This window comes from Aethalodelphis obliquidens, unplaced genomic scaffold, assembly GCF_003676395.1.
Source record: "Aethalodelphis obliquidens isolate GAN/ISIS:26980383/991018 unplaced genomic scaffold, ASM367639v1 scaffold4, whole genome shotgun sequence".
NCBI lineage: Eukaryota > Metazoa > Chordata > Mammalia > Artiodactyla > Delphinidae > Aethalodelphis > Aethalodelphis obliquidens.
In genome coordinates, this window is record NW_020837948.1 from 40898247 (window position 1) to 41007655 (window position 109409).

At 38.7% G+C, this 109409-nt stretch overlaps 1 pseudogene; it reads left to right on the forward strand.

Annotated features, from left to right (window-relative positions):
- Positions 1-21295: 21295 nt before the first annotated feature.
- Positions 21296-96578, forward strand: LOC113617660 (E3 ubiquitin-protein ligase RNF19B pseudogene; annotated as a pseudogene).
- Positions 96579-109409: the final 12831 nt, after the last annotated feature.

Genomic DNA, 109409 nt, shown 5'->3' on the forward strand with positions numbered 1-109409 from the left:
AAAAAAAAAAAAAAAAAAAACCAAAAAACCTTCTGTATGGGGTTGTCAGATATAGCAAATAAAAATACAAAACACTCAGTAAAATCTGAATTTCAGATAAACAACAAAGAGTATTTTGGTACGTCTTGTGCAAATGTTTGGGACATACATATACTCAAACATTATTCATTCCTTGTTTATTTGAAACTCAAATTTAATTGGCTGTCCTGCAATCTACCTGGCAACCCCACCTCCACAGCCGCTCTGTGTGATCTCCTGTTTTATTTTCTCCGTGGGACATTTCACCATTAGAAATTCTGTTTGATTCTCCCACTGGAACATGGGCTCCATGAGGGTGGGGCCCTCTCCGCCTTGCTCACAGCTGCATCCTCAGAGCCTATCATATGGCCCGACACAAATAAATGATTACACATAGTAGGTGCTCAATAAATATTTGTTAAGTATTTGTTATAAAGGAAAAATAGAAGAATAAAAAGCTTAAAGAGGTTGGTAACATATCCAGCGCATACTGCCAGCTGGATGAGATTGGAATTAGACAATACGGTGCCAAAGCTCTTCTGAGTTTTCCACATTTTGGGGTGTGGAAGGCAGTGGAGTTGAGAAGGGGCATTGTGTCACCTGCCATTCAAGAGGCTCTCAGTAGAATCAGAAGACCCTGGGAGCAGTAGATTTCGGGAGAAACAAAGTCTAAATGAGCCTTTCCCATTTGCTTTGCACGTAACCAAAGGAAAACGCACTTGAGTGAAAAGAACAAGGTACTCTGCGTTTGGAACGGGGTCAGAGGCAGTGCGCATCCTCCATGTCTTCGGACACGGTCAACTCCCTGCAACTTGAGGGCTGGCTTTATTGTCAGACTCCGGAAACCTCTAAACCCGGATCACAAGAGAAACTAACGGCACAAGCAAAGAGCGGGAGGGGCGGATCAGGATGAAGTCAAGACAGAAGAAATCGAACTCTGGTCTTGGGCCCAGGCCGGGCAGCGGGGCGGGGGCAGCGGCGTTCAGCCTCAGAACTCGGTCAGCTTCACCTCTTGGTGTGGACACTGGGCGCTTCGCAGGACCCACTGAAGGCGCATAATCTCCACTCGAGCTCACTTCGTCGGACCTAGGATGATTGCCGGAGGGCGAGTCTAGCCGCCGGCCCGGAGCTAGCTGCGTGGGTAACAGTGGTCGGATCCTGGGGCGCAGCCTGGCTCTGGTCCCTAACCAGCTCCACCCGGCTATCGCCAGCGCGTCCTCCCACCCAGGAGCTGGAGGATGGTCCCGGGGCGCGCCGAGTGTCTTCAGCCCGATCCTCCCTGTTGTGTGAGTCGCACGCGCGCCCAGTTCGGAGGCAGCCACCCTCGCCGCTGCTGACAGGTGCTGCCCGGAGGGCGTCGGGTGCGGTCCCAGGCGCAGCTGGAAACGCACGCCCGGTGCGTGTAGCGTCCCGAGCCCGGAGCCAGAGAGGAGAAGGGGCCAGGGCGCGGCCTGGGGGACTCCAGTGGACTGGAGTCGCGGAGCGCGGAGCTAGAAACTTTGCGGCGGCCGAGATTTGGCTACAGCGCCAGCCCACCCCCGCGGGTGCGGGAGGAAGAGGCAGCGCCGGAGTCCCGCGGCCGGAGAGCCTCGGCGGCGGCGGCGTCTTTTCCCCGCTCTGGCCTGAAGCCGCCGGTCACTCCCGGCTTCTGCTGCTGCGTCCGCCGTCGTCGCTGCCACCGCGGGGCTCCGGGAGGAGGCGCAGCCGGAGCGGACGGAGAAGAAGGAGGAGGGGAGCGGAGGAGCAGGGGGTGAAGGATGGAGCCCCCGGCTGCCGCGGCGGGCTCGCCCGAGCCTGCGGCGGCGTCCTCTTCCTTCCAGGCCCGGCTCTGGAAGAACCTGCAGCTAGGGGTGGGCAAGAGCAAGGGCGGCTGGGGCGGGCGCGCGGGGGTACCCGAGAGCCGCACTGCGGACACCCCGTCGCCCTCCCCGCCACCCCCGGGGGGTAGGCGGGACGCACTGGCCGGCTTGGGTGGCGCGGGCAGCAGGTGGAGCGGCTTCAAGAAACGGAAGCATGTGCTGGACCGCGTCTTTTCCTCCTCCCAGCCCAACCTGTGCTGCTCCTCGCCGGAGCCTCTCGAGCCCAAGGGTGCGAGCAGAGCGGAGCAGGGGTCCACGCTGCGCCGCCGGATCCGCGAGCATTTGCTTCCCGCGGGCAGGGGCCCGGTGGCAGCCGCCGGAGCAGCCGGAGTGACGCCTCCTGGCGGACGCTCTCCGGACTCAGCTTGCTCTTCGTCCTCTGCCTCATCCTCCCTGTCCTCCTCACCCCAGCCGCCCCCGAGGGGGGACCGCGCCCGAGATGAGGGTGCACGGCGTCGGGGCACCGCGGCGCACTTGTGCCATCAGAAGAGTTCCTCCCTGCCGGGCACCGCCTGCTTGGAGCAGCTGCTGGAGCCGCCGCCGCCGCCTCGAGCTGAGCCAGCACGGAGCCGAGCAGAGCCGCGAACCACGAAGGGCGAGGCGCGCGGCAGCAGACGGGTGAGTGACAGGTGGGCGCGGCCCGAGCCTAGGTGCGCGGGGCCACGCCTCCAGCTGTGGGCGATCGAGACCCCGGGAGTTGCTGGCGGGGTAGGGGTGCTACCAAGTTCAAGCAGTGGAAAGAAAACGTCCCGCTCCTGCTTAGTAGAGTACTGACTTGCGCTCTGACTTTACTTTTGACAGAAATAATACCTACTGCTAGAAGCTGTTTGAGTAGTTTTCCCAGTTGCCGATGAAAGTGGAAGTATTAATTGTAGCCAAATAGGAGAGGAATAAAGTTAGACACAAAATGGGTACTTTTTGGAGATCTCCTAAAAGGACTGTCCAGCTAAGTCTCATCTTGTCAAAAGAAAAACAAGCAAACCCAACAACCTGCAGGGAAAATTAGAAATGCGAGGAGGTGAATTAATGGCAAACGTGAGGTCATGTCTTGGGGAAACCCTTTAGGCAGAAGTCTGTTCATCTTCCAGCCCTCCCTTCTCAAAACTTTCTGCTGCGAGTGGATCGCTGCTTAACAAATAGCGTGAGTGTCGCTTCCGAGTTAAACCGATGTTCCTATGGCCTTTTTTGTTTTGATAGTCATCTGAAGTAGTTGCGTTTAAATTATTCTGCTGTAGACGTGATGTTGACTCTCTGGTCAGGCAAGAGTCAAGTAAAAATGTACCTGTAAGATCTGTAAAGCGTTCCACTGAGCGGCAGCTTTTACTCCCTCGGTTTTGTAGAGGCGATGTTCTCCTTTTGTAAATTTTTATCAAATCGTGTTAATGCTAGCAAATATTTTGAAAGTTACATTCTGCTAGAGACCTAAAGAACTCTTTTCTGCCAATACATCTTATTTTGTTTAAATTCTAATTATTTTGACTCTGATTAATTGTTAGGTTAATGACATGTACATTAAAACTTTAATTAGATTAAAAGTTGGGTCACAAAAACCATGAGGCCATGCGTTGAAGGGTAAGATATGGGAATAGATGGGATTTCACTTGAAAATGTTTATAGTTTATTGGCTAATTTATTAGTGTAATTTCAGAAAGTAAACCAGAATACTAGTATGTTTTGTTGTTTAATAAACACAATTGCTTGCAGTAACCTGATGTTACTAATGCTCTAGAAAACACCTGATGGTTTAGTAAAAGGTTACAGTTATTCTCAGAAGCGTAGGCAGAAATAATACTGACAAAAAGCCTAAATAAACCTATCTTTCCTTTTATCTTGAAAGAGAATTGACTAGAACTCCTGTTTCTGGTTCCAAAATGAGGTAAAAAGTGGTTTTAAAAGGATTGTTTAAACTCAGTGTAGATGAATACTATATATTTTAAAAATATTTATATTTGAGTGTGTACCTAATCCTAATGTATAAGAATTTTAGAGCTGGGGTACTTGCTTACATTTGTTTTTATTAACTTTTATGATCAAGAATGATAAAAAATAAGAATTGAACTAGTTTGGAAGGCAGAGATCATATTGCTGCAAATGTTAACTTACTAAATAACTTTGCAGTTCACTGAACCAAGATATTTTCACAGTGAAAGCAGAGAATTCAGAATTAATCTTTATATTCATTTTTACCCAAACGTTTTCAGACACTATCAATCTTTATTTGAAAAACTGCTATGTAAATATAAATTTTGTATACAAAAGACCAAAAAACCTTTTTTGAGAGGATACTGAACAAACATTATTGTGTGTGCCTTCACTATATGTTGGGCACTTCCATGATTTAATCCTCATAGCTGCCCTACATGATAGAAGTTCTTGTTGCTATTTTATGCATTAGGAAATCAATGCTCAGAGAAATTAAATAATCTTTCCAAGGTCACATGATTAATATATGACAGAGAGAGTTTTTGTCATTCTCCACAATGTTTTTCCATCGCTACAGCTACGTTTGACAACTTTTAGAACTTTCTATGTCTCTGAGATAACTTCAGTCCTATTGATTAATACTTGCAAGTTTACATACATTCTGGATTCCTAGAATCAGTTCTGTGATGGATTAGGTGAATTAATTTGTTCTTTGTTCTCTGTAATGCATTGTTGCATATCTTTTATATCACATTTACAAATGACATTATTGATCATACTGTCTGTAGTTCTAAAGAAGCTTCTCATTATAAAGAACCAGCATTTCAATGAAGTCATAGGAGGAATACAAAAGCTAAAATATCTTTCCAAGAGTAGGTGAAAAGTGGAGTGTAGGCAGGAAAATAAGCCCTGATGCTTTATTGTTGATTCCCTGCATCTGCTGCTCAGGAAGCCTTGTGCCCTGAGAAGTGGACAGTTTTCTCCGTTACGAGTCACAAATCCAGTTTTCAGCAGCTCTCTGTCACTAATGCACAACAGAGGATTCCTCAGTCCTCTAAATGCCTCTTTGCCCAACTCAAGGAGTCTGGCTCACCTCTCTGAATGGAGAGAAGAAAGAAATGGAGTTGGAATCTGGAACTGGAAGAGGACTCTCTAAGGTGTCCAGGAGTAGGTGTAACTCGGCAGCACACTTCCGAGCTTCCTGCATGTCTCAGAGATCTTTCCTTGCTCTCCTAACACCTCATTGCTGAAGATACTTGGGCATGGGGAGGAAGCTCGTAGCACATGCAGATTTCAGTTTTATTCACAGTTCATAAGCACAGATGGGAACACATAAAAAGAAAAGATGCTAAAAACATTAAATCCATCTTCAGATTGCCTAGATAAAAAGCACTTTCTCTCAAGGAAGAAAGAAAATTCGTTGCAAAATGAGGCAAATTGCTCACATTTTCTCTTGTTCTCTGCTTGATCCTGGCATCAGCCATGTTCTCCAACACACTCCCCACCTCTCCACTGCCCAGCCAAGCACGAGGACACAACAACATATGGGCACATACACTGACACTGAGTGGAGATATTAAGCAAAACCAAAAAAATCATTTTGGACTGCTAGGGAAAGAGATTTGGAAGTCACTGATGTATAATAATTACAACTAAACAAACCATTCTACCTCCTATGCCCCTGTCAGCCCTCTTGCTATTATGTTTTCTTTAGCCAAATATACCTTTGAATGACAGTTTAATAGACTTAATAATGCCTTGCTGTTGGGCCATGTGCATTATTTAAAATGTTCTGCTTTGAAAAAAAAAAGAAACCCCGTTCTTCCCACTGATTCTAGTTCACGTGCTGGGCCATATTGTCATACCAGATGCATTTCATTTTCTGCAACGCAGTTGGGAAAGATGCATTCTCAATTTGTGTGCATATCAAAAATGTGCCAATTTTATGTATTCTATCTTGATGAGTTACTAAAATTATACTTTGCTAGAATCAGAAATTCCGTTAAGATAAAGAGTTAGGAATGAATATGTTGCATTTTTTAAAGTGTTTTAACTAAAGTGTGTAGTGTTTATGAATGTTAAACCTTTCTTGTTTTTTTTCAAATTCATTTTGTTAAAATTGCTGTCATCGAGGAGCAAAAATGATTTTGAAAAAAAGTGGATAAAATATTCAGGGTATGATAGGAATATCCATTCATTGGGATAAAATTCCTAAAACACATATGAAAGCCCCCCAAAAAAGTGGAAGATATTTTCTAAGATTAAGTCTAGACATGAAGTAAATATTGCTTTATTAATTATCTGATCTTTTAAAGAAAGCCTGTATTTTCAAAAACTATTAAAAATGTGATTTGGGTAATTTTTGCTATTTATTTTTCAGGTGTCTTTAATCTTACTTCAAAGAACCTAACAGTCTTGGGGAAGGCACAAGTTTTAAAAATATTCCTAATGTAAATCATTAAAACCACTAAAAATCCCCCAGTAATCTAAAAAATAAGCTCCTAAAAGGAGTGTTAGTAGCTTTTTCAAAGCTTTTGCAAGTGAGAGAGTGAGGGTGAGATCTTAGAACATTTTGGAGCAGCGTGTAAAGTTTGATGTGTGATTGCATTCTTGAGAAATATTGGGACATCAGGTTGTTCCAGAGAAAGGGCATAAACAGAGTGATAGGTTTACTCTGGAGTGGAATTGTTTCCAGTAACTTTTAATTACTATCAGGTGTATCTGGTGGATCTGAGTAGAGCTGTGGATACCGTATAAATGCAATTGTTATGAGGTAGATGTTTGAAATTGGCTTGAAACCTGTCTCAGTAGGCACTAGCAATTGTGTGCTGTTATTATTTTTGAAAGGTATATTAAACTTTTGCCACTGCCACCGTTACAAGTAGGTGGGTGTTGAAAACAATTAACAGGGGCTTTGATGGTCCTTTTCATTGAGGATGTAAATTATTTTCCTTGCAGTGGTGGCAAAAGTAGCCTAAAATTAACCCAGGCAGTACTGGTGACATCAGAGCTTCACACAGTAATGAAAAAATCTTATGTAACTTTTGGAAAATATGTGCACATTATCATAAAAATGAGAATACATACTTGGAGGAATAAAATAAATTTAACAGATTCATAAAGAAAGTAGGACAAATATTCCCCCTTTTTTTCTGTTGCCCCATTGTTCGGAAATATGGGATGATTTCACAAGATTAAAGGTTAATAATATGTCTTTGGCACCACAAGGAAACATGTAGTATGATTTCTTTGCTCATAAGGATTATCAGAACGTTTGCCAACTCTAGACTGATGAAGAGTAAAAAAGTATGTGTAGATAACATAAGCATTGAGAAAATCTGCAGATTCACAAGTTAGGGTAACGCATTTTTTAGTTAAATCATCGCTACTTACAGTATCGTAGCAGACATCTATTTTAGATAAGCAGAAATTAAGTTTTTGAAATCTGAAACTTTTTTGCTTTGAATTTTTTATTTTGCTGGAAAACTTACTAAAAACTATATATTTCCCTGCCTCAACAAACCAAGCATCCTAAATAAAAGGACTTGGAAACAAGAAGGCAAGAACATCATTACATGACCATAAAGTGATTTTGAAACTTTTCCAAGAGAACTTATCTCTGAACTTATCTCTTGATATCTGAGAGCCATTTTTGTGAATACTGGCTTTTGGGGCGGGGGGTTGTTTTATGTGAATGAAACAGATATTGTCTTAACTTTCTTTAGGTATGCTTGCTTGTTTTCATAAAATTACAGTATAACACATACCTATTTATGATAAGCTTATCTTCCTATAAAGTTAATTATTCAAAGGTGTGAGGCACTCTTCCTCAAGTCCTTTTTTTCACTTGCCAAATAATCTTTACTGTCTTTATTTGTGAATTTTGATTTGTCAACTACCATTGAAAATGTCATTTTTTTTCCCTGCATGGTGAACTTTATGTGCTATCTTGATTTCTCTGTCATTGTCAGCCTTTTCTTCTAATTTACATTGCTTTTTATAAATTACGTGTGGAAAGTGATTACTGTACCTCAACAATTCAAGATTGTATGCAAATATATTTCCCCCTCCAATGTATACCAGTTTCTTATCATTAGAAAGTTTTTTCAGCAGAATAGCAGGCCACAATTTCCCCAGTGTCCCAAGTACTCCTATTTAATATTAGTCTGAGTGCAAGGAACATGAAAACTGCATTTTCAATATGAGATTTTAAAGTCCTGCATACTACCTTCTTGAGAGAACAATTTTCCTATGAAATCTGTTTGAGATATTTTATGTCAGCCTTATTTCCCATTCTCTTGGGCCCTAGCCAATCTGGAAAATTATGACACATGATAGGAAAATGGGACTCTGGACATTTTAGGATCAATGCATCCTCTTAATCACATGGGTTTTATTTAGAGAGGCTCCTTCACTATTAGCAATCTCACTGTATTTTGCACTGCTAGAGTAGAATTTGGCAAGCCTTAGTACGTACAGTGGACCTATTTAATCAGCATTGTAAACTGGATCGGGGAAGACTACTCAATAAATGGTTGCTGAATGAACGAAGGGATGAATGGGTGGGCTGGAGCTGTTCAGAGATAAGTTCTCTTGGAAAAGTTTCAAAATCACTTTATGGTCATGTAATGATGTTCTTGCCTTCTTGTTTCCAAGTCCTTTTATGCCTGGCAAATGTATTTGACGTTCCCCTCTTCTCCCAGTTGCTGGCATGGCTTTCCTTTAATTCTGGTTCATGTCTGAGGGCATAAAGGGAGGATTTGACCACCATATTGTGCTCACGTGGGGGATGGAAGAGTGATTTCTGCTTCCGAGGTCTCTGGCTCAAGGTTGCATTTCTTGTTACTGGTCTCCGATTCCAGGTATCTGTTTTGCACTCACGTTTCCTTATGTGGCCTATGAGATCGTACCCCGACACCTGGATCACCAACACCTGTTGACATGTCCTCACTCATGATCTCTGAGCCTTGAACTCTCCTTGGATCTAAGCTCAAGACACTTTCCTGCCTGCTTCCTTGCACTTCTCTTCAAACCCATTTACTTTAACTAGATTAAAACCCCAATCTCGATCAAGAATCCTGCCCTTACTAGCCTGACTCATTCTGTTGCCAAGTGTGTGAACTGGGGTTCAGACGGTTGGTCAGTTGCTTTTCATAGTGACTACCTGTCTAATGCTGAGCCTATTTTTAGAACACCAAAGACTCCTCCAGAAAATCTGCATTGCCTGTCGACTGCATTTGCCTGTACAGGGCGTTTCTTCCCTTGAAGGACTAGCCCAGAGCTGGTCATTGTCTCTGTGTCCCTACTTCCTCTTCTCCTATTTTCAAACTCTCACCATGTCTGCTCTTGGACATCATCACCCTTTTCCTTAGTCCTGCTTGCTTTCTCTTCCTCCTTAATATCGTCTCTCTTTCTGATTGCAAGACGAGTTTTGTAACTGAACATTAAGCATCTGGAGCTGTGCTGTCCCATGTGGCAGAGCCACTGGCTACCGAGCACTGGAAAAGTGGCTAGTTCACGTTGAGACGGGTGGAAAGCATAAAGCGCACACCACATTTTGAAGCCTTAGCTCAAAGAAGAGGAAGTAAAATATCTTATTACTAATTTTTTATGTTGCTTGTGTGTTGAAATAGTATCGTGGGTATATTGGATTAAGTAAAATATATTATTAAAGTTAATTTCACCCACTCCTTTTCATTTAAAAAGGTGGCTGCTAGAAAATTTTAAATTATATATGTGACACATTTTTATTTCTGTTGGCCAGCACTGATCTAGAGCAGGTGTTCAAACTCCATTACCCACAGGGGCCATCAAAATAAAGAAAATGAGCAAAGGTTTGATGGGGCCTGTGGTGAGCGAGGAAGCCGGTGCCTCATCTGAGGGGCAGCTGCTTCTCAACTCCAGCTGATTATTATCATGCAGTGAAGGCAGTGCTGCCAGGGTTTCTAGATTCTTTAACAGAAGCCAAAAAAATCCAGATTTTTGCGTGAAGTCTCCAGAATCTTGAATTTTTGACAAAGAATTGATTTTTAGAAAAACGCAACACAGACCAAATAAAATATATCTCTGGGCTGACTTTAGCTATCAGCTTGAACTTCTGACTCAGAAAGCTCATGTTTGATTTCTCCTCTCCCCTCCCAGTGCTAGATGAATGTTATCTGGACGTAGTAGGTGTCAGTACATTTCACAGAATAACAGCATCAGGAGTGGTGGGATGGAAGACGGAATGCGGTGGGTTGGAGGGTGCGTGGAAAGATGAGGTGGGGATAGAGAGAGTGGCCAAGCAGTTTGGCTCTCCACAAGGGATCAAAGAAAGTGATGATGAGAACACGAGAACCATGCTGGGATGGGATCATGGGCAGGTTTTTGTTTTTTTTTTAACATCTTTACTGGAGTATAATTGCTTTACAATGGTGTGTTAGTTTCTGCTGTATCATACGGTATGCTGACACACGTTTATGGAATTTGGTTTTGTTTTTAATGGATATCACCTGAGTGGGTTGATGAGTCAGCGCTTGTGGAGAGGGAGAAATTGAAGTTAAAGGAGAACGGGGGTTAATTGATGGATGAAGGCCTTAAGGACTCAGGTGGGGGTGGGTCCCAGAGACCAGGGGAATGGTAGCGTCAGTGGAAGAAGGATCCTCTCCCTTGCAGATGGAAGGGACGGTGCGGGTGTGGATGCAGGTAAGGAGTAGGCTGGGGGGCAGCAATTTGAGGGTGTTGCCACCCGATGGCCTCTGCCTTGTTTTGAAGTGTGCTTAGGATTCGGACACAGGGAGATGGAGGAAAGAATATTGCCATAGGCACAGAGGCGAACAAGTGCCCTATGTATTCAAGAAATGGGGTATCACTAGTGGGACTGAAGCCTAGGGTGTGGGGTGGGGTAGAGGAAAATGAAGCTGCAGCTGAAGGTCTGGGATCTCTGGGGGTTGAGAAGCATATCTAGGGAGGCAGAGGGACCCCCGGAGGCATTTGAGCAGGGGAGACAGGGGCACGTCAGCCTTGGAAGGGTGAAGTTGGCAGCAGGGGCAGGCGACCACTCGGAGGTCAAGGCAGTCCTGTGAGAGCCTGATGTTGGGCAGGGGACTGACCTTGGGGATGGGGAGATGGAAGGATTTATTAAGACCAGGGATGTAGCTGAACCTTCAGGAAAAGGGAGAGTGAAAGGAATAAATTAGAGCACATGTCCCCCTTTACTTAAGTTTTTGATTTTTCCTGGTTCTGTTCACAAATGCTTGTATTGAAAAGTATTTTCCGTTGGGAGGGAGAGGGAAGGTTAAGTTTTGAATTTGCATTTGTGTAAAATGGTTAAAGGTGCCAGGCTCCTGAGTGCCAAATTGTCACCTATTTACTGTAATAGCTCAGATTATTTTTAAAAAACTTATTTTATTGAAGTATAGTTGATTTACAATGTTGTGTTAATTTCTGCTGTATAGCAAACTGATTCAGTTATACATATATATTCTTTTTCATAGTCTTTTCCATTATGGTTTATCACAGGATACTGAGTATAGTTCCCTGTGCCATACAGTAGGACCTTGTTTTTTATCCATTCTATATATAATAGTTTGCATCTGCTAAGCCCAAACTCCCAATCCACTCCTCCCCAAGCCACGCCCCACCCCCACCCCACCGCCTTGGCAGCCACAAGTCTGTTCTCTATGTCTGTGAGTCTGTTTCTGTTTCGTAGATAAGTTCATTTGTGTCATATTTTAGATTCCACATATAAGTGATATCATATGGTATTTGTCTTTCTCTTTCTGACTTAACTTCACTTAGTATTGTAATCTCTAGGTCCATCCATGTTACTGCAAACGGCATTATTTCATTCTTTTTTATGTAAGAGCTCATATTCTTTATATTATAGTTATTTCGGATTCTTCCATGAGTAAAATAGTTATTTTCCCTGCAGTATTAGGCACTGAAAATAGTGTTAACGGAGCGAAAAAAGGGCAAAACATATGTTTGGCAGTTTAAAAAAAAAAAAAGGTAAAACAAAACCTCCTACACATTTCTGTTACATAGATTTTTTATGGTGTCTGATGTCAGAGAGACTAAATATTTGGGGAAATATTTATAATGAAAAGGTTTGGAATTGAAGGACTCTGTTGGCAATTTTCGATCTTAAGGCATTGTAGCTCGAATGTATTGAAATATGCATGCTCTCTCAGATGCAGGGTTGACCCATGCATGACACAGGATCAATTTCTGAAAATTACAAATAGTTACTCTCTCAAAATAGAAACGATATTCTATCTGGACCCTTAAGCCATATTTGGCCCTTGTTCTTTTATTGAAATGTAAAATAGCTTTTTTTTAAAAAAATAGCTTTTGATAAGAGAGAAATTCAGCATTTCTATAGTTTCCTTTGAATAATATTTTCACCACACCAGACTAGAAGTCTGAGTGTTTTCCAGAATCTCTTTTGCGATTGGAATAGGTTTTGGAGACAAGTTCTATGTCACTACAGAGCTGTTGCCAAACCTCAAGCTCCCTGGCGGTTGGAACACTCTCCTTCAGCGTGGCCGCTGTCTCCTGGCTGAGAGCAGTCACAGGCTGCGCCTCCCTTTTCTTTCTTTGCCTCCCTGGACTTTCAAAAGGAAGCAGGAGTAGGGGGCAGGGGCGGGGTCCAGCTGAGATTGGGATCTCGCCTGGTTCTCTGTGGCCTTGCACACATGCCCTTTCAACTCAGTGGCTTTAAGCAAAAAAAAAAACCACATTGACTTAACCAGTTTGGTTATCGCCCCAGTCCCACTCTGCTCCCTTCGGCCTGCTAGGTGGCATTCATTTACTCCAGACTCAGGCTGCTGCTTCTGTGACTCCTGAGACTTAGGGGAATGGGAGAGTTGGGAGGGAGAACGACCTTTCGCAGTTAGTTTCCCAGGCCCCACGCCCTCTGCCTCTTTTCAAGGAAGATGGAGCTTTGTAAGGTGTTCTTAATCTGCTCCTCTCTACCTGACATTTTCACTGTCCCCAGTGCCAACGTTTTTCTTCCTGGGTATATGCCAGGGTATGAAGAAGAACTTTACGGGCCTTGCCACGAGAGGGTCTTTGTGTATTTTGAATGACCAACCATGGTTAGTCTGTGTACCTCTGTCACAGGACTATCCAGGTGGTATATTCTTTGGGTCCTGGCTCTTCATTCTCTGCCCTCCTGCCACTTGCCTTTCAGCTATGTCATTTCTCTTTCTTTCTGGGAATAAGAGCAGAGAAAATAAAAAAGAAAAGTCAGGCATTTTTTTTTTTTTTTGTTAGGGGCTTTCATAATTTTTTTCCCACAGTGAAGTTTAAATAATTGGCTCCTATAATGTTTTGACATTTTGTGTTGCTCTGACATAGGCTGTACACACACACACACACACACACACCCACACCCACACACAATTATGCCTCAACCTAGTATGGTTTATACACGTACCTGTTTTTTCACATGCATCATATTTCCCACTGGAGTCAAAGATAAACAGAAGAACTCCAAAATTCTTCCACCTAAATTTAATGTGATAATACTAAATTTCAGTGATAACATAGTCCTTACAAATGGTCTAGGTTCATTTAGTATGAGTAGGTGTACAATAACCAGCTCAACCAATGAGAAAAAAAAATTAGAAGACAGTTTTTATCGTTCACTATGGAGTGTGTTCTACAAAGGGAATGAGTAATCTTCCTTTGAATTTAAACTAATGTATAAGGAATACCTTTTCTTCAGTAAGAATAATCATTCTTCTGTAACTATTCATCTTATTTACAGCCACCGTGGAAGAGAGGTCTTTGAATTATTTCCTTAATCTTTTGCAATCTAGATGTCACAGTAACTAAGATCTGTCGTTAGTATTTTCGGCTTGGCCTGGCTTTACTCTCACAAAGTGATCCTCACAGATAAAAAATGGGGAGACATTTTGGAGAGTTTCCTTACTGATACAGTTCACCTTTTAATTAGAGAAAAAGTGATCCCTTTATTCTTATTTTTTTTAATTGGGGTATAGTTTTACAATGTTGTGTTAGTTTCTGCTGTATAGCAAAGAGAAGTAGAGTTCCCTGTGCTATACAGCAGGTTCTTATTAGTTATCTATTTTATACATATTAGTGTACATATGTCAATCCCAGTCTCCCAGTTCCTCCCACCACCACCCATCCCCCCGCCACTTTCCCCCCTTGGTGTCCATTCGTTTGTTTTCTGCATCTGTGTCTCTATTTCTGCCCTGCAAACCGGTTCATCTGTACCATTTTTCTAGATTCCACATATATGCATTAATATACGATATTTGTTTTTCTCTTTCTTCACTTACTTCACTCTGTATGACAGTCTCAACCCTAAAGAGTTATACCTTTAGGGTTGTAAAGATGTATTCTCATAATCACAGAAAGCTCAATTTTTGAAATCACCTGAAAAAGAGAGTTGGAGAATAACTGAGTTAGGACCAAATGGATCTGGGACAGCAGAGCTTTTGTTTGTGTTGGCTGCTTAAAGGATGTTCTATTTTCTGTTAATGTTGCTAATGATTCTCAATGACTCTTTTTTATAACATAACTCTCTTAATTATATATGGATGGCATTTTGAATGGTGTGTTTGTAAGTGCCCATTTCATATTTGAAAATCTATTTTTTTCTTTCTAGGAGTATAAGTCTAATGTGAGTTCCAGGCAGCTACACAAATTTTGTTTGTATTTGGTGCTAGAGCTTTGTACCAGGTTTGTGTGGACTTGTTTTGCATAAGTGTCCATGACCATCTTTGTAATGTTATCTGCTGGGGTAGGGCTTGGCCTTCACTCCCCTGCCTTTGAATTAATATTTGTTAAATCACAGTGCACACTCTGTCTTCTGAAGTTTCATTATATGAGGTAGGACATGCTCACGATGGTCCTCTGACCCCCCTGGGCTGGGCTCTCTTTGCTCAGTTGTGTCATGTTACCTATGACATGAGGCCAACTAACTATGGGTCCTCTCACCCCCATTTTATTTTATTTTATTTATTTTTCTTCTAGGTTAATTGAGATATAATTGACATTAACACTGTATAAGTTTAAGGTGTACAGCATAATGATTTAGATACATCATGAAATGATCATCATAGTAAGTTTAATGAACATCCATCATCTCATATAGATATAACATTAAAGAAATAAAAAGAAATTCTTTTTCTTATGAGGAGAACTCTTAAGGTTTAATGTTATAACAACTTTCATGTGTAACATAACACAGTGTTAATTATATTTGTCATGTTGTACATTACATCCCTAGTTTATCTTATTTATCTTATTTATCTCAAAATAGAAGTTTGTACCTTTTGACTGTCTTCATCCAATTCCCGCTCCTCCCCATCCTCTCTGGTAACCACAAATCTGATCTCTTTTTCCTTGAGTTTATTTGTTTGTTTGACACTTTATAACTAGTATTAATAACAGCTAAACACACAGGGCATTTATTATGTATTGGCACTATTCTAAGTGCTTTTTATGTATTAACTTATTTATTTACTACAGTACTTTCTGAAGTAGGTTTATTATCATTTGCATTTTCCAGATGAATAAAGTGAGCTAGAGGAGAATAGGTGACTTGTCCCAAGTCACACATCATATAATTTGGATCCAGTGCACTAGGCCCTTAAGCTCTACAAAGGAAGGCTGTTTGTAGTAGGTTGTGCCTGAGAAGCCCGGTTTAGGAAAACAGCTCCAAGTGGAGTTGTTTTTTCTCCTCATCTCAGTATTGACATCAGAGCTCTTCTTTGCCCCTGCCATTTCCTTCCCATCTTTCTGATCTCTGAAGGTTGTCTCATAACAAGAAAATTTAATGAAGACAGATATAGTATAACAGAAGATTTTGGTGTCAGGCATAAACCTGGCTCTACCACTTCCTTCTTACTGGTTGGAAGCCCTCTGAGATCTCTTTGATTGCTAGATAATGGTATAGCTAGCAACTTTTAAATGTCAGTCCTGCTTAAAAAAACTCTTCCTCACCAAGTGCCCCACTATACATCATGGTTATGTCTGTTATTGATATTATCCTGAGGAACATGTTATAATTTACAAGACCCTTATAATTATGTATTTTCTATATTCTATAGCCTCATCTCATCTCTGTCATTAATCCTCTCTTGTTCCATGAACAGCATGGTAGTAGTGGAAGGAAACAAAGTAGATCTATCTACTAGGCATTCTTTGCATTGTATCTCAGATCGATGTTATAAAATATGTACATTATTTCACTTTAACTCTCACAGAAATTTTGATGCAGAGATATTGTTAAATATGCATTTATTTATGACACATAGGTATATGCTATAGTTGTATCTTATATACGGGAAATTCTTAGAGGCCATGTTAGTAATTTGCCTGCAGTCCTGATTCTGTCTACAGTTAGTAAGTGGCAGAGTTTGGGTAACAGACAGCTGATTTCTGCCAGGGCCAAAATTTCCAGGGTATCCACTGCTCCACCAGTAGTGAGGGCACATCAGTGCACCAGTGCCAGGTACATGACGTGCCCAAACCGGTGATTCGTGGTTGAGTCTGGTATTCCTTCAACACCAGCCCTGTCAATGAGTTTGAGTCTTACCATTGTTTTGGAGGGATAGCTGGAGGAATGTGCCATTATTACTTGGAGAAAAGTATCTAAAAAAATATAGTGAGGGGCTTCCCTGGTGGCACAGTGGTTAAGAATCCACCTGCCAATGCAGGGGACACGAGTTCGAGCCCTGGTCCAGGAAGATCCCACATGCTGTGGAGCAACTAAGCCCGTGCGCCACAACTACTGAGCATGCACTCTAGAGGCCGTGAGCCACAACTTCTGAGCCCGCATGCCACAACTACAGAAGCCCATGAGCCTAGAGCCCGTGCTCCGCAATAAGAAAAGCCACCACAGTGAGAAGCCTGTGTACTGCAACGAAGAGTAGCCCCCACTCGCAGCAACTAGAAAAAGCCCACGTGCACCAATGAAGACCCAATGCAGCCAAAAAAATATATATATATATGTGTATATATATATATATATATGGTGAGTGGGAGTGTGTTAGTTTGTTTATTTGTGGGCTCAATTCCAAGAGCTCATAAGTGAATATTTCTCAGATCATTCTTCTCGTGCATGCTGTACATGTATTTTGACTTCCAGTGATGTTGTTAAACTCGTGTAAAACTAAAGGTGTACATTCTGCAGTTAGTCTAGGTGTTAGGATCTCTGGACAGGAAAACAAATTGTTCTCAGAGCATCTAGTTGTTTGTGAATATGCCCAAGTGGGGTATATTCTTTAAATAAGGAGAAGGCAAGATAGTTCTTGCCTTATGGTACAACCAGTGGAATTGGTACAACTTCTCATGTTTCTTGATAATAACAATAATAGCACTAAAATCTTAGTCTTGTGCCAGTCAGTGTTTCACAGGCATTACTTCATAGTCTTTGTGACGATAAGGAGCTGGAATTCTTAGTCTCATTTTGTAGATGGATCACTGGAGGCTCAGAAGGTGTGAGGACTTGCTCGGGGTGGTGCAGCTGTAAGTGGTAGAGCTGGGATTTCGTACCTAAGTGACTGGCTCCAAACCTCATGACTCTAATTGCCATGTTCCATGGTTTTCCTCAACACTGAAGAGCTGCTACATCTCCTGAGTATTATCATATAGCTCTTTGCCAGGTGTCTTGGAATAGGGGAAAAATTTGGTTAGAATGTTCTATGTCGTGAACCAGCCCCAAGTATATATGTGTTGCTGGAAGATCCCATTCCAATCCAACACCAATGATTTTGGTAACTCATCTCTCCTCTTTTCTCTCTCTGGTCCTCACACGTTTATTAAATATTTACCCTGTGGTAGACTTGGTATCTTTTTAATACCTTGATAAAGAAGACAGACCAATTCCTGTTCCCATAGACCTTATGATGTAGTAGAAGAAACTTTCATTAAATTAAAAAAATACACAAATAATTATCAATTACAGTTGTGATAACTCATTCAGGGGTATATAGAGAGAAATAGAACTACAGGAATGAATTGCAAGAGGTCCCAACCTAATCATGCAGGAAGGGGAGGGACAGGGCAGATTTTCCTGAAGAAGTGACATGTAGGATGAACTACAAAGAATGAATAAAAGTTGGCCAGATTTCCTGAGGAGAGGAAATGAGGGATGTGGCGGATGGTTATGGGCAGAGAAAACCACAGCAGAAGGTACTTAGAGAAAGATTGTGTGGGCAGCTGGAATTTGGTTAATAAGAGGGAAAGTGAGGGGGGATGGGTCTGGAATGGTTGGCAGGGGCCAGATTATACAGGGTCTTTTGGGTCATGGGGAGATTTTGGACTCTTAGGTACTGAAGCAATCTTGAGAGCCTAGATGCCTCTGAAGAGCAGAACCACCTTCAGGAAAGTTCTTGACTTTCCTGGGAATAGCTTTCCTTCACTGCTATGTATGGAATCACATTGCACTCATAGGGTTGTTTTGTAAAGAGGTAGAGAAGTATGTTGGGGCCACCTTTCTCTACTGAGATAATGGTATTTTTTAAATGTCTATAATAAATAGAAATACCAAGTGGATGAAAATATTACTCCCCCTGGAAAAACACATCATTTCACTTGTCCTCTTGCTTTTTTATTGAGCATGACTGGAAGGTAAATGAAGGTAGGAAATGCAATCTAATTTCCTCCTGTCAATACTCAGGGGAGAGATTCTCTTTGACAGCACTTTTCAGAGCCTAGGTAGGGATGAAAATGAGATAAAGCTTGGTGATCCAGGTGTTACAGCTGTAAATTATGGCGAACATATTTTTTATGAGCTTCCAATTTCTTCCCTGAAGTCAGAGTGGGGAAAAAGAATGAAGAACTCTGGAAAGGAGTTGTGTAAGGAGGTGTACATTTAAAAGTCTGTATTTGTTAACATGATCGTGGGGTGATTAGGAAGACGACGTATTGAACACGGTGGAGCAGATTTGATTTAAATTTTATATTTTCCTATATATTTTTTAAGATATAAAAATCTAAGTTTTATATTTTCATGTATTAGCCAGTATTCACATTTGTGAAACAGATACGCAGTAGTGCATAAGCAGGAAGGAAAGCTTAAAGTATGTAAAAGCTACCCATTACACTTATCGTACAATGTTATAGTAGGAAAAGAAAGGAAACGTAAAAATTCCTCATCAAGACTGTAGTCTGTCAAAGTTGAATCAAACCTGACATGGGAGCATAAGGCAGCTTACCTGCCCCTCTGAAAGCTTAGGGTATGGATTCTAGCATGTCCAGCAAGTGTGAGTGCTCAGAAATTGTACCAAGCCCCGCCCAAGTCAGGCCTGCCAATCTGTGCTTTGACCTCCCCAGCCAACTACTGTCACGACCAACACCCAGACAACATGGGTTGCCCTGAGCATCCAAGCATCACTGCCATCTAGTATAAGAAATAGCATCGAGTAAAAACTTTCAATGATATAAGCCATGCCCAACTCAAAAGAGTATCAAGAACCTACATATTCTTTATCTGCGTAACGTGGTTTCTTTTTGTGGTTGTTCTTTATGTAACATTTTACTGGAGTCATAACCAAGTAAACACTATGCTATTAAAATAGCAAAGGAATTGAACATTAATTCTCATTCCATTTGGGGATCATAAAACCTTTCCAGAAACTAATGAAAGTGTGGCATTCTCTTCATAAAGAAATACAGTTGTACACAAAACTAATATTGTGCATTCACCTTCAAGCAAGGAAGTCCATGATTTCCAATCCATGGTCTCCAAAACCCTCAGTTACTCCCCTTGGGATAAAAGGAAGACTCAGTGATAATTCTCATGAAATAAGATGGCCTTAATAGCACTATAAAAAAATAAAAACTTGAGTCTCTGAATTTTCAGCCATGACCTTGTTTACGTACTTATTTATTTCAGAACCTTGCAGGGTGCATGGACTGATTCTTCAAAGGAAAGAGCTATAGACAGGCCTTCTAGGGAGAAGGGCAGACATGCCCAGAAATAAGAAGTCAGTCGTGCCCTGCAGCATTTCCTGAAGAGACCAGCATACAGTTAGAGCCCTAATTTGGTCGTGATTGGCATTTTTTGTTAATATTGGGTTCTGTTTTCTGGAAGTTGATTTCTCTTCCCTTGTATGGAGACTCTCCTTTGGGACTGAACCACTGAGAAGCAAGATTCTATTACGAGAGAATGTGATATCGAATAAAAGCTTCCTCTGATTCTCCTCCTTAGTGGACAACATTTGCTGACTATTGGCTGCCCTCACAGGGTCTTGTTCTAGATTCTGGGGACTCAAGGCTCCTGCCCTCTGGAAATTTTTCCTCTTAGCTGGGGAGATAGTCAATATACATAAAAGATACATGTCACTACCAGGTAGCATAAATATCCATCTTTAGGGGGATAAAACCATGGGAATTCCTTTTCTCAGGAGATAAATACAGAGGCTTAATTATCTCATTGTAACAGCTATGGGGACAATTGGTCTGGTTTGCACCAGCAGTAGTGTCATTAGACTTTTGTGCTGTCAGCTCTCTCTACTCATTTTCTCTCAATGATTCCACAGCTATCTAATGTGCTAAAAAATGTAGAGGCCTGCAGCCTGGAGGCCTCTTCTTTTTTTGAAGGAAGAGCTTTGTTCAAATTAGAGGGCAGTTCTCAAACCGAAGATGTGGATGATTCAGAGGGACGTGGATCTCTGCTGTGTGTGCTGGGCCTTGACAAACGGAAGCACAGTTATTCCCTTTAAAATCAACCAACGAACCACAGGTCCAACACAGAGCTCCTTGTCTGGAAGCCTAATTGTCCATGTGGGGCAGTGGCCTTTGAGAGGGAAGGTGGGTGGAGCTGGGGGTGGAATGTGAGTGCCTGTTGGAGAACTGTTGCTTGGTGCTTGGTGGACCAGGAACCAGGAAACTGACCTGCTGCTGGCTGGCTCCATGGGTCCTGCCAGGTGGACCAGGCTCGGGCACTGAACCACACCATGGTTCCTGTCATCATAATTTGAGGAGAGGTGGGTAGGAATGGAGATGTCTAATGAGACAGATGGAGCACAGGCATCAGGGATGTCTTATTCAGGACTCCTGCCTTGTTACAGGAGCTCAGCTCTTCTTGGATATGGCTTCAAAGGAGAGTGTATCTGCTCACACCTGGCAAAGCCCCAGGGCAGCCTGGATCTAGAGCCTCAAACAGTGCCATCAAGTCTCTGTCTCCGCCCCTCCGTCCTTCTTTCTTCTCTTCCCTCAGAATTGCTTGGCCTTGGGCATCTTCTCTCTCAGGTAGGTTCTCTCTACCTGGTGGCCTCCAGCAGCTCTTGGCATCCATCCTCCCCACAGTTCTTGGGAGTGAGTCCCATTGGAATGATTTGGAGCGTCACTGTGCCTCCTGTGGCCGGGTCACGTGTGTACCCTTGGAGCCCAGGAGTGAGGGGCATCCAGCTTAAATAATATGGACTGAGAGGGGGAGGGAGGTGGGTCCTTAAAGGCAAATCAGATTGCTTGGAGGAGGCAAAATTTTTCAGTGTCCACGTGGGTTCAGTCAGTAATCAGCAGTTGGAAAGATGAGTGTTCAGCCATCCAGAAAATCTGTCTGGGGGCTGCTGGACCCGGCTCCTGGCTTGGAACACAGGGTCCACTCCAGTTCTGCAGAGGGAGACTTTGTTTTCTGTGTTTTTAACGTAAAACGAGCATAGAATATGGCAAGTAGGTTCTTTTTTTTATGCCTTTCTTCTTGAATGGGTTATACTATGTAAAGCCATAGTAATGAGATGACTCATTTTAAAGTCAGGTATTCTACAAGCGATAGCACCTGAATTAACCTAAAGGGTAGCTGATTTATTGAGTCCTAGAATGTTGGAAAAGGACCTATAAAACATACTTTAGGGCCTCCCTGGTGGCGCAGTGGTGGAGAGTCCGCCTGCCAATGCAGGGGATACGGGTTCGTGCCCCGGTCTGGGAGGATCCCACATGCCGCGGAGCGGCTGGGCCCGTGAGCCATGGCCGCTGAGCCTGCGCCTCCGGAGCCTGTGCTCCGCAACGGGAGAGGCCACAACAGTGAGAGGCCCATGTACCGCAAAAAAAATAACAAACAAAAAAACCAAAACAGACTTTACATAGGTAGATACTGATACTTGGGAGATGAATATACTGAAGAAGTTAAGATAATGTCCTCTTCTCCCTTTCTCAGAGCCTAGAGTATAAGCAGTTCCTGATCCACACCCCACTGAAGAAGTTTCATTTATACAAACATGCTTGAGTAGTATTCAGCCAGTGCTGCCTCAGTTTCTCCTACCATCCCTGCCATCACACAATGGAAAAAAAACTTTGCTTTTAGGGTATCTGTGGTTTCAGTACAAAGGAAGAGGGAAAATAGTGCAAAAGAAGAATGGCTTAGGTGAGCTGCCTGCCCCTGGGATGCGGACCAGACTGGTTGACTTTGCCAAGGCAGAGAGAAGACCAGGTGACTGTCTTCCAGAGCTCAGTAAGACACAGAACCTCTCCAAACCCCCCGTTTCTCTTCTGTAAAACTGGGGGAATAACATGCCTCCCCACTGGTGGTGTTAAGAGGGTCCAGTGAAGCCGTGTTAGTTCCTGGCATCGTAAGTGCTCAATATATACTCATTATTCTCCCATGACCCTGCCGCCGCCCATCACTGCTATTAGCCTGTTGTTCTCCACATTTGGCTTAACAAGTCTTTTCTTTAAAAGCTACACCAGTGTCTTTGGAGCCTTAAGGAATGAGCGTTTACACGTTAGCATGAATTAATTCAGTTAGATTCTTTCCTCCTGGATAGAAAACTGTAAAATTTGAACAAGGGGTGGAGTTGGTGGGGTGGGAGTGAATTAGCTTGATCTGTAGAATTTGTGGCAGTAAGCTGGGTCTGGGTGAGTGCTACAGGACTTAAGTCTTGGGAACTAAGAGGCTAGAAAATAGTGCAGCATTGAGTGGAGGTGCATGGGAAGGGAGAATGCTAACTAAAGACTTTCTCTGATCCAGGACTTGGCTACAGAATGGCTCTGGATCTGGCACGGGCATGGGAAACTACGATGTTCTCCTCCCGTCCCTCATAGCTTCTTGCTCCCAGAACTTGGGGTGGACCCGCTAGTGCTGCATTAGGAGGGCTCATTTGGAAACCAGCCCCCATTTATGACATTGCTTCTCTGGGCCAATAAAGGCAGTAAACAGCTTTCTAATGAACTTCGGGAACCTCACCAGTTCAGGAAGCCAGAGGGTGCTTGCACTTTACAGATAATATTTTCAAAATGATTAGCCTTCCTACACTTGTGAATTTCCCGTCACCACATCTTAAGTGGAGTGTCTCAGATAAGGTCACTTTTAGTTACTTCCTTTGCTTAATATTTGCCTCACACATAGTAGATACTCCACAAATGTGAACTCAAATTGAATAATTAATATATGATTTTTCTATTAAGTGAAGAAAAACCTTTAATTTTTAGAGTATTAGGAGGATGATCAGGGATAGATTACATGGTATGACATAAACGAACTTTTACTTCTAAATTTTCTGACATTTATTGAGAGTTTTGGTCATTCATTTTATTAAAAGACTATCTCAAGGAGCTGATTAGCTGTAAGTTTTTTAAAAAATTCAACATATCAGGGCTTCCCTGGTGGCGCAGTGGTTGAGAGTCCGCCTGCCGATGCAGGGGACACGGGTTCGTGCCCCGGTCCGGAAAGATCCCGCATGCCGCGGAGCGGCTGGGCCCGTGAGCCATGGCCGCTGAGCCTGCGCGTCCGGAGCCTGTGCTCCGCAACGGGAGAGGCCACAACAGTGAGAGGCCCGCGTACCGCAAAAAAAAAAAATTCAACGTATCTCTATTAATTTCCTGATATCTGTATGATAGTGAACTTTTTCAAATAAAACATTTCATAAATCTAAAATTCTGTTCTGAAAGAAAGGATCTAGTCAACATGTTTGAAATTTTCAGACTCGCATAAAATCTGAAACAAACAAACAAATAAACCCAACCTAGGAAAGTTGAATGCAAACTTTCATTTGTAAAATCATAAGCTTTTCTGTTAAGCTACTTTTTATTGTCTTGGGAATATCCCACAACATGTTTTAAGGTTAAATAGACTGAGATAATCAGTTTCTCAAATATCGATGTTCTAATGGGATTCCCAGTCTTTCTAAGCACATAGCTATTCACATAGATGTCTCTGAGATTTTTGTGCTGAGAACTGATACAGGCATCTTTATCTCATTTTTGGTCTTTTTATCTGATTTGTATTTTTATTTTTAAGTGTAATTTCCTTTCACTTCCTAAAAATTAGTGTCATGTGTAAAAATAGTGATGCTTTTGGTATCTTTTAAAGGTGTTTACAGAGTGCCTCCCTAGGAGTGCCTAAGTTCCTCAGCCCTTTCACATCTGAAATGAACTGTGTGCTCTCAGAAGTCTCCTTGATTAAAAAATGTGTCTAAGGATTATAGATTCCATTTTTAAGAGCTTAATCCTTTTAAGATTAACTGGTGAGAGTAAATGAGCAGGCAGAGACTTAATGAGGACAGATCCATGGTGGAAACTTTGATGCTCCGCCCTCATCCCTTCCTTTGGTGATGTGTCCATCCCTGGGCAGCTAAGGCAATAGACCATGATGGCCTCGCGGCTGTGTCCCTCATCGGGCCTTGCCCTCGACCACAGGAAATTACCTCTTCCAAGGTTGTCCCCCTCCAACCGGGCACTTGGAGCCAGTGACTGCTTGATGAGGGGATTTAAAGGCCCAACCCTCTTGCCCCAATTTGGGACATCTCTGTAGTCCCAGCTCCAGGACCCCCTGTACTCTTGTGGCAGCCTCCATTGAAACCACATTGTGGGTCACCTTCTCCCTCTACTCGATCCTGCCCCCTCCCTTCCTTACATGTGTATCTCCCCGGGCATCCCCATCTTCTAATAAACCATTTGCAGGCATCTCTCCATTGTAGAGAACATTTCCAGGGAACTCAGTCTGATAGACACCATTGTTGAATTTCCTAGTGATCTTTAAGTTTTAGGAAGAAACAATTAGATGTCATGGAAGCAATGGGAAATTTTGGAGGCAATCAAAGGAAGTTTGGTTGGTGGGCTTAAACCGAGGCTTAAAATAACATTTATGGGAGGATGAAGAAGCACAGAAGTGCCAGAGGAGATGGCACTATAGGGCAGTAAAGTTAAACAGAGACTGAAAACACTACAAGAAATTATTTATTATAGATTAAAAATTTTGTCTTTTAAAATCTTTATTGGAGTATAATTGCTTTACAATGGTGCGTTAGTTTTTGTTTTATAACAGTGAATCAGCTATACACATACATATATCCCCATATCTCCTCTGTCTTGCGTCTCCCTCCCACCCTCCCTATCCCACCCCTCTAGGTGGTCACAAAGCACGGAGCTGATCTCCCTGTGCTATGCAGCTGCTTCCCACTAGCTATCTGTTTTACATTTGGTAATGTATATATATCATTGCCACTCTCTCACTTCTTCCCAGCTTACCCTTCCCCCTCCCCGTGTCCTCAAGTCCATTCTCTACATCTGCATGTTTATTGCTATCGTGCCCCTAGGTTCCACAGAACCATTTTTGTTTTAAGATTCCATATTATATGTGTTAGCATGCGGTATTTATTTTTCTCTTTCTGACTTACTTCACTCTGTATGACAGTCTCTAGGTCCATCCACCTCACTACAAATAACTCAATTTTGTTTCTTTTTATGGCTGGGTAATATTCCATTGTATATATGTGCCACATCTTCTTTATCCATTCATCTGTCGATGGACACTTAGGTTGCTTCCATGTCCTGGCTATTGTAAATAGTGCTGCCGTGAACATTGGGGTGCATGACTCTTTTTGAATTATGGTTTTCTCAGAGTATATACCCAGTAGTGGGATTGCTGGGTTGTATGTAGTTCTATTTTTAATTTTTTAAGGAACCTCCATACTGTTCTCCATAGTGGCTGTGTCAATTTACATTTCCACCAACAGTGCAAGAGGGTTCCCTTTCTCCACATCCTCTCCAGCATTTATTGTTTGTAGATATTTTGATGATGGCCATTCTGGTTGGTGTGAGGTGGTAGCTCATTGTAGTTTTGATTTGCATTTCTCTAACGATTAGTGATGTTGAGTGGCTTTTCATGTGCTTCTTGGCCATTTGTATGTCTTCTTTGGAGAAATGTCTATTTAGGTCTTCTGCCCATTTTTGGATTGGGTTGTTTGTTTTTTGAAATTGAGCTGCATGAGCTGCTTGTAAATTTTGGAGATTAATCCTTTGTCAGTTGCTACATTTGCAAATATTTTCTCCCATTCTGAGGGTCGTCTTTTCGTCTTGTTTATGCTTTCCTTTGCTGTGCAAAAGCTTTGAAGTTTCATTAGGTCCCATTTGTTTATTTTTGTTTTTATTTCCATTTCTCTAGGAGGTGGGTCAAAAAGGATCTTGCTATGATTTATGTCGTAGAGTGTACTGCCTATATTTTCCTCTAAGAGTTTTATAGTGTCTGGCCTTACATTTAGGTCTTTAATCCATTTTGAGTTTATTTTTGTGTATGGTGTTATGGAGTGTTCTAATTTCATTCTTTTACATGTAGCTGTCCAGCTTACCCAGAACCACTTATTGAAGAGGCTGTCTTTTCTCCATTGAATATTCTTGCCTCCTTTATCAAAGATAAGGTGACCATTTGTGCGTGGGTTTATCTCTGGGCTTTCTATCCTGTTCCATTGATCTATCTTTCTGTTTTTGTGCCAGTACCATCCTTTCTTGATTACTGTAGCTTTGTAGTGTTGTCTGAAGTCCGGGAGCCTGATTCCTCCAGCTCTGTTTTTCTATCTCAAGATTGCTTTGGCTATTCGGGGTCTTTTGTGTTTCCATACAAATTGTGAAATGTTTTGTTCTAGTTCTGTGAAAAATGCCAGTGGTAGTTGGATAGGGATTGCATTGAATCTGTAGATTGCTTTGGATAGCATAGTCGTTTTCACAATATTGATTCTTCCAATCCAAGAACATGGTATATCTCTCCATCTGTTTGTATCATTTTTAATTTCTTTCATCACTGTCTTATAGTTTTCTGCATACAGGTCTCTTGTCACCTTAGGTAGGTTTATTCCTAGGTATTTTATTCTTTTTGTTGCAACTGTAAATGAGAGGGTTTCCTTAATTTCTCTTTCAGATGTTTCATCATTACTGTATAGGAATGCAAGAGATTTCTGTATCAGGAAATAGCATAAAATTTTGTGTCCTTCTACTTTACCAAATTCATTGATTAGCTCTAGTAGTTTTCTGGTAGCATCTTTAGGATTCTCTATGTATAGTATCATATCATTTGCAAACAGTGATAGGTTTACTTCTTCTTTCCGATTTGGATTCCTTTTATTTCTTTATCTTCTCTGATTGCTGTGGCTAAAACTTCCAAAATTATGTTGAATAATAGTGATGAGAGTGGACAACCTTGTCTTGTTCCTGACCTTAGAGGAAATGGTTTCAGTTTTTCACCATTGAGAACAATGTTTGCTGTGGGTTTGTCATATATGGCCTTTATTATGTTGAGGTAAGTTCCCTCTATGCCTACTTTCTGGAGGGTTTTTTTTTTATCATAAATGGGTGTTATATTTTGTCAAAAGCTTTTTCTACCTCTATTGAGATTATCATATCGTTTTTCTCCTTCAGTTTGTTAATATGGTTTATAACTGATTGATTTGCATATATTGAAGAATCTTTGCCTTCCTTGGATAAACCCCACTTGATCATGGTGTATGATCCTTTTAATGTGCTGTTGGATTCTGTTTTCTAGTATTTTGTTGAGGATTTTTGCATCTGTGCTCATCAGTGATACTGGCCTGTATTTTTCTTTCTTTGGGACATCTTTGTCTGATTTTGGTATCAGGGTGATGGTGGTCTCATAGAATGAGTTTGGGAGTGTTCCTCCTCCTGCTATATTTTGGAAAAGTTTGAGAAGGATAGATGTTAGCTCATCTCTAAATGTTTGATAGAATTCACCTGTGAAGCCATCTGGTCCTGGGCTTTGGTTTGTTGGAAGATTTTTAATCACAGTCTCAATTTTAGTGCTTGTGATTGGTCTGTTTATATTTTCTATTTCTTCCTGGTTCAGTCTCGGAAGGTTGTACATTTCTAAGAATTTGTCCATTTCTTCCAGGTTGTCCAATTTATTGACATATAGTTGCTTGTTGTAATCTCTCATGATCCTTTGTATATCTGCAGTGTCCATTGTTACTCCTCCTTTTTCGTTTATATTTCTATTGACTTGAGTCTTCTCCCTTTTTTTCTTGATGAGTCTGGCTAATGGTTTATCAATTTTGTTTATGTTCTCAAAGAACAAGCTTTTAGTTTTATTGATCTTTGCTATTGTTTCCTTCATTTCTTTTTCATTTATTTCTGATCTGATATTTATGATTTCTTTCATTCGCTAACTTTGTGTGGTTTTTTTCCTTCTTTCCCTAATTGCTTTAGGTGTAAGGTTAGGTTGTTTATTCGAGATGTTTCTTGTTTCTTAAGGTAGGATTGTATTGCTATAAACTTCCCTCTTAGAACTGCTTTGCTGCATCCCATAGGTTTTGGGTCGTCATGTTTTCTTTATCATTTTTTTCTAGGTATTTTTAAATTTCCTCTTTGATTTCTTCAGTGATCTCTAGGTTATTAAGTAGTGTATTGTTTAGCCGCCATGTGTTTGTAGTTTTTACAGATTTTTTCCTGTAATTGATATCTAATCTCATAGCGTCGTGCTCGGAATAGATACTTGATACGATTTCAGTTTTCTTAAATTTACCAAGGCGTGGTTTGTGATAGAAGATATGATCTATCCTGGAGAATGTTCCATGAGCACTTGAGAAGAAAGTGTATTCTGTTGTTTTTGGATGGAATGTCCTACATATATAAATTATGTCTATCTTGTTTAATGTATCATTTAAAGCTTGTGTTTTCTTATTTATTTTCATTTTGGATGCTCTGTCCATTAGTGAAAGTGGGGTGTTAAAGTCCCCTACTATGATTGTGTTACTGTCAATTTCCCCTTTTATGGCTGTTAGCATTTGTCTTATGTATTGAAGTGCTTCTATGTTGGGTGCATAAATATTTACAAATGTTATATCTTCTTCTTGGATTGATATTTTGGTCATTATATAGTGTCCGACTTTGTCTTTTGTAATAGTCTTTATTTTAAAGTCTATTTTGTCTGATATGAGAATTGCTACTCCAGCTTTCTTTTGATTTCCATTTGCATGTAATATTTTTTTCCATCCCCTCACTTTCAGTCTGTATGTGTCCCTAGGTCTGAAGTGAGTCTCTTGTAGACAGCATATATACGGTTCTTGTTTTTGTATCCATTCAGCCAGTCTATTTCCTTTGGTTGGATCATTTAATCCATTTACATTTATGGTAGTTATCAATATATATGTTCCTACTACCATTTTCTTAATTGTTTTGGGTTTGTTATTGTCTTTTCCTTCTCTCGTGTTTCCTGCCTAGAGAAGTTCCTTTAGCATTTGCTGTAAAGCTGGTTTGGTGGTGCTTAATTCTCTTAGCTTTTGCTTGTCTGTAAGTTTTAATTTCTCCATTGAACTAAATGATATCCTTGCTGGGTAGAGTAATCTTGGTTGTAGGTTTTTCCCTTTCATCATTTTAAGTATGTTCTACCACTCCCTTCTGACCTGCAGAGTTTCTGCTGAGAGATCAGCTGTTAACCTTATGGGGATTTCCTTGTGTGTTATATGCTGTTTTTCCCTTGCTGCTTTTAATATTTTTTCTTTGTATTTAATTTTTGATAGTGTGATTAATGTGTCTTGCCGTGCCTCTCCTTGGATTTATCCTGTATGGGACTCTCTGTGCTTCCTGGACTTGACTGATTATTTTCTTTCCCAAATTAGGGAAGTTTTCAACTATAATCTATTCAAATATTTTCTCAGTCCCTTTCTTTTTCTCTTCTTCTGGGACCCCTATAATGTGAATGTTGGTGTGTTTAATGTTGTCCCAGAAGTCTCTGAGACTGTCCTCAATTCTTTTCATTCTTTTTTCTTTATTCTGCTCTGCAGTAGTTATTTCTACTCTTTTATCTTCCAGGTCACTTATCTGTACTTCTGCCTCAGTTTTTCTGCTATTGATTCCTTCTAGAGAATGTTTTATTTCATTTATTGTGTTGTTCATCATTGTTTGTTTGCTCTTTAGTTCTTCTAGTTCCTTGTTAAATGTTTCTTGTATTTTCCCCATTCTATTTCCAAGAGTTTGGATCACATTTACTATCATTACTCTGAATTCTTTTTCAGGTAGACTGCCTATTTCCTCTTCATTTGTTAGGTCTGGTGGGTTTTTACCTTGCTCCTTCATCTGCTGTGTGTTTCTCTGTCTTCTCATTTTGCTTAACTTACTGGTTTTGGGTCTCCTTTTCGTAGGTTGCAGGTTCGTAGTTCCTGTTCCTGGGAGAGCTTTTGCTGTTTGATATTACATGGAGTTGGGAGGTCTCTGGTGGACCAATGTCCTGAACTCGGCTCTCCCACCTCAGAGGCACCGGCCTGACATCTGGCTTGAGCACAAAGACCCTGTCAGCCACATGGCTCAGAAGAAAAGGGAGAAGAACAGAAAGAAAGAAAAAAAATAATAAAATAAATTAACTTATTAAAACAAAGCATAAAAAAATTATTAAAAATGAAAAAATTAAAAAATAATTTAGAAAAGAAGAAAGTAAGAAGAAAGTAACAAACCAAAAACCAAATCCACCAATGATAACAAGTGCTAAAAACTATACTAAAAAAAACCTCCCAAAACGGACAGATAGAACTGTAGGAGAAATGGTAAAAGCAAAGCTATACAGACAAAATCACACATAGAAGCATACACATACACACTCAGAAAAAGAGAAAAAAGGAAAAAAGTATATCTATACATAAAAAAATAAATGGAAGAGAGCAACCAAATCAGTAAACAAATCTACCAATGATGATAAACTCTAAATACTAAACTAAGATAAACATAAAACCAGAAAGCAGTCAGTCGCATACAGCAAACCCAAGTCTAGAGTTGCTCCCAAAGTCCACCACCTAAATTTTGGGATGGTTCGTTGTCTCTTCAGGTATTCCACAGATGCAGGGTACATCACCTTGATTGTGGAGATTTAATCCGCTGCTTCTGAGGCTGCTGGGAGAGATTTCCCTTTCTCTTCTTTGTTCGCATATCTCCTGGGGATCAGCTTTGGATTTGGCCCCACCTCTGCATGTAGGTCGCCTGAGGGAGTCTGTTCTTTGTTCAGACAGTAAGGGGTTAAAGGAGCAGCTGATTCGGGGGCTCTGGCTCACTCAGGCCGGGGGGAGGGAGGGGTACGGATGCGGGGCGAGCCTGCGGTGGCAGAGGCCAGCGTGACGTTGCACCAGCCTGAGGCGTGCTGTGTGTTCTCCTGGGGAAGTTGTCCCCGGATCACGGGCCCCTGGCAGTGGCGGGCTGCACAGACTCCCGGGAGGGATGGTGTGGATAGTGACCTGTGCTTGCACACAGGCTTCTTGGTGGCTGCAGCAGCAGCCTTAGAGTCTCATGCCGGCGTCTGGGGTCCGCACTGATGGCTGCGGTTTGCATCCATCCCTGCGGTTTGCACCATCCCGGATTCAGACGGTGCTCTGAATCCCCTCTCCTCAGCACCCCGAAACAATGGTCTCTTGCCTCTTCGGCAGTTCCAGACCTTTTCCCAGACTCCCTTCTGGCTAGCTGTGGCGCACTAGCCCCCTTCAGGCTGTGTTCATGCTGCCAACCCCAGTCCTCTCCCTGAGGTCTGACCTCCAAATCCGAGCCTCAGCTCCCAGCCCCCGCCTGCCCCGGCGGGTGAGCAGACAAGCCTCTCGGGCTGGTGAGTGCTGGCCGGCACTGATCCCCCTGTGTGGGGGTCTCTCTGCTTTGCCCTCTGCACTCCTGTTGCTGCACTCTCCTCTGTGGCTCCAAAGCTTCCACCACCTCCACCCCCTGTCTCCACCAGTGAAGGGGCTTTCTAATGTGTGGAAATTTTTCCTCCTTCACAGCTCCCTCCCAGAGGTGCAGGTCCCACCACTATTCTTTTGTCTCTCTTTTTTCTGTTTTCTTTTGCCCTACCCAGGTACTTGGGGAGTTTCTTGCCTTTTGGGAAGTCTCAGGTCTTCTGCCAACGTTCAGTAAGTGTTCTGTAGGAGTTGTTCCACATGTAGATGTATTTCTGAAATATTTGTGGGGAGGACGGTGATCTCCACGTCTTACTCCTCCGCCATCTTGAAGGTCTCTAAAAATTTTACGTTTTTAAATAAGTATTAAAAAAAAATCACCAAATGCTAATGTGGGAGGAGTCTTTTGTAGCTGCGGAATCACATTATGTCCTGGAGGTTCAAGTGCTGCAAAAAATTAGTGTAAAAGCACTTACCACTTACTATTCATGTACTATCTGATTGTAAAGATTAGGAAACGGTTTTTAACTGTCAAATGTAAGAATTTGGTGAATTAGGTTTTCCTTTATTACAGGTCAGAGTATAAGGTCTTAAGGTGGTTGAATGTCCTGCCTAATAGTACATTTGTCTGGTGCATGAATCAGTGAATAAGGCTGGGTGTTGAATGCAAATTCTGGATGTTTTCCTTACTCTTTCTAGAGGAATGGAACTTCAGAAAAGTTGCACAGTCTAATGAAGCTTCTGAGGCTTTTGATTATTATTGTGGTTAAAGCCACTGTAGGTAAATGTGTTATTTTGACTTAAAAAAAAAAGTAGAATGAACTTATAGGAATCTACTGTTAGGACGTAATAAAAAGTATGAACCAAATATGTATGTAGAATTGTTCATCATTCTGTTACTTTTAACAGGAACAACTAGCAATGGTTCAAATTTTCAACAATAGGGAAATGCTTAAATAATGATAGTAAACTCTCTGGGGCATTATGTAGTAATTTAAAGTGTTTTCAAAACATTTTGTGGTATGCATTAAAAATCAACTTTATTTTTGAACCGTTGTAGATTTATAGAAAAGTTGCAAATGTAGTACAGAGAGTTCCCATATACTCAGCACCCTGCTTCCCCTATTATTAACAGCTTACATTACTGTGGTACATTTGTTACAATTAATGAACTGACACAAATATATTAGTACTAACTTAAAGTCCACACTTAATTCAGATCTCCTTAGTTTTTACCTAAAGTCATTTTTTTGTTCCAGGATCCCATCCAGGACACCATCTTGCACTTAGTCCTGTCTCCTTAAACTCCTATTGGCTGTGACAGTTTCTCAGATTTTCCTTATTTTTGATGACCTTGATAAACTTGAGGAGTACTGGTCAATGTTTTGTAAAATATTTCTCAGTTGGGGTTTGTCTGACGTTTTCCTGAGTAATGGGTTAGTTATAGGCGTTGGGGAGAAAGACCACTGAGGTAAAGTGCTATTTTCCACATCTTGGTAAGGGTACATTTTATCAGCGCGACTGACCACAGTTAATGTGAACCTTGGTCACTAGGCTGAGGTGGTGTTTGGCAGGCTTCTCCTCTTTCACGTTATCCGTGCTCCCCCACTCCCCGTTCCCATGCTGTACTCTTTAGAAGGAAGTCACTATGCACAGCTTATGCTGAAGGAGTGGGATGTTATGTTCCACTTCTTTGAGGGTGGAGCATTTACGTCAATTATTTGAAATTCAGTGCAGGAGATTTGTCTAGTCTCCCCCATTATTTATTTATTCGATCATTTATTTCTATCAATACAGATTCATATATATTCCTATTATACTTTGTGTTATAACTCAACACTGCTTTCTTTACATTTTTACTCATTGTTTCCGCTTTGGCCATTGAGAGCTCTTTCAGTTGGCCCCTGTGTCCCTTTGACGTGCTCCAGTCATTGTGTGTTGTTTGTTTCCTTGAGTACTTCTTTACTTCCTTACTGTAAGACGCTCCAGGCTCATCTTGTATGTTTCCTGCCCTAGTCCTAGGAATTGCCATTTCTCCAAGAATCCCTTGTTCCTTTTATTGGAGAATGGTATTAGAAACCCAGATCTGGGCACTAGGTGTGCTCATTGCTATTGGGAAGCATTTTTTAATGGCATAGAACAGTGTTTATTATAATCTGAAATTTTAAAAACATATAAAACTGGATATGTGAGATGAATTGTGTGTGTATGCAAGCTATAAATGTAAGTCCATAGAAAAATAAAGGAAAAATACCAAATGTCAGCAGTTCATTTATCAAAGTATTGTAAGGTTTTTGTTTTTTTATACCTTTCTTTTTTCTCCCTAAGTTCTGGATCATGAATCTCATACCTTGCAATTCAAAAAAAAAGGTAGCTAGTGTTTTCTTAACATTAAATTATTAAAAAAAAAAAAAAACGAGGCAGATCTTATTAATGTTACTGTCTCACCAGACTGTCCTTGTAGTAATCATTAAGCTCTTATGTCCTACAAGTTCTCATTATATACACCAGGAATTGAACCAGAAGCTGTTATCAACATCTGTTTTGAGGAGAATTTAAGGATGATTAATATAATGATAGAAATTTCACAGTGAACAACAAGATTGTGAAATGTCCTTACCAGTATTGAAGTGATTCAAGGTTATTAACTTCTGATGTCAGGGTTTCTTAACCTTCAGGAACTCATAGTTACTGTCCTATCTACCTACCACCTGTCCAATATTTATTTAATAGTTGTCTCTAAATTGATTTTGTTAAACTTTAGATGCATTTAAGAAAAACTTTTTCACAACCCTAAGTAAAAATCTCATGTCATGAATGGAATGTAAACATAAAACAAAATACAATGGAACAATAGAACAAAACAATGTTATTAAAGTTAAAAAATAAAGTGAAGGTTGCCCTGATGTAAAATCAACACGTACATATGGCTAAAATGTCCTGCATGATCTTGGACCCTATTTTACCTCCTCATCTTGGATCTTCTTGCTCCCGCCCATTGAGCCATGCTATTCTTATTTGAGAGCTTTTTAGTCATAACCCTCCCTGCCTTGTTGTTTTTCTTGTGTGGGGAATGTTTAGATAATGCCTGCTCACTTGCCAGCTCTGAGCTCATCCTCAGAGAAGGCAATCCTGGTCTTCTTGACTCACTCAAATCCCCGGGGATAGTTCTCTCCTTTACATACTCTGTTTTGTTGCACTGTTCCCAACTGCAGTGTTGTAGTAGTGAGGTTATTTGATTGCCCATCTGTATTTTTCCTCAGTGAGGGTGTGGATCTGTCCTCACTGTTGTTTTCCCAGAATGTTGGCTAGTGCGTGGCCTGCAACAGGAACTCACTAAATATTGAAATAAATGAATAAGTGAATCCAACAGTCCCAGGGTTTTGACATTTAAATTAGTGAATTCCAAACATTCCTTGTGAGTATGATTTTCTTCTCTGCATCCAACTTGTTTCTCTCCCAGGTAATGCTAAATTTGACTGAGCAATAATGAAGGGTAGGGAATAATAGCCAATTAGCTTTTGTACACCTAAGAAGGATTTTGAGGTTCAGACCTTTGCCTCCTCCTTAGCTAATGCCATTCCAGCTATTTCCCAAATCAGTGGCCTAACTTTCACATAAAGTACCTGTAATATGACAAAGCTGTAGCTTCAGCACATTAAAATATATGCATAACTATTAAATTAGGGAAAAGGAGATTATCTGTGTATTGGGTTGGCCAAAAAGTGCCTTCTGTTTTTAAGTAAAAATAAAAGACACATTTTTCATTTTCACCAAGAACTGTATTGAACAGCATATTCAACCTTTTGTTCCACTACTGTCTGCCATTTTTCAGGCAGCTTCATAATTCCACCTTCCGAAAACTTTTTATCTTTTTGAGCAAAGAATTGTTCCAGGTGCCATTTATAGTCTTCCAGGGAATTGAAATTTTTTCCATTAAGAGAATTTTGTAAAGACCGAAATAAATGGAAATCCAAAGGTGCAATGTCTGGTGAATATGGTGGGTGAATCAAAACTTCCCAGCCAAGTTGTAATAGTTTTTGCCTGGTCATCAAAGAAACATACGGTCTTGCGTTATCCTGATGGAAGATTATGCCTTTTCTGTTGACTGATTCTGGACGCTTTTCGTCAAGTGCTGCTTTCAGTTGGTCTAACTGGATGCAGTACTTGTTGGAAATAATCATTTGGTTTTCCGTAAGGAGCTCGTAATAGAGGACTCCCTTCCAATCCCACCATATACACAACATCACCTTCTTTAGATGAAGACTGGCCTTTGGTGTGGTTGGTGGTGGTTCACTTTGCTTGCCCCACGATCTCTTCCGTTCCACATTGCTGTACAGTATCCACTTTTCATTGCCCGTCATAATTTGTTTTAAAAATGGAGCATTTTCTTTACGTTTCAGTAGAGAATAGCGTGCGGAAATATGGTCAAGGATGTCTCTTTTGCTTAACTTACGTGGAACCCAAACATCAAAGCGATTAACATAACCAAGCTGGTGCAAATGATTTTCAGCGCTTGATTTGCATATTTTGAGTATGTCGGCTATCTCCCGCATGGTATAATGTTGATTGTTCTCAGTGTCTCGATTTGATTGCTATCAACTTCAACTGGTCTACCCGACCGTGGAGCATAGTCCAGCGTGAAATCTCCAGCACGAAACTTCTCAAATCACTTTTGACATGTTCAATCAGTCACAGCACCTTCTCCATACACTGCACAAATCTTTTTTTGCGTTTCAGTTGCGTTTTTACCTTTCTTGAAATAATAAAGCATAATATGGTGAAAATGTTGCTTTTTTCTTCCATCTTCAATATTAAAATGGCTACGCAAAAATTCACCAATTTTGGTAAGTCTTTTTTAAAATGCACGCCGATATGACAGCTGTCACATACAGTCTAACAAAATTGTTTTGAATGAAGTTAAAGACAACTAAGTGCTGCTAGAGCCATTTTATGGAAAAAACTGAACGAACATTTTGGCCAACCCAGTATCCCCTAAAATCATTTTGCATATCTCCAATGGCATGCGTATCAGGCTGTGAGCCACACTGACTTTAGTGATTTGCATAGTAAAAGAAGGGTGAAGTTATTAAGTTTTTAAAGAAGTTATTTAGTTATGTATTTTATTTTATTAAGAAATCACATTTTTTTAAATTGAAGCATAGTTGATTTACAGTATTGTGTTAGTTTCAGGTGTACAGCAAAGTGATTCAGTTATACATATATATGTATATTTCTATATTCTTTTTTTGATTCTTTTCCATTATAGTTTATTAGAAGATATTGAAAAGAGTTCCCTGTGCCTGTGCTATACAGTAAATCCTTGTTGTTTATTTTATATATGGTAGTGTACATCTGATAATCCCATACTCCCAATTTATCCTTCCCTCTCTTCCCCTTTGGTAAATATAAGTTTGTTTTCTTGTTTTAAAAAGTAAATTTATTTATTTTTGGCTGCATTGGGTCTTCATTGCTGTGCATGGGCTTCCTCTAGTTGTGGTGAGTGGGGGCTACTCTTCATTGCGGTGTGGAAGCTTCTCCTTGCAATGACTTCTCTTGTTGTGGAGCACGGGCTCTAGGCGCGCAGGCTTCAGTAGTTGTGGCTCATGGGCTCTAGGCGCGCAGGCTCAGTAATTGTGGCACATGGGCTTAGTTGCTCCGCGGCATGTGGGATCTTCCTGAACCAGGGCCCGAACCCGTGTCCCCTGCATTGGCAGGCGGATTCTTAACCACTGCATCAGCAGGGAAGTCCCTATAAGTTTGTTTTCTATGTCTGTGACTCTGTTTCTGTTTTGTAAATAAGTTCATTTGTACTACTTTTTACATTCCACTTAGAAGTGCTATCATATAATATTTGTCTTTCTCTGTCTGACTTCACTTAGTATCTCTAGGTCCTAAAATCATGTTATTACAGTCATAGTTATACAGGTTTTTTTTTTTCTCCTTCTCTTTTTAGTCCTATTTCTGAAGAGTTATATTAGTTAAGGTCCGATAAGGAAAGCACAAACCACTCTTGAGTATTTGAAGCAGAGGGAATATAATATGGGGAATTGGCTTCACAGGTGGTAGAAAAGCTGGGAAGTTAAACAGGAGACCACTGGGCCAGCCGGAGTTTGGCAAGAGTAAGCAGTCAGGACAAAGGGAGGAGGTGATTGGAGCCTTGTACTTGGGGTCAGCCAGTGAAGCGGGTGCCACACTGCAGCCATGGGAGACACATAACTCTGCCAAGTGCCCCCTCCAGAGGCACAGAAGTAGGAGGAGAGATACTCAGGTTTCTCCCTCCAGTTCCCCTCCTATTGGCTGAACCCAGTAGGACATCAGCTGTCATACAGCCAGCAAGAGTCTGAAGTGAGTAAAAGGAGGGCAAGGAATGGACCTGCTGGCACATGGGCCCTGGACCAGCACGATATTGTGCCATGCCCTTCTGCTAGGTGGAGGGGATAAAATTTTTTTTCTCCCAACACCTGGGAGAAATACATATTATATCCCTGTGACTCATTTATTTTATAACTGGTAGTTTGTAACCTCTTAATCTTCTCCTATTTTGCCTATTCCCCATCCTCTCCTGTCTGGTAACCACTAGCTTGTTCTCTGTGTCTGTGAGTCTATTTCTGTTTCATTATATTTGTTTGTTTTGTTTTGTAGGTTCTATATATAAGTGAAAACCTACAGTAGTTGTCTTCTCTGTCTGACTTATTTTACTTAGAGTAATACCTTTCAGGTTCATCCATGTTGTCACAAATGGCAAGATTTCATTCTCTTTTATGGCTGAATAATATTCCATTGTGTGTGTGTGGACACACACACACAACACCTTTACCTTTTCATCTGTTGATGGACACTTAGGTTGCTTCCATTTCTTGGCTATTGTAAATAATGCTGAAATAAACATTTGGGTGCATATATCTTTTTGAATTAGTGTTTCATTTTCTTTGGATAAATACCCAAGAATGGAATTGCTGGATTGTATGGGAGTTTTCTTTTCTCCACATCCTCACCAACACTTGTAATTTCTTGTCTTTTTGGTGATAGCCATTCTGAGAGATGTGAGGTAATATCTCATTGTTATTTAGATTTGTATTTCCCTTGTGATTAGTGATGTTGAGTATCTTTTTGTGTGACTGTTGGCCATCTGTATGCCTTCCTTGGAAAAGTGCCTATTCAGGTCTTTTGCCCATTTTAAAAATCAGATTGTTTGTTTTTTGGGTATTGAGTTGAATAAATTCTTTATATAGTTTGGATATTAGCCCTTTATCAGATGTTTCATTTGCAGATATCTTCTCCCATTCAATAGGTTGCCTTTTTGTTTTGTTGTTGGTTTCCTTTGCTGTGCAAAACCTTTTTAGTTTGATGTGGTCCCATTTATTTATTTTTGCTTTTGTTGACTGTGAGGAGACAGATCTAAATAAAATATTGCTAAGACTGATTTCAAAGTGTGTACTGCTTATGTTTTCTTCTAGGAGTTTTATGGTTTTAGGTCTTACATTTAAATATTTAATCCATTTTGAGTTTTTCAAATATGGTGAGAAAAATGGTCGTTTCATTATTTTACATGTAGCTATCCAGTTCTCCCAACACCACTTACTGAAGAAACTGTTATTCCCCATTATATATTCTTACCTCCTTTGTCATAGATTAACTGACCATATGTGCATGGGTTTATTTCTGGGCTCTCTATTTTGTTCCATTGATCTTTGTGTTTTTTTTTTTGGTGTGCCAGTACCATACTGTTTTGATTACTATAGCTTTGTAGTATAGTCTGAATTCGGGGAGCATGGTACCCCCAGCTTTGTTCTTTTTTTCTCAAGATTGCTTTGGCTATTTGGGGTCTTTGGTGTTTCCATAAAATTTTGGGATTATTCTAGTTCTGTGAAACATGTCTTTAGAATTTTGATAGAGTTTGCATTGAATCTATAATTGCTTTGGGTAGTATGGACATTTTAATAATATTAATTCTTCCAATCTAGGTACAAAGAATGTCTTTCCATTTATTTGTGTTATCTTTAATGTCTTTTACCAGGGTCTTATAGTTTTTAGAGTACAGGTCTTTCACCTTTTTGGTCAAATTTATTCCTAGATATTTTATTCTTTTTGATACAATTGTAAATAGGATATTTTTCTCTTTCTGATAGTTCATTATTAGGGTATAGCTATGCAACAGATTTCTGTATATTGATTTTGTATCCTGCAGCTTTCCTGAATTCATTTGTTAGTTCTGATAGTTTTTTGTTGGGGTCTTTAGGATTTTCTCTATATAGTATCATGTCATTTGCAAACAGTGACAGTTTTATTTCTTCCTTCCCAATTTGGATACCTTTTATCTCTTTCTCTTGTCTGATCGCTATAGTGAGGACTTCCAGTACTAGTTTGAATAAAAGTGGTGAGAGCGGGCATTCTTGTCTTGTTGCTGATTTTAGAGGAAAAGCTTTCAGCTTTTCACCGTTGAGTATGATGTTAGCTCTGGGTTTGTCATAAATGGCCCTTATTATGTTGAGGTTTGTTCCCTCTGCACCCACTTTGTTGAGAATTTTTATCATGAATGAATGTTGAATTTTGTCAAAAGCTTTTTGTGCATCTATTGAGGTGGTCACATAATTTTTATCCTTCATTTTGTTAATGTGGAGTATCACATTGATTTATTTGTGGATATCTAACCATCCTTGCATCCCTGGAATAAATCCCACATGATCTTGATATATGATCCTTTTAATATGTTGTTGAATTCAGTTTAGTAATATTTTGTTGAGGATTTTTGCATCTATGTTCATTGGAGAGATTGGCCTGTAATTTTCTTTGATTGTGATGCCTTTGCCTGATTTCGGACCAGGGTAATGCTGGCCTCATAGAATGAGTTTAGAAGGGTTTCATCCTCTTCAATTTTCTGGAATCACTTGAGAAGGATAGGTATTAACTCTTCCTTAAATGTTTGGTAGAATTCTCCTGTGATGCCATCAGGTCCTGGACTCCTTTTTTGTTGGGAGTTTTTGATTAGTGATTCAGTTTCATTCCTAGTAATGGGTTTGCTCATATTTTCCGTATCTTCATGATTCAGTCTTGGGAGATTGTATGTTTATAAGAATTTATCTACTTCTTGTAAGTTGTCCAGTTCATTAGCATATAATTGTTGATAATATTCTTTTATGATTATATTTCTGTGGTATTGGTTGGAAGTTCTCTTTTATTTCTAATTTTATTTATTTGGTCCCTTTCTCTATTTTTCTTGATGACCCTGGCTAAAGTTTTGTCATTTTTCCTTTATTTTTAAAATAAATTTATTTATTTACTTATTGGCTGCATTGGGTTTTTGTTGCTGAGTGGTCTTTCTCTAGTTGCAGCGAGTGGGGGCTACTCTTTATTGTGGTGCATGGGATTCTCATTGTGGTGGCTTCTCTTGTTTCAGAGCACAGGCTCTAGGGGCGCGGGCTTCAGTAGTTGTGGCACGTTGGCTCAGTAGTCGTGGTGCCTGGGCTTAGCTGCTCTGTGGCACGTGGGATCTCCCTGGACCAGGGCTCGAACCCATGTCCCCTGCACTGGCATGAGGTTTCTTAACCACTGTTCCACCAGGGAAGTACCCATTCTTCTTTATCTTTTCAGAAAACCAAGTCTTAGTTTCATTGATCTTTTCCTTTTTTTTTTTCTACTTCATTTATTTCTGCTCTGATCTTTATTATGCCTTCCTTCTGTTAACTTTGGGCTTTGTTCTTCTCTTTCTAGATCCTTTAGGTATAAAGTTAGGTTGTTAATTTGAAATTTTTCTTGTTTCTTGAGGTAGGCCTGTATTGGTATAAAATTCCCTCTTACAACTGTTTCTTCTGCATCCCATAAATTTTGGAAAGTTATGTTTCTATTTTCATTTCATTCAAGATATTTTCTGATCTCCTCTTTGAGTTCTTTATTGACCCATTGGTTTTTTAGTAGTGTGTTTTTTAGTCTCCATGTGTTTATGTGTTTTTCCAGTTTTCTTTCCATAATTGGTTTCTAATTTCATACTGTTGTGGTTATAAAAGATGATTGATATGATTTCAGTCTTCTTAAATTTATTGAGACTTGTTTTGAGGCCTAACACCTGATCTATCCTGGTGAATGTTCCATGTGCAATTGAAACGAATGTGTATTCTGATGAAATGCTTTGTAGCTGTCTTAAGTCATCCGGTGTAATGTGTTATTTAAGTCCAATGTTTCCTTATTGTTTTTCAGTATGGATGATCTATCCATTGAGGTAAGTGGGATATTAAAGTCCCCTACTGTTATTGTATTACTGTCCACTTCTCCCTTTATGTCTGTTAATATTTGTTTTTTTTATGTTTAGATTCTCCTTTGTTAGATGCCTATAGTGTACAAGTGTTATATCCTCTTACTGGATTGACCCTTTTATCATTATAACAAAAGACAAAGAAGGGCATTACATAGTCTTTGTGTTAAAGTCTTTCTCACTTAAGTGTTGCTATCCCAGCTCTTTGTTTCAATTTGCATGGAATATCTTTTCCCCATCCCTTCACTTTCAGTTTGTGTGTGTTTTTAGCTGAAGTGAGTCTCTTGTAGGCAGCATACACATGGGTCTTTGTTTTTTTATCCATTCAGCCATCCTGTGCCTTCTGATTGAGGCTTTTAGTCCATTTACATTTAAAAAAAATTATTTTATTTATTTATTTATTTTTGGCTGTGTTGGGTCTTCGTTCCTGCGCATGGGCTTTCTCTAGTTGCGGTGAGCGGGGGCTACTCTTTGTTGCTCTCATTGCAGTGGCTTCTCTTATTGCAGAGCACGGGCTCTAGGTGAGTGGGTTTTAATAGTTGTGGTGTGTGGGCTCAGTAGTTGTGGCTTGTGGGTTCTAGAGCGCAGGCTCAGTAGTTGTGGCACACAGGCTTAGTTGCTCCATGGCATGTGGGATCTTCCTGGACCAGGGATTGAACCTGTGTCCGCTGCATTGGCAGGTGGATTCCACCAGTGAAGTCCCTAGTCCATTTACATTTAAAGTGATTATCGATAGGTATGTACTCATTGCCATTTTGTTACTTGTTTCCTGGTTGTTTTTGTAGTTTTCTTTTCTTCTTCTTTTAGTCCCTTCCTTTGTGGTTTGATGATTTCCGTTAGTGGTATGTTTGGGTTTCTTTCTCTTTGTGTTTTGTGTTTCTATTGTAGGTTTTTGGTTTCTGGTTACCATGAGATAGATATATCTATATGTATCTTTCTCTCTAGATATATCTATATATATTTTTCACTGATAGTTAAATTCAGACACATTCTAAACGCTGTACATTTTTAAATTCCCCACTACATTTTATGTTTTTATGTTGTGTTTTACATCTTTCTGTGTATCCCTTAACTACTTATTGTAGTTTTTGTTGATTTTACAACTTCTGTCTTTTAACCCTTTTTACTAGCTTTTTAAGTGGTTGATCCACTGCCTTAACTATATATTTGCCTTTACCAGTGAGATTTTTTCCATCATGTATTTTCTTACTTCTTGTTATGACATTTTATTTTCTCTTGAAGAAGACCCTTTAACATTTCTTGTACAGCCGGTTTAATGGTAATGAACTCTTTAGTTTTTGCTTACAGGGAAACTATCTCTCCTTCAATTCTGAATGATAACTTTGCTAGGTAGAGTATCCTTGGTTGTAGGTTTTTCCCTTTCAGCATTTTAAGTATATCATGCCACTCCCTTCTGGCCTGCAGTGTTTTTGCTGAAAATTCAGTTTATAGCCTTATGGGGTTTCCCTTTGTTTTTCTTTTGTTGACTTTGTTTTTCTTTTGTTGCCTTTAACATTCTCTCTCTTTAACTTTTGCCATTTTAATTATGTTATATCTTGTGTGGATCTGTTTGCATTCATCTTGTTTGGGACTCTGTGTTTCCTGGACCTGAATATTTCTTTTCTTCCCCGCATTAGGGAAGTTTTCATCCATTATTTTATCAAAGATATTTTCTACCCTTGTCTATTTATCTTCTCTTTCTGGGACCCCTATAATGTGAATGTTAGTATGCTTGATGTTGTTCCAAAAGTCCCTTGGAATATCCTCATTTTAAGAAAATTCTTTCTTTTTGCAGTTCTGATTGGGTCATTTCCACTATTCTGTCTTCCAAGTTGCTTATACAGTATTCTGTATTGCTAAATTTGCTATTGGTTCCCTCTAGTGTATTTTTCATTTCAGTTATTATTTTCTTCAGCTCTGATTCATTCTTTTTATGTTTTCTGTATCTTTGTTGAAGTTTGCACTGTATTCCTCTATTCTTTGCCTGAGTTAGTATTTTTATTACTCTTGCTCTGAACTCTTTATGAGGTAAAATACTTATCTCCATTTGATTAGGGTTTTTTTCTGGGGTTTTATCTTGTTCTTTCATTTAGAGTATATTCCTGTCTTCTAATCTTGTTTAATTTTCTGTGTTTGTCTTTATGAATTAGGCAAAACAGTTACCTCTCCTGGTCTTGAAGGTGTATCCTTGTGTAGGAGTGTCCCTGTGCAGACTGTGTGTGCCCAGAGGGAGGGCTGGAGCAGAAGTGAGCATGGCTTGGGGCTTCTTCTGGGGTCAAAAGCTGCCACCTTGGCAGGGTTGCAAGGCCTGGAGCCAGAGCCCAGCATAGGCTGGAGCTTCTCCCAAGGTGCATCAGAAGCTGCTGCCTTGCAGGGGTTGGGTGGAGAGTTGCCCAATGTGAGGTTCATACCTCTCATCCTTTAGGGAGGACCTCTGAGTTTGTGATATCCCTTTCCTCTTTTGGATCATCCGCTGGGAGTGTGGGTCATGACTAGATTGCTTCTCTTTTCCTCCTATGTGTCTTTGTGTGGTCTTTTCTCTATATCCTTAATTGTAGAAGAGCTGTCCTGCTAATCTTCAGGTTGTTTTCAGAGAGAGTTGTTCTATACGGAGTTGTAGTTTTGGTTTTGCTATGGGAGGAGATGAGTTCAGGGTCTTCCTACTCTGCCATCTTGATCCTGCCTTCACACCCAGTGCTTCTGATTAGGCATCAGTGCCCTGAGCTGCAGATAAGCCACCTTCCCTTGTACTGGTTTATGACTGAAGTACTTCCTGGTTCAGTACTTGGGTGCACAGACTGCTTAGGGAATGCAGTGACTCACTGATTTCTTTGGAAGAATCGTTGTATAGTCTGGCACCTGGTCCTTAAAGGCAGGTTTCATTAAGATGCTAAGGGAATTAACCTGAGTTTTTAATTCCTGGTTCTCTGACCTTCTGCTTTTTAGGTAATGTCGAACCTTTGTTCTCTGTACTCCTGTTTAAAATAGGAAACATGAATCACAACCCTCTGATTTTATCTTTTCTAAGAAAAGGGTTAACATTGGCTCTTTTCAGTGTCTTCAGTGCATTTTTCTAGCCTCAAGCTCCAGGACTTATAATCTTCCCATTATTCACAAGGCTGTGGGTGGAATCAGTGAACTGGGGGGACCATCATGGCTTAGCAGTGTCATTCACTTTATTCCCTCCCTGCTCTGAATCGAAGGCTTTTGTTCTGTGTCCTTCCCATTCCTAGCATGTGGTCAGGAAATGAAAGAATGAATTCTAAGACTGCTCATACTCTTTTAAAAAAATTATCCAAATACTATCAATTCTTTAAAATCGAGGTAAATTCTAAGTTCCTAAAATTTCTCTGGCTGTTTCCATCTATCTATTGAGCTCTCCATTATTGAAAACTGGCTCTGTGTCAGGCACTGTGCTCGTGCTGAGAGTACAAATATTATTTAGTAAGACAACGTTGCCATTCTTGGAGTTCACAGTGTAGAGAAAGCTACTTCTTCACCTTTCAAAAGATCTTTATAGGAACAAGAACTTCTAACGTATATAATCTCCTGCAAACCCTATCAATTTAGAATATAACTATGGCTTTCAAACTTTCATGACCATGCCCATATTATGAAATATGTTTTACATCTGTAAAATTCCACATACACACCCAAATACACACATGTGCTCTAAAATCCAAGAAACTTACTAGAACAACTTCTGATATTTTTCATTACGTTCCATTTCATCTTTTATGAAGTTGTTGGTTTTGACCCATTTTCTTGATTTCACGATCCACTAATGGATTGTAACCCATGATTTGAAAGAAGGTCATATCAATATAATTTGGAATTATTATACAGATTGATACAACGATGCTCCCAGAAACTAATTTACTTGGCTGAATCACAGGGCTGGTGAGTGAGGTGTCAGAACTAGAGCCCATGTCCTGGAGTTCTCTCTCCTGCTTCTAAATTTCTAGAGCATATATATAGATAATTAACTAGACAATTAATATATGCAGTGGTTTTTGAAATGTATTTTTTTACTGTCTTAAACTCTAATTATTTTACTATTTCTTCACCTTTTCTCACTTTATTTTAAGCATCCTGGTATAGTATCCATGTCTACATTTCATTATAGCACCAAATGACCCAGCATAATAACTTATATAGCAGAGTCAGTGTTAATTTTATTTGAGATTAAATACTGAAAGGTATCATTTTTAGATAATCAGAATGGACAAAATGCTTTATTAGCAGTTAAACTTGTAGTTAAGATGTGACCTCTGGAGCCTGTCTTCATGGATATGAATCCTGGCTCCATCACTTACTAGTTGTGTGAACTTAGATAAGTAATTTAATCACTCTGTTCTTCATTTTCTCATCTAGAAATTGGGATAATTTCACTAATTATCTCATAGGGTTGCGCTGAGGATTAAATTCATGTAAAGCACTTTGGACAGTGCTTGGCACAGAGTAAGCCCTCAACAAACATTAGCTGCTATAATTATCATTGTCAGTGTTATCATTTCTGGTTGACTTTATAGGTGATCACAGAGCAATATGATGAGTGGGAAATTTAGGATCTTGAATATAAAGTTGATTTTTAGGAATTCAACAGGGAAGGGAATTATTTAAAGCTTTGTTGGTCTATTATGAATGAAATGCTTCAGTAGTTTGTGTTTTGAAAGACTAAGTTACTGACATTTTTAGTGACTGGTTTTGTAGCAAGAGTAGTAAAATTGTATGACTTGAGTTAATAAAAACTAGGAATTTATTCCTGGTTCAATAAAAAGTTAATATGATAATAGGTATTTTGTGGCTTAGACTACAAGTATATTTAGCAATCATGAAAGTTATAAACTGAACAATAGACTGACTGCTATTAAGATGCTGGATTACGCTTTCAAAATAGCAAATTTACAATTCCTGGTGTCCCCAGCACAGTGTTTCGTATGCAATGAAATGAGATGTTTTCTTTTCAGAACCTTTAATAGTCTTGTATTTGTATTTTAGTTTGGATTTAGATATTTATTATTTTCATATTACTTATACCTTTATTTTACTCTAATGATGTGTTCTGTAGTTATAATGGGATATATGTCAATTTGGTCCTTTCGTTAGTAAGTCTTTTCATGCATTTTTCATTCAGAAAGAGCAAAGACAAAGATTCTCTGTGGAAGGCTAATAGAAAGGGATACTTAATACAACATCTGTGTTTGCAGTACATTGTTCAATTGTTATCTTGGTTACTTTTCTATTATATTTAAACTAGTGCATGTCATACATATCCCTTTTTCTTCTTTTGTAAGAGTTATTAAATTTATTGTGGTTAGAGGGAATTCTTCAAATTATACCAGGCAAGAGGTTATCCTCTCTCATGACAATATTCTGGTACAGTATAGATAAAAAGTTTTAGTAGAGTATATGTATGAAAACAAATATTTTACAAATAAAAATTTTATTTCTAAGAAAGGCAGTAATTTTCAGCAGAGACAGGGCCCAATTTTCAGGCTCTTCCCTACATTCTCTGCACTCCAGTTGCATCTTTCTTTGGGGACCTCTAACATGCAGTTCCCCCTTTCACTTTAAGTAGTGTTAGACGTCCTGTGTTCTCTCTACAACGTCTCCCTTCACTGTCCACCTCCCTGGTGATTGTAAGCCACATTTCCTGTAGCCTTTATGTGTGCAAGTGTGTAAAATAAAACATATATGTGGAGAAGCATACCAAAGTTAAAAAACCACTTCATGTTTCCCTTCTTTCCAGAACCAGAGATGTATGCCATCTATTGTTCTGGGTTTGAAAATGGTGGCCTCTTAAAGTTTTCCTGTTTTATAGTTGTTCCTTCCTTTTTCTGTTTTAAGCCACTCTCGTCTTTTCATATCATTGGGGATTTTCTGTGAATTTGATTTATCCATTACTTTTACAGTCCCTCATTGCTACATCATCAAGAGGTAAATGTCTAATAAAGCCACATTTCCCTTGTTCTCATAATTTATGGCCACATTGTGTCCCATTCTCTCCTACCCACTTTGATGTGGGCCTTCTTTCATTCATCTGATGTATAGGAGATGCTCAGCCAGTTTTTAGGTTTTTGTTTTTTTTCCACAGGAAGTTGTTCCATACATAGCTATAGATTCAGTGCATTTGTGGGAGGTGAGTTCAGGATCCTCTTCTGTCTCCATCTTGAACCAGAGCCCCTGGAAGTTCTAATCTTGACAGGAACTTCAGTGACTTCTTTGTGGGAATGGCATTTTATGAGCAGATAGTATTTTAAAAAATAGCTTTATAGCAGCATTGTCATATAATAAATTTCACTCGTCAAAAGTGTACAATTTGAGTTTCGAATATGTAAAATCTTCCTTATAATCAAATAAAAAACATTTTTGTGGATCCAGAAAGTTTCCTTGCGCCGCTTTTTAATCCCTCTTCCCCTCCCTCCATCCCCTTCGCTAGGCTACCACTGATCTGATTTATGTCATTGTAGATTTAGTTTGCATTTTTCAGGAGTTTTATATATGAGATCATATAGGAGATATATTTTTTGGCGGGGGGAGCTATATCTTTTGACTCAGTATAATTATTTTGAGATTTATTCATGTTACTTCAGGTATTAATAGTTCACTCCTTGAGTAGCATTGACATATATACACTATCCAATGTAAATGGGTGGCTAGTGGGAAGCAGCTGCATAGCACAGGGAGATCAGATCCGTGCTTTGTGACCCCTAGAGGGGTGGGGGTAGGGAGGGTAGGAGGGAGATGCAAGAGGGAGGGGATATGGGGATATACGTATACATATAGCTGATTCACTTTGTTATACAGCAGAAACTAACACAGCATTGTAAAGCAATTATACTCCAATAAAGATGTTAAAAATAAATAGTTCACTCCTTTTTATTGCTGAGTAGTGTTCCACTGTATGGATATATTTCAATTTGTTCATGCATTTATCTGTTGGTGGACATTTGGGTTATTTCCACTCTTGTGCTATTACTTATAAGGCCAGAATAGGAAAATTTATTATTGTTTCAGTAGAATATTCTCTTACTGCTTCTCACAATTCAGTAATTTAAGGATGCTTGTGAAAAATACTGGCTTTTAAAAGATGCCAGCCATTAGAAAATTTTCAGAATCCCAATTAAATCTCCAAATGACTGAGTTTGCATAGTACTTTTCTTGTTTGCTTTTCTTTTCTTTTTCTTTTTTTTCATTAATGCCTCACCAGAAATAAGTGGAAAACAAAAAAAGGGAGAAAAAGTGAAGAATGATGTAACAAATTAGAAAAATCTAGTTTTCATTCATTAGAGATGAATCTCTTCATTTCTTAGTTGAAAATTGCCACAGAGTTGTGTTTTAAATGATTAAGGGCTGCTTCATTTAGTGTACTATTATAGACATTTTTCTGAGGACTTTTTTTTCACACTAAGCTTTTTTGCCTAGGCGTTTTGATTCATAAAGGTGTTGATGTTCATTAAACCTTCCACTCAATTTATATTTTTATTTTCTCTGCCTATTTTCATTCAGTGAGAGACTATGGTTCAGTGTTTCCTTTTTTGTTAAGTGTGTAACTTTCTAGCTCTTCAGACTATTTTGCCTTGCAGAGTTGTGTTTTAAATCTCCCCCAGAAGAGGAAATGACTCATTTCTATACAGTAGCATGTAGGTGTTGGATGAATGGTGCTGCCAGGGAGAAATAGACTGTAATGCCAGTGTAAATGGAGTTTTACAGCTGCTAAAATCTGAAGGATTTAAATTTTCCTAGGAATTTAAGTTGGGGAAAAAAACAACTTCAGAAGTTGGTAAGTCTCTGTGTTCTGAGGGAGAACTTTGGGCATATTAAAGTGGTACGAATGTTATGAAATTGTTGATGGCCTAATGCAAGAATGGTGTGTTCTTTGAGATGCTTTTATTTCTCCCTAAATTACTGGCTTGGGACTGTGCAAGCTGGAGCAGGATGACGCCCAGGTGTAGTGTAGGCCTGATGTGTCACATCACCCAGGTCACTTTTTAAGACTTCTGACTGTTGTGAATTCACAGAAATCTCCAAATTTATCTGTTCTTCAGACTTCTGTGCAATAGGAGACATGAGGAAGTGGGTTCTACAGTTATCTTCCTCTGCAGACCTCTAAATGTTCTAAAAATAATGGCATTTTCCTTATTTTGGAGACCAGGAGAAACTGAGTTGTAAATACCACATTGTCCTGCAACACAGGTGTCATGCTGAGACATGAGAATGATCTTTACCTGCATAAAGAAAGGCTGATGTTAGTGTTTTGGGCACAGCTCTCACATGGACAGGGTTTATTAAATATGAAGGAGGATAATATGTAGTAGATATCTGGCTAACTCATTTTTTTCTTAATTTATGGCAGTGTCCAGAGCAGCACCTTATATATGATATGTACATAATAAAGTTTCATAAAAAATGGTTAATTAAAACTCAAAGATGGTGCAGTAAAATTTAAAATTCTTTCTTGAGGTAGATTGTGAAACTGTGTTTTAAACTTTGCAGTTCATGGAAATGTAACCATTTTGATGTTTCAAACTGCTACACTTTTATCATTTATCTTGATCATTTAAAAAATGTACAGTATTATATTATAGCATCTCCTTGGATTTGTGAAACCTGATCAAGAATCTGTAAATAAGAACAAAATGCCAAAAAAAAGAAGAAAAGAAAGAAATACCTAGCTGGTTTCAAGTAAAATACAGTAAATAATATTTATAGAATAAAATATCCTACTAAGATGTTTTCTAATATGTGCTCCTTAACATGAAGAAAGGAGTGTGTGTGTGTGTGTGTGTGTGTGTGTATTTGAGTGTGTGTTAGTAGACAACAAAGAAGGAAATATTAGGATTTAACTGGTCAGAATATAAGCTCTAAGTATGAAAAGAAAATACTTTATTTTTAAAGGATAATAAAAGGATATAAAAGTATAAAGGATAATAAAAGTATAAAGGATAATAAAAGTATAAAGGATAATAAAAGAATGATGAGAGAGTCTAAAGGTAGTATAAAAGTATAAAGGATAATAAAAGTATAAAGGATAATAAAAGAATGATGAGAGAGTCTAAAGGTAGAGCGTTGTTTTGATTAAATGTAAAATGGTGTGCAGCTAAGAATTCAGTGTGTATGACCAGGTTTGAATCTGCCTAGGTACATGCAGCTAACAGAGGACTTACAAAAATAAGCCTGCACTGATTTGATAGGTCAGTTTATTGAATATTCAGAAACTTTTCTGAATATTCACTATTTGTCAGACACTATCCTAGGTGGCTAATGTAGAGCATCCACCCTCAAAGGGTCCACGGTGTGGTGGGGGAAACAGAGAAGGAGACCAAAAATTACAGTCGAGAGTGTAGGGATGCATCGAAATTCAGCCTTGGTCTTGATACTCAGCCTGAACCTGTTGTCAGGTGTGAGCCTTTGGAGAGCTCAGGAGGAAATGCTCACTTTAACATTGTTTTTGTCATCCCTGAACCAGTGTGTGAGCACCAGGTTAGCATCATGTCTACTCTATGCAGCATTTGTTATGTACACAAGGTATGGCATTAACTTAAGGCTAATTAACTTAAGGTTAATGTCTGAATGTTGACATTTAATTACAGGGATTGTTGCTGGTGAGGTTGGGGAGGAACTGGGTCATGGAGGATTTCTCTGCCAGGCTTAATAGTTTAGAATTTTTCTTCTGAAGATTTTTGAGGAGAGGAGTGAGTAGCTCAAAACTGTATCATTCTGTGGTGGTCTGAATGGCAATAATATAGATATTGGGCTTGACAGAGCCTTGGATGCTTCTGGGCTAATGAAGGGACAAGAGGAGAAGAACCAGACTGAGACATTGGTAGAGTTGAGAAATGTTTCAGAAGTCGAATCAGTAAACCTGACGCTGATTGGATTTGAGATGCCAGGGGCTGGTTCTAAGAAGCTGCAAAGCTTAGTAGTGGAGTAAGCACCTGAACTTTGCTGTTGTTAGAGATGTGAATGCAGGAGGAGCTGAAGCGTGTGGTAAAGGAAGGTGTGACGTTGAGCTTTGGTGCCAGTGACTTATCGAGAGGCTGGGCTAGCAGGGATCTGGGTATGTGTGCCTAAGGCTCTCTGGAGTGGTCAGGCACACCCTGAGGGAGCTCTAGTTTTGAGATCCACCCACATGTGGGTGGTGGATGAAATGATGGGAGTAGATGGGATCACTTGAGGAGAGCAGCAGAATGTTGGGAGGTCATAAGTGCCATGGTGAAAAGAAAAACAGAACATGGTAAGGGCATGAAGAGAGCTGGAGTTTAGGGAAAGGGTTTTAAGTTTTAAATGGGGTGGACGGGGTAGACTTCATTGGAAAGGCGAATTGGAACAAAGATGTGAAGGGTGTGCGGGAGTCAGCCATGCGGATATCCAGAGCAAGAGTATTGCAGGCCAGAGGGAAGAGCTGGAGCAAAGGCCCTGACGCGGGAGAGTGTCTGGGGTGTGCTGGGGACATGGAGGACCCAGGGTGGCTGGATGGGTGAGTGTGTGTGGGGTGGCAGGAGGGGAGGTCATGGGGACGAGATCATGTAGGGCTTTTTAGCTCTTTGTGAGCACTTTTGGCTTTTCCACTGTATGAAATGTGAAGCATTAGAGGGTTTTAGGCAAAGCAATGACATGACCTGACTTAGATTTTAAAGGAATCATTATGTCTGCTGGGTTGAGAAGAGGCTAGGGATACAGACAGTAGTGTAAACAAAGACCTAGGGAGGCTGATGATGCAGCAATCCAGGGAGTTTCCAACTTTGTCTTCTGCTGAACCCTGGACTCACGGCATTTGTGCCCCCTCTCCCACCTCAGGACCTTTGCACATGCTCACCTTTTATGAAATGCCCTTCTCCTTGTTATTCATCTTTGCCTAATAACTCCTCCTGCTCTTTCCTATCTCTTTTAAATACTACTTTCTCAAAAAGAGATCCACCCTGACTGTCTCTCAGACTATATTAGGTTCTCACTGTTACATATTTTTGTCTCTTAGTGATTTTCCTTCTTGTGGCTTGTTTGTAAATATATGATTAAATAGGTCTACATTCCTTAGAGTCTCCACTCCATGAAGAGTCTATACTTCATGAAGACAGAAACTTATGGCACCCAATAAATTTGATGGATGACTTGTGAATGAGTAAGTGTGTAACTGAATGGATGAAATAATAAGATGGAGACAAGACTCTAAGTCTGTGATCAAAATATTGAATTCCTTGGGCTCCTGGCTTGGTGACTGCAGTGAGGAGGGAGATAGGGTGGTACAGTCAAATGTCAGGAGGCTCACAGGAGAAGAGGTTCATCTGTCTTGACCAGCCATCAAAAGCATGTGCCCTTTGCCTCTTTCTATCCCTTTAGTTTTTTTAGAAATTAGAAAAGCAAAGAAGGGAGTTGTAAACATGTACCCAAGAATCTATGTAACTCAGTGCAGGGAAATGCCGATGGCAAGGGATAATAATTAGCAAATTCATTGAACATCTTTAGCCCAAGCCAGATAGTCTCTGAATTGAAATATTTGTCTTTTATTACAGACCTCTAGGAATGACTACTGTTTGCATTCTTTTAAAAACATCTTTATTAGAGTATAATTGCTTTACAATGGTGTGTCAGTTTCTGCTTTATAACAAAGTGAATCAGTTATACATATGTCCCCATATCTCTTCCCTTTTGCATCTCCCTCCCTCCCACCCTCCCTATCCCACCCCTCTAGGTGGTCGCAAAGCACCGAGCTGATCTCCCTGTGCTATACTGTTTGCATTTTATGTTTGATTTTCCCAAGTCTTATAATTCAAACCCGGACCTAGACTCACCAGATATGTCTGTGAAAACACCTTTAGTTAAACTCTTCGTTAAAACCTACAGCCGTGAAAATAAATAAGCCTTAAAGCACAGTAAATAAATTTGTGAGGACTTTTCTATTATGGGCATGTCCTGGAAGAGATTTTTGCTGAAAGTGGAATGCTTGGACGATGGTCACCACCATTCACTGGACTGACTGTGCTTACAGAAAGTCCACGAACTTGAAAACCTCAGGCTCCTGAACTGACTTGACTTTGTCTATTCTATTTCCACCTGTCTTCAGGAGGGTCCTCCAGGGTGCTTAGATATACATCATAACATTTTCATAATTTTGCCACTGGAGGGCTCAGTGGGCTTTTTAATGTTCCTTTTAGGAGATCAAATCTTATGTTTGTATAACAGTGACACTTTGAGGCAAATTTTTTTTCCTTTTTTGAGAAAGCCTGTTTTTTCTGGGCAGGTGGGGGAGGTACATTTAGGTGCCCAAGTGTATGTGTCTTTATAGCCAAAAAGCTTTCGTTATGCACTCAGATAGAAGGTCTTGTCATTGTTGCATGTAAACTGAAATCAAATAGGGCTACACTAATTTCTCTCCCAGAGAAAAGGGAATTGAGGTTATACCGAGCAAGACTTTGAGCATGTGCACGTGCGTCCGCAGTGTACTTGCCTGTATGTACTGGCAGCAGCGTGGAGGGCAGGTGGAGTTGGGAGGGCTGAGAGCTCTGCAGTCATCCAGGAATTATATGACTAAGGTAGTTGGGTGGGAGTGGGAATATTTTTCAGGACTAACTGAAAGGACATAGGGGTGAGTGTCAGGGGAATGGTGGTCATGGACGGTTCCAGGGCTCCTTGTGTGTTCTGTTGTAAAGATTGTGATTGGAGTTGTTCTCCTGTGTGTGTTATCTGCATGTGTGGTCCAGCTTCTCTGAGGCTGATACTGGAGCATGGATTAAGCAAAGGCATTCCGCTGTAAGTGCCACATCAATCTGGCCTGTGCATGTTTTTTTGTGGGATATTTAAGAGGCATCCAGGGGGTAACAATGAGGTGTTATGCAAAGAACGTGGAGACAGGCTTGGCCCCCAAGTGAAAGTATAAAATCAACATAAAGTACAGAGATGGAAATATCAGAATGGCTCTTCCAGATCTGGTAAGATTTAACTATAAACTAATTGAAGAATTAACGTATTTAAAGTTTAATAATTTGCCATCAGAAGGGAGATGATTGCTCAGACTGAAATTTACATAGCAGGTAGGGGAGAATCTGAGAAAGAAACTTTGGAGGCACTGCCTAAGAACTGCTCAAGAAGGCTGGCATGGAAACTTCAATTCTTTTGACTTTCCCATCCATGTGATGGATGCTTGTGCCTCTAAAATTTTGAATCATCAGTGAACTCTCTTTGTTCAGATTTCATGCCTATGCAACTATGTTTGGTTTATTATTTGGCCTTTCATAGATGTGCCTATCACAGGGAATGTACTGGTTGTATGAAGGTGTATATTCAGATCGCTGTGTCGGTTGTGCTCTTCACATCAGCTCAGCATCTACAAGTGTGGTGTGCTGAAAGAATACAGTTCTGAGCAGGCACAGTCGAGAACAAGACTGTGGACCATGGCAAGTTCCCCAAGGTAAATGCCACTTTCTTAGGCTATTTGCAGTTTGCCATTGGGCCTGTCATAGTGATTCCTCTCAGGTCCACCTTCCTTCCAGTCTCTACAAATCCCACTAAATGTTTCACAGAGTAAATCCGAAAGAGAGACTGAGACCAGGAAAACAGTAATTTTTCTTTTTAAAACATCTTTATTGCAGTATAACTGCTTTACAATGGTGTGTTAGTTTCTGCTTTATAACAGAGTGAATCAGTTATACATATACATATAGCCCAATATCTCTTCCCTCTTGCGTCTCCCTCCCTCCCACCCTCCCTATCCCACCCCTCTAGGTGGTCACAAAGCACCGAGCTGATCTCCCTGTGCTATGTGGCTGCTTGCCACAAGCTATTTTACATTTGGTAGTGTATATATGTCCATGCCACTCTCTCACTTTGTCCCAGTTTACCCTTTCCCCTCCCCGTATCCTCAAGTCCATTCTCTAGTAGGTCTGTGTCTTCATTCCCGTCTTACCCCTAGGTTCTTCATGACCATTTTGGTTTTTTGTTTTTTAGATTCCATATATATGTGTTAGCATACGGTATTTGTTTTTCTCTTTCTGACTTACTTCACTCTGTATGACAGACTCTAGGACCATCCACCTCCCTACAGTTAACTCAATTTCATTTCTTTTTATGGTTGAGTAATATTCCATTGTATATATGTGTCACATCTTCTTTATCCATTCATCTCTTGATGGACACTTAGCTTGCTTCCATGTCCTGACTATTGTAAATAGAGCTGCAATGAACATTTTGGTACATGAATCTTTTTGAATTATGGTTTTCTCAGGGTATATGCCCAGTAGTGGGATTGCTGGGTCGTATGGTAGTTCTATTTGTAGTTTTTTAAGAAACCTCCATTCTGTTCTCCATAGTGGCTGTATCAATTTACATTCCCACCAATAGTGCAAGAGGGTTACCTTTTCCCTCTCCAGCATTTATTGTTTCTACATTTTTTGATCATGGCCATTCTGACTGGCGTGAGATGATATCTCATTGTAGTTTTTAATTGCATTTCTCTAATGATTAATGATGTTGAGCATTGTTTCATGTGTTTGTTGGCAATCTGTATATCTTCTTTGGAGAAATGTCTATTTAGGTCTTCTGCCATTTTTGAATGGGGTTGTTTGTTTTTTGAAATTGAGCTGCATGAGCTGCTTGTAAATTTTGGAGATTAATCCTTTGTCAGTTGCTACATTTGCAAATATTTTCTCCCATTCTGAGGGTTGTCTTTTCGTCTTATGTTTTCCCTTGCTGTGCAAAAGCTTTTAAGTTTCATTAGGTCCCATTTGTTTATTTTTGTTTTTATTTCCATTTCTCTAGGAGGTGGGTCAAAAAGGATCTTGCTGTGATTTATGTCATAGAGTATTCTGCCTATGTTTTCCTCTAAGAGTTTTATAGTGTCTGGCCTTACATTTAGGTCTTTAATCCATTTTGAGTTTATTTTCGTGTACAGTGTTAGGGTGTGTTCTAATTTCATTCTTTTACATGTAGCTGTCCAGTTTTCCTAGCACTGCTTATTGAAGAGGGTGTCTCTTCTCCACTGTATATTCGTGCCTCCTTTATCAAAGATAAGGTGACCATGTGTGCGTTGGTTTTTTTCTGGGCTTTCTATCCTGTTCCATTGATCTATATTTCTGTTTTTGTGCCAGTACCACACTGTATTGATTACTGTAGCTTTGTAATATAGTCTGAAGTCCAGGAGCCTGATTCCTCCAGCTCCGTTTTTTTCCTCAAGATTGCTTTGGCTATTTGGGGTCTTTTGTGTTTCCATAAAAATTGTGAAATTGTTTGTTCTAGTTCTGTGAAAAATGCCAGTGGTAGTTTGATAGGGATTGCACTGAATCTGTAGATTGCTTTGGGTATTATAGTCATTTTCACAATGTTGGTTCTTCCAATCCAAGAACATGGTCTATCTCTCCATCTGTTTGTATCTCTTTAATTTCTTTCATCAGTGTCTTATAATTTTCTGCATACAGTCTTTTGTCTCCTTAGGTAGGTTTATTCCTAGATATATTATTCTTTTTGTTGCAATGGTAAATGGGAGTGTTTTCTTAATTTCACTTTCAGATTTTTCATCATTAGTGTATAGGAATGCAAGAGATTTCTGTGCATTAATTTTGTATGCTGATACTTTACCAGATTCATTGATTAGCTCTAGTAGTTTTCTGGTAGCATCTTTAGGATTCTCTCTATATAGTATCATGTCATCTGCAAACAGTGACAGCTTTACTTCTTCTTTTCTGACTTGGATTCCTTTTATTTCTTTTTGTTCTCTGATTGCTATGGTTAAAACTTCCAAAACTATGTTGAATAAGAGTGGTGAGAGTGGGCAACCTTGTCTTTTTCCTGATCTTAGTGGATATGGTTTCAGTTTTTCACCTTTGAGAACAATGTTGGCTGTGGGTTTGTCATCAATGGCCTTTAGTATGTTGAGGTAAGTTCCCTCTATGCCTACTTTCAGGAGGGTTTTTATCATAAATGGGTGTTGAATTTTGTCGAAAGCTTTCTCTGCATTTATTGAGATGATCATATGGTTTTTCTCCTTCAATTTGTTAATATGGTGTATCACATTGATTGATTTGCATATATTGAAGATTCCTTGCATTCCTGGAATCAACCCCACTTGATCATGGTGTATGATCCCTTTAATATGCTGTTGTATTCTGTTTGCTAATATTTTGTTGAGGACTTTTGCATCTATATTCATCAGTGATCTTGGCCTGTAGTTTTCTTTCTTTGTGACATCTTTGTCTGGTTTAGGTATCAGGGTGATGGTGGCCTCATAGAATGAGTTTGGGAGTGTTCCTCCCTCTGCTATATTTTGGAAGAGTTTGAGAAGGATAGGTGTTAACTCTTCTCTAAATGTTTGATAGAATTCGCCTGTGAAGCCATCTGGTCCTGGGCTTTTGATTGTTGAAAGATTTTTAATCACAGTTTCAATTTCAGTGCTTGTGATTGGTCTGTTCATATTCTCTATTTCTTCCTGGCTCAGTCTCGGAAGGTTGTGCATTTCTAAGAATTTGTCCATTTCACCAGGTTGTCCATTTTATTGGCATAGAGTTGCTTATAGTAATCTCTCATGATCCTTTGTATTTCTGCAGTGTCAGTTGTTACATCTCCTTTTTCATTTCTAATTCTATTGATTTGAGTCCTGTCCCTTTTTTTCTTGATGAGTCTGGCTAATGGTTTATCAATTTTGTTTACGTTCTCAAAGAACCAGCTTTTAGTTTTATTGATCTTTGCTATTGTTTCCTTCATTTCTTTTTCATTTATTTCTTATCTGATCTTTATGATTTCTTTCCTGCTGCTAACTTTGGGGTTTTTTTGTTCTTCTTTCTCTAATTGCTTTAGGTGTAAAGTTAGGTTGTTTATTCGAGATGTTTCTTATTTCTTAAGGTAGGATTGTATTGCTATAAACTTCCCTCTTAGAACTGCTTTTGCTGCATCCCATAGGTTTTGGGTCGTCGTGTTTTCATTGTCATTTGTTTTTAGGTATTTTTTGATTTCCTCTTTGATTTGTTCAGTGATCTCTTGGTGATTAATTAGTGTATTGTTTAGCCTCCATGTATTTGTAGTTTTTACAGATTTTTTCCTGTAGTTGATGGCTAGTCTCATAGCATTGAGGTCAGAAAACATTGTTGATACGATTTCAGTTTTCTTAAATTTACCAAGGCTTGGTTTGTGATAGAAGATATGATCTATCCTGGAGAATGTTGCATGAGCACTTGAGAAGAAAGTGTATTCTGTTGTTTTTGGGTATCAATTAAGTCCATCTTGTTTAATGTATCATTTAATGCTTGTGTTTTCTTATTTATTTTCATTTTGGATGATCTGTCCTTTGGTGAAAGTGGGGTGTTAAAGTCCCCTACTATGATTGTGTTACTGTCAATTTCCCCTTTTATGGCTGTTAGTGTATGCCTTATGTATTGAGATGGTCTATATTTGGTGCATATTTATAATTTTTATATCTTCTTCTTGGATTGATCCTTGATCATTATGTAGTGTCCTTCTTTGTCTCTTGTAATAGTCTTTGTTTTAAAGTCTATTTTGTCTGATATGAGAATTGCTATTCAGCTTTCTTTTGATTTCCGTTTGCATGGATTATCTTTTCCATCCCCTCACTTTCAGTCTATATGTGTCCCTAGATCTGAAGTGGGTCTCTTGTAGACAGCATATATACAGGTCTTGTTTTTGTATCCGTTTAGCCTGTCTGTGTCTTCTGGTTGGAGCATTTAATCCATTTACATTTAAGGTAATTATCAATATGTATGTTCCTATTACCATTTTCTTAATTGTTTTGGGTTTGTTATTGTAGGTCTTTTCCTTCTCTCATGTTTCCTGCCTAGAGAAGTTCCTTTAGCATTTGTTGTAGAGCTGGTTTGGTGGTGCTTAATTCTCTTAGCTTTTGCTTGTCGTAAAGGTTTTAATTTCTCCGTCGAATCTGAATGAGATCCTTGTTGGTAGAGTAATCTTGGTTGTAGGTTTTTCCCCTTCATCACTTTAAATATGTCCTGCCACTCCCTTCTGGCTTGCAGAGCTTCTGCTGAAAGATCAGCTGTTAACCTTATGGGGATTCCCTTGTATATCATTTGTTGTTTTTCCCTTGCTGTTTTTAATATGTTTTCTTTGTATTTAATTTTTGATAGTTTTATTAATATATGTCTTGGTGTGTTTCTCCTTGGATTTATCCTGTATGGGACTCTCTGTGCTTCCTGGACTTGATTAACTGTTTCCTTTCCCATATTAGGGAATTGTTCAACTATAATCTCTTCAAATATTTTCTTAGTCCCTTTTTCTCTTCTTCTTCTGGGACCCCTATAATGTGAATGTTGGTGAGTTTAATGTTGTCCCAGAGGTCTCTGAGACTGTCCTCAATTCTTTTCATTCTTTTTTCTTTATTCTGCTCTGTGGTAATTATTTCCACTGTTTTATCTTACAGGTCACTTATCCGTTCTTCTGCCTCAGTTATTCTGCTATTGATTCCTTCTAGAGAATTTTTAATTTCATTTATTGTGTTGTTCATCGTTGTTACTGTTACCAGTTTCACCAGAATCTGAGCAATCAGTTTCTTTGTTTTCTTCTAAAACTGAAGAAATTCATCAAGTCCTGTCCTGTGGCCTCTGATGCTTAGTGGACCTGACTGAGTCTGACCTGAGTCTATTTGTTCAAGAGGCAGAAAAAGACTAGATGGGATCTTGGAGACCTTTAATCCAGAACCTCTTTCTTTACAGTAATCTAATCTCTAATTTTTTGAATAGCCTAAAGTTCCATTGTATTTTGTAGTCCAGCTTCTGTCCAGACTTGCCTAGTCATTTTGTCAAGTGACTCAGAAAATGCAGTGTTCTTTCTTGATGACCTCATGGAAAATTACCTCAAATTAATTTCTTTCTTTGCTTTAAATCATCTTTAAATCAGCATAGTTTAAAATGCAATTGCTGGGCTTCCCTGCTGGCGCAGTGGTTAAGAATCCCCCTGCCAATGAAGGGGACATGGGTTTGAGCCCTGATCCGGGAAGATCCCACATGCCGTGGAGCAGCTAAGCCCGTGAGCCACAACTACTGAGCCTGTGCTCTGGAGCCTGCGAGCCACAACTACTGAGCCTGCGCTCTAGAGCCTGCGAGCCATAACTACTGAGCCCGTGTGCCACAACTACTGAAGCCCACACACCCTAGAGCCCGTGCTCTGCAGCAAGAGAAGCCACTGCAGTGAGACGCCCGCACACCAAAATGAAGAGTAGCCCCCGCTCGCCACAACTAGAGAAAGCCCGCATGCAGCAATGAAGACCCAATGCACCCAAAAATAAATAAATAAATTTATTTTTAAAAAAAGCAGTTGCTATTTAAAAGCAAGTTATTAGATTTTGGATATTTGGAATTTGGGGGGGAGTTACATTTTTCTTCACAATAATCATTTATACAATTCAAAAATTAAAAAAAAATCCCAAATCTATAAAATTTAACAAAATCCTCATGGAAAAATAGAGTAAGGAGCCCTCAATAGTTGCTGGGTTGAAAGAAGTGTTTTTGAGGGTGTGGTACGTGGTGAGGGACAGATTAATTAATAGGAAGAGTAACTACAGAAAACATTTACTGTGGACATATAGACCACTGGCTGAAGTTCACTCCAAGAAAGAAAAATCCTGCATGTGTTATGCAGAGATTCTCCATGCTGTTTGTGCTGACGTGACAGCCTACAGAATATTCTTTGGTGTTGCTTTAGTGGAGGGGAATATTTGTTCAAAAGAGGAGGAGAGGTTTTCTTTCAGTTAAATAACTTAAAAAAAATGACACAGCTGTGATATTCCACTCAAATATACATAACATACTTTCCTAAAGACAAAAATAAGAGCAAACACATTAACAGTAAGTATGCCTCAGGTCCAGATTACGGCTACAGAGAAGGGGTGGAGAAAAGAGGGAGGGCGGAAAGCAGAGGGAGAGTGGAGGAGAGTGTGCTGGACTGAGGAGAAGAGGATGGAGAGGGAAGTACACATAGACACAAAGAAAAATGAAACCAAACCCCAGGAACAGAGCAAGGCACAGATTTAGAGAAGAGAACAGAACACAAGGCAGTTGCAAGCACTGAGGACTCTCACTGGAATCTAAAGTGGATGAAGTGTTTTTCTCACTTGAACTTGGACCTAATTAACAGTATTGGACAATTGTGTATATGTATGAGTGTGTGTGTGTACGTCTATGTGCCTGTATCAGGTAGAGAATAAATTATGTTTTAACTGCCATGTTTTTATAAGGATCTTTTAAACTAGTAGCAAATAAATGGGCTGTAGCTTTTATTAATAGTAGACTCAATCCATAGAGAATGCGGAGGAAACATTATCATATAAGAGATGCATGAGTCCACTGGTATGAGATGCGTCCAATCTACGAACCTAGGGGCAGCACAGGAATAAAGACGCAGACGTAGAGAAAGGACTTGAGGACGCGGGGAGGGGGAAGGGTAAGCTGAGATGAAGAGAGAGTGTGACATGGACATATATACACTACCAAATGTAAAATAGATAGCTAGTGGGAAGCAGCCGCATAGCACAGGGAGATCAGCTTGGTGCTTTGTGACCACCTAGAGGGGTGGGATAGGGAGGGTGGGAGGGAGACGTAAGAGGGAGGAGATATGGGGATATATGTATATGTATAGCTGAGTCACTTTGTTATAAAGCAGAAACGAACACACCATTGTAAAGCAATTATACTCCAATAAAGATTTTTTTAAAATCTTTTTTTTTAAAAAATGCCTCTTTACAACAATTTGTAATGACATTTAATATGTTAAATTTTATAGCTTCAAAATATTAATATTATGTTCACACTCTATTACAAAGGAGAAAGAAGAGAAAAGCAATCTATAGCAAAATTACACATGCACACACCGCCCCCCCCCATGTGCTTTATCACAACTATCCTATGTGACCTCCAAACGCACCCTAGGGGTTGTGATACCCTCCTTGGATTTGGAACCATTGTAATAAAGTAGCATTTCACACAACCATGCCTTGCTAGTTTGCCTTTGGTATTTTTTTTCTCATTTTTATCAATGTATTTCCTTGTGATCCCTGACAATTGAGTACTGTATAGGAATAGGAAGGACTGGATTTATGCTATCTACTTCTTTAGAGTGATTTTAGCCAGGGGATTTTGTACATAGATGACTTACCTGACATATGCACACGTGGGTATGCCGTTTAGACCTAAGTCCTGCACTTCTGTATCACAACATTGTCAGTTTCTTCTGATAAAATGATATCAGTCCAAAGGTTTATAATGCTGACATAGGATATTTGTGGTGTATTTAGATTCTTTACTTCATGGCATTTTATTACCAATACATTTTCAGAAAAAAAAGTTATATTCTTTCTGCTAAGATGTCACTGATTAACAGAATAAAAAAATCTCCTCAAAGATACCTTTGAGACAAGGCAATATAAATATGATACTTATTGAAGTGAAATCTTCTGAACCATAATGTCAGGTATTGCCTATAGTATATATGATGTTACAAAATTTTATTGGGAACTTAAATTGTGTATTTAATTTTAATAAATTAAAAATCAAGATTAAGTAGCTTTAGTCATTTGATCTAGTAGGAAATTAAGGAGCAGATATGTGCCTCGAAAACGAAAATTAAAAGTCAGTTTGGGGGCTTCCCTGGTGGCACAGTGGTTGAGGGTCCGCCCGTCGATGCAGGGGACACGGGTTCGTGCCCCGGTCCGGGAGGATCCCACATGCCGCGGAGCGGCTGGGCCCATGAGCCATGGCCACTGAGCCTGCGCATCCGGAGCCTGTGCTCTGCAACGGGAGAGGCCACAACAGTGAGAGGCCCACGTACCGCAAAAAAAAAAAAAAAGTCAGTTTGGAAAATTGGGGACATACAGTTAAAAGAAGTCATACTCATGGGCATGTAATTTTAGGATGCAAGGTTGTAAAGATGTCATATTAAAATAAATTAAAATTCTAGGTTAAATATTCCTGTTCATAAATTTTTCTCATCTGTGAAATACTACCAATCCTGTGGAAAATTGTTAAATAGTATCTATTTTTCATCCTATGGCCAAGTTGGTGTAACTTCTCTACCTAAGAGGCTCTATGGCATGGAGGTTAAAAGTGTGCACTCTGAAGGTTTGAATTTCAGGTCTGCCACTCATTAGCTGTGTAAACTTGGGCAAGTCACCTAACCTCTTTGGTTTAATAATAGATATAATAACAATATCCACTTCTCTTGAAGTCGTTGTGGGATTAAATGGGTTAATGTGGATAAAATATTAATAGCTGTGCCTGGCACAGAGTAAATGCAGGTATGGGTCAGTTATGGGTCTTACCACATGTGAGTGAGGACAGCCGATCTCTCAGTTCCCTCTCCCTGGATCGTTCATATCTGTCCCTAGATAGTTATCATCATGCCCTTGAGTGAATGGGCACAGCCCCCCTGTTTTAGCTCGGAGGTGTCCCAGGATGGGTGCCTATTTTAGCTTGGGTTCCCTAGAAGCTGATCTTGAGAGAGTTCATTCCTATGAATGTGACTTATTAGGAAGTTTGCTCAGGAAAACTGGTAGGAGGTTGGGAAAGCAGGACCGGAAAGGAAGCAAGCCCAGCAAGGACATGATATTAAACGAAATCTCAGGAGCGCAGCTGACTCAGTCTTGCAGGTGGGCCCTGGAGACACCACAGGCGACACCCTGGAGATGTCCAGACCAGGGCAGGGGAGCTGGTATGACCATAATCCCTCATCCCTTGGGCACTGGGTTAAGGGCTGCTCCTGGGGAGACAGAAATTTCCAGGCACTTTTATCTCTGCTGTGGGGCTTGAACAGGAAGAATATTTGTCTGGATAGTTAAAGATACTGCTGTTCAAGGCTGTACAAAGTATTAGGTTTCTTTATCCATAATGAGTGAGTTGACAACTTTGATTTTGCTTTATAAGTGCTGGTCACTTCTGAAATGCCTGTGTGGTTTGCTTTTCAAATAGATTTTGGAAAAAAAAAGAGCAGGTGATATGATTTAGTAGTTTAACTTCAACACTCTGTTTAATTTGTTTGCTTGGTTTCTCCCTAAGTGTGCAAAGAAATGTTCACCCCAGAGTTTACAATGGTGCTGAGAATCTTGCTTCACACATGAACAGTGGAAAGAAACTTGCATCAATGAAGTCATATTATGTGCTAGATACTGTGTGATAGGCTCTTGAAGATACTGCATTTAGTCCTTACCACATGCATGTGAGTTAGGTGTTATCCTAATTTTAAGGCTAGGGAAATGGAAGTTCAGAGAAGTTCAACTTTATGCCCAAAGTTGCACGGAACTAGAATTAAAACAAGTCAAAGACTGCACTCTTTGCTAGTTCCTATTACATAGGAAGTAGGGAAAAGCTTTATATCCTGATTTTCGGTTGGCATCTGGAAACACAGAATTTTCTGTCTTTGAACAATTATAGCTTTTTAGTGTCACTGAACTGTGCAGGAGGAGGGAGTTTTGGGGTGTGTGTGTGCATGTGCACACGTGCACATACTTCTGTGTGAGAGAGAGAAAGAGAATTAGCATAAGTGACATAAGTTGTTAATAAATTTTCTTCCTGTGAGCACTGAAAAGCACAATGATAAGTTGTGAAGCACTGTTTGGAAGTTGCCTACCTTTTAAACAGTCATTGCTTTTCAATGTAAAGGGGCACACTCTTTGGACATGAGAAACAGTTACTCTGGGTAAAGGATTAAGAAAAAAATGCATTTAACTCATTCTTCTTCTTTCTCAGAAGCAGAGTAAGGCTCATGCCTTCTTTCAGGTCAATCTGCGTGCACCTAAAATTGTGTTGATTCAGGGTCCTTGACTCCTTGGTTGGAATTGGTTTTAGACAGTTGTTCAAATGCAGAGAAATTGGACTGTAGACTGATTCTTTGGATGCCTCAGAGTGCTATGCATTATTTGCTAATAGCTGGATCTAAATAGTCCCATAGAGCTTGACAAGTCAAGAAAGAATCTTGAAAGTTCTTTTGGTTTTATCAGGAAAATGCCTGCAAGACTAATTCCCATCTCTCAGGGGTGTGAGTAGCTGCTGCGTAACAGAGAAACCTTACCCCAGGCAGGAGTGGCTCACCTCCCTACAGCCCAGAAGTTACGTGGTTTTTCTGGGGTCTGCTGTGATTAGAGGGAAGTTTCGTAACGTGCTCTTTCTGATAGCTGATACTTACTTACTTCACCAGCGCCATTACATTTCTCATGTTGGTAAAGACCAGAGGTTCCTCTATTTGTATTGTATTTCCTGAACTTTACACATGATTTCCTGCAATTTAGATATATTTTTAAGAAGTATTTTCAATTAGCCTCATGGTTTACTATGAAAAAAACCTAGAAAAACAGAAAAATGTTTCTATTCAAGTGGATCGTATATGTTTGATAGGATCTTTAAAAATTCACAGCTACAGGGCTTCCCTGGTGGCACAGTGGTTGAGAGTCTGCCTGCCAATGCAGGGGACACAGGTTCGTGCCCCGGTCCGGGAGGATCCCACCTGCCGCGGAGCGGCTGGGCCCGTGAGCCATGGCCGCTGAGCCTGCGCGTCCGGAGGCTGTGCTCCGCAATGGGAGAGGCCACGACAGTGAGAGGCCCGCGTACCGCAAAAAAAAAAAAAAAAAAAATTCACAACTACATTGTTTTTAGGAAAAGTAAAGGGAATGGCTTAGAGACTTTAGAAGTGAACCTTACAGTTAGGCTCAAGTTACCTTTTAGGAGGAACTGTAATTTTCTGCTGTTAAACCTGAAGAAAATTCCTTCTGAGTGTTGCAGTGTTTGACGTTCCTTTCACTTAAGTCTGCTCGTTATTTTTTCTGAGTTTAGACTTTCTATTATTGTAATATTTTTTCAGCTTCTAGAAATACGAAAGAGAGACTTGTGGAATCATCAACAATTAAATAGTAACTAATACAATTGTTATTGTCCCTGGTTAACAATTATAACCAACAATGAGCCACTTGCTAGGCAAAAAGTAGCTGGTTCACTCCCTCTTAAAGAAGGGTTAAATGAATAGTTGGTCATATGATGTGATGGGATATATTAAAAAAACACACCAAATGTTTATTAATTACATACTTAAAAAATATGAAGAGGGGTACATAAAACTGTTTGCTGTGGCAAAAATATTTAACATGGCCTTTACTAAAGTGATTATTTTAGCTAGTCCTAAAATTCTACCTTTAAGAAAAAGTAAAGGCCTTAGTAGAAAAAGAGAAAGCTTCAAGTTTACCTTTTATCATCTCATAAACACTTTTTATTTCCCCTTGCATCTTATAGTAATAAAAACAAAGAAATCCCTGTGATACAACACTCTGTAAAACTGAATTCTTTAAAAGTTGAGAAAAAATAGGAAATTTTATTCAGGTACCAAGCTCAAAGAAACTGTGTTGAATAGAGTCAAGAATTAATATTTATTTTGTTACCCAAAGTCTAATATTAAAAGAATCTTTAAAATGACCAAGTTTTGAATGTTAAAATATGATTCTTTTTTTTTCCATTTTGTTATTTTATTTTGCAAATGGAGTTCACAGTTCTATAAAGTGACCTTCATATTGTAATGCTTTCCATCTCTCATCTCACAGGTGTGTTTCAAAGTAAATTGAAGTAGGATCCAAAGGAACCTTCAGCCACCTGGAGGGACCTAGTGGCCTCTATGGGCTAGGTGTTCAGAGACAAGCTGAAAGTCTTCTGCACTGATGTTTCTCTAGTTTGCTATCTATCATAGTCATTATCACTGTCAGCATTATTTGTTGTATCATCATCGTTATCCACCAGGCTCTGGTTATTCAAAAAGGACTCTTTGGTTCTATAGCACTTCTAATCTTTCTGAATATTATTGAAAGCTTTTTTTTAAAACTTTCTTCCTTTGTTCATTGATCTATGAAAAGGGAAACTGTTGCTTTAAGATGACAACGCCTGCACATTTAAAGAAATGTTGTCACTCTATCAGCCAGTTGTATAAAAACATACCTTCAGCCAAAGACATTTCTTACAAGTTAGATTATAAAATAAGATTCTTAATTTAAACTAGTCATCCTTCAGAATCTATTCTCTTTCTCTTATTCAGTAATAGACATACTAGAACTTCTAATTGTTACCTGGCATGGGCATGTCTGGAGTAAAGACCTTATTTTCCAGTTAGTTTGCAGGAAGACATGGCCATACGACTAACTCTTGGTCCGTGGGCTGCAGGTTGGACAGTTAGAATCAAGCAACCATCTTGAACTGTGAGGTAGAAAGTGCCTGCTGAAGATGGCAAAGCAACAAAGTGGATGGAAGCTGGGTGCCTGACATCGTGGGATGCCATACTAGACCTGGCTTGATGACCTCCTGTCTTTTTCTTTTCTTGATGGAGAGAAATAAACTATTGTGTTTAATCACCGTATTTTCAGTGACTGGATTTAGATCCCCTTTTAGGGTCCAGGGATACTGAAGTTAACCTTGACAGAGACATCAAATTATTTTTCTTTTTGATCACTTGTAAGATGATTTTCTGTGCAAATAAATTCCTCAGGATAATAAAGTTCAATGGAACGTACTCAGATCAACAACAGCATTGAAAGCTAGTCTTAACAATAAGACCTCATGTGTCAGACTCAGTGATCAGAGAACTCAGTTGGGTAGAAAAGGTGGATGGACCTGACTCCTGAAAAAGGAAAAAAAAAAGAGAGCCTATACTGAGTTCATCAAGACTTTATATTCAGCAACTGTTGTCTAACACCTGAACAAATCAAACAACCAACAGGTGTATTGGGAGCCAAGGGGGAATAAATATATTTTGATATTAAAGTGTTTTTGATATTAAAAGTGGGTCTGAATTTTCCAAAAGGCACAGTTTGGAGCATAGAAGATGGAAGCATTGTGTTGGTGTCTACATTATCTGTCACCACGATTGCAGATGGTATTTCTAACCACATGTTTCAGATGTACCCCATTAGTCACCATGGGAAGTAGAGGACAAACTCGAAGCCACCTGCAACCCCGAGCACAGCCCTCCTAAGACCCATTATTTCTGTTTTGGTCCCTATCCAAAATCTGCTCAGACAGATGGCTCTGCCTAAATGGGAGACAATTTAAGGCTTATAAAAATGCTGAGGATGAAACACTTTTACTTGGGATAAGCTTCCTAAATGGAACTTTGTATTCTTTCAAAGTTATAAACATACAAACCGGAACTTCTCATTGGCAGTTTCTAATGAAATCATAGGTTTTCACCCCTGTCTATTATAAGCTTTATGTGACTGCCAGCCCCCCTTCAAAGCAGGTTGTCATGTTAGTTGATTTTGAAGAATTGAGAATGATTCTGGCTTGCATGTTTTTAAGTGCTGGTTGTAGCATCTACACCGGACAGCGTATCTCGAGCACACTAAAAAATGTTATGTTCTTTCCCCCATAAAGTTAAAAATGTTTTGCTTGTATTTAAATGTTAGGTCTTTTTTGCATAATTTTTCCTGCATTTACTGAGGTTTGCAACACTTCTCAATTTAGTACCATCTGCGAATCCATCAGCTTGTTATTTACTGCCTCTTCTAGATCATTAAGGGAGATGTTATGGCAATAATGCTTTATTTTCACGTCACTTTTCCAGGAAACTCAAAGTATATTTATAAAGTTATTGTATTAAACAATGGCACCCCTGTGAGGTAAAGAATTTTACAGTTAGAAAGCATTTCAACGTTAGTATCACATTTTAGATAGAAGGGAATATTTCAGTGGTTCTAGAGTTTACGCATGTCTGTTATTAGGTGTTCTTGTTGTTCTGAGCCATTAAGGAAGTTGTTGCAGTAGCGTCTCATGGTTGTATAATAACCTGAGAGGTGGGAGTGATTGGGTTAGACTGATGAATGCATTTTGCTTTTCTTCCAGTTCCCTCTTGGTCCCAACGTCTAAGTCTTAATTACTGTGAAGTGGCAAAAAGCCAATAAAATTAGAGGAAGACAGAGACACAAAAGAATCAGGTAAAATGAATTATTAAGGATGAAAAATTCTCCATTTTGTCTCTCTTCCTTTTAAATGATGGTAGTGTCAATGTTTATGCATGCTTCTAGAGGCCTGCAGACCAAGGAATCCTTTGTAAAAATGGGGAGAATGAGAATCCATTTTGTTTACTGAATGTGTGGATTTTATTTTATTATTTCACTTTTTAATAGTGTTGTTCTGTGGCAGTCTGGTTGTGCTTGGTTAAACACAGAAAACAATGAATCTCTTCTGTAGTTAATCGGTATTTTCATTGACTGTCCAGTGGTATAACTATTAGCAAATGCATAAGGAACCTCAGCTCTGGTTTAGCCCCTTTTTATCCATAGTTTTGAATGGCAGAAGTTAAATGTCATCGTTGAGCAACTCATACCATCTTTGCAAGTTAGTTCGAGAACTTTGGTCTCCCAGTTTAGATAATGCAGACTGTTGCTGAATTTAGTTTGAGATCTATCAGTTATTTATTATGGAAGTAAAGTTATAATCATCCAAAAGAGTTTCTGGTGTTTAACAGGATTTCTAGCTGACATTTGACTTCTAAATTTATATTTTCTCTTATTTCTTAAACTCATTAATTAATTAACTTAGGATTTATTTATAAATTAGCTTAATGGTAGAGAGTCGAATAAATATGAAGGGGCAGTTACAGGCATCTCTCTCAATAAGAATATAACCTTTATGGCAGGTTTTGGGTAGTGGAGTTTTGTAATATTTACATTTAAGTTGCTCACCAGGAGACTGAAGAATACATGTGGATTTGTTTCACGGGCTTTTGTCTCAGGTTGCTGTGTCTGCTGGGCAAGGCAGTGGCTTCTAGACCTATAGCTCATCCAGTGCATTGAGAGAGTGGCTTCTAGACCCATGGCTCAGCTGGGAGGGCCATCCAAAGTTGACATTAAGTCTCTATTGTTAGAACAGCAATGAGATCTATGGCCCACATGAGACCCAAGGCGATTAGAACAGAGCCTCCCAAATTTAACTCATTTGAGTATCATCCTCTCATTTTTGCCTTATATACCCACAACCTTCATTATTTTTCTAATGTTTTGCTTTTAAATCAATGCAGTTTAGGGACTTAAATAAATTATTTTAAAACAGAATATTATATTACTACCACAAATCAGAAAAAATCCTCTTCTAAAATAGATGGTAACTATAAAATAGGATGAAAAATCAAAAAAGTATACAGTTCTAGTTAGATGATGTTACCTGGAGGCTCAGTGCCTGAGAACATCTTTGTTCTGTTAAAACAACAATAGAGAGATGTTAAAGACCTACTAGCACTAAACTGAGATTTTTCTCCTTGTTATTAGAAAATCAAAAATGGAAAACTTTGTCAATCTCTGAGTTAGGGTTTGTCATGTACTGTTACCACCTACAATGATATCCTGGACCATGCTTTGGGAAATAATGGATTAAAAAAAACAAATAAAGAAAATGGATCCAATAGCCTAACCAACTCACTCACTTATTCATTCATTTGACTTACTATGTGCCCCCAAACTGGGTATGCAATATTGAACAAAACACGCAAATCCCTGCCCCTGTGGACTTACCATCAAGTATGGATCTTTCCTTCCAACCTCTTCTACCATGCATGCAGTCCTACTTCCTCTTTTTTTCCCTCTCAGCTCTTCTCTCATTGCCACCCCAGTCCAGTGTAACTTATTGTGGGGAATAGAAACTCCAAAGGGTCCTTGTTCTCTTCTGACATCATTTGGGTCTCCTTGTCTAAGGTTCAGCCTTGGAATGCACCATGATCTTGCCCACAGGCAGAACTTCTCCAGACCTCTAGCAAATTTAAATAGTATTTCAAGTGTCTTACGCAGTTTCCACAGTTCCTGCACAATCAGAGGAGTAAGAACGCCAGGAGGCACATCTAATATTAGGAGGGTCAGGGTCCTGGATATTCTTTGCATTTGTGTTCCTGTTTGGTAGTGAGCTTGGTTTTAATCCCAAAATGTGCTCTGAGGCCTTGAATATACAGTCAGGTCACATCAATTATCTCAACACTGCCTGGTAAAACCACTTCACTACAGGTGGTTAATACAAAAGATATTTATTTTACTCATATTATTTAGTATGCTAGTAAGTGCTTTTCTAGGTTTCCATGTAAAACCTCGCCTCTGGTGTTATTACCAAGCCTCAGAACTTCTTCAGGGTCAATACCTATGAACTCCTCAGTTAACTCTTCCTTATCCCCATAGAAATTAATCACAGTGCAGATTATCTGATGTCATGAGAGTTTAATAACAAAGATTATGGTCTCATGTTCCATTTGCCAGAGGAAAGCAGTTGTGGCCAAGACCAGCTATGCTAATAAGGCCCCCCTTTATCTTATCAGAAGAAATATGAAGAGTTGTCTATTGTTAGAGTGTGGAACCTCCAAATTCCATTTGTTGTTCTGACCTAACCTCGACGTGGTTATATAAAGTGCTTTGAGAAGGGGGTATACCTGTTCCATTATCCTTCTAAATTTAGCTGTGATAAATTTTGACATCCTCTAGGGGAAGAAAAATCTTGAAAACTCTGATGAAAGCAAATTTACAAACAAATTCAAAAAGTAATTTCAATGGTAAATTCCAGGAAAATAAAGCTATTTACAGAGTATGCTAGGAATATTTGGGAACAATACTGGGAAATATGAATGTGCTAGAATGGATGAGTAATAACTGTTTTTTAAAGTTTGCGATGGCATCAGTGAGCCTATAACTGTGGTCTTATCTGAAAGTGAATTTATCTTGTTGCTTCTTGAAAGCTTTACTGTGCGTACCTTCAACTGTGGGTTCCACTAAGGTTGTATATAACCTATGCATCTGCTAGTCATGTACCCCTCGGGTAGTCAATAAAAATGCTAACTGAAAAGAGTTGAATTGCTCCCTTTTTATGCTGACTTTTTTTTCCAGAGAAAGCTTCAGGAGAGATGATACTGGCTGCCCTCTTGTACTTTACTAATGATACTAATTTGGAGATGAAGTCTTTGAAAAGCTTGGCATGCAAGACAGGGGAGAACAGTTATACAGCTTAGATTGAAAAGACAATAAGTATATGTTTGTTTGCTGCTAGATTATCCATCAGCTTAATACAACTCTGCAATTCCTCACTTTGGTATGACAGTGTATTTATAATTAGAAAGTATAATTTGCCATCTCACTCCCCAGTGTGTGTGACCTATGTCTCTTGTAAGTGGCTGCTTTTGAGGGTGCCGTGATGTTGGTGGGATTTTGACATCTCGTGGATTTTCCTCTAAATGCTTTAGGAGAAACTCTTGTAGACATTTTTGTGGGGCCATACCAGCAGGTACCTGTCAGGATTGGGAGCCTTACTCTCCTCTGAGCTGGAGAAGTGCCAGTAGAACACAGTATATCAGGAATAATGCCAAGAAAATATTATCATTATGAGTAGCTGTGGAAAAAGCACAGCCGACAGGATGGGGGTCGTTTCTTAGGAATTTTCTGGAAAGGGAGGGAGTGACTTCCCCAGCTCTAGTTTCTTGGACCAAAGCCCAGACTTCCTATAGACATATCATAGCAAGAATTCCTGGCAACCTAGTAGTATCTCCAGTTGTACCGGCACAACCTTACAAAGACATCTATCAATAGGAAGGACATTGACACAAGGGTATTGACAAAGTCACAGCTCTTTTATTTAGATAACATTTAGTATATATAATTTTAATTGGAAAAGGAATCTCTGTCATAGGCTCCCTTAGAGTAATGTGAAAAAAAATGTTTACAACAAATACCAGAGATCAGAGAGTTAATTTATTGGTGATTTGTTTCCATTTAAATCAAAGAAGGTAAACTCTTGTCTTATCAAATTGAAAAATGTATTAATTACATTAAATTAATATATTAATCTATTAAATTAAATACATTAATTTGAAATTTATTTGAAATATTAAATTTCAAAGACGTCAAGAAAGTATTGAATTTTATTTTATTCCTTCAGGTTGTATAAAGGTTTTTGTTTGTGGGTTTTTATTTATTTATTTATTATTTTATTTTATTTTTTTGGTACACGGGCCTCTCACTGTTGCGGCCTCTCCCGTTGCGGAGCACAGGTTCCGGACGCGCAGGCTCAGCGGCCATGGCTCACGGGCTCAGCCGCTCTGCGGCATGTGGGATCTTCCTGGACGGGGGCACGAACTCGTGTCCCCTGCATCGGCGGGCGGACTCTCAACCACTGCGCAACCAGGGAAGCCCTGTGGGTCTTTTTGTTTGTTTGTTTTGTTTTGTTTTCTGATCTTTAGATATTAAAAGTACAAACAGGCTAATATTAGTCAAGGTGTTGAGGAATTCTCCGTGTATGACCTCCTTTATTTACAAATAAATATTGTGAGCATATATATAAAAGTTAAAATTTGGGGTGTTAGAGATGGTCGTTGTTGATTGGATGCAGTTGGGACTAAATTGCCCTGAAGGTGCTGCCAGGTTGGACTCAAAGAGAGGCCTTGGCTGCAAACAAACAGGGGATTATCCCTGTCACTTGCCTCAAAGATTTTTCAAAGAATCCTTCAGTTGTCCTTGAAAAATCACCAGTGAGGGAACTGGTTGAAGAATAAGAGAAATAAATGAAATCTAAGGCAATTTTAATTTTTATTATGAGCCAAAGACTCTGTTCCATTGCCTTGGACTTGAAGCCTTGCTTTCCATTTTTCTTTGTGATAGCTGATATTCCTGGAAGGGTATATAAGACCACTCCTGAGCTTTGACTTTGAATTCTGAGGTAGAAACCCTGTTTAAGCGCAAGTGTGATGGTGGAGAAATTAACTAGCATCCGAGTTGCCCTTTCTCAACTCTCTAATAAAATAACTCTGAAAATAAATAAATAGAAAGAACATTCAAATAGCTCCACTAACTTAGGGAAAGATCCGGGTAGTTTGTGCTGACTTAGGCCTACTCTATTCCAACAGGGATATAAGTAAGAAGGGCTTTCTCCATATAACAGAAACTGTCCCCTCTTCCCCCCCACCCCAAATATAACAGTGGCTTAAACATTAAAAAAATTTAATGTGGAGGTAGGTGGTTTTGCCAGCTCAAGGATTTCAGAGTCTATGTCCTGAATTTTTTGCCCTTTTCTTTGTGGTCTTCTTGTGGTTACAAGGTAGCTGCTCCACCTCCAACATCACATCCATATTCTAGGCAGAAAAAAAGGGAGAGCAAAAACTAAGGCAACATGATTTTACTCCATTTTTGATGAACTGCTCAATCAACTTATATCTCCTTGCCCAGAATTGTATTTTTCATAGTATCCTTTCTCTACCAGAGAAGATGGTTATTGTTTTCTATATGAGAACATTACTGTCCTCCACTCCCCAAATTGCTATTCTCTTAGGAAGGAAGATGGAAAGGGTAGGAAGTTGGTCTGTTACAAATATTCATCATTAATGTTACCTCACATAATTCTCAGATCTATTCATTTTTCTGTATTTCCATTTACACGATATTTAACAAATGAGAACTAAGATATCAGTTAATTGGATTGATCAGGGAGGGTCTCGTGGAGGAGGTGAGACTTAAAGATGAGTCTTGAAGTTTAACTATAATTTGGAGAAGCAAAGGGGGTGGAAATTCTAAGCAGAAGGAAAGAAGGGATAAAAGCCCCAAGATGGAAATGATTATAATACGTATGAGTGTGATTATGGTTATGGGCAAAGGAAGTATTAGGAAATTAGACATGCTTGAGCTGAGGTATTTGGAAAATCTTATAGCTATTTCTTTAAAAAGTAGAATGGATGGGGAGAACTAAGTCAGATACTCAGATCTGATTGTTGTATAGCATTATGGAGAAGCATGAAGCAATCCAAATTATAGTCCAAGGGAAGCTCTAATCCTTAAGATCTGAAAAAGAAACTCCTGTCTAAATGTAGCCTCTGTCAATAGCTATTTAATATGTGTTCTTCATTTCTATGGCCCACCTTCTTTGCAGCTACCTTGAATTTTCTAAGTTTTTAAGGTTATTTACATTTCATCGCCTTCCTAGAACATAAGAAGTACTCGTATGTTTGCAGAATCAAATTACATTGAATTATGCCCTACTCACCAACACTCCTGGGAATGGCCCATAGCTCCTGCTGGTGGGTCAGGCCTAAGCTGTCATGTTGGTTCCTCCAGACATGTCTTTTTTTCATAGAGGCAGAGGAAGCTCATTCACAGCTGATGATTTGAGCCAAATATGTTTGCTCTTGTGGAAATGGGGTCACTGACAACCAGATCTAAGTGGTGAAGGGGAGGGGAGGCCATAATCCCTGAATAATCAGAGGAAGCTATTTTGCATGGTGAAAAGTACAGGGTAAGGCATCATCATTCCAAAGACATCAAATTTTCCATTTCTCAGGTTTGGCTTGATGTCACCTTTCCTTCCATAATACCTACAGTGTCCCTTCAGTAAATTTTCTTAGACTGGTATGTATAGGTTTCTCTTTCTTGTTATCAGTTATGCCTAACAAGGACAGAAATATATTTGAATAATATTCCTATATATCCCTATTGGAGGGATGAGATTGCATTAAAAAGGGAGGCACTCTTAATACATTATATCTTTTTAAATGACTGCATAAGAATTGGTGCAAACATATTCCAACCATCTTATTCTTGCATGGTGAGCATCATTACTCATTTTTGAAAATTGTAGGGTTGTTAGTGAAGTCTTTTTAAAAATGAAAGTCCGTGTCATCTCTGAAGTTAATGCAGATTGTCTTAATCTACTATTATTTATGTATTAGTCCAGTTAATTATCACAATTCATTCAGTGATGGAACTTCTAATAACATAGGATAGGAAGGGTATAAGTGGATTTTCCACATTTTTATTGGGAAAATCAGAAGCTTCTACAGGGGCCATTCAGAAGTGTGGTTAATAAAAAGACCACAGATCCATGGTCCCTACTGTGACACTTTTGGTCTTACCACAGACATTACATTCATCCCCTTGATCTGTTGGATGAGAATTACCTAATGGGCCAAACTTGACCTTAAGTGGTTCATCAAAGTGAATCCAGGGATGCTGCAAAGCAAGCACTGATTACAAGCAAAGGTATAGCTACCACCGCTCTGTTTAAGCAGCTGCCTGAGACGAAGAATGAAGGTTGGCAGACCATAGCACGTGTCAGAAGCATCAGTCATATAATTTTATTTGGTTTGTTTTCGTCTTATGGAAGTCCTCTCTAGTAGGAATAAAGATGTTTAGAAGGAAAGGACTTGTTTTGAATTCTGATTACTTTAGAAGATATTCCTTTGGAGGGCTTGTATATTGTCTATGCTAACCTGTACCTGTGTCTGAGTCAGAGGCCTTGGAAAGGTGAGGTTATAAAGAGTAGGGTGAGTGGATGCAAACCTCCAGTGTTTTACCCCTTAACACATTAGTGGAGCTTTATTTTGGGGGAGAAAAAAAGAAATGAGGCAGGATAAGGAAAGGACCTAGGGCTACCCTTGGACTGGGCAAAGAGCTTCTGGAGGCCACAGCTCAGGGAGATGGGGCATGTGTGAGGGCATGAGATGTATTGAGTAGATGGGAATTCAAGAAACAGGAAGAAATCCTCTTTACTCACAAAACCCTTTTATTTCCCCTCCCCCAACTGTCCTCTGCTTGTTTTGCTAATGAGGGATGATGAATCATTGTGCATTGAGCAGCTGCTACAGACCAGGCTTTGCTTTAGGCACTTCCTGTCCAACCTCTGACCAATCCGCCAACTGTCCTGGGAAAACTGCGTAGTGAAGTGGTCCATGGTAGTCTAATTAGTGTAAACTGTCAACTTATCAGTGAAAATTCACTCAGGTGACTGTGGAATCAGAAAAGGAATATCCGTTAGAAGGACATAGAAATAACATGTAGAGAAGTTGTCATTTCCCGTGTCTGGGTACATTTATTTTTGATTGTTTATACTGAATTTATTTTTTGTTTTCCAAGATTTTTTTTTCAAAAGAGAGGCAGAGAGAGAATGAATGTCTGGAAAGCTGACTACTTGAAAATTATTTTGCTAGCGAACACTAGCAAGCATCACGTTTGGTGGCTTTACAAGAATCATCAATTTTATATTACAGGTGGTTCTCAGGTTGTAGTTGCAGTATTTTATACATGCATCCAGTCTGTTTTCTGCAACCTAGAGGGATGAACTGTTGATAATTAGTTTTATGCCATAGGGGTTTGAACTTTGTATTAAAAGATATGTGTGATGTCCCTTTGCATGTAATGTGAATGAGTTATTTGATTATAGGAATTGGTTGTTTAGTCTGTTTGCTTTGAGAACAGGGGACAGTTATCTTCTCTTGGGAGAGATCAGCTTTCATCTTTAGTCTATATTATTATAAATCTTTTTTCTTAGAGATAACAGATAAATCGCATTACTCATTGAATTAAGTTATGCTTTTAAAACTTGAAAGAACTTTATTGGAGAGTTTCAGGTATTTTATTAAAATTTATTGTAATTTACTAGACATAAATTATTGTGTGATAATTATCTCCCTTAGAAGTAATATATGAAGTAAAATTTTACCAATGTTAGCTCATTATTTTCATTCTATTTTATCATTTTTATTTTCTTTAGTTTTAAGTGTTCTGAAATACCCCCCCCAAAAAATTAATGCGTTTTGTTGAGAGAATTAATTATGTACCCAAGAAAATCTGTTTTTTTATTAGCAGATATTCTAGCTATTTGCTTTGCCTTGAGAGAAATTTATAACAGATAAGGATAGGTATTTAGATTTATTTTTAATAGGAAAGTGATGTTGGTTTTCCATGTGAAGATTAAAAATTATTACACATGAGAAAATTACTATATAACAATGCAGTTTGTTATTATATGTTATTGTTATATGTTTATGTTATATGTTATTTGGAAAGTGGACAAATAGATGAATAACATATTATTTCTCTGACAAAAACTCTAAAGGTAATCCCAAGCCAATGAACTCCATGTAATTCAAAGAAAACTCTGCTGTGAAATGTACAATAGATAATCTAGTGTAAATTACTTCCTTGGAGAGTTAATTTTTCTCTGGTGGCGAGTTATTAGTAGAGATAATTGAGGTGGTCATTGAGTCAAAGGAAATTTATGGAATTAATGCCAGTGATATCTCAGAAATTCATAAACTTGATTTCTTAATGAGAAAAGTAACACAAAGAGTTTTTTCACTTTTTATATGGTAATACTTTATAATATCATTTGATATAACAGAGGATTTTGATTCTCCAAGTGGCCTCAAACTAATGGCAGTTAGTCCTTCCTCTCTCCAAACTGGTATAAACTGAACTTATTTACGTTGGAGAGTCAAGCATTTACAGGACAGGATGTTCCTGTTTGATATTTTATGCTCTCTCATCTTCATCCACTGTGAATATATTGTCTTGAGCTCTTTTGGCAAAGGGAGAAATTAGCTTAGCACAGCTATTTTTTTCTGACCTCATTTTATTCTTTGGAAAAATCCTTAGTATTTTGCAGCATCAAAGTGGCAAAAATAGAAGAATTTAAACTCACATATATAGGGTCTGTGGCAGGACTAGAAAATAGCCCTCAGTACACAGAAGTTGCAAGTCACTGAGGGAAATTGAGCAGCCAGAGTCGAGCTTCTAAGTCATACTGCTGATCAGAGCTGAGGGTCATGGTTAGGATCTTTAAATAGAAACAGCATCATACTGGTTTTCTTTTACCCCCTCAAGCTACTCCCTCACCCTTGTGTACTCCTTATAGACTTCATTCTGATTATATGAGGATCTAAAAATAGAACAAAGATGGCTACATCTTTTTGTATGTGTGTGCTGTAATAAAAAAAAGAAAGAGATGAAACAATTTTATTGTTTGTTTTATTAACCGTAATATAACCTTAAGAATTTCTGTTAAATATGTTTACTTCCTTATAACTTGTACTACACTAGGCATTGTATCTGGCAAGAAAGGTAAAAAGTACACTTTTTTTTTTGTCAGAGTCAATTTTATGTTGTATAATATTATATACTACCTGTCAGTATAATACTTTTTATCTTTTAAGTTAAATGTGGTGATGCCACAATTCAATAAACATTTGTGCAGCATTTATATGCTAAGAGCTGTGTGTAATAAAAAAAATGGGAGATTGTAATTTAGCAGGGGAAATGCCTATATTTTTTGACTGTATCAATAGTATGAGTAAGTATGTATAAAATGGATAAGAGAGGTAAAATGAAATAGAACTATTAAGAAAGATAGCATTAATTTTGACTGAGACTTTGGAGTAGAGATGATATTAAAAAGAGGTTCCTAGAGGGAGTAATGTTTAAACAGGGACTTGAAAGATAATTAGGACGGGGGTGGGAACATTCCAGGGTTGGCAGTGAGGTGGCCTAACATGAGTTAAAACATAAAGATTGATGAGTCTTAGGTATGTTTGGAAATATCAAATAATCCATTTTTTAGGTGGAGCCTTAAAGAGTAAATTTAGACCAGAAAATGGAAGGGGTTGAAGGCTGTGCTGAGGAATCTGGATTTCATTCTGTGAATTATGGGGATTCTCTGAAGGCTTTTCTTTATTTATTTTTTTTTGCGGTACGTGGGCTTCTCACTGTTGTGGCCTCTCCCGTTGCGGAGCACAGGGTCCAGACGCGCAGGCTCAGCGGCCATGGCTCACGGGCCCACCCGCTCCGCGGCATGTGGGATCTTCCCGGACCGGGGCACGAACCCGTGTCCCCTGCATCGGCAGGCAGACTCTCAACCACTGCGCCACCAGGGAAGCCCTCTGAAGGCTTTTGAGTAGAAGAGTTATCTTTAAGGACAGTAACTGATGACAGTAGGAAGGATGTAGGTGAGAAGGAGACAGAGGGAGGGAAGGAGGGGCCTGGCACATGGAGATATTTCTTGGCAGGCTACCGGTAGTTCAGAGACAATAGGCTACAATGAGAAGATCACAGTGAGAATGGATTTCTGAAAAATATGGCTGGGGTTTGATGGCTGATTGACCTGGGAAGGGGAAAAGGGAGAAAGAGAGGAGTAAAAAATTTTCCCATCAATATTTTGACTTAGTAACTTGGAAAATGGTGACGCTATTAGCTAAAGTTGGGAATATTGGAAGACAATGGGGAAAATAAAAAATTCCACTTTAGTCATATTATACATGAGAATTAGTGGGATGTCCTTGTGGGGCAATCAAGCTCATGAGTTATGGTAAAAGTAATATTGATAAACCGATTTCTGAAATCATATATATATCAACATTTAATACATGAAATAATTCAATTTTTTTAACATCTTTAATTGGAGTATAATTGCTTTACAATGGTGCGTTAGTTTCTGCTTTATAACAAAGTGAATCAGTTATACATATACATATGTTCCCATATCTCTTCCCTCTTGCGTCTCCCTCCCTCCCTCCCACCCTTCCTATCCCACCCCTCTAGGTGGTTACAAACCACCTAGCTGATCTCTCTGTGCTATGCGGCTGGTGCAGATACTCTTCAAGTTCTGTGATCTAATACAAAACTCTCCAGTTGTCTTTTTAAAAAAATCTATAAAATAAAGGCTGTAAATGTCCTTTTATCTCTGAAATTCCATGACTCTGAGTGGTTAGGGATTCTTTAAAGTTTTTTTTTTCTTAAAACAGCTTCATTGAGATGTAATGCATATACGATAAAATTCACCCATTTTAAATGTATAATTCAATGGTTTTAGTATACTCGTAGAGTTGTCCAGCTGTCATCACAATTTGGGAACATTTTCATCACCCCCCCCACCACACACAAATAAATTCCATATCCCTTACCACTAAGTCTCCATTTCCTTCTAATCTCCTGAGTCCTAGGCAACCACTAATCCACATTTCCTGTTCTGAACATTTTGTACAAATGGAATGATACAATATGTAGTGTTTTGTTTCTAGTTTCTTTCACTTAGCGTAACACTTTCAAGGTTCATCCATGTTTTAGCATGTATCAGTACCTTATTTTTATTGCCAAGTAATATTCCCATATATGGATATACCACATTTTATTTATTGATTTATTAATGAATGGGTTTTTCACTTTTTGGCTCTTATGAATAATGGTTCTGTGAACATTTGTGTTTATTTGTACTTATGTTTTCATTTCTCTTGGGTATATAACAAGAAGTGGAATTGCTGGGTCATATGGTAACTCTGTGTTTAAACTTTCAAGGAGTTCCCAGACTGTTATCCAAAGTTGATGCACTATTTTGCATTCCCACTGGTAATATATGGATTCCAATTTCTCACATCATTGCCAACACTTGGTATCATCTGTCTTCTTGATTATAGCAGTCTTGGTGGTGTGAAATGGTATTTACTTGTGGCTTTGATTTGCATTTCCCTGTTAGATATGATGTTGAGCATCTTTTCATGTGCTTATTGGCCATTTGTATATCTTCTTTAGAGAAATGTCTGTTCAGATCCTTTACCTATTTTTAATTGGCACACTTGTCTTTTTATTATTTAGTTTTTATTATTGAGTTGTAAGAGTTTTTTAATGTATTCTAGACACAAGTTCCATATCAAACATATGATTTGTGAATGTTTTTCCTGTTCTATGGGTTACCTTTCCACTTTCTCGATGGTATCTTTTGAAACACAAAATGATTTAAAATTTGATGAAGTACAAATTATTTTTTCTTTTGTTACTTATGCTTTTAATGTTCTATCTAAGAAACTGTTCCTAATATGAGATCATGAAGATTTACACCTATGTTTTCTTCTAGGAGTTTTATGGTTTACCTCTTGCATTTAGGAATTTGATACACTTCAACTTAATTTTTGTATAATTTTGTGAGGTAGGGGTAAAATTTCATTCTTTTGTATGTGGATATCTAGTTGTCCCAGCACCACTTACTGAATAGACTATTTTTTCCCCTTTAAATTTTCTTGGCACCCTTGTCAAAAATTAACTGACCATAATTGTGAGGGTTTATTTCTGGACTCTCAACTGTATTCCATTCATCTTTATTTCTACCCTCATAATGGTATCACACTGTCTTGATTACTGTGTCTTTGTAGAAAAGTTTTGAAATTAGGAAGTGTGAGTCCCACAAGTTTCTTCTTTTTCAAAATTGTTTTGGATATTCTGATTTCTTTGGATTTCCATATTAATTTTAGGATTATCTTACCAAATGTTGCGAAGATGCTAACTGGGATTCTGATAGAAATGGTATTGAATCTATAGATAAATTTGGGGAGAGTTGCCATTTTAACAATATTAAGCCTTCTGATCCATGAATAATATCTTTTCATTTATTTAGGTCTTCTTAATTTCTTTTGAGAATGTTGTATAGTTTTCAGAATATGATTTTGCACTTATTTTGTAATTTTATTCCTAAGTTTTAAAATTCTTTCTGATGGTATTGTAAATGGAATTGTTTTTATTAAGTTCTTTTTCAGTTTGCTCATTGCTACTCTATATACAATTGATTTTTTTATGTATTAATTTTATATCCTGGAACCTTGCTAAACTTATTATTCCTAATAGTTTTGTAGTGAGTTCCTTTGGATTTTGTATGTTTAAGATCATGTCATCTGCAAATTGAGATTGTTTTACTTGTTCCTTTCCAATCTGGATGCTTTTTATTTTCTTGTTAATTGTTCTGGAAAGAATCTCCAGTGCAATGTTGAACAGAAGTGAAGAAGACATTCTTGGTTGTTCCTAATCTTAGGGGAAAGTATGCAGACTTTCACCATTAAGTATGATGCTGGCTGTGGGTTTTTCATAGATGCCCTTTATCATGGTGAAGATGTTTTAATCCTAGTTATTTGAGGGTTTCTTTGCTTCCTCTGCCTGGAGTGCCCTTTCTTTTCTCTCATATCTGGTGAATACCCTCATATCCTCTAAGACCAGCTTGAATGTCTCCAGTCAACAAAGCTGATCCTTTCCCTCTTTCCACTTCTGGCTTTAGGGTTATAAGTCATAAAGGAATGGAAGAAGTTGACTTTGAGTCACTTTTAAAAATGTTTTTCAATTTGGAAAATATCCAATTATTAATTCAAGGCACTCAGATCAGAGCCCTCACAGATCATTCCATTTAACCTGCCAAGGGACTGATTTTCAGGCACGAAACTTGGATGGTGAATTTGCATAATACATTTTCAAAGTACATTTTCAAAGTAAAAACTGATGCACATCTCTCTGCATAGGTAGTAATCATTTTCAAAGTACAAACTGATGCACATCTGTCTGTATAGTTAGTAATCCATGCATTTGCAAAAATCTAATAAAATGTTTCCTGAAGATACAAGTTCTAAAATGATAAATATTGAATATTCTGCAATAGAAAAGACATTGTGAGCTATCTGATTCAGTGAAATGAATTTTTCATTAAAATGGCATATTAATTGAAAACTGAAGATTAATGCTTTTTACTTACATGTATATTAAGTCACAATTCACTTCTGCCACTTTTCTTTTCAAATAGTGAAAGCATTGAGTTTCGCCTTCACTTGTGCAGGTTAGCTTTTAACTTATTTTGCTGGATTTCTATCACTCACTCATTTACTTACTAACCCACCAATTAATTTATACAATTAATTTTAAAATGTTCATTTATAATAATTTCTATAGGAAAAGTAAATAAAAACAAATCCCTATTCTGCAGGAATTTATTTTATTAGAGAAATTAAAAGAATGTAATGTGAAGTAGTTGATACAGACTTCTAGTTGAAGTTAGCAGCCTCAGTACATGTGTCAGCTTCCCTTTGCCCTAAGATATTTGCACATGTCAGACATGCACGCACACAAAGGGGAGACAAGCTGGGAAAACGGACTTATAAAACCATAGAAGAAATGTAAGCCTATTATTTATACCAACAAGTGTAGTCTGTGATTCATAAACATAAATGGATGTAAAATATACCAGATACTTGAGAAAACCCAGCAAAATGAAAGATGAACCAGGAGAGATGATTCTAGACCAAAAAAAGAACAAAATAGAAATTAAAGTTTTTAAATTAATATCTTCAGGAAGATTCTAACTTTTTTGCATCCATAAATTAATATAAACATGATATGAGAAAATAAGCAATCAAAATTAAAATAATCTGGGAAGTTAAATATATAATAATAAATTGTAATAAAGTTTGAGTTGGCTAAATCATGAGATGCTTGTAGTTGAAAATAAAGTAAGAATCTGGAAGATAAAGTGAAGGAAACTGTTAATTTCTTAGGGCTGCCTTAACAAATTACCACAAACATGGTGCTAAAATAACAGGATTATATTCTCACAGTTCTGGAGGCCAGAAGTACAAAATCAAGGTATCAGCAGGGCTGGTTTCTTCTGGAGGCTCTGAGGGAGAATCTGTTCCATGTTTCTCTCTTAGCTTCTGGTGACTGCTGGCAGTCCTCGGTGTTCCCTGACTTGTAGATCCATCATTTCAATCTCTGTCTCTCCATCTTCACATGGCCTTCTCTTGTGTGCCAGTGTATCTATTTCTCTCCTCTTCTAAGGATTTGCCATTGGATTTAGGGCTCACCCTAATCCAGGTTGGTCCCATCTAGAGATCCTTACTTTAATTACCTCTTCAAAGACCCTTTTGCCAAATAAGGTTATATTCTGAGGTTTGAGATGGACATATCTTTTGGGGGCCACAGTTCAGTCCATTACAGAAACATACCACAGAACTGGAAAATATGAGAGTGAAAGTCTTTAAGGACCCAAGGAATAAATCTAGTTGGAGGTACCATTCAAGATATTTAACCACTGATATGGCATAGGCATAGACTGATCAAATGGAGGCTATCCAGTCAGAATTGATGCTAACTGAATATTAGCTCAGGATTCCAAAGCAGAGAAAGGGGGCAGTGAAACACAGGAAATAATCAAAGACATAGTAGAAGAAAATTTCTTCAGGCTTAAGAAAGGTTATTTCTTAATATTGAAAAAGTCTGGTAAGTATGTCAAGTAAGATAAATGAAAAAAAAAAAAGTTCTAGGAGAAAATAATTTGGATACTTTCTAGGGGAAATCCCATCCCTCCAAGGATAAGAAAAAATCTGAAAAGTTTCCAGTGAAAACAAATGGGTTACCTACAAAGCAATGTTAGAAATATGAATCAGATTTTTCATCCTAATTCCAGGTGCTAGAACACAAAATAGCAATATCTTCAACCAACTATCTGAAAAATTAGGAAAAAACAGTAATAAAGAAACTTTGTATTCACAGTTTCTGGGCATTGAAACTGGAGTAGGTGGTGGGGAGAAACACTCTTCATTTTCATTTTATGCCCTTTTGTACTTTTTTTTTTAAGAACAGTTTTAAGTTCACAGCAAATTTGAGTGGAAGGTACAGAGATTTTCCATGTCAGGTTTCCCCCACTCTCTGGAAGTAGAGTGTTCCCATAAAACCCTTTCTAAACTGAAGTGTCCTAAAGCAAAGAAGCAATTACCTTAAGACACATCTTTTTGGATGGATGCACAAAATAAATCAAGATAAAGTACAGACACAGTTCAAAGCTATGATGGCTTGATGTTGAGATGCTGAGTAGTTCCCAGGGAAGGAGCTTGGAGGTGCCACTTTCGCTGCTCAGGGTGCAAGCTGCCTTTGTAAGACCTCACTGCAGAACAAAGGCTGAGTGCTAATTTTGCTTTTTGCCTTTTTTGGTAAAAGCAAAAGTCCTCTTTGGGTTTCTTTCAGTTAATGAAAGCATGTACTAATGTAGGTCTCTCATAAAAGCCATAAAGTGGACTTTGGAAAAGCGGGGCATATCTGTATTCCCTACCCCACCTATGCATAGCCTCCTCCATCGTCAACATCCCCCACCAGTGTGGTTACATTTGTTAAGCTTGACAAACCTATACTGACACATCATAATCTCTCAAAGTCCATAGTTTATGGTAGGGTTCATGCTTGGTGGTGTACGTTCTATGGATTTGGACATATGCATAATGACATACATCCACCATTATAATATACAGAGTATTTTCATGGCCCTAAAAATCCTCTGTGCTCCACGTATTCATCTCTCCCAACCCCTGGCAACCACTTACTATCTCCATAGTTTTGCCTTTTCTGGAATATCAAATAGTTGGAATCATACAGTGTGTAGCCTTTTCAGATTGACTTCTTTCAGTTAATAGCCGCATTTAAAGTTCCTTCATGTCTTTTCATGGCTTGATAGCTCATATAATTTTATCACTAAATAATATTTTAATGAAATAACATTCCATTGTCTTCCAGCCTCTACCCATCCATTGTCTGGATGTGCCACAGTTTATTTATCAGTTCATCTACTGAAGGGCACCTTGGTTGCTTCAGTGTTCTGGCTGTTATGAATAAAGCTGCTGTAAACATCTGTGTACAAGTTTATGTGTGGACTTAAGTTTTCACCTCTTTGGGTAAGTATCAAGGATCATGATTGTTGGATCATATGGTAGGAGTGTTTGGTTTTGTAAGAAACTGCCGAACTGTCTTCCAAAGTGGCTGTATTGTTTTTGCATTCCCACCAGCAATGGATGAAAATTTCTGTTACTCTGCATCCTTGCCAGAACTTGGTATTGTCAGTGTTCCAGATTTTGGTCATTCTAATAGATGTATCTGGTATCTGATTGTTGTTTTAATTTGCATTTCCTTTATTTGCTTATTTTCCATCTGTATATCTTCTTTGGTGAGGAATCTGTTAAGGTCTTTGGCCCATTTAAAAATATTGTGTGCTTTATTGTTGAGTTTTAAGAGTTCTTTATATATTTTGGATAATAGTCTTTATCAGATGTCTTTTTTGCAAATATTTTCTCCCAGTCTGTGGCTTGTCTTCTTATTGTCTTGACATTGTTTTTTAAAGAGCAGAAGTTTTAAATTTTAATGAAAGCCGGCTTATCAATTATTTCTTTCATGAATTGTATCTTTGGTATTTTACCTAAAAAGTCATCACCATACCCAAGGTTATCCAGGTTTTTCCTTTGTTATCTTCCAGGAGTTTCAGAGTTTTGCATTTTACATTTAGGTCTATAATCCATTTTGAGTTAATTTTTATGAAGGATATAAAGTCTGTGTCTAGATTAATTTTTTTTTGCATGTGGATGTCCAGTTGTTACAGCATCATTTGTTGAAAAGACTATCTTTGTCCATGTTTTGCTGAAAGACTTACTCTCAGCTTCAGGTTCAGAGTATTCACCAGCAAAATAACCACTCCACACTTTAATGAGCAAGAATTAAGGAAATTTATTATATAAGTAGTAAGTTACAATATAAGGACAAGTAATATGTATATATAAAGACAGAGAGAAATAAATGTACATGCATCACCAGTTGGGGAAACACCTACATCCAGATCCAAGCAATGCTGGGAAGTCCCTGGAACAGCAATCTGGAATCCCAATTGGAAGGTCCTGGACAGTGTGTCCACCCCACAGGTGAGACTTCAGAGTGTCGCCTAGAGGAGTCCTGTTTTTAACGCCAAGCTGCGAGCTCATAATCATCAGCTTACATGCAAATATGCAGCTCTGGCTATTATCATAAATGCTTTGATACTTTAGTCATAAGTCTCGAGGTGTTCACTGATCCCGGGAACTGGCCAGATTCCCAAGGCCCAGGAAGTTCCGTGACTTACTCCCTTCCTTATCTGTTGGTTCCCAAGACTTGCTAGCACCATTTCTGCTGACCTGCACATAGTCCAGCAGTTCAGTATGTAGCTTCTTTCAGGGTCTTCGTTTAGTCAAAGGCCTATCGTTGCCTCTGAAGCCTGAACAAGACTATTAATTTTCCCAACAGTCCATTACATGGCCTTTGCTCCTTTGTCAAAGATCAGTTGGCTGTATATATATATGGTTCTATTTCTGGGTTCTCTATTCTGTTCCATTGATCTATTTGTCTATTCTTTCACCAACATCACACTATATTGATTACTGTAGCTTTATAGTAAGTCTTGAAGTTGAGTAGCATCAGTCTTCCAACTTCGTTCTTTTCCTTCAATATTGTGTTGGCTATTCCCAGGTCTTTTGCCTCTTCATATAAACTTCAGAATCAGTTTGTTAATATCCACAAAATAACTTGCTGGGATTGTGATTGGAACTGCATTGAATTTATAGCTGAAGTTGGGAAGAACTGACATTTTGATAATATTGAGTCTTCCTATCCGTGAACATGGAATATTTCTCCATTTATTTAGTTCTTCTTTGATTTTATTCATCAGAGTCTTGTAGTTTTCCTCATATAGATCTTACACCTATTTTGTGAGATTTATACCTTAGTATTTTATTTTGGAGGGTGTTAATATAAATGGTACTGTGTTTTTAATTGCAAATTACACTTATTCATCATTAGTAAATAAGAACGCAATTGACATTTGTATATTAATCTTGTATCCTGCAACCTTGCTGTAATTGCTTATTAGTTCTAGGAATTAAAAAAAAAATGATTCTTTTGGCTTTTTCTGCATAGATAATCATGTCATTTGCAAAACAAAGATAGTTTTATTTCTTCCTTCCCAGTTTGCATAACTTTTATCTCCTTGTCTCATTGCATTAATAAGGACTTGCAGCATGCTGTTGAAAAGGAGTGGTAAGAGGGAGCATCCTTGCCTTGTACCTCATCTTAGTGGGAAAACTTTGAGTTTCTCACCATTAAGTAGGATATTAGCTGTAAGTTTTTATAGGTTTTTTATAATCAAGTTGAGAAACTTCCCCTCTCTTTCTGGTTTACTGAGGATTTTTATCAGGAATATTGTTGGCTTTTGTCAAATGCTTTTTCTGTGTCTATTGATATGATCATGTGATTTTAAAAAGTTCTGTTGATATGAAGGATTATATTAATCCATTTTTGAATGCTGAACCAACTTCGTATACCTTGGCTGTTGTCTTAGTTTGTTCAGGCTGCCATATGAAATATCACACACTGGGAAGCTTATCAACAGTAGAAATTTATTTCTCACAGTTCTGGAGGCTGGAAGTTTGACATTGGGGTGCCATGGTCAGGTGAGGGCCCTCTTTCTGGTTGCAGACTTCGCATTGTATCTTAAAATGGTGAAGGAGCTAGGGAGCTCTGTGGGATCTCTTTTACGAGAACAATAATCCCATTCACGAGGGCTTCACCCTCATGACCTAAGCACCCAAAGGTCCCACCTCCTACCAGCATCACATTGGGCATTAGGATTCCAACATGTGAATTTTGAGGCGGTGTAAACAATTAGACCATAGCAGTCATGGTGTATAATTCTTTTTAAAAATATGTTCTTTAATTCTGTTTCTAATATTTTTGTTAAGGACTTTGGTGGCTATGTTCATGAGAGATATTGGTCTGTAGTTTTTTTGTATTGTCTTTGCTTTTGGTTGTAGGGTCCTTTAATACTTTAAAAAACATATACATGTGTTATCTCTATAATTTAAAAAGTTAATTTCAATAATAACAAAAGAGTAGTATATGGCAGTGCTTCTCCAACTTTAATGTGTATATGAACCACTGAAGAATCTTATTAAAAACAGATTTTGATTCAGTAGGTCTTGGGTGATATCTGAGATTGTCTGTTGCTAAAGAACTTTCATGATAAGCTGATGTTGCTAGTCCTAGAACCATACTTTGAGTAGCAAAAAGTATACAGTAAGTCCAATGAAGGGTGCAATAGTTTTTTTAAACCAAAATAATTAAATTGAAACAGTGGTTGAATTAAAAAAATTATTTATACTTAATGGCTAACGAGGGTTTAGAAGCTATCCCTAAAAAGTCATTTTATGATAATTAAGTACTACTTGGATTAAAAAAAAAAAAACCTGACAGGAAAATTAACGACTTAATGTCCAGGGCTGGAGAGGGATGAAAGTCTATGACATGAGTCTTAATTTGCTTCTGGAGATCAATACTTAGCATCATTAACAAGATCAATATAACAGTGTAGCTTAGAATAAAAGAGATTTTAGTTTTTCCTTGAATATTCTGTAATTCCTCTCTGAAAATTGCCGGGTTTTCAATCCTGACCAATGCTAGGAAACATGAGTGTAATATTTACCGATGTTGTCATTTATCTATTGGTTGGTTCATTCCTTTGTTCTTTTATATTTATTAAACACCCATTTTGTGGTGCTGAGTAAAGGAAGAGAGCATGTGCTGCTCCCTGAGTTCCCAACCATGCTTGGACACCCATAAAACTGAATTTCTATCAGGACACGAGCCTGGGACATACAAGTCTGCAAAATGCAAAAGTCTGATCTGTTTTTTTTCAAGACGGGGAAAATCTCTAAGAATTACAGGCTATTTAACTTTAATAAGTTGGTTAAAAATGGAATGCAGTAGATTAATTTATGATAAATTGAAAGTATATTTAGTTTTTAATTTATTTAAAAAATTTTAAAACTTTCTATTTTATTTCTAACTCTACAAGTAACATAGATATTGTTTTTATAGCAATTAAGTAAATAAATGGGGACAAAGTCTCTTGAATACTTCCCTCAACCCCAGTCACTATGCATTAAATATATATATGTATATATGTATGCATGTGTATGTATAAATGTACATTACATATAGATTGAGAAAGAGGTCGCTACATAAATACATACATGAGTGGGTGTGAGTGTGTGATGTTTCTACATAATTAGTGTCTATACTGTACATATTCCACAACTTGATTGTTTTCATTAACGTGTCTTAGAGATCTTACTGTGTTAGTCCATAAAGATTTACCTCGTTGCTGCTAACTGCTATCCAGAATCCCTATTTAACTATTGCCTGGTAGATGATCATTTATGTTGCATCCAGCTTTTGCTCTTACCACTAGGTACACTGCATTGAACCTCCCTGTGCGTGCCTCATTGTGCCCACCTGTGTGGGCATTTCTATCAGGTAAACACTGAGTAGTTAGACTGCTCTGTTTTAGGTTATACACCTTTTATGTTTTGTTAGTACTTCTAAATTGCTAAGTTAATATGTGTAGATCTAATCTTATTGATATTGCAAAGTACTAAATCTTAAAAGTGGTCTTTGAAAAACAACTTGTTCCTGCTCAGTTTAATTTCCTCAGTAACAAACCATAGCCCTGGAGATAAGGAGGGGGAGAAAGAAAAGCAATATATTTGAAGCGAAGCTTTGGATTTGAATTAATAATTTTCTTACTAGTGAAATTTAGAAAACTGCTTTGAAATATACAGTGGTCAGACACCCAGTTAGCTGGACTGCCCAAACCCAAAGCCAGTAATCAATAAAGTAGCATCAATCTGAGGGTCGTTATTGAAGTTCCTCTGGTTTTACTCTTAATTAAAAAAATTGAACAGAATAAAAAGGAAGCTTAATAAAACCGAACATATCTTGAGAATAATGGTGGCGTTGGGCTGTTTTGAAAAAGTGACCATTAAAAGTAGAATCTTCCTCATTGGTGATGCCATCCAGTGATTCATTTCATTTATGTTTAGACTGAATTCAATCAGCAGGTAACTGGCTCTCCTGGCGGGATACTTTCCGCCCCCAGCTCTTCCCAACCCTTCTCCACCTGGCTCCTCATTCTGTGGTCCAGTGCAGACATACCCGCCTTCACAGTTCATACTCAGACTATTAGTGCTAAGTCTATGTTTCTTACAGAACTCCTTCATACTCTTATGGATTATATCTGTTCTTTTTCCCCTCTCTCTTCACTCGTCATTGGACTCCTTGAGGACTGAACCATGAGTTGTCCCTTATTGTAGTCCCAGCTGGCAGCACTGAGCTTAGGTGGTTAAGGATGTGAACTTCAGACAGATCCGTGTGCAAACTTCAGCTCTGCCACTTTCCAGCTCTGTGTATTCTTGGGGAAATTGCTTGAGACAGTGATGCTTCCGTTTCCTTATCTGTAATGGCACAGTATAAACAATGAAATGATAACTGCTGTTATTATTATTGTCATTGTTGAAATATAGTTTAAGAAGAACTAAGTAAGAAAAACTCTTAAGACTATGTAAAAGAGGGCTAATGTATTATAAAAATTTAACTCAAATTTCCCAGTCTCTCTTATTTTCTAATAAAAGGAATAGATATGAGTTACTTTCGTTTTCATCTAGAATAAGCTGTATCTCTCTGCGTTTATTTAGCACAGACTTAGAGATCTCAATGCAAAATATCTTTAGGTTTCCAAGGTGTATGTTTTATCAGGCACTTCAAAATTTGACACTTACTCTTAATAATGATGAAAATATTCAGGAATGAACAAGCACCCTGAGTACCTCAGTGGTCTCCTATTTGGCCCAAGGTAGCAATTTCAAAAAGGTGAGGGATCACATCTAAAGAAAACAAATGAACATTTTTAGAATGCGGTCTCCTAGCTGGCATACTCATCTTCCCAGATCTTTAATTCTCCTTTGGGAATTAACTCATATATCACTCTAGTTTCTATAGGTATAAAGTAGTCTTTGCACCAAGAGCTATAATGCTACCATTGAAATCTGGGTCTAGGAATTATGATTTACCTCTTAGCTTAGGCATTTTTTGCCTACTCTTCACCATGTTGTTTATTTCAGACGGCCCCTGTGCTCTTTTAACAGAGCATCTGGATTCAGACCTATACCTTTTATAGTGTCTGCCTGTCAAATTGGTACTGCTTCTGAAACCCTTTCTCCTCCCTCCTTTCCTTCTCTGATTTTATATGCATTCTTTAATTCTCTCTTTCCTCCTAGAAAAATGCAGGTCACCAACAGAACCCCTTTCTAAAAGCATGCTGCCCAGGGAGCTCCATTTCCTGTGCTCTCCACCATTGCCAAATATCTCCTGCTTTCTATTTTCTCTTGTCTTCTGTCACAATAGTCTCTCTCTTTTTATTCTTTTAGAAATAGATATGAAATATCTCTTTTAGAAGAGTGAATTTTTATTTTCACATCCCCTCTGAGCTCTTGTGGGTAGTGGTAACAGGAAAGCAGATGTTGTATATCGAAATTGTCATCTCCAGTCAAGTTGTCTCTGTGATAAAACTTGAGATTCTGTGAGGCCGCTGTGTCCTGGAAATGTCATAAGCAAGAACTTCTCTGCCGTTGATCATTCCGAATCCCTGGACTGTATTATTCTAGGGTGTGCTGTGAATAAGGACACTCTTGGTGCCGCTCCCTGTATTTTGATTGCCTGCCATCTCTCAGTCTTGAGATTCAAGGTCTCGAAGCTCTGGCCAGACTCCACCTCATACTTCTGCTGCTGACAAATGAACCAACCTGCCTTTCTATTTCGAACTGTCTCTGAAAGCTTTCCAACAGTTTCTTGTTGCCAAGGTCTCTGCCCCCAGTTTGAAAGCCTTAGAAGTCTTGCCTTTTCCCTTCCATCCATCTGCCTCATTTGATCAATGACCACCCTCATGGCTAGTTCTCAGTTTCTCTGGGTGCTATTTTATGTGTTCAGAAAGTTCCTTTCCATGCCATTCACCTCCTGCCCTGATCCGAGGCCCAAACGTGGAGCGGGCTCTTTTGGTTGCTTTTTCCTCTTGGAGGGTTCCGGTTTAGGCATGACCCTGAACGTGGAATTTTATTTTCTTTCATGTAGGTGCCGTAAGAGTCATTGTTATCTCCAAGATATTGGTTAAAAACTAAGGTATTGGATAGTGATTGTACATATTCCTGAATACCTTCATAAGATAGGAGATTTTTGATAACAGATCCTAAGAAGGAAACTCTAATGATGGAAAGCCAGTGAAGTGAGTATTTTAAAGGGTGTCTTACTTGTTTTTCCCTCAAATCATGCCTACGGGTACCACCTGATCATAATATAAGCCCCTGCCCTCCCCTTTCCTTCATACAGCTTCAAGTTCCCGTTCACAGTAACAGATAACTTCTCAAGGCAGTGGAGTGGGTGAGGCAAGTTGTAGGGAGCCAGACTGCCTGGGTTTGAATCTCACCTTGGCTACTTATTAGGTGTGTGATTTCAAGTGACATGTTTTAATCTGTTTCGTAATTTCCCCATGAATAAAATGGGCATGATAATATTACCTACCTCAGAATGTTCTTAGGTAGATTTTATATAAGTTAAAATCTACAAGGCTTCCCTGGTGGCGCAGTGTTTGAGAGTCCGCCTGCCGATGCAGGGGACACGGGTTCGTGCCCTGGTCCGGGAGGATCCCACATGCCGCGGAGTGGCTGGGCCTGTGAGCCATGGCCGCTGGGCCTGCGCGTCCGGAGCCTGTGCTCCGCAACAGGAGTAGACCATAACAGTGAGAGGCCCACGTACCGCAAGAAACAAAAACAAAAACAACAACAACAAAAAAATCTACCTTATTATTATCTTGAACTGAAATAAGAAAACGCACTCCTAAGTATCTGGGCTGTAGCTGATAAAAGACTAAAATTTTTTCTTAAGTTATGTACATTTATCACATCTTTTATTCTCTGCCTGTATGCTCCTTCTGTGTTTGTCCATGTTAACAGCTCATAGTTTATCCTGGAGAACATTGGATGGCGAACATGTTCCATATAAATATTACTTCGTAAAGGCTTTTCAGTGATCTTGGTGATAAAGTGTCTTGGGTTTGCAAGGCTTTCAGAATATTTAAATCCTATAGTCTTAATCAGCCTGATTTAACTCTGTGTATTTGATCTATTTGTTAACTTCATCCAATGCTTTTAATGTAAATATAATCTGTTCTCCCAGAATGGTGAGGCTTGAGCGAGGTCATCTATGAGTGAAAATCCTTTGTAAACAGAAACATGCTATGCAGATATAAGATATATTAATAATAGCCTTATGAACTCACAAAATAATGAGTTATCTTCAGGTGAAAATAAGGCAGGTGTGGTTAGATTCATGTACTCATAAAAGCCTTGAAGATGATAAAAAGCGCATGAAGTTTGCCTCTAATTTGTTGATCAATGACTATGATTACTTATTTGCTTGTAAATATCTTCAGATATTTAACTTTAACCATGCTTGACGTGATTTTTAAAATGTATCAAGTTTAGGAAAGCATAATTTTGTTGCCCTCTAACATTTATTCGGGTAGAACTCATTTTAAAGTTTTGAGGAAAGTGACTACTCTCCTTCGAAAACTCAAGGTAAATCCTCTTAAATGACAGGTGAAATGTTACATGCTTTACATTTGATAATACTTTATTCTCAAGATTCTAGTTTCTCAAGAAACTAGAGGTCTCAAGAATCCCAGCATTGGGAAAGTAGCATTGAAGGTCTAACTTGCATGTTGAGCACCAGTGGAAGCCCTGCGGATGGACCCAGTGTTACGCAAGGTCCATACAGCAAAACAGACAGCTTTGCAGCCCTCTCAGGGGGTGCACTGACTGGTGGCATTCTTTCCAGTGGCAAGGGAAAATACAGCAGGTTAGAAGTGCGAGCCGATGTCCTAAAGGAAATTTTCCCCAAAGACACAGCCAGTCTTGGTGCAATTAGTGACAACGCAAGTACTCGTGCTCTGGCTAGTTCCATAATCAGTTCCCACAACCCACAGGACAGAGAATACAACAATATGGAGATCCAAGGGGACAGTGAAGCCAAACCAAGCCACTATCAGCTGGTGAGTGGAAGCAGCATGGAGGACTCACTCCATGTTCATGCGCACATGGCGGAGAATGAAGAAGGCGGTGGTGATGGCGGTGATGGTGGTGATGGTGGCGGCGGTGGCAGCAGTGAAGAGGAGCCCCCCCTGCAGACACCAAAGCTGTGAACAGAAAGACTGCCAGGCCAGAAGACTTTGGGGCACCAGCCTGGCCCAACCCAGAGCATCCGCAGTGACCTGGAGGGCTCCGATACGCAGTCCGATGATGTGCCAGACATCACCTCAGATGAGCGTGGCTCCCCCGGCTGCCAAGCCGCAGCCCCTCAACACCCAGAGCCTCAGGTGCGCCGAGCCCAAGTGCGCCTATGAACCTCTCTGCCCCAGCTGAGGGAACAATGTCTTGAAGCCGGAAGATACAGAAGCCAGAGTATGAAGTGGAATGAATGCTCCTGAGAAGCACACTTGTAACTGCATCTTTTGGAATCTTTTCTGGGGGGCAGGGATTTACGTATTTTATTTCAGAGATTCTCTGGTCACAGGCTTTCCCCAGGGGAATTCTGAGAAATTTGCAATTTCTTACCAGATGAAACATGGAAACTTTGCCCTTAGTTCCACCCCGCATCCCCTTTGCCCCCCACCCTTTTTTAGTTTTAATTTATTGGTTAAACTGATGGTGGCAATCCATGAGGTGTGTCGAAGAGTATACAGATGTATGTGTGTATATTGTATGTATGCTAAGATATTACTGAAGGACACATTTTAATAAAGATTTCTGTCGTAAAAAAAAACCCACAAAAAAACCTTACCTGCCCACGTTCTCCGCTTCCATTCCCTGCTGCCCCTTGCGCGCGCAGGTACTCCCGCCCGGCAAGCGAGCGACTTTTTTTAAAATAAATTTATTTACTTATTTATTTATTTTTGGCTGCCTTGTGTCTTAGTTGCTGCTCCGGGGCTTCTCCTTGCAGTGGCTTCTCTTGTTGCAGAGCCCGGGCTCTAGGCACACGGGCTTCAGTAGTTGTGGCTTGTGGCACACGGGCTTAGCTGCTCGGCGGCCTGTGGGATCTTCGCAGACCAGGGATCGAACCTGTGTCCCCTGCATTGCGGGGGGGCAGATTCTTAACCACTGAGCCACCAGTGAAGTCCTAGCCTATTCACTAGCCTATTCACTATCAGAAGATCTCACCAGCAAATAGCAGTGCATTCCCTCAAGATGTCTCTGCTGATATGGAAAAATAGGAAGGAAATATCACTGTAACCATAATAGGCCTTTATAAACTTTGGCTTCACTGTTGACACAAACAGCCATTGTGTTCTTAAATCCTCTGACACCCTTTAAGTATCCTAGGAAGCCTGATAATGGCAAACATGTAAGCTAAAATAAAATCTGCTTTATTTTATGGTATATGGTTTTAAATGATTTTTCAAGATGTATAAAAGCATTTGTCAACTTCTGTTAATTTTTTATTAAAATCAAAACTTACCCCCTTGATTGTAACATCTTTACATGTACATATACAGATATATGTATACATATTTACACTTTCATTGTATTGTATACATATTTATACTTTCGTTGTATCCTACCAGTTCCCTAAAAGAGATTTGGAAAAGGTTAAGATAAATAACATATGCATAATAAAACTCATGAATTTCTACTAGACAATACTCTAGAACTTGGAAAAGAAAAGGAAATAGATTTGCTCAAAAAGAGGCTAATATAATTATGTCATGACCAGCTGATTTATTTGACCCTTAGCTTCTTGGAAGCCAGGAAAAAAATGGAAGTAGTCTGAGTTATATATTCTCAGTATCATAAAGGAAAAAAAAAGTCAAATTCTTAATGTATTATGTTTAAATGTGGTTTTATATACATGATTTATCACACATTGGAAAAGACTAACGCAAAACATGTGTCTGTTTTACTAAATTTATATTTGTAATTACCTTGCTTAGGGTAATGTGAAAAGTTTTTTCATTCCCTGGGCATACTTTCTCTGTGCACACAATTTTGGGTAGCAGAAGAGTATGGGTGATAGGGAAAATTTTGCCATAGAGAAAAGAGTGAAAATTTTGAGTGTATCTAATTTTTAGAATATTGGCTGTATAGATAGGATTCTGACTTTCATAGTAACTAGCTGTCGCAACAATTGGAAAGTAAGGTTGAATGAAAAGAAATTGATTTTAAAGTTTGGAATTTGTCTAGAGAATGAAAACCTGTATCTTTAACATAGCTATTTGGAATTTGATTCCCAAAGCTCTGGTCTGTCTAAAATCTTAGCCTAGGAAATTCTTCTTTATTCAATAGGAGGGGAAGACAAATGGATTACTCACTATACTAATGCACTTGTAACATATTTGAAAAAATTAAACAAAGGAAAGCAACTCATAGAGACTCATAACTGAGAGGCATGGGATGAATAAGAAGGTGTAGTGGTAGAAAAGAAAAACAGATTTCTTCTTTGGGTGAAACGATGAAGACTCTGGCAGATGGCTTTCTAGATTAATAGCCTCCTTTACAGATTCATATGTGATAGAAGGTAATGTAAATATAGATTGGCTTATACTCTTGTATTTTCATTAGCGTTATTAAACCTTCTGTTTGAAACCTAAGGGCACATAAAAGTTTCTTTAAATAAAGCTTTATTCTGTGTAAATTAACTTTTAGTCTAAACACAAGTATTTTTAATGTGAACCCTGGCATATTTTAGTATATTATGATGAATAGATTTTATGTTTTCATTATGACAAGTAAAATGAAAAGAATAGAGAACATGAACTTAACAATTTGTATTTATTTCTATTAGGTACTTTGTTCTTCAGAATCAAATAACTTGTAATAAAGTTGTAAGAATTCATAACTAGCTGTACGTTGTTTAACCGTGCAAGACTTTCCCTTATATTTGATTCATGCTGGTTCACACCATTATCATCCTCCATAAAACCAAATATATAAGTTAATTCTCAATTTCTCTTGGAGTTTTGCACGTTTCAGAATTGTAATCTCTCAGAGGAGTTTTATTGTTGGTTGCTTATGTTGTCAAAACAAGAGTTAATTCTCAAACTTTATCAATTATCCGTGTAGTAAATCAGTCTCTTCTGTCAAATTTCTTCTCAAATATACATCAAATAGCATTTGTAAGTACTTAAGACATGAAACATGCTTTGTGTCTTAGGTGTGTTCATTCATTTATTGATTCTCCAAATGGTCTTGATAGGGAAGGAATTATTTTTATCCCTGTTTTTCCAGTAAGGAAACTGAGAAGCAGGCAGCTAGTAAGTGACATGTATTTCAGGTTTCAACAGCTCAACTCTTTTCTGGGTTTCATATCAAAAGTTAACACTTAAGTCGATTTGCTCCCAATTTTGCACGGGAGGAGATTAAAAAAATCAATGTCTATGGAATATGTGTCTAAAAAGAAGAGGTTTAGCGGGAAAAAAATACATAAATAAATATACAATCAATACATAGTTGATTAACCATGTTGTTTTAGTTTCAGGTGTACAACGAAGTGATCAGTTATACATATACGTGTATTCTTTTTCAAATTCTTTCCCCATTTAGGATGTTACATAATATTGAGCAGAGTTCCCTGTGTTACCATATCATATGATATTTGTTTTTCTCTGTCTGACTTACTTCACTTAGTATGATAATCTCCATGTCCATCCATGTTGCTGCAAATGGCATTATTTCGTTCTTTTTAATGGCTGAATAATATTCCATTGTATATATGTACCACATCTTTATCTATTTATCTGTCAGTGGACATTTAGGTTGCTTCCATGTCTTGGCTATTGTAAACAGTGGTGCAATGAACATTGGGGTACGTGTCTCCTTTCGAACCATGTTTTTCTCTGGATATATGCACAGGAGTGGGATTGCTGGATCATATGGTAGCTCTATTTTTAATTTCTTAAGGAATCTCCAGACTGTTCTCCATAGTGGTTGTACCGATTTTGGTGTATTGTTTTTGATAGTGCAGAACTGGTTCTCTCAATTGGATAACTGACTCCAGAATAATTGAGTTCTGTCATTATATTCAGCACCTCAGACATCTTTTTCTCATGTCTTAATTTTTTTTTTAATTAAGTTAATGACATGATTACTTAGAAGTGACTTCTCTGTAGGCTAATTGGAGATTCTAAATGTCTGGGCATCAAAATTCAGTGGCAATTCCAGAAGACATAAATGGTGGAGAGCTGGTTGTATCCTTTCCAGATTTCCCTTCCAGGCTGTAGTGTGCCACTGGCATGCTTGTGTTAGAATCACACTCTGCTTTAAAACACAGCAAAATTGAGGCAGTTGAAGGCCACTAATAAAAGGCTGATAGCTTCATCTTCTAAGCTTACTGTTCTCTGGAATATACTTCAATCTCTTTGTGTATTATGTCTCTCCTGCCAAGCATGGATATTAAAGCCACCAATCAATATTTTCCATATCATTTAATCTCCCAGTCTATTTGTTGATTCTCTGGAAGTGCACAGTCGGGAGGACATGATAAGTTTGGTGTTTTCTGAACCGACAAGTTTGTTTATTTAAACCTTAAACAGTAATTACACATATGTGGAAAAATGCAAATTATAGCTTGTGCAAATTACATCATCATCAACAGTATTACCGAAGTGTAAGCTTTAGGGTTCCTATTCCCCACACACCCTGTGGTGTGGAGAGATGCTGTAACAGAAAATTATCTCTCAGTGATTTCAAGGCTTTCTTGTTTTTCCCCAGTTTTATTGAGATATGATTGACATGTAACATTGTGTAATTTTAAGGTTTACAGTGTGCTGATTTGATACACATATATATATTGCAAAATGGGTACCACAGTAAGGTTAGTTAACGTAGCCTTACCTCACATAGTTACAATTTTGTTGTTATGGTGATGACATTAAAGCTCTACTCTTACAGAATTTTTCAAGTATACCAGTATCGTTAACTATAGTCACCATGCTGTAATTGGATCTCCAGAACAAATCTTGTAACTGAAAGTTTGTACCCTTTGACCTACATCTCCCCATTTGAGAGATTTGAGGGGTTGCCTCAGCCCCTGGCAACCACCATTCTATTTTCTGTTTCTATGAGTTTGAAGTTTTTAGAGTCCATATATGAGATAGATCATACAGTATTTGTCTTTCTCTGTCTGACTTGAGGACTTAGCATAATGCCCCCAGGATCCATCCATGTTATTACAAAAGGCAGGTTTTCTTTTATTTTTCATGCCTGAATAATATTCCTTTGTGTGTGTGTGTGTGCGTGCATGCAACATTTTCTTTATCTGTTCATCCATTGATGGACACCTAGGTTGTTTCCATGTCTTGGCTTATTGTAAATAATGTGCATTCTGTATTTCCTTGGCTGGTGTACCCTGCCCTTCAAGGCCATCAGACCAGCATATAAGATGCCCGCACAGTATCTCCACAGACATTTCCTTGCCTCCATTCTCAATATCATGGCTTCCTTTTCTTTCTGTCCTACAACCATGCAGACATTAAAAAAAAAAACTTACTGAGGTATAACTAACATACAATAAAAAGCACAGATTTCAAGAGTACAGTTTGATGGGTTTTGACAAACGTGTACACTGTGTATTTCTGGCATCCTAGAAACTCCTATCGTGTCCCTTTGCAATCACTCCACTCCTCTCACTCAGGGAGCCACTGATCTAATTTTTGTCACCATAGATTAGTTTTGTTTGTTATAGAATTTCATATAAATGAAATATTGACTTCTTTCATTCAAAATGTCTGTGAGATTATCTGTGGTGTCGCATGTATAGGCAGTTCGTCCATTCTTAGTTCTGAGTAGGATTTCATTGTGTCACTATACTACAAGTTGTTTCTTCATTCACCTGCTGATGGACATTTGGGTTATTTCTACTCTGAGACTCATATAAACAATGCTGTATGAGACTGTATGTATGAGACTCTGTGTTTTAGTAAAACTTTTTTTTTTTTTGCGGTACGCGGCCCTCTCACTGTTGTGGCCTCTCCCATCTGCGGAGCACAGGCTCTGGACGCGCAGGCTCAGCGGCCATGGCTTACGGGCCTAGCCACTCCATGGCATGTGGGATCTTCCCGGACCGGGGCACGAACCCGTGTCCCCTGCATCGGCAGGTGGACTCTCAACCACTGTGCCACCAGGCAAGCCCAGTAAAACTTTTTATTTTGAGATAATTATAGATTTCACATGCAGTTTTAAGAAGTAATATGGAGAGATTCCATGTACCTTGTATTCAGTTTTCTCCAGTGGTAACATCTTGCAAAATTACAGTACGTTATCACTGCTAGGAAATCGATATTGATACAGTCCACTGATCTTATTCAGATTTTTCAGTTTTACTCATTTCTGTGTGTGTGTGTATTTAATTTTAGGCATTTTTATCCCATGTGTAGTTTTGTATATCCACCACCATAATCAGATTCAAAACAGTTCTATTACCACAGAGATCTCTCATGTTGTCCTTATATAACCACAAGCATCTCTCCCATTCCTGACCCCTGGAAACCATTAGTATGTTCTCCGTCTCTATAATTTTAGCATTTCAAGAATGTTATAAAAATGGAATCATGCAGTGTGTAACTATTGAGATTGGAAGTTTTTTACTCAAATTAATTCCCTTGAAATTTACCTAAATTTTACATCTGCCAATGGTTCCTTCCCATTGAAGGTTGTTTCAGTTTTTGGATACGATTTATAAAGCTGTCACAATTATCAGCTTACAAGTTTTTGTGTGAACATACATTTTCATTTCTCTGGTATAAATTGCCCAAGAGCACAGTTGCTGGGTCATATGGGAACAGTATGTTTAAAGAAACTGCCCATCTATTTTCCAAAGTGTCTGTACCATTTTACATTTTCAGCAGCAGTGTATGAGTGACCCAACTTCTCTACATCCTCATCAGCCTTTGATGTTGTCACTATTTTTTACTTTAGCCATTCTTAAAGGTTTGTAGTGGTATCTCATTGTGGTTGTAATTGTTTCCTTAATGGCTAAAGATGCTGAACCTCTTTTCATGTGCTTATTTGCCATCTGCTTTATCTTTTTTGATAAAATATCTCTTCATGTCCTTTGTCCATTTTCTGTTTGGATTGTCTATTTCTTTCCTGTTCAGTTTGGAGAATTCTTCATATTTTCTAGATACTAGAACTTTATTAGACAGGAAGTTTGCAAATATGTTCTCCTGTCCACAGCTTGTCTTTTCATCCTCTTATACAGGTCTTTCGCAGAGCAAAAGGTTTTAATTTTGCATAAGTCCATTTTATCAGTTTTTCCTTTTACTCGGCTTGCTTTTGGTGTCATCTGAGAACTGTTTGCTTAGCCTTAGATCTCAAAGATATTTTCCAGTGTTTGTTTCTAAAATGTGTTTTTTCTAAAGGCTTTATGTTTTTACATTTTATATTTAATCTGTGATCCATTTTGTATAAATTTTTGTATTAGGTGTTTAAGCCTTAGATCGAGGTTCATTTTTTTTCCTTTTTGCCTAAAAATGGCCTGTTGATCTAGCACTGTTTTTGATTTTGAAGTGGCTATCCTTCTATTGAATTTCATTTGCATCTTTGTTAAAAATCAGTTAGTGTATTTTGTGGGTCTATTTCTGGGTTCTCTGTTCTCTGCCATTGATCTGTTTTCTATTCCTCCACCAATAGTACACTGACTTGATTATTGTATCTACATAGTAAATCTTATTATCAGTTAGAGTGATTTTTCTCTCCACTTTATTCTTATTACCATTGTTTTAGCTATCCTAGGGCCTGTGCCTTTCCATATAAATTTTAGAGTAAGGTTGTCTATGTCTACAGAGATGGGATTTTGATGGGAATTTTGATAGGAATAAACCTATATGTCAATTTGGGGAGAATAACATTTTACTATGTTTAGTTTTCCAACCCATGAGCAAGGTGTGTCTCTCCATTTATTTGTCTTTGTTTTGGTTCATCAGCATTTTGCAGTTTTTAACATAAGATCCCATACATGATTTGTTATTTTTATACTTAAATATTTAATTTTTTGAAGTGATTCCAATTAGTATTATGGTTTAATTTCAGTTTCTGCAGATTCATTGTTAGAAATGTGATGGATTTCTGTGAGTGATCTTGTATCCTTGCAACCTTGCAAGTGTTAGAAACGTTCAGAATTAAAGTGTTTTATTTCCTGAAAAAATGTGTCAAGAGTATTTTGAACAGTGCTTGCCACTTTCTTCTCATTGTATAACCTGTGATACAGAGTGAGCAGCTTCTTTATCTTGACAAATTGTCATAGTCTTTTCTAAGTTTGGATCAGCTTCCAATGTTTTATCCTTTGTGCCTTCAGTGTCATAAAATACTTCTGAGAGTGACTTTAAGGGGAAGTTTTCGGCAAGTGTGACCTCTGGGACATCTTCACCTTTCCATCACAACCACTTTTCTCATTTATGTCAATAGCTGTACTTCACTAAGTTCCTCTAGCTGCCTGTCTAGAGTTTCCCCAGTGGTGGCAGTGTCAACATTTCCACAGTCAGCTATTTCTTCTATAATCTCATTTATATTTGATTAAAATTTCACTTCCAATGATGCCATTGTTTGTTTCTCTAATACCTTTTCATCTTTGTTGGCCAAGTCTCTCTTCCACTTACTCTTTTTTGTAAGATGTCACATGAGTTTACCAGTGGGAGACTAGGAGTCATCAAAAGTACTTTCTTTCCTATCTGTGGATGAACTGAAGAGCAGATACACAGTGACCAGTCACTAGCAGACATAAAAAGAAGTGATATGATTAGTTACTGATCATGATGCACATTTTTTTTACACTGATCTGTGACCTGAGAGCCTGGCAGCAAAATTTGTGCTTTATACAATTACTTACAGTTAATCTATCATGGTAACTGAAGTGTGAACTATGTTATTGAGGAACAGCTGTTTTTAACTAAACCATGATCACTGAACCCCATGCATGTTGGAACTGTGCAAAGTGAGGACTGCCTCTGTGTGTGTGTGTGTGTGTGTCTATAATGTCAGGATGTGTGATAATTGCTGTGAAGTAAAACGAAGAGGGAATGGGGATATTAAATGTGAGTGGGAAGTGCTGTCTTATATCATTATGGAAGACCTCTTCATGAGCTAACTTTTGAGCAAAGAGACCTGAGTGAAGTGATTAACTAAACTCACACACCATTGTAAAGCAGTTATACTCCAATAAAGATGTTAAAAAAACCAAACAAACCTACAAAATAAATAAATAAATAAAACATTGCTAAGGTCAGGGAGAGGAAAGTCTATGATAGGGAGTTTGGACGTTACGCTTTGTATAATGGAGAGCCACCAGAAGGTGTTAAGCAGAGGTGTTATGTAATTTTATCTGCATTCTTAGGTCATTCTGGCAGCTGAAGTAAAAACTGATTGCAGGGCAGCTATAGTGGAAGCAAGGAGACCCATTGAGAGGCTTTTTTTTTTTTTTTTTTTTTTTTTTTTTTTTTTTGCGGTATGCAGGCCTCTCACTGCTGTGGCCTCTCCCGTTGCAGAGCACAGGCTCCGGACACGCAGGCTCAGCGGCCATGGCTCACGGGCCCAGCCGCTCCGCGGCATGTGGGATCTTCCCGGACCTGGGCACGAACCCGTGTCCCCTGCATCGGCAGGCGGGCTCTCAACCACTGTGCCACCAGGGAAGCCCTGAGAGGCTTTTGTGAGAGAAACTTATGGTTTGGATCAGGGTCTTAGCAATGGATATGGGAGAAGAGGTCAGCTCCAGGATATATCCTGAAGACAGACTGAGCAAGACTTGTTATTGGATTGGATGTCAGCTATGAGGAAAAGACAAGACTTAAAGATCATTCCTAAGTTTTTGGCTAGGACAAGTGAGGGTATTATAGCATCACATGCACAGATGGGGAAGATGAGGAGGCAATAGATAGGAATAGAGGATATAAAGTTCCCTTTCAGATATAAGTTGAAATGCCTATTACCACCTATTTAGAACTCAAGGAAGAGATGGGGGCTAGAGATACAAACTTGGGATTCATCGATATATAGATGTTATCTAAAAGCCCAAACCGGATGAGATCATATAAGTAGTGACTGGAGACAAGAGATGGTTATGGACTGTACCTTGTGAAATAGAGAGGAGAAATCCAGCAAGAGATTACAGAAAGGCAGCCAGTGAGGCAGTGGGGAAACCAAAAAGGCATAGTGCTCAGAAACTAAATTTTGATAGTGTTTCAAGAAAGACGAAGTTGCCAGTTTTGTCAAAATGCTCCTAAATGGTCAGGGAACGTGGACTAGTTAACCACTGAATTTGTAGTATTAACCGGGGTTGTCTTGTAGTATTAATAGAGCCTAGAGGCCACCTGGAATGTCTGAGGACAGACAGGGTGGTGAGGAAATGGAGACAACAGTATAAACCACCTCTTCAATGAGATTTGTTCTAAAAGGGAGAAAAGAAAAATGGAGTGCTATCTGTTAGGTCTACGGAGAGGTTATATATGTATATGTATTTTTTCCATTTCAGAATATTATGTTTGTATGCATGAGTTTAGTCACCAAAGGTTAGTGAAGCAACACCAGACCTTCAACAACATGGTTCACATTTCCGTTGCCACAGTATGTTACCTGAGATGAAAGTACAGACTTTGCAGCTACCCCTCCAGTCCACAGATCATGACACCTTTGGAACTCTCCCCTTGAGTCTTCAGTGTGCTAGTCTACCTCATCAGATTTTGGACTTCCTAAGCCTTCACAATCACATGAGCCAATTCCTTGAAATGAATGAATCTCTCTCTCTCTCCTTATAATACACACACACACACACACACACACACACACTCACACACTCACACTACACACACACACTACACACACACGCACATCTTGTTGGTTCTATTTCTCTGGCTAATACAGGTACTATATATGTATTATGTACAAGTATTATATGTGTATGTATATCTTCTTCTTTTTTTTTTTTTTTTAATGGAAGCTCAGTGGAGACAAGGGCTTTTCATTACTCATTGTTATGTGCCCCAAACCTGGAATGTTGAGCTGGGCAGGCTCAACAAATATTTGTGAAAAATACAAATTTTATTAATTGACATAAAAAAGTTTCTGAGTCCTTTCACATCAACTAGCTCACTTGATTTTTCAAGGGTACAATAAGGTGTGTAAATAAGAGTCACCACTACTTTACAGAGAAGAAATGTAGACCAGCACCATCCCATCAGGTAGGAGTGGGTGGGGCCCCTGAGGCTGTCCTGAGGACACTGTATTTATGTAGAGGAAATGTGGCCTCAAGAAGGCATTTCCCCTTAGCTTAAAATGCAATTGTACTGAAAGTCTGGACTTAGCCAGAAGCTATTTCAAGTAGTCTTTACCAAAAGTCATCCGTGAGAATTCTTTGGAATTTGATTTGAAAGTAGATTTTTCCTTGATATGGGAGTCAGGGGATTTTTGGTGTGGTAGAAAGAGGATATTGCTTTGGAGATTCTTCTAGTTTCTTCCATGGGCCACCAATTTGAAATCTTCTATTTTCTCCTCAACTAAAACTATAGCTTCATGAAAGAATAAAATTGAAAGGGACCAGTATTTGTTGAACACAGGTACTAAGCAGCCACACTAAATGAAAAACTGAGTCTAAGAACAGGAGGTTGGCTTAAAGCTTCTTGTGCCATTTCCTGCATGTCTTCTCTGCTGAAAGGCAGTGAGTGTTCAAAGCTATCCCTCTTAGTTTAAAACTCACCTGACAGTAATGAATCGTGTCAGCTGAGGAAGGTGTTAAGAGCGGAGAGGTACCAAGTGCTTGTCATCAACATTGAGGAATGAATTACAATCTCACAGGAAAATTTTTCACTCAGAATTTTAATTAAAAAAAATGGTTTATAAGCACAACATGAGTTTAATTCTATATTTTCCCCACTATGTCTGAAGGGCAAGTGTTCTCTTGTATTATTTTCTGCAGTGGTATGAAAATTCTTTACTAAACCATGGATCTTATGCCCTTTTCTCCTCACTTACCAAAACTTAACAGTTATCCCAATATGATAATAAATGTTGAAGTAAGGAAGACAGGGAGACAACATAGGAAAAAATAAAGGAGAATGCAAAGTATGGGTAATGCTATGGGAGTAGAAAAATCCAGATGGCTTTCTAATAACTGAATAAAATGTGTACGTGAACTTTGTAAATATCCTGTTGGTTTGTAGAAGCTTTTTTTTTTTATATTTTAGAATCATTAAAAAATGGTAACTGCCAGTCTATTGAGTGCTTACTTTATGCTGGCTCTATTCTCAGTACTTTCCATGAAATAACTCACAGAATCTACACAACCTTGTGAAGCAGGAACCAAAACTGCCCACATTTTACATATGAACTGAATGAGGTGAGGTCACTTATCCTCGGGCCACATCCACTTGCTGGTTAAATGGTGAGACCAAGGTTCAAAGGCAGGCAGCAGGGCTCCAAATGGAACATTGTTACGCACGGTACTATGCCCAACTTTGACATGGTTGGTGCTGTTGTTGCTTATCACACTGGTACTTTTTCAGATGGCTATATATGGGAACAAACAGCTATTTTGAAATTGTTCTGCTAAGCCATTTCTGACTAAATTTAATGAACTTTCTAATTTCTAAATCCAATGGATACCAAATTCAACAGTTAAATATGATTTTAAAAAATGAGTTGCCAGTCTGTTAATTGCATTATAGCACTTAAAGAAAAGTATGGAGACATTTAAACATTATGATAAAAGTAATCCATTTTCGTAGATTAAAAGGTCAAGCAATGATAGATAGCTTAGAATAAAAAATTGTAGATCTTTCTCTCTTTCCTAGCTTACTCCACAGTGTCCTTCCTTTCTCTAGTCCTAAAATGAGGATTTTAGCTCTCTTATTTCTTCCGTATATTCCCCCAATATACTTTGGTTAAATTTTCCTTAAATGCATTGTCAATGTTTTTAGTTTTATGACTGTGTAAATACATTTCACAGCTGAGCCATGATGAATTTCCTTTCATGTATAACTTGTTCTCCTGTGATTAAAAAAAAAAATATATTAGTTTTCTTTGAATCTATGCTGGGTATTTCCACATTCTCCAATAACTCTATAATTTTCCACATGGTCAAACTTGTCAGATCTACTGCTCCCGTTTTTTTTTTTTTTTTTTTCCTGGATACATTCCTGCTGGAACTTTCCGTCCCCTGGCTTCCATCTGGTCTAATTGCTCTTTAGGTTTGCTGATCCCTTGTCATTTGGGACGACTTTTTTTTTTTTTTTTTTTTTTTTTTTTTTTTTTTTTTTTTTT